Source organism: Nelumbo nucifera, chromosome 1 (genome assembly GCF_055504915.1).
Source record: "Nelumbo nucifera cultivar China Antique chromosome 1, China Antique-T2T, whole genome shotgun sequence".
NCBI lineage: Eukaryota > Viridiplantae > Streptophyta > Magnoliopsida > Proteales > Nelumbonaceae > Nelumbo > Nelumbo nucifera.
The window spans coordinates 41,309,351-41,453,529 of record NC_142649.1 but is presented as its reverse complement, the minus strand read 5'-3'; the positions used below and the strand labels follow the sequence as shown (position 1 = coordinate 41,453,529).

At 40.0% G+C, this 144,179-nt stretch overlaps 2 protein-coding genes across 2 annotated transcripts; one reads left to right on the top strand and one right to left on the bottom strand.

Moving 5' to 3' along the window:
* Positions 1–24,016: 24,016 nt before the first annotated feature.
* On the top strand, positions 24,017–51,964 carry LOC104588547 (KH domain-containing protein At5g56140). Its single transcript, XM_010246518.2, has 7 exons — positions 24,017–24,228; positions 25,466–25,551; positions 48,823–48,971; positions 49,915–50,034; positions 50,121–50,237; positions 51,031–51,174; positions 51,293–51,964. The coding sequence occupies exons 1-7, from the start codon at positions 24,122–24,124 to the stop codon at positions 51,440–51,442; spliced, it is 873 nt and encodes a 290-aa protein (XP_010244820.1). The 5' UTR covers positions 24,017–24,121; the 3' UTR covers positions 51,443–51,964.
* A 10,172-nt stretch (positions 51,965–62,136) lies between these two features.
* Positions 62,137–143,861, bottom strand: SRD2 (snRNA activating complex family protein). The gene is made up of 12 exons (XM_010246520.3): positions 143,511–143,861; positions 142,592–143,121; positions 142,332–142,390; positions 131,328–131,394; positions 131,192–131,247; positions 111,519–111,729; positions 104,362–104,450; positions 104,162–104,261; positions 76,665–76,760; positions 70,443–70,568; positions 70,089–70,349; positions 62,137–62,596 (listed from the first exon to the last, which is right to left on the bottom strand). The coding sequence occupies exons 2-12, from the start codon at positions 142,763–142,765 to the stop codon at positions 62,315–62,317; spliced, it is 1,521 nt and encodes a 506-aa protein (XP_010244822.1). The 5' UTR covers positions 142,766–143,121; positions 143,511–143,861; the 3' UTR covers positions 62,137–62,314.
* Between the last annotated feature and the right edge of the window lie 318 nt (positions 143,862–144,179).

Genomic DNA, 144,179 nt, shown 5'->3' with positions numbered 1-144,179 from the left:
ATGAGTTTTGGACCGGTAAGAAACCAAGTGTAAGACACTTGAAGATTTGGGATTGTCCAACACATTTTAAAAGAACAAGTCCTAACAAATTGGAATCCAAGACCAGTCGTTGCCTATTTGTAGGCTACCCCAAAGGCTCTGTAAGATATTTATTCTATGACCCAAAAGAGCAAAAAGTGTTTTGTAGCCGAAATGCCCATTTCTTGGAAGAATATTACATCTTAAACAATCATCATCAACAAGTTGTTCTTGATGAGGAGATCTCAGGGGTAGTGGGAGATGTCCCACAAGCTCCAGATAATAACCAACCTAGAAGTTCTACCCGGGTATCCAGACCTCCAGTTCGTTATGGCTATGGCCAAGAAAGTTACTTGGTAGAAGCCACGACCAGTGAGGAAGATCTCGTGACTTATATGGAAGCTATGTTAGACATAGATTCCTTGAAGTGGGTAGACACCATAAAAGCCAATATGGACTCGATGGAGATCAACAAAGTCTGGACTCTTGTAGACCTGCCCCTTGGGGTGAAAACAGTTGGTTGCAAGTGGATTTACAAGAGGAAGAAGGGCCCATATGGTAACGTTAAGACCTATAAAGCTCGTCTTGTGGCGAAACGGTACATTCAGAAAGAGGGAATCAACTATGAGGAAACATTTTCGCCAGTGGCCATGCTTAAGTCTATTAGGATCCGGCTAGCTGTAGCAACATACCATGTTTACGAGATTTGGCAAAAGGATGTAAAAACCACGTTCCTGAATGGAGATCTTACTAAAGATATCTATATGCAGCAATCGTAAGGTTTCATAGCTACAGGTTAGGAACACATGGTGTGTAAATTTAATCGATCCATATATGGACTTAAGCAAGCTTCTAGGAGCTGGAACATCCGGTTTGACTCTACTATCAAACAGTTTGACTTTGAACAGAATCCGGATGAGCCCTATGTTTACAGTAAGATAGTGGGAGATAAGGTTACATTCCTGGTTTTGTATGTAGATGACATCCTACTTATTGGGAATGATGTAGGGATGTTAACTACGGTGAAAGTGTGGCTTTCACAGCAATTCTCCATGAAAGATCTTGGAGAAGCCTCCTATATCTTGGGTCTTCGACTCTATAGAAATAGACCGAAGTGGATAATAGGATTATCCTAGTCTATTTACATTGACAAGATTGTCAAAAGATACAGTCTGGAGAACTCCCAAGAAAGGAAATGTTCCTCTCAAACACAGAGTCACTCTCTCCAAGGGTATGTCTCCCAAGACTCCCGAGGAGATTGAAGGCATGAGAGAGGTACCATACACCTCAGCCGTAGGGAGCATCATGTATGCCATGCTGTGCACTCAGCCTGACATTGCTCAGGCAGTAAGTGTGGTAAGTACATACCAATCTAACCCAGGACAGGAGCACTGGACAGCTGTTAAAAACATACTCAAATGCCTTCGAAAGACAAAAGAGTTTTGTCTATTATACAATGGTAGTTCACTACAGATACTAGGGTATACTGATGCCGATTTCTAGTCAGACCTAGACGATAGAAAATCTACATCTGGTCACATTTTCACGATGGGGTCTTGTGTAATAAGAAAAATTGTCCACAACCCAAGCCAAGCACATTGCCGTAAGTGATGTTGCCTAATGAATGAAATTGTTCATTCTGGAATTAGAAATTCAACATAGCACCCACTCCACTGTTGTGTGACAACACTGGATCTATGGGAGATTATTGTTAGAAGGTAGCATCAACGGAGAATATGGCAGACCCATTGACCAAGCCACTAACACATAAGTGTTTGAGAAACACGTAGACAGTTTGGGACTAAGGCTTGTACCCGATTGGACCTAAGTGCAAGTGAGAGTTGTTAGACAGCGTATGCCCTTAGCTCCAGACAAATTGATGTATTGGTGCATTTATTGTAAATGACTAGTAGTATATAATTGATTCGTGTTATCTATGGTATGTTTTTATGTAATACCCTTAAACTAGACACTTATGAGACTGATGTTAGTTTAGAATCTTCACAGCCGTTGGATAGACCTGTGGAGGTTTATCCTGCCAAGGCTAACACTAATATGCTGCCAAGAAGGTTAGGGTGAATTGTCTCAGCTACCAGGGTAAGACTTGAAGCACATGTAGTGTGGGTATGATTGAAACTATGAACCGGACCATTTTCCAGTTATACCCTGGACCTTGGAGATAGATGGGCAAAACTGGAAAGTTACACCTAGCCCCTATACTCGATTATGGTACTGCACTTGGTGTAGGATTGGGCTGTCTTTGATATGCTAATCAGTGAGATCCTTAGAGGGGATCAAACCTGGGTATGTTGGGGTAGTCTGAGAATTCACCTGAGTGGGTGATCATAGTGACATAATCAACCCCTTTGTCAGACCAAGTGAATGATCGGGGAATGCACTCTCTCTAAGAATTCCCAGTCTACTTACATTGACAAAAATGTCAAAAGATACAGTATGGAGAACTCCAAGAAAGGAAATGTTCCTTTCAGGCATGGAGTCACTCTCTCCAAGGGTATGTCTCCCAAGACTCCTGAGGAGACTGAGGGCATGAGAGAGGTTCCCTATGCCTCAATCATAGGGATCATCATGTATGACATGTTCTACACTCGGCCTGACATTGCTCAGGTAGTGAGTGTGGTAATTAGGTTTCAATCTAACCCAGGACAAGAGCACTGGACAACTATAAAAAACATACTGAAATACCTTTAAAGCACAAAAGAGTTTTGTTTGTTATTCGATAGTAGTTCACTATAAATTGTCGGGTATACTGATACCGATTTCCAGTCAGACCCAGATGATAGAATGTCTACACCTGGTTACATCTTCACAATGAGGTCCTATGTAGTAAGAATAACACAGCCCACAACCCAAGTTGAGCACATTGCCGTAAGTGAGGCTGCCTAATGGATGAAGGTGTTCATTCTGGAATTTGGAATTCAGTACATCACCCATTCCATTGTTGTGTGACAACTCTATAACTACGGGAAATTGATGTTAAAAGGTAGCATCAGTGGAGAATGTGGTAGACCCATTGACTAAGCCACTAACACAGAAAGTGTTTGAGAAACACGTAGAAAGTATGGGACTCCATCTTGTACCCGATTAGACCTAAGTGTAAGTGAGATTTATTGTAAATGTGACATTTACAATTTGATTCATGTTATCGTATGCCCTTAGCTTCAATCTGCTTGATGTACATTTGATTCATGTTATTGTAAATGTGACATTTACAGTGTATGCCCTTAGCTCCAATTAGCTTGATGTACATTGTGACATTTATTGTAAATGAATAAAGTACATATTTGATTCATGTTATAATAATGTGTTTCTGTGTAAAACCCTTAAACTAGACACTTATGAGACTCGTGTTAGTTTAGAATCTTCACAGTCATTGGATAGATCTCGGAAGATTTATCCTGCCAAGGCTGACACTGATGTGCCGCCAAGTGGGTTGGGGTGGCTTGTCTCAACTGCTAGGGTGAGAGGTATATAAAGTGTGGGTTTTCTTGAAACCCTAATTCGGACAAATTCCAGTTTTCTTGATTTCAAGCTCTTCACCACCATATCATCCATATAGGCTTTGACGTTCCTCCCCAGTTGGTTTTTAAACTCCTTGTTGACGAGGCATTGGTAGGTGGCCCTTGCATTATTGAGGTCAAAGGCATCACTTTATAACAATAAGTGCCATGCTTGGTGTTGAACGAGGTCTTCTCCTCATCCTCTAGGTGCATCTTTATCTGGTTGTATCCAGAGAAGGCATCCATGAACCTGAGTAGCTCGTATCCTGTAGTGGTGTCGACGAGGTGATCTATCATCGGCAAAAGAAAACTGTCCTCAGGGCAGGCTCAGTTAAGGTCAATGAAGTCAATACAGATCCGTCATTTCCCATTAGCTTTCTTTACCAAAACCATGTTTGACAACCAGTTAGGCTAGTATACCTCTTGGATGAAGCCGACGTCGAGTAGCTTACCAACTTCCTCTCCTATGGCCTTCCAACACTCCGATGCAAAGTTTCTCTTCTTTGCCGAACTGGCTAGAGCTCGGGTCCACGCTCAGCTTGTGAGTGATGACCGAGGGGTCAATTCCGGGCATGTCAGTGGCGGACCAAGCAAAGACCTCGGCATTAGTTTTGAGGAAACTTACAAGTTTGGATAGGCTCTCTGGGGGAAGGTTGGACCCGACGCGGACTATCTTCTCGGGCTCGGCCTCGTCTAGGGGGACCGAAAAACGAGGTCCTCCGTTGGTTGGCCTCAGCTTGCTGGTTACTCTCTGAGGTCGAAGCCCTCTAGTGGTAGTGCTTCCTTGTTCTTTCCCTTTAGAGTTTCCACATAGCACTGGCGAGCTTCTTGCTGGTCCCCACGAACAACTCCTATGCCATGCTCGGTAGTAAACTTGAGGGTGAGGTGATACAAGGATGTGACTGCCCTTAGCGCATGAAGGGTTGGTCTCCCCATGATTTCATTGAAGGGCGAGCCAATCGTTACAACCAGGAACTCGTTCATTCTCGTCACCTGCTGGGGCTCGGTCCCTACCGTGATAGGTAAGGTAATTTTTCCCTCCGGTTTGACCACATTACCAGAGAAGCCGACCAATGGGACGTCGGTTGGCTGGAGGCGCTCAGGCACGATCTTCATCTTCTGAAAGGCTTCGTAGAAGAGGGTGTCAATCTTCAACAATTTGAGGTGCCCACATTGGATGAGGGACTCTATCTCATTCTTCAACTCATAGCATTCCTCTGTGTCATGGCCAGTTCCATGGTGGTACTTGTAGTACTTCTTGGGATTTCCCCTTTCGGGGTTCCTCTTCATCTTCTCAGGCTACTTCATGAATTTCTCCTCTACGACCTGCATCAAGATCTGGGTCTTGGTATAGTTGAGTGGTGTGTATTGGTTGTAAGCCAGGGCCAAGGCTGGTGGCTTCTTGTCGTCCTTGCTATTTTTGTTGTTGTGGTAGCGGTTGTCTCCGCCCTTCCTCTTCTTCTTAGGGGGCCATTTTGGCGCTCGACCTCCCTTTCTTGGTGGTCCCCAGCCGAAGCCTCCTCGGCCACAATGTATTTTTAGGCCTTCTTGAGGAATTCTAGCTTCGTCTTCGGTGGGGTCTTGGCAACTGAGCACATCAGGGCCGAACCTTGGCAGAGGCCATTGATGGCAGCATGCATGGAGACCATGGGGTCGAGGTCACGGGCCTCGAGCTCTTCCTTCTTGAAGCGGTCGATGTAGGACCACAGACTCTCTCCCTACTTCTACTTGATAGACATTAGTGAGACTACGCTCTTCTGGCATCGTCAGCTGTTGATGAAGCGAGCCAGGAATAGGTTAGCAAATTGCTTCCACGAGCTGATTGACCAAGGTGGGAGGCTTGATAACAACGATGGGCAACTCCCTTGAAGGTGGCCTGGAAAGTTTGGCACGTTAAGGCATCAGAATACCCATAAAGTATCATGAGCACCCTGAAACTTTCCAGGTGGTCATCGGGATCTGAGGTCCCGTCGTACTTTACCAGTGTGGGGGCCTTGAAGTGCTGGGGGAGAGGCTCAGAGATGATGTCCAGGGTGAAAGCATCCATCCTCCCCGTCGGATTGCTCTGGTCGGCCAAGGCGACAACTCGGCTCTCTCAAACTTGGTAGAGCTCATCTTTGACGGCCTCGAGCTCAGCTCGTAGTTCCGCACTCCGAGGGTCGGCTGGGGCGTGCCACCCATCTTTGTCTTCACGGGCACAGTGAGGGTCGGCACGAACTCCAAAATGCTTCGAGGTAAGATTGTGCACCTCTCGTCTAGCGGGATGGTGGTTTAGGACGTCGTGGAGGTCTGAAACCGGCATGGGAGAGGCGCGGCGTCGGCCCTCGAGTGGGCGCTATGACGGCCAAGGTGTCCACTCTCGTCCCGGGGATTCTCCCTCCGACGGTGATGATGTTGCTTAAAAGGTTGGCAGTTGTCTCTGGACCACGCCGGTTCTTCCTCCCTTTGGCTGGGAGGTCCTTTGTTCCTTCGTGGTAGGTTGGCGGGTTGGCTGCTGCCCGACTCAGCGAACTCAGCCCGTAGGGGGTTGGCTAGACCAAGTGCTGGGGGCTCGACATGCTTGCATCGGCCCTGGTGATCTAACACCCCGGTGGAGCGGTCGTCTCGGGAGGGATCTCCTACCTGGGGATAGGCTTGTTCCACGCATTGCGTGAGGTATTCCAGGCGGTCGAGGACAGCCTGGAACTGTTCATTCGTAACTAGGTTCTAGGGGTTCCTAGCTCTTCGTACCATGGCGCTTGAAGCTTTAGGAGATCTTGAGTTTGTAGTGTTTTGGGGGGTTGTCTTAGCAACATTTCCCATAGATGGCGCCAATTGTTGATGCTTGGTTTGGCTGAGGGCAACAAAGTAATTTCACTCCCAAGCTTCGAGGGAAGGCTAAAGGCTTTGAGGGTCCTAGGGAAATGAGCCTAGGCCAAGGATTGGAGGCCGAGGTGTATCGTTCCTTCGGATACTGTAGAAGCCGAGGGCTAGTACCGAGGAGGGTATCCGCGGGAGGACGAGGTGTTGCTCCCACCATGATGAACCTACAAGGGGGAAGGTGTTAAAGGCCTCGGGTGGTTACCTGAGGCGATGACTTTGACAATCAAGTTATTACATGTACGAGGTAAGCGATGAGTCTGGAGCCGAGGGGTCCAAATGAGGTCTCAGAAAGTGCTAAGTCCTTAGTGGAGAGAGCACTAGAGATCATAGAGGTTTTCGAGTTAAATCCCTTACCTTGTGGGTGAAGGGATGAGAGATCCATCCTATGGACGCCCAAAGATTGCGGAATAAGGGGCGAATTTTAAAAATTTTTCTCTCCCTTCAACTGGGAATCGTATTCCCTATTTAGAAAATCGTATTTTCAAGGATCAATCTTGAACCATAAACTGAACCAGATCTGAACCAAAAGGAGTGGGAGAGGATTATACCTGATACGGAGAAATACTATCTCCCAATGGAGGTGTTCACGCCCAAGAAATGATCCAAAATCTGCTCCCACTGAAGATGGCGCAGTGAAGGATGGAGCAGAATCAACAATGTTCTTCAAAAGAACTTAACCCTTCGCAAGAATCAACTGGACGGCTTGTGAGTACAGCTCCAATCAATCTTTTCCCAAAAGGTTGAAATCAAGATCCAATCTTGATTGCTCCCAAGAACTGGAGATCGAACTGAAGGAATGGCAATGGCAGGAAGGTGGCGGCAGAAGAGAATTCGCAGTCTGCAGGAAATCTCTTAATCTCTCTTTCTTAAAGAGAAGAATGCTATTGATGTTATTGTGTTTTTTTTCAAGGCTGCCGCCCCCTTCCCCTTTTATAATCTTAAAGGGATCAGCTCCTAATCAGATTAGGAGTTGCTAATCCAAATCATATTTGGGTTAGAAGTCCCTTAGTGATAAGGGATAATCCTTATCTTATCTGCAGATCAGATCAGCTGTCTCCTAATCTAATTAGGAGGTTTCCAGATCTAAATCTTATTTAGATCTTGGATTCTCTGAGTGGATAGGGTCTAAGCCCAATCCTTTTAGCTGACCCACTTCAGAATTCACCCCCTTCAACAAGCATGGCTACAGGCTCATCCTTTCTAATCAGTTCTTCAGCTCTTTGCAACATATTGTTGAGCTCTTGCAAACTGACATTCAGCTTATTCATGTTATAGTTCATGATGAACGGATTAAAGGAAGGAGGCAAAGAGTTAAGGATAGCATCTATCTGGGTTGCAAGGTCCAGCCCGGATCCAAGAGCCTCCAGTTCGTTGATGTATCCCATCATCCGAAGACAATGGTCGTGAACTTGTTGACCCTTGGACATCTGTGTGGTCATGAACTGTTTCAAGACCTTTTGTCGAGTAGAACGATTCTGCTCTTCATACATTGTCCTGAGACTGTCCAATATGTCTTTGGCAAGTTCGATCTGATCGAACTGCCTCTGTATCGGATTGTCCAAAGAGGCAATGATGTAACACCGGGCAAGGGAGTTTTTCTCCTCCCATTCTTGATAGTCTCTCCTTCGGGCCTCAGAAGCCCTATCTCCCGGACGCTCCGGGGCAGGATTCTTTGCCACTTTGTCAAGTTTTTCAGAAGCAAGGACCAGCATAAGGTTCCTATACCAGTCAGCATAGTTTGGGCCCTTCAACTTGTTGTCATCAAGTAGCTTCGCAAATGATCCGTTTGCCATTTTCTGATAAAAAAGCAAACATCAGTCCACGACCTAATTTGATTCATGTTCATTTCATAGATATGGATTTTAATCTACGATCCATTTCCATTTATTCATCTCTGAGATTTCCCTCCTTTCTCAGTGACAGAGACTACGGGTTGTCTCTGGAAATGTGGGAAATCACATAGGGTGCATGAAGCCAACTGTTTCAGCTACATAACCCCACCACCTTTCTATGAAGGATCATATCCACTCATCATATGAGTTTTCCCTTTGGCCTCTGTCAGACAAGGTTCAGAGCCGTTTTCAGGTAAACCTTTCTGTCCAGTGAGTGCTTACCCATCATATTCGTGAACGCCAAGGTACCGTGAGAGAGTTCCCATTTTCTGGTGAAGCCCCTCCCACATCGGTCTATGACGCCCCTATCATCTTATGAAACACTTAGACAAGCCCAACAGCAAATGGATAGCCCATTTTCTGGTGCGTTTCCTCATTACTGAAGGACCCATCTTCGTGCTAATGATGGAAGGCCTTTAGAGAGTTCATCATATGAATCTCCCTATCACATGCACTCATATTATCGGGAGGGAACAGATAATTACGCCCTAGTTCTATCTTTAGGTCAAACCAAAGTGGCTCCCACTGACTTTCATAAAGCCAGATTTTGGTGGGCCTAAATCGGCTAGGGTTCCGCACGAGACCTCATGATGAGGTGTGGGGCCCACCACTGAGGGAGGTCATCCAATGACCAAAAGGGACACCATGGCAATGATGTGCATTCAGCCATGGTGTGCGAAAGAGCCACTGTCGATTGAGCATGGGCCAAGTACTTATGGCCCAGGTACGTAGCACATTACACATCCATACATTACATGCAGGGATAAATTGATCCAATCAATTAATTATCTGTAAAGCCCATTTGAAGCCCATTTTAAATCCATAATATTAACCATTAACATTATCTAGGTATATGGGCCGAACGGTTCAACCCATATAGCTTTAAGGGTTAAGTGGGCTTTTAGCAGTTTTAACTGTTTAAAACTGGGCCTTTACAGGTTGGGCCGAATTAACCATTCAATTAAATATCAATCCTTAGGCCCATTAGTGGGAAAATTAGGGCTGACTTTCAGCCTTAATTAAACCCTAGATTCGGTACAAACAGTTTGAACCAATCTTGGTTCGAATGGGTCTAGGGTTTGATGTTTAATTAAATCTTTAATTCAAGAAAATAATCTGAAATTAATTACTGATAAAAGATAAACAACAATCAGTAAATCAGGGCTGTTCGCACAATCTTTAATTCCAGTTTTGCCCATCAATCTCCAAGGTCCAGGGCAATACTGGAAATCTGGTCTAGTTCAAAGATTCATTTAGTCCTACACTATATGTGCCTAGGGTCTCACCCTGGCAGCTGAGACAGGCCACCCCAACCGACTTGGTGGCACCACAGTGTCAGCCTTGTCAGGATAGGTCTCCCCAGACCGATCCACTGGCTGTGAACATTCTAAACTAACACGAGTCTCATTAAGTGTCCAGTTTAAGGGTATTACACAGAAACACACCAAGGGAACATGAATCAAATATCTATCTTTATTCATTTACAATAAACTCATAAAGTACATCATTCTGATTGAAGCTAAGGGCATACAAAACTGTCTAACAGTGGGAGGTGCCTTGCATTTATAGTCGGAGCTACCAGGGGGTAGTTGATCTCAGATGGTCCAGATGCGAGCCGTACGAGGGCTTGGCAAGATGTTCTATCAGTGCCACGCGGCGCCCTACAACTGGGTTTGCCTGGTTCGTTTCAGGTAACCCTGAGCATCCTCATGGTAAGCCTATGCGGGCGTCCTCCATTCGACACATGTCAGCCTTGTACAGGCTAGCCAAATGCGCCTACACCAGATACGATTAAATATCATGAATACTGATTCGAATTCGAATCCAACTAGGATGCTGGATATCCGAGTTTGATCTGATCCAATTTCATTAAAAAATGAATTATTCAAAGGAAAAGAAAATATAACCATTTAAATAAAGAAAAACAAAAACTACAAGTATTTTTTAACTATTTTTGTCATATAGAAACATGTTTTTTTATAAAAAATAAATAATATAAAAATTTTACAAAAATGCAATATAAATAATATATTATATATATATATATACATATCGAATTGGATTGGGGGATTTGATCCCAAGATCCGAAATCTGAATCCTGACCAAATATGAGCAGATTTCAAATTTCGGGTTGGGTCATGGTCTGATCTATTTTCACCCTTAGGCCACAAGCTACAACTTTATTCCCCTACAACTACCTACACATGACACATCATAAGAACTGATAAATAAAAAGGGCAAAATTAAAAACTCAAAGTAATCAAAGCTAAAAGAACCAAGGTTTTTCAACTCACCATTGACTTAGATGGTCAAACCATTTGAATCGATACCTATTCAATTTTTCGGCTCCAATTCTAGCAAAACCTGACCTTCCACCAAAAACCGTTGACAGTCAACAAATTATCCACCTAGACGGTTGAACCATCAATCTGTTTGACCCAGTTAATGGGCGACAGTTTTAACTTTTTTACTTTGTCTAACTTTTCCCTTATTTTAGGTTTAAAATTTTTTAAAATTACCAGCATGTCCTAGATTTAGCTCGACCCCTTTTTCATTTTATCTCTTCAAATTTTCTTCTCTCTATTCTAGGGTTTATGAAAAGGAAGACCAGAGATCAGACCTGTGCTTAACGTTGGCTAGACGCATGAGGCCAATAAATTATTTGCGATTTCCATCTCCATTTGCCGGCAACGCCAGTGCTTAATGTCGGTGGTATTTTTTTTTTCATTTTTGGTCTCTGGGTTCTAAGAAGCTGGGTTTGAGCAAATCACTAGCAATACAAGTACTCAACATTCTTCTTGTTGGCTAGACGCAGAAGGCCATCAAGTTATTTAGGATTTTCCATCTCCATTCACTAGGGTGGCATTTTTTCATTTTTCATCCATGGGTTCTAAGAATCTAGGTCTGGGCGATTCACTGGCATCCTTCTTGATGAAGGGTGATTTGGCCCGATCTAGCGAAAAGGGGACACGTGGATGCGACCTGACTAAGGGAAGACAGCTCAGCCTGGCAAGCCTATTTCGCAAGGTTTGAGCTCGGGTACTCAACCACCTCGGCGTCGGGGCACCTCGGCCCAAAGCTCACCTCGGTGTTGGGGCACCTCGGCATTCAATCTAGTTCCGAACTAAAGAACCGAAGTATCAGTTCGGGGCTAACAACCCGAACTGCCACGTAACGACTCTAGAAGTTTCTCTAGTGGACCCCGAATCTCTCGAGATCAAGATGAGCTAACAGACTCCGAACCTCATGGGATCACACCACGTAACGGAAGACCATATCCTCTCCCCGCCCGAATCGGGCAGAAACGGTAGATTTCATTGACCGATATGTTACTCCCTGACTAAAGTGGAAACGGATCTCATCCACTCAGGCCAAAGATCCCGGAACCATTCCGCGAAACCCACGGTAGCTCAGCTATATAAGAGCAACAACCCCTCTAGGGCCCAGGTACGCGTGACCACTCTACTCTCTAGCTCTTTAGCTTTCTCAAATTCTCAAAGCATTCAGCTCGCAGATACTAACTTAAGCATCGGAGCGACCTCACCAGGTTAGCCACCCCGGGTTCTTCGATCCATCATCGTGCAGATTGATCCAGCTCGCTGCTCGATTGGAAGCCAGATCACCCTCCAGTTGGGAGTAGTCAAATCGCGTTACATCAATTTGCGCCGTCTGTGGGAATCGATCAAAAAGTCATCTCCATTTTTTACAGTTACCAACCCCATTTCTAAGACAATGGCATCTTCCAGTCACACCGGGAAAAGCAGCAAGATGAACATCTCCGGGGGACAACCCCAACTCCCCATGATGTGCATCGGCTAGTTCACCATCCCGCTTACTGCGTTTGGAATTCCAATGTTGACCGCGCCACCAAACACCACACAGGTGAACGCCCCACTTCCCCCGGTGGTAGGCACAACTTTTTCTGAGCCTTCTGTGGTTCCTCCTAGAGTCGGATAGTCCCAATTCAATGACCTGGTGCAGTGCGTCCGGGATATCCAAATCCAGATGCAGTAGGTTCAGCAATTTCAACAGTACCAGTAGTATTTCTTCTACCACCAGTACCAGCATCAGTTCCCTCCACTGCCGCAGAACTAGTAGTCGGTTCCACCTCGGCACCCAGGGACCTATCAGAGTCAGAACTGACCTCGGATCAACCAAAATATCAGCCAATCTCCCCACCGAGGCGAAGAGACCTCCCAAGTCTTGATTCCTCCCAGGAGTTAGGTCACACCCCGTGGGAGAAGAGACGGCCAGCTTACTCCACCTACCTCACAAGGGAACCTTGGAAATAGGTCCGGGGATACTCAGCCTTATAGGACCAATCTTCCTCGGCATTCGCAGCAGGAAAATGACGGTTTGCTAGTAGGTAACCATTTCGGGGTTCGAGGTGCAAACTCGAGATAGGGCCTCTCCGTCCGTGATAGACAACCCTAGAATCCCACAAGGAATCAGGAGTTACCTCGTGACAGAGCGGTACCGAAGCACACCGAAATCAGTAGCACCAATGCCGAGCCAGTAAAGAAGCAACTGCGGAAACGTCGTAAGGCACGCCGTACCTCAGCTCAGAATAGCCGGCTAGCAAGGCCGAACAAGCGAGAAGGGCAAGCCAAAGGTAAGGAAGAAGCGAGCTCGGTAGCTACAAAGGCCGCTCCTCCCCTACTTTCCAGGTCGTCTCCCTTGTCTCCCGAGCTCTTGGCGACCCCGATGCCTAAAGACTTCAAGATGCCTCCTTTAGACAAGTACGACGGGTCCTTCGATCCTAATGACCATGTGGACTCTTTCCAGTCCCAGATGCACTTAGCTGGGGCTGATGAGTCTTGCATGTGTGTGGCCTTCTCCACCACCTTCAAAGGAGTAGTTCGGACCTGGTATCAGAACCTCGCGCCAGGATTGCTATAGCTGTAGCTTGTCGAAAGTTACCTCGCACACCATCACCAGCAAGAATTGCCCGAGGTCACAGGAAAGCCTTCTCAACATAGTTCAGAGAGAAGGAGAGTCGATCAGAAGCTACATTAAGCGCTTCAACGACACCTGCCTACAGATTCCAAACCTAGACCCAATAGTAAGACTCGCGACAGCTAAGAAAGAAATAGCCCATAGGGAATTTAAATGGCATGTGGTGGCCAATAAACCAAAGGACATCACCGAATTCCTCAAGCTAGCCGATAAGTTCATCGGTACCGAAGAGGAAATCAACCAGAAGGCTGACAACCCAACAAAAAAAAGGAAAAGAGACAATGAAGATACAAGTAATGGCGGACAAAAAAGAAGAAAGAGCAAGTCCCCGAGCAGGGGAAGAAACAAATCTGGAAGTCGATCTCTCTCATGAACTTGCAAGTCAGGTCGGTGCTCCCAGACCCCACCTGTTGAAAGAACGAACTACACGCCATTAAACGCTAAGCAAGGAGAAATCCTAATGGCCATTAAGGACTCCTCCTTCGTCAAATGGCCTCCCAGGTTAAGGGGAGATCTTGCAACAAGGAACCGGAATGTCTACTGTCATTTCCATAGAGACCACGGGCACAGCATTGAAAATTTCCAGAACCTTCGTGACGAGATTGAGGTGCTCATCCCTCGCGGATACTTGAAAAATTTTATACAATGAGAAGAGAGAGACCAAGCAGACCGACAGGGGGACCAGAGAAGGAATGCCCCCGAGACCAACAGGCAGAATGAGCAGCCGCCACGATAGTTGCCCAAGGAAAGACCGATCGCGGGTCCATCATCGCGGGGTGTAAATCGGCAGCCGGACGGACCTCAGTCTGCGAACTAGAAAATGAAGAGGAAAACCTGCCAAAGCGACCTCGGCTTGAAGAACCAATATACTTCACAGAGGATGATGCACGCAAGATCCAGTATCCTTATGACGATGCTCTAGTGATAAAACTGAGGATCAATGCCTTCGAAGTCAAGCGCATCCTGGTGGACTCAGGTAGCTCAGCGGATATACTGTTCAAGGAAACTTTCGACAGGCTACAGCTATAGCAAAGCGATCTAAAGCCGGCAGACACTCCCCTGGTAGGCTTCAGCAGCGAGGAGGTCAAACCTCTCGGACGACACAGTACCCGTAGAGGCCAGTACGTGGCCTGAAAGAATGGTAGGATCCATCTAATGGACGCCACAAAGGTTGCGGAATGGGTGGGTGAATTTCAAAAATTTTCCTACCTTCTCCCAACTGGGAATCATATTCCCTAAATTTAGAATACAATATTCAAGGATCCTACTTGAACCATAATCAAACCAGATCTGTACCAAAAGACAAATGGGAGGAATATACCTGATCCGGAGAAGCAGTATCTTCCAAAGTTGGTGTTCACGCCCAAAGAATGCACCAAGAACCGTTCCTGCTGAAGATGACACAGCTGTGGATGGAACAGAACCAGCAGGGTGCGTTCTACACACTGGATCCTTCACAAGAATCCTCTGGAAACACTAAACACTGAATCTTTTAGTCTTTGTTGCAAGACTAATGTCAAGAACAGATTCTTGACTTTCTTTTTCTGCAAAGATCAAATCTTGGAAGGGTAGATGGCGGCGGCAGGAGGAGAACTCCAAGAGTGAAAAAGGGCTGAACTGCTTCTTCTTCCTTTTCTGGAGTACGAATGAGATCCTATCTCAAATCGTAGGAGATATCCTATATCTCTTCTACAGGTGGTTCGAAATCTGATGATTTCTCTCTCTTAGGGTTTATCCTCCTTTCTTCTTGATTAAGAAACCTCCTAATGAGGAGTTATCCCAATCCAAATCAGTATTTGGATAGGGGATTATCTTAATCCTATCTGCAGATAAAGTTAGCTTACTCCTGATCTTATCAGGAGGTTACCAGATTCAAATCTAATTTGAATTTGGTCTCCAAGAGTGGATAAGGCTAAAGGCCCAATCCTTTTACTAACATTAATCTCAGATTCGCCCCATGGATGGGTGATCATATCAGCCCACCTCGAAATGGGCTTTCGGCCCATTAAGTGTTCAGTGTCTAAATACTTTCCAATCTGCTGCCCAGTTGGGCTTCTTTGTATGGCGTGGAACCCAAGCATTGATCTACACACTAGCCACATGGGTTCGGCCCAGCCTTTAATACAAGGTCCAGCCGAATTCACTAAAAAACTCAATGAACCCCTTGGGTCCATCACATGGACCGATGGACCCTATGGGCCCAACACTTACATTAAGTGGTCCCTGGGCCAAGCCATCTTATAAAAACCTAGGGACTATGGGCAGGTGCAAGATTTGCCCATCAGGTATTATCCTAAATGGTCTTACACTTAACCTCTCAGCCCTTAATGACCAAGCACTGCCCGACAAGAGAGGACCTCTCCCTCGGCTGCAAGGAACAGTGCCGCACTCTCCTCTCATATGGATCCCGGGAATTAAAACCATTTGCAAACAATTTGAAACCGTATATATATATATAAATATATTAATTTTGCAAAACAAAATTCCAACGATTGAAATCAACTGCCGGCAGTTTGGTTTCCATCAGAGAGAGTGCATTCCCGATCATTACCCTTTGTCCGACAAAGTGGCTGATTCTGTCACTATGATCACCCACTCAGATGAATTCTCAAACTGCCCCAACATACCCAGGTTTTGATCCCCATCTAAGGATCTCACTGATTGGCATATCAAAGACAGCCTGATCCGGCACCTAGTGAAGTGTCATAATCGAGTTTAGGGGTCAGGTGTAACTTTCCAGTTTTGCCCATCTGTCTCCAAGGTCCAGGGCAACACTGGAAATCTGGTCCGGTTCAAGGATTCAAGTAATCCCATACTGCATGTGCCTCGGGTTTTACCTTGGTGGCTGAGATAGACCATCCCAACACTTGGTGGCACACCAGTATCAGCCTTGGCAGGATAAATCTCCCCAGACTTATCCAAGGGCTGTGAACATTTAAAACTAGCACGAATCTCTATAAAAGTCCAGTTTTAGGGTTTTGCACAGAATTAAACCAAACAACATGAATCAAACATGCACTTTATTTATTTCCACTAAATAACAAAAGTACATCAAATCGGATTGAAGCTAAGGGCATACAAAACTATCTAACATGGCCAAATATCGCGAGGTTTGAGCACACGTTTCTGGTGGTCGCGACTCCCTCTCCCTATAATGCCATAGTAGGTTGACCCATTACGCACGTCCTATGTGCAATAATATCCACCTACTACCTGGCGATGAAGTTTCCAACTGACTATGGAGTAGGAGTTATGCGAGGTGACCAGCTCAAATCTCGCAAGTGCTACGTAGCTGCTCTCAAGGGAAAAGCAAAGCTAGTGGTTGATGTCGAGCTCGAACGACCAGCGGAACATGCCGACAAGCGAGCTGCCCCAACAGAGGAGACAGTCCACATCCCGGTCTCAACCGATGACCCAACTAAGACTCTCTAGATCGGTGTTGCGATCAACAAGCCACTCTGCTTCCAACTAGTAAGCTTCTTACTCAAAAACTTAGATATTTTTGCTTGGTCCGCGGCAGAAATGCCTGGAATAGACTCCAAAATTTTAACTCATAAATTGAATACCGACCCCTTAGTCAGGCCAGTTAGATAGAAGAAGTGCAACCTCACCCCAGAATGCTGGAGGGTAGTCGATGAAGAGGTTGGGAAGCTCCTAGCGGAAAACTTCATCAGGGAACTCCATTACCCGAGCTAGGTAGCTAACCCAGTTCTGGTAAAAAAGGCCAACGACAAGTGGCGCATGTGCATCGATTACACCGACCTGAATAGAGCCTGCCCGAAAGACTGCTTCCCGCTGCCCAAGATCGACCGCCTAGTGGACGTGACCTCAGGGCATGAGTTGCAAAGCTTTCTGGAAGCCTACTCCGGTTACAACCAGATTAGGATGGACCCTGCCGATGAAGAAAACTCTGCCTTTATAACTGAGCTCGGGTTGTATTGCTACAAGGTCATGCCCTTTGGACTAAAAACTGCCAGGGCAACCTTTCAGCGCCTTGTAAATAAAATTTTTGAGCCGTTAATCGGCAATAAAATCGAATGTTATGTTGATGACATGGTTGTGAAGACCCAGTTTTCAAATTTTTTGTTGAATGATTTACAAAGTGTTTTTCAAATTTTGCAAAAATACAATATGAATCTAAATCCTAGCAAGTGTGTCTTCGGAGTCACCTCAGGTAAATTTCTAGGCTATATAGTCAACCGACGTGGCATCGAAGCCAACCTGGAAAACATAAAGGCCATCCTAGATATGAGACCACCCCGCAAAATAAAAGAGGTTCAGAGGCTGACTGGTCGAATAGCCGCCTTAAGCCGCTTTATGTCCAAATCGGTAGATCGCTGCCTACCCTTTTTTAAAGCCATAAAAAAGAGTAAGGACTTCGAATGGACTGCAGAATGTTAGCTCACCCAAGGAAGGGGATGTGTTAAAGTTGTACCTCTCCGCGAGTGACGAGGTGGTCAGCTCGGTACTAATCAAAGAAGTAGATCAGGTCTAATGACCCATCTACTATGTTAGTAAAGTTTTGCAGGACGCAGAAACCAGGTACCCGGAGATCGAGAAATTAGCGTACACACTAATCATAGCAACTCGCAAGCTTCGCCCATACTTCTAAGCCCACACTATCGTCGTCCTCACCAACAAGCCTCTAAGACAGATTCTGCTCAAACCCGAGGTATCTGGCAGACTGACGAAGTGGTCTATCGAATTAAGCGAGTACGATATCCGATATGAACCTCGGACGGCAATCAAAGCTCAAGCCTTGGCCGATTTTGTGGCGGAATGCACATTCAGTACCACAAATCCCGAGCTGTTTGAGCTCGAACACACGACAGAAGCTTCAACTAGTGCGGCTCTGGTCCCTGTCAGAGCAGATCCGACCTGGGATGAGGAGCCCTGAATTCTCCACGTTGACGGCTCGTCCAACCAGCAAGGAAGCGGTGCAGAACTGATTCTGTACGGACCAAGCGAGGTAAAGCTATAATACGCACTCCGATTCAGATTCGCGGCATCAAACAACAAAGCAGAGTACGAAGCATTGGTCGCCGGGTTAAACCTAGCAAGGGAAATGAAGGCAAAGCACCTCATTGTATGCAGCGACTCACAGCTCGTAGTCAACCAAGTCACCGGTGAATATGAAGCCCGCGACCCCACTATGGCTGCTTACTTGGCCAAAGTTAGAGAGATCCTGCGTGGCTTCGTATCCTCATTCATCAGACAGATTCTGAGGTCCGAGAACGCTGAGGCCGACGCCTTGTCCTGATTAGCCAGCACAAGCAGTAACACCATGCGGACTGTGTATATAGAGGACTTACCTCGGCCTAGCATTCTCGGGGGGGCAGTAGAGGTCACTCCCGTAGCATAAGCGGAACCGAGCTGGATCAACCCACTCGTAAGTTACTTGCTTCACAGGAAGCTACCTACAGAACGCAATGCGGCCCGAAGGGTAGAGCGCCAGTCAACTAAGTACATCCTTATAGATGGATAGTTGTACAGAAGGTCCTTTACGCTCCCCTACCGGCGCTGCTTGCGACCCTCAAAGGCTAAGTACGTACTCCACAACACCCATAAAGGCTTGTGCGACAAACACTTGGGGGGCAGGGCTCTTGCACAGAAGGCATTGCGAAAAGGCTATCACTGGCCCATGATGAAGGCGGATGCACTCGAGCTCGTCAAGAAGTGCGACAAGTGTTAGAGGCACGCCAAAATCCACCATCGACCTGTTGTCGATTTGAAATACCTCACTAGCCCATGGCCCTTCGTGCAGTGGGGAATCGACATCCTTGGCCCATTCCCGCCAGCGACAGGATAGAGGAGGTTTCTGGTCGTAGTAGTAGACTACTTTACGAAGTGGGTGGAAGCTGAACATTTGGCAACGATCATAGCCTGCAACATACAAAACTTCTTTTGGAAGAACATAGTATGTCGCTTCGGGCTACCTCGGGTACTCATCTCCGATAATGGAAAGCAGTTCGATGATATCAAGTTTCAAAATTGGTGTGCCAAAATGGGAATTCAACAAAATTTCACCTCGGTGGCACACCCCCAGGTGAACGGGCAAGCGGAAGTCACTAACAGAGCAATACTTCACGGACTAAAAGCTCGCTTAGCTCGAGCCAAGGGGTTGTGGGTAGACGAACTGCCCAGTGTCCTCTGGGCCTACCGAACTACTATTAAGATTGCCACAGGTGAGACTCCTTTCAACCTCACTTACGGTACAGAAGCGGTGATCCCAGTAGAAATCGATATGCCCACACTACGCTTGGAGGCCTATGATGAGGAGACGAATGATGACAAGCTCTGTACCAACCTAGACCTGGTAGAAGAGGTACGAGACCTGGCTTACCAACAGAGAGTAGCTCGGTACTATAATGCCTAGGTCAGAAAATGACACTTTCGCATTAGCAACCTAGTTCTTCAGAAGGTTAAGTACCTGAGCCCGGCGTTGGTAAGCTTGGACCGAATTGGGAAGGTCCGTACCGAGTAAGACGGGTGTTTGGGGAAGACACGTACGAGTTCGAGACTTTGGAAGGGAAGCAAGTACCTCGAGCGTAGAACATCGACAACCTAAGACGGTACTACTCGTTACCAGCGAACTGGTCAAGAAGAATCACCGAACTGGAGAGAGGACTGCAAGTCACCCCCGAAAACCCAAGGGCCATGATGTCGAGCTGACATAAGACCTCGGCACTATGGTAAGTCCTAGTCGCATCTTCGGCATAGGCAAATAAGCCTTAGTCGCCTCCTTGGCATAGGCAAATAAGTCCTAGTCGCCTCTTCGGCATAAGCAAACAAGTCCTAGTCGCCTCTTCGGCATAGGCAGACCAGTTCTTACACCTAAGGCATAGACAGTTCGGGTACAAACCCTACGATGTCTTGCCCACCTCGACATATAACAACAGGTTGGTCCCATTTGAAATCATGCCCGATGGCTCGACACTAAGGGATAACCAACACCTAAACGAGTAGCTCGTGTGTAGACAGGTCAGGTATATACCCTACAGTGTCCGCCCACCTCGGCGTACAATGATGCGAAGTTATCCCTACTCGGAGTCCAGCTTGTTAGCTCGACATTTCGGAGTAACCGACACTTAGGAAAAAATCTACTCCTATTCGATTTAGTTCACTGGTTCGGAAGTTGTCTACACTTAGAAGAAAAAAAGATTCTTGCACACAAAAAAAAATTATAATGCACCAAGCTCGGTGTATTATAGAAGGGGGTCCAAGAAAGGAGGCATTTAGTCACTTCGGGGCTTCTCACCCTTGTTGGAGGCTTCGACAGGAGGATCCATCTCCATGCGGCTCTCGCCAGCACTGGTCTCCTCATCTTCATCAAATAGGTCACCATCACTTTCTGCTTTGGAGTCCGGATCTTGGGCAACTTCAACGGCCATCTCCTTTGTGATCCTCGAAGTGGTTATGACACTGGGGTCGAGTTGGGGGAACTCGTGTCGAGTCAGCCACCTGCTAAGTTTAAAACCTTTGCGGTAGCTTGCCGTCCCCACCTCGACCATCTCTTTCCGGTACTCCACCGAAGACTTGTACTCCTCGACGGCCTTAACCTTGGCCTCCTCCATTGCCTGAAGAAGTATCTCAATTCGCTCCTTCACGTGAGCCTCGAGGTTCTCCACCTCCCTCTTCAGTGCCGCCTCTCGCTCCTCGAGCTCCCTCTTCAAGGCCGCCTCATGCTCCTCGAGCTCCTTCTTCTCCGCCATCAGCAATGTGAGCAGCTCCTTCTTAGCCTGTACGTCCTTCTTCAACTAGTTATTTTCATTGCGGGCTAAGTTCAACTCGGCGTGGGCTTTGTAGGAAGACTCCTTGGCTGCGAGGGCCCACTTCAAGTTCACCTCGGACTGATAAGCCAAGGCGTGGATGGTTTAATTCACCTATCAAGAGAAGAAAACAAGTGTCAGCATGTAAAAAGCCAAGTACAAGACTGATTGAAGAAGACAAGTCCAAAAACTTACCACCATGCACTGTGTAGCCACTCGGGCTCCGAGCTGAGCAATCGGCAGTTCAGCCCAGCTAGCAACTTCCTCAACAAATACTGCGCCCTTGCTCTTGAGGAGGCTGCATTTCGGAGTCAAAATGCTCCGAGCTGTGTCGTCACTGCTTGAAGAAGCAGCAACTGCCGAGGCGGGCTCCGAAGATGTAGCCTCCTCGGGCACGCGGGGTGGGGAGAGCTTGCCCGAGTCCTCCTCAACCAGGTCTATTACTGGAGGTTGATCGGCAGTTGATGGCTGCTCGAGCTTTGGAACGGTGGCTGGTGGGGACTCAACTCGAGCGGCTGGTGGGGACTCAATGCGAGCCCTTTTTTAGGCTCTCTTTTTTTTCCCCTTCTTCATACTCCTAAAGAGTTCGTTGGCAGGGATGTCCATGATAGCTGCAACAAAAAACGAGTTGTCAAATACCATACCGAAGTAAAGTAGAGAGAAAATACAACAAACAACGACCTACCAGGACTTAGACCGGCATGCACGATCTTCTTCTCGGTCACAAAGTCTTCGAACTTCAAGCCGAGCTCCGCCCAAGATCGGAGTGCCTCTCTTGTCTTCAAGTCCATCCTAACACTGGGGTCCTGGATGGCTGCCCTCCAATGAGTCGGGAAAGGCCACCCCTCAGTGTTGTGGACCACGAAATAGTGCCTCTTCCGGGCCGGGACCTTGTTCGGGAGCTCGAGCAAGAGTTTGAAGCCAGGACGAGGTGACAGTTAATAAGTTCGCCTGTGCTTAGGCAGAACACAAGACGAGTTCTTCTTGATGGAAAGAATAGAAGAAAAAATGTCGCGGTCAAGAGGAAGAATGTAGTCGTGGAAAAGAGAAATGGTCCCTACGACGTTGTGGATGGAGTTCGGGTGCAACTGGTCTATGGTGATGTTGAACAACTTTATGATTTCGACTATGAGAGGGTGAGGTGGAAGACGAAGACCAACCACGAGCTGTTCCTAGAAGATTACGATCTCGTCGTGACCGTGTTCCCAAGGGAAGTTACCTAAAGGGATGCTGTAGATGAGGTCGTTAGGAAGTCTATACTGGGCTACTAGGGCTAGGAGTCTGTCTGCCGTCATTGTCGACAGGTCAAAGTTACCTGGCAGCCGACCTCGATGTGAGGTGGAAGCCAAGTTACCAGAGGCCTCTCGCTCCTCCCAAGGTGAGTCTTAACCTGAAGTAACCTCCTTGGTAGGACGAGGATCTACGGCTTGAGCCGAGGTACTCGGCTCCAACGGATTCACCGCTTCCGTCTAAAAGGCTATCAAAACTAAAGCTAGACATGATGGAAAGACACGGAATCGAAAAAGAGAGAGCTAAGGAAGACTCACCAAAGGAAAGACTAAAGAAAGGAAGGCGACATCGGAAAGACACCGAATTGAAGGACTCGAGCACGACCTCAGATTGCAGATTAGCGGACTTGTGGCGAAGAAAATGAGCCCCTTGCTCCTATTTATAGCCAGTGTGTCCGGGAATCAACGGTTGAGATCGCCATGATCCAACGACTCCTAGGAAAACCGGTTGCACGACTCCCGGGGTTGAAATCGATTTAGCGCATGTTTTGACGTCTGCAGAGTTTATAAACGGTGTGACGTTTGCACGTAAATTAGACGCGACTTGGGTTATTCTTGATTGAGTCGGGTGGCTGAACAGGTCCGACCAATGATTCGCCCGTCAAGCCGCCTAGACCTTGTGCCAAATCCACTTGGACTCGTCGTGAACTCCCCGCACCGGGTTGAGACCCCTGGCTCGGGGAGTGGGGGGCAATTGATGAAGGGTGATTTGGCTCGACCTCTCGAGATCACGATGAGCTAACACTCCTAACCTCACGGGATCACACCACGTAACAACATACCATATCCTCTCCCCGCCCAGATCAGGCGGAAATGATAGATTTCATTGACTGATACGTTACTCCCTAGCTAAAGCAGAAACAGATCTCATCCACTCAGGCCAAAGATCCCGGAACCGTTCCGTGAAACCCACGGCAGCTCAGCTATATAAGAGCAACAACCGCTCTAGGGCCCAGGTACGCATGATCACTCTACTCTCTAGCTCTTTAGCTCTCTCAAATTCTCAAAGCATTCAGCTCACAGATACTAACTTAAGCATCAGAGCAACCTCGCTAGGTTAGCCACCCCGGGTTCTCCGATCCATCGTCTTGCAGATTGATCCAGGTTGCTGCTCGATTGGAAGCCAGATCACCCTCCAGCTGGGAGTTAGATCATGCTACATCACTTCTCGTTGGTCGTCAGTGACTGTATTGGGTGATTCACACCAGTGCTCAATATCCTTCTCGCCATCCACTGACGAATGTTAAGATGGTATGCAATTTTTTTATTTTATTTTTTGCATTTTATGCATCTTTTTAGTTATTTTATATATTTTATGTAAATATTAGTCATTTTTTTAGAGATTTCAGACATTTTTTGGCTATTTATAATTTTATATCATTTTTGGATATTTATACAGGTTTTATTCACATATATATATATATTATATGTATATATAATACATTTTTTTCATATTTTTAATTATGATGTCACGGATTGAACCATTCGATCCGGATGGTCGAACCGGTAACCCGTGACCCGGAGGGAAAATGGGTCGACCTCCGGTTCGCTTTTTAAAACATTGAAAATAACTGAGTAGTCCGTAGTAAATAACAGAGTAAACTATACGTGTACGTACGTGTAATGGGAAAAATTTGTCGTTCAGACAGCAAGTAAAGCTAACTATTCTTTTCCACCCATCTCGTCTCCTCCTCTTATCAATCTCTCTACTCTATAAGTACCTCTCCTCCTGCCGACTCAACTAGAAGCATCTCCGCCGGATCCCTAGCCATTCCGCTGGAATCTGGCCGGGATCTAAGGTCTATCTCTCTGCAAACATGTCTTCCGGCAGATATATGGCTTACTCACCTTCTCCTTCTACCGCTCCTCACTCTCCTCACATCGGCATTCGTTCTGCAACAAACGCTCTGGTCGAACAAGAGAAGTAAGCTTCAAAGACTTTGCCTATTTCTGCAAATAAAGAGAAGCACTAAATCGAGAGGAGCGATTTTTTTTTTTTTTTTTATCTTTTTCGTTGTATCGTATTCGTTTAATTCGACTTATACATCATCGTCTTATTTCCTATTTTCCAGTTCCTATGGTATTTGATTCCATTAGAACTTGTTCTTTGATTTGTCTTATTACCATTCCATTTATCTGATTTTTTCCATACTTTTTGTCCTTTTATTTCCTTGATGTCACGAAAAATGTTGGAATTCAGATGATCCATTTTTATTTGAATGCAATATGATCTGATATGATGCGTAAGCGCTTCTAACTTTTGAGGATTTTCTATCTAATCACCATGATTTGGATGTTGCATGTGGAAAGTAAGGTTTTTGATTTATTCAATTCCTGCCTTTTCGAATATCATGGTTTTATACTCGTTTAGGCAGTGATTTTTTCCCCAAGGTTGAATATCCGGTTTGATCTCTGGAATGTTTCCGAATAAGTTTCCTTTAGTTTCGGCTTTTGTTTGCTTCAACCTGGTCAGTGTTTTGGATCCTTTTCTGCTGCTGGTTATGTTTTTAAGTAGTTATTTATTTATTGGTGGTGGTGAGGGGTGGGGGGGGGGGGGGGTAATAATGAGAACTAATTCTCTTGTTGGCTTGGCTGTCATTGACATTAGTGAGTTTGGATCTTCTCTGTTTTCAGTTTCTATCTAGTTGTCCCTGCTTTAGTTTCTGATGTTTTCCAAGTGAGTCATTCTTGTAACATGTTATTGGTATGGAAAAAAATAATGTAGATCATTACTTCCCGGACTTCATTTGTCTTTCGCAAATTTGTTCTTCAAATGGAAATTGTGAAAAGTTGAGGAAAAATAATTGTTCTTCATTCTCTTCATTTTTTTTTTCTTCCTTTATCATGCATTTACATTTTAATACTGTAAACTTATTCAAAGATTGTTCGTTTTTCATGTTTTTTTGGTCTACTATGTTTCTTCTTTTAGTGCTTGTAGGTGTTTCCAATCAATCACTAGTTAAATCAGCAGCAAATTATGTTTCTTCTTTTAGTTAAATCATTGTGATATTGCTTTACTTTGCATATTATAAAAGTTGTGTGGTAGCATATGGCTATACATACATACGCTCATATCTTGGGCATATTCACAAATTAAAAGGTAGTCATGTGCCTGTATATTTGCATGGTTAGTTCTTACAGATTCAACTATTTGTTGGCAGGTACCTCTCTGATCTATTGGCAGAGCGCCACAAGCTTAGTCCATTTATGCCTGTGCTGCCACACAGCTATCGGTTATTGAACCAGGGTGAGTTTCAAGATCACAATTTAGTTCCAAACATCCTGTGGTTGTGGAAGACTCCCTGCCCCAAAAGAGAAAAAAAAAGGAGGAAATAACACATGCTCAAAATATGGGTGATAATTTTATTTTATTTTATTTTTTGTTTGTGTTAAATGGGAGTCTCAGGGGAAATCTTTCTGCCTTCTCCCTTATTGTTTTCTGTTTGAGTTGGATATTTTACTTTGCATGGCTTTGAGCTGAAATGGAATTTCATTTTTAGGCTTACTTGAAGAAGATTGCTTAGATAATTGTGGTTGTTGTTCTTGCTGCTTATAATTAAAACATTTACGATGTATGTAAATCAGATATCGGACAATATCTTACTTAATCAAGGATAACCATTTTCAGCATCTCTTTATGATGAATTTGGAATTCCTGTGCATAGTATGGAATTGCGGATGGTGAACTTGTTATGATGATTGCTTCAAGGGTTCTGTTGCTCTCTCCTTTGGATAAATGAAATTGAAGAAGATTTACAACATGCTAATATTAGATATATTCTTTATTTTTCTTGATATCATTGAAGATTTAGATAGAACTGATAAGAAGTTACATGCAAAAGATTTATTAGCTTTAAAGTTTGTCAGTTATAATGGGTTGATGTGCTAGTGAAAAGTTAACTAACAAAAAAAGTGCTAATGAAAAATCTGGTCTCATTTGAATTTGCATATAGGAAATATATTTATATCACTTTGCTTTGCGTGCCAAAATAGTTCTGCCATTCTACCATGTTTGCTGTCTTGTATACTACCTGCCCAGAGGAACAGTTTTATATCCTCCATTCTCTCTCTCTCTCTCTCTCTCATGATTGTGCATGTCTACAAACAGACACATCGTGATGCATGATTGTGCACATTTTCTAATAGTGTTTCCTTGGCACATTATACATTCAGATGTCCACAACAAAAATCCATGTGACATGATGGTAAATAATATATAATTATGTAAATAATTTAAACATATAATAGAAATATGAATGTCAAAGTGTTGACTGATTGTATGTGTCCTCCTTTTTCTTGATCCTTGTTTAAAAATGCGAAGATTCAGGGTTATTCACTGACTTCAACTAGGAGCATTGTCAAGATGCTACAAGAAGTGCTGTGCGAAGTATTAGGTGTCAGCATGTCCAAGTGTTTGGCAACTAGATCCTTTAGTTTCAAGGGACAACACAGTGACTTTTCTGAACTAAATAGATATTTCTCATTCTTAGATTTGTAATGAAATGCACCTTCTAGGTGCATAAAGTGGAGATTAGTAGTTCAGTGTGTATTTAGGATGTGGTAAAGGTCAATGGAGTAAGTTATGAGATTTATCCAAAAAAAAATGAAGTTATAAGCAATTTGTTGTGGGCCAGGAGATCTGCAAATGGTTTGGCAGACACATTGGCCAAGCAAGGGGGTAACAGGGAACAATTGTTTTGGGTGGAATTGTAATAATAATTTTTCTTTTTGGGGTCTTCACCCCTATGTTTGGGATACTTGTTATATTGCAATGATCTGATTTTTATTTATTTAATATAAGCAACCGTTTCCAATAAAAAAGTTATGAGCTATATTACCCAGATATGCCAAAGGCACGGCTGGATAACGTGTTTGATGTGGAATTTACACAAAATTGAAGTATCTCATATCTGACATGAACTGAAACCCTTGAACAGGTATCTGGGTATCATAGATTACAAAAAGTGGTAAGGAATAGCAAGTCACCATCCATCCACACAATTTCTTAGGACAATTTTGAAATTCTAATTTGCCTATGATATTCAGCTTAACTGCCTCTGCAGTATAGTCTGTAAATCTATTGGTTGATGAACCACAGGCTTTATTGGCTAGGTTTTAAAATTATCTTACAGAGCATGAAAATGAGGATGTTATTCTTCTAATTGGGCAATTGAAGAATGTTAATCTCTAATGCATGCGAAGGGGCAATAGTGTGTGTGCTGTGAAGGCAATTGACACTCTTTTGTCCTTAAATTTCCCTAAAATGCTTGTTTCTGACATATTATGAAGGAGATGATCTCAAAAGAAACAGAAGTATCAATACAACGTGGGCTCATAGATCAGCTAGTAGGTTAGCAGATCATAAATGCTTTAGTAAAACAAGTGGTGAATAGAGAAGATTTATTTTGGAGAGTGGGGGGGGACCTTTGATGTATGCAGCTTCTATATTGGCCATCCCAATCTCTGAGATGTAGCCATTTGTATATTACTCTATGTTTTTATTTTAACAAAACCTTGTCGGTACTCATAAAAGTGCTTGTTTTCAACCCTTCTGTCCCTTGAGAATTCCTGTAAAAGCTGTTTGGTTGGGGCCCATTCCTCGAGAATTCCTAGCATCTAAGGCTCAAGGCAAGGCATGTGCTTGAACAAAGCAAGGCACAACTTTTGAAAAATTAAATGAAAATCAATACATAACATAATAATTTGCAGATCTGAATTTTGGAAGATAGACATGCCATTTAACATTAACAGGCCATTAACGCACATAGATACAGTAATAATCAGGAGCAGACACTTAAGAACCTGCAAAACTAGGGTACAACCGTACAAGAATGCTACTTAACTTGCATATACAGGATAAAAAGACAGCTAAATTTTGCTAGAAAATTGACCATAACCATACTTTATGGGTTTTTCTTTGGTCAAATCAGTTATTCTTTGACTTAACAAGTTTGGATCTGAAGGGAAACAGTGAAAGACTTGCAATATAGAATTACTTTTGGCTCGTTTTATATAGGAAGGACAGAAAAAGGGGGCTGCCAGATTACAGCCTACAACCAAAACATTAAGGAACTCTATCCTTGTTTGTGGTTGTTACTGCTTACAACCTACTCAGCTGCTCAGAAGAAGAAGCAAAAGGTGGCTGCGTACAGCCTACTCAGAGACCAGCTATAGATAGGGTAGCGTTGAGGGCACATCCTGACCTCAACGATGCCAGCTACAGTGGATGGACATTACTTGGTTGCTCCAATAAAAAGGAGGTCCTGATATCCCCACAGAATCCACCCTAGAAATGGGAGGAAAATAAGAAGGAAATAAAGAAAAGAGAATCAAATTAATAATTGGGACTTCTGTTGTGCTCTTTTTGGTTGCAGGTGGAATCCTCCACAGGATGTAGTGGGCCTTTACAGCCCAAGTGGTTTGAACTCCTTGGGAGGATCGTCAATGAGAAAAGTAGATCGAAGGAGGAAAATTTTGAGACTATAAAACTCAAAGTTGCACACAGGGTAAAGACACTTGATCTTTTCCAAGGCTTTTCCGTGAATGATATTTTAAGGGCATGGACTGAAGTGGCACTTTCTTCTAAAGAAAAGGAAAAGGTGTTTATGGAGTGGATACTCCCAGCAGTTAATAAAATTAAATTAAATTTTGATGGGAGCTCCATGGGAAGCTCGGGAGTGTCAGGTATTGGAGGAGTCTTTAGAGATGGTGCAGGCAAGGTTCAAAGTATTGGATGTTTGGCAACAAGAATAAACAGTGAATGATATTTTAAGGGCATGGGCACTTTCTTCTAAAGAAGGATAAGGTGGTTATGGAGTGGATACCCCCAGCAGTTAATAAAATAAAATAAAATTTTGATGGGAGCTCCATGGGAAACTCGGGAATGTCAGCTATTGGAGGAATCTTTAGAGATGGTGCAGGCAAGGTTCAAAGTATTGGATGTTTGGCAACAAGAATAAACAGCTCATTAACATGGATCCCAAGGACTGCATAACTTCCAAGCTAATAATTTTTCTGGAGGAGTTAGGAGAAACATCATCTATACTGGGAATATACTATTTGATGTGATATCTCACTACTCTATTTTCCTTTTCAAGCTTTTGAGGATTGGAGGAGGGGGATACTTCTTACTATTTAAGAGAAGAAAAACTTGTTGTATGCTTGAATACCAAACGTCCAATGGGTACTCTGGCAATAGATTCAATCATTAAATATTTTATGGAACTTTTATTTTATTATACTCAAAGTCTTAAATTAAAGGAACTGAAGACTGTTTTTTTATGATCATTCTATATCAATATTTTTTTTTGGTAAGTATACATAACAGTATAGGAATTGATTAACAGAATATTTGATCCTGTTTTGCTATTTTATTACATAAGAAAGACACAAGGTGTATCAATTAGAGCTCAGGTTAGCTGGGGTACTGATGAAGAAGAGCTTGGAAATTGTGATTAAATACTTGGTTAATGCAATCAGATTTCTTGTTAATAAGCTTTTATTGGATTAGAAAACAGGATATCTGGTGATTGCATAACATTTTTACGAATTGAAGCACAAATAAATGGTGTACTATCATCTTTTCCATTCTTTCTTATGGACAATGTTAATATTATTTTACATTGTTATGTTTGCCATCTAGGAGCTCTTTGAAGGAAAATGATGAAAGGTTGTAAGTTGTAATGTATGGTAGATAATAGTTTATATCAAGGAAATCAAAGAATAAGGAAATCAAGCTTTACTGAACCAGAATCCATGAAGTGTTGGAATGTGGCAAATGTTAAAAATAGATTCTCATTTGGAAGAGTTCCTGCAACATGGATCTGAAGAAAGTTGGGTTATGCAAAAAAAAAGTTGGTTATGCGAGGAGGGAATGCGAAATGGTAGATAGACTAAGAAAGTTGAGTTATGCAAAAAAAAGTTGGTTATGCGAGGAGGGAATGCGAAATGGTAGATAGACTAGTTTTGTAAAATTTTCCCTTGATGTTCTTATCATGTTTAATTTACAGAAAATATAAAGGGTCATTCTTTGACCATATAGGATTAATACGTTACACAACTTATTGAATATATTGAATCTGTAGCTTCAATACATTCAATAAGTGGTAGAAGGAAAAATTGGAGTTGATTTAGGTAGGAAGAGGGAACTACAAGTTCATAGCACTTTTTCGAAGAAGGTTCAACGGCTGCAAAGAAAAGTAATTGTTCATGCAAATTGCATCTTGTGCATGTGACGAAGGTCTTTTCATGCTTGAAAGCAGGGATTACTAGGGCTGGTCCTACCAGCAAGTATAAAAGAGTGTATGAGAGAAGAGGGGTGAATCTGAAAACCACAATTAAGAAGATCCAAGGGGGAGCTTGTTCTAAAAGCTTGAAGGAGATTGGGTCGCACTCGATCGAAGGGGTGGTGAAGTATGATTATTCAGGGGGATAAGGAGAGAAGGTGGATGACTATGATACCTCAGGTACAGGAGTCAAGCCAATTGTTATGGTGGGAGAGGTCTCTGGTGGAAAAACGGGTGTGAAGAGTCTTGCGGATAGATGTAGAGGTTGGTAAGGTATTCGGTTTATTTTTTTAGGTGGAAAAGCTTTTTCTAGAAGAGCTATTGAAGATTTTAAAAGAAGGAAAAAGGAGGAAAATAAAAAAAAAACCTTTTGTGAAGGAGAGAGATGTAATCCACTTTCTTATTTAGAATTAGGTGGTGGTTGCTTTGTTTGAGAATGTAATCCACTCTTTCTTATTTAGAATTAGGTAAACCTCATGTATACAACCATAGAGAATGAAGCATGTCAAGCAAATTTAATCCATTTAAAAGATCTGTAAGTTGATTTCATTGGGACTACCTGGCAAGCTGGGAGTATTATTAGTCCTTTTGTGGATATGAATTCCCTTCATTGAGGTATTAAAAGGCTAAAGGTGGAGGCGAAGCAGTTGGTGCTAAAGAGGTGAGGCATAAGCCTCAAGGCAGTTTGAGGCTTCAAACTAAAAACTTAAAAATTATGGAAACATAAAAAGAAATAAATAATTGAAATTTTATATAGTTATTTGTGACTTATTTAGTGTATCAAAGGTCCAATAATTGCTGATTGTGTGTTTAAATCTTTTCAAGAATAATTTTATGGAGTCTAAGCAATGAAGAAATAATATTATAATCAAAATAACTAGTAACTAACTAACCACTAACTATTATTATAGAATTTGTTACTACAATACAATCTCTAAAGTCTAAACTATAGAAGAAAAGTTGAATAAAAAAGATGGGATCAAATGAATGTACCTTATCTACTTAGAGCACACATGTGATGCAATCCAATAATAAAACCACAAAATATGAATCCTTGAAGTCCAAAATTGCAAATTCCTATAAAAGGGAACAAATAAAGACTTAAAAGAGTGTTCTTTATTTCACAGTTCCTATTCACCTTAAAAGATGAACTAATAAGAACTTTCAATCATGCAAAAAGGAAAGAAACTAAGAAAACATATGTGACTCCATATTTAAAATTTGAGACAAAGAATCATTCTACATTCTACATTTTACACTTTAAGAGGTCATTCCAAAATCCAAATAACAAAACATAGTTCTAATAAAATTTCAAATTCAAATAACAAAACATAGTTCTAATAAAATTTCAAATCCAAATAACAAAATATAGTTCCAAAATCCAAATAACACACTTTAAGACAAATAACCATTTAAATGGAGGAAGTTCTTCTAGGGCTGGATCATACTAAGAAAACATATGTGACTCCATATTTAAAATTTGAGACAAAGAATCATTCTACATTCTACATTTTACACTTTAAGAGGTCATTCCAAAATCCAAATTACAAAACATAGTTCTAATAAAATTTCAAATTCAAATAACAAAACATAGTTCTAATAAAATTTCAAATCCAAATAACAAAATATAGTTCCAAAATCCAAATAACACACTTTAAGACAAATAACCATTTAAATGGAGGAAGTTCTTCTAGGGCTGGATCATTTGGACGTTCATCTGCAATCCATTCATCATCTGATCCTATATCATCAGGCTCTATACTAATTGGATCCTTTGCAGTTTTGTTCCTTGCTTGTTTCTACGACAACTTCAAATTATACATGACATACACCAATGAATTTAATCATTTTTGCGCTAAATGATTTCTCCTCTTAGTATGAATCTAAAAATTATCACAACTGTTCAAAGTTAGAAATCTATTATTATATTACATTTTAAAGTTTGAACATTAAATTATTTGAAGAATTTTACCTGATTGAATGAACTCCAATTTCGCTCACAAGAGAAGCATTACAAGTAAGACTTTATTCTTATTGCAAATTTCATCAAGCGTATAGGTGGAGTATCTTCACCATACACTAACCACCATTCAACTATTAAAAAGACCATATATAAAACAACATAATACAACTTAATATAAGAAATCATATAACCTTGAATAATATTAAAATTATAAAATTTAAAATTTAACTTACTGGGGCTCATTTTAAATATTGTAGATTGTATCTATGTTACTTCTTCCCAAATATCCCTTTTTTAATCGAAAATCATTAAGTTGCATCTCTATCCTCTCTTGTTCTTGCCTATCTGGAAACATCCCATCTAGGGCGTTATGGTAACCTCTTTTTATTTTGGGTGTTTGGAGAAACTTGATCCATACCATATTTGTGGGTTTAAATAATAAGCACATGAATGTAAGTCTTGTTGAAGCTGAAATTCCCACCTCCTATCTATAACATCCCAAATCGGTTTGTAGTTTGCCTCATTCCAATTCATATCTTTTTTGCAATTTCATTCTTACCTTTATCCATTGCATCATATAAGAACTCCATTGCTCTCTCTTTATCAGAATCCGCCTTTTTTAACACAATGACCAATGGTTTAGTGGTTTTAATAGCATAAGTTATAGATACCCAAAAACGTTTATCTATCAAAATAATTGCCTTAATTGCTTTTCCTCCAGGATTTTTTGCATAAAAACTTTGTGCCCACTTATTTGATGTAAACATACTTTGTAAAGTTCACATTGAACCCATCAAACTCTTTAGATAACTTCTCATCAATGCCAACACCCATCCATGATTGTTTACAAAAAATTCAGTACTCTTTTTGAATTTTTGAAGGCAGACTCATGAACTGGAAGTTTAAAAATATCCTCCAATATTAAGTCTATACAATGGACAACACATGGAGTCCAATACAACTTCGTCCTTTCTTTCATCAACATCTTACTAGCTTTTACATAATTAGATGCATCATTTATTATCACTCGCACAACATTCTTCTCACCAATTTCCTCTACAACTTCATGCAAAAGCTTAAACAACAATTTACCATCCTTTACAATATCCGATGCATCTATAGACTTCAGGAACCATGTACCCTTAGGACAATTAACCAAAACGTTTATTAAATTTTGTCTTGATGCATCTTTCCACCCATCAGACAATATGTAACGTCTATGTTCTTCCCATGACTTCTTAAAATCAGCCATCTTCTTTGTTTCCTTTTACAACATCTGGTTGTATTGTTTTTTCTAATTCTAATGAAATTAATTTATTGAGTTATTGATAAAAAAATCAGCCATCTTTTCATTTATTGTTTGGACTTCTTCATTTGAGATCTAAGTGCCTACTTCGTGCATAGTAGGAAGCTTTAATCCTCTTCCATATGCACATGCAGCTTCAAATGCACTCTTGAATGAAGGGGAATTAGACAGATTAAATGGCAAACCATTTTCACATATCATTCTCCCAATTTCTCGACAAACTCTATTTCTTTCTTCCTTTTTCTAATGTGCATTCAATGTGGTTTGTTTCTCAAATTGTTTGCTTGCATTTTGATTGGAAACGACAAATTCGTCCATAGGTCCCCATACTCTTCTTGATATAACACCACAATTAGATGTATTTCTTGATTCCCTTGCACTATTAAATTTTATAACTATCTCACCAATAGATCTATGGAAATATCGTATTCAACGAACCTCTTCCATTTCCTCAGTAGTTTTTTTTTTTTTTTTTTTTTCTTGATGCTCTTTGAATTTCTTAAAAAATTCTTCAATTTCTTCAACTTCTTCGGGAGGAGCTCTTTTGCATAGGGCTACATTTTCATGAGTTCCTACAAGATGTGCTTCCATCCTTTTTACACCCCCTGAAACTTGCTTTTCACAAAAATTACACTTTAAATATACATTTCACTTTCCATTTTGTTTCAGTTCTTTCATTTATGTTCCATACTTCCATTTATGATATTTTCTATTTCCTTCTCCTCCTTGTCTACTTCTTTTTGACATTTTTTTGGTTAAATTTAAAATATATATATAAACCTACAACAAAGAAAAATTAAGTGATTAACAAATATAACGAGAGGATTTTATGTCAAAATTTAGAAACTAATACTAATTAAATTAAGTTATAACTTATAACCAAAAAAAGAATTAAGAAATTTATCAAAAGAAAAAAGAATCAAGACAAGTCAATTATACAACATGTAAATGCCTCCAAGACAAAGACAAAGCATATAACATCTCATCAACTGGCAAGTAATGAATTAAAAGAAATCTGATTTGGACATGTTAACTATTAATAGTATTAAATTAATAAAAATTGTAACAACTAGACATTAACCCAATGGTCCATCATACTTCTGAGGTTCTGTGCTACACTGCTACAAGGACCATTGTGCTTTCTTGCTTATCTGGAAATGGTAAATTTCTTCTGCTGGACAGGAGAAGGAGATTACATTTGGTAAGATTTAAGATATAAGAAACACAGATTATGGGGCCACAAGTTGTTAAACTATACATAGCAAAGAAAAGGAAGATTATATAAGGAAAAAGCCAAAAAGGAAAGCAATTAGAAAAGGTAGAGAGGTAAGAAAAGTGGTAGCTTGTAATTGGGACAGACATTGGTATGAACCATGCAAAATGTATGGTCACTGTTGGTAATTCTTTTATCATGTCAAATGCTTTAATTTCAGACACCGAAGGAACCTTTACATGATATTAATGCTACACCTGCAACAAGAATATGTATGGTGAATATAGCCCACTTTGCAGCATAAGACTTGCAACTATTGATGCCAAAAAGGGATAGACTTCATGATTTTGTTTGCTGAGAAGTTCCTGCAACTTCATTGTACTGTGCACATAAATATGGGCAATTGGGTTCTGGTGCTTTAACCATCTTTGGGTTGACTGCAAAAGATACCCCACCATCTATCTAAAATCAATCGCACTCATTCCATCTCCCAACTATGAAGTCAGTGTCTCTCATTAATCATTCCCAATCCCTTTGTCTTTTGAGTTAAATTAAATTATTTTTGTGCACAAAGTTGAAGTTCCTGCAACTTCATTGTACTGTGCGCATAAATCTGGGCAATCGGGATGTGGTGCTTTAACCATCTTTGGGTTTACTGCAAGTGAAGGAAGATACCCCACCATCTATCTAAAATCTAATCGTGTTCATTCCATCTCCCAACTACGAAGTAAATATCTCTCATTAGTCATTCCCAATCCCTTTTTCTTTTGAGTTAAATTAAATTATTTTTGTGCACAAAATTGAAGTGGTAGTTGCTGATCATCTAGTTTTTTCTCATAATTGGTAGTAAATTAGTAATAAAATATTAATTAAACGTCTCAGTTCATCTACGAAGCTTTCCGATCCATCAAGTGTTTGAATTCCATTGATGTTATAATTTTCAGATGTAATGTTATTTCCTTTTTTCTTCCATGGAGCAATTACTTGGTAGTTGGTGTTATGATAAAAGCTTGGGCCGACAAGCCTGGTAACATAGATTTGAGTCCGAGTGGTCACTTTTGTGCAAGGTTAGCTCTGTATCTCCCCCTACCCACCCTCCTAGGACCTAGGATAGTCAGTGTCAACTGCCAACAAATTGGAGATCAGATAATGGCCATAATTTTTGAACCACAAATTGAAATCCTTTTCCTTGGTTGAGGTCAGGGCACTGAGTATATTATGCATCAGAAATTGGCATAGTTCTTGTGTTGTTCCTTTAATTAGCATAAGATATTGTAAGCTAAAGTACAAATAAAGAAAGGGTGGATTCTTTTTTAATACACTACTTGTGATGATTGTTATTAATGAGTTGAAGGCTTGAAGCTCATAAAGTAGTTCCGTTTATGTCCATTTTGTAGGGTAGTTACTACTTACTAGTGGAGATGAATTGGGAAAAGATGGGCCATTTATGTATAGAGAGCCTTTAACTTTAATCATTGAAATCTTCGACATGAATACCACACCACACAGCCCCAAACCCACTAAAATATTTCTATGTTCTGAGTACAAAAAGACAGAGAAGGGATATATACATAAATAATAACAGAATATGGAGCAATTAAGTTAGAGATGGTTCCTTATTGAACTTGTATTCAGGCATCATTGATATTGGATGCAAGCAAGATCATTGTCGAGTATATATGATCAGAGTATTGGCATGTGCTTTAGCTAAAGAAGAAGATTCTTCTTCTTGAATCGTTGAATGTGATTTTTCTGGTTTTACCGTTTTATAGACACATAGGGAAATGTGTCAGTAGAAGAAGGGGGAAGGAGGAGGATTGACATGTACGTAATTTGATTTCGCTCTCTCCTTAATCAATTTATTCATTTCTTTCTCTTGAATCTTCAATATTTTGATCGAAGAAGCCACCACTAGGGGTGCTCATGATTCGGTTACCGAACCATGGACCTTTTTTCCAAACCAAACTGGTAGTACCAATTTTTTGGGAAACTGGTAATTGAAATCGAACCGAAGCCGATCGGTTAACCGGTTGATCGGTTCGTAATTGGTTTTTTGGTTTTTTGATTTTTATAATATACATTATATATAAATATATATATATATATATATTATATTATTATTTATTTATAATATAATGTTATATATATATTTATGATTTTTTTATTATATATTTATATATAATAAATGTATATTTATATATAATGCATATATATTCATTTATGATATATAAATAATATAAAATATATATAATATACATAAATATATGGATAATATATATTCAACTTGGGGCCCTTAGCTCATATAAAATGAGGAGAAAGGCTAGAGGTGTACGCTTCAAATTGAGGCTTACACCCTCTATCTTGCAACTAAGGCTACTGAGGCCTGGTGGAATCTAGTTGCCTCACCTCAACCACCTTTTAAAACCATGGTTTATGTTACATTTCCTTGGCATAGTATTTAGTATCACTTGAAGTAAGATGGTGAAAATTTCATACTATATTTTCTAAAATAAGTTGCACTTACAAGAATTTCATACTACCTTCTAGATAAGCTTCCAAGACATCAGAGCCATCATGTTAGTAGTAGCAGTAGTGGGTCAGAGTCAGCGACTCAGATTATGCTCTGGCATTATCGTTTAGGTCATCTTTTTTTTAAGTTCTTTGAAATGGGAAGCATATTTGTTACTATGGATGCTACATTTTTTTGAGTCTACATTCTTTTTCTATGGTAGTCCTCCTCAGGGGAGTGTTTTCTTTTTTTTTTTTTTGGGGGGGGGGGGAGCTTACAGTCTGTTCTTCTTGTTCCTCCATCTAGTCCATCTGTTTCTTCATCATTAGCTCCATCATCAGTTCCATCTGTTGCTCCACCACCAGCTTCGGTATCACTAATTGATCCACTATGGCTTGCCTTATAGTTCTTTCAGCGCCAATGCAAGAGGGTTGACTCCACACATGCTCCAATAGAAGAACTTGCACCACTCTCCTTCAGTCCATTCGAGATTCTAGGTTCGGTTGATAAAATTCCAAGTATTTCCCTTGAGCTTGTCATTGCCTCTGATCTTATTGATGATGTTCTTGCACCTAACACTGATGATGTTATAGTTGATCTTGATCTTCCCATTACACTCCGCAAGGGAAAGAGGAAGTGTACAACCTATTGCATTTGACACCATCTTTCCTATAGTGCCCTTTCACCCTCCTATTGTGCCTTTCTTCACTATATTCCGTGTCTATACCTAGGAATGTTAGTGAGGCTCTCTCCACACTTGAGTGGAGAACAACTATGATAGAAGAGATGGAAACTTTGCTTAAGAATCAAACATGGGAGATAGTTGATCTTCCTACGGAAAAGGAGGCAATTGGTTGTAGATGGGTGTTCACTGTGAGTACAAAGCCAATGGCAGCATTGAGAGGTACACAACAAGGTTGGTTGCAAAAGGGTAATACTCAAACCTATGGTTTAGATTATTTAGAGACCTTTGCACTAGTGGCTAAGATGAGCTCAGTTTGGATTCTCTTGTTTTTAGTAGCTACTTACTTATGGCTACTCTTCTAGTTTGATGTTAAAAATGCTTTTTCCTTAATGGCGATTTGCAGGAGGTATATATGGATATTCCAACCGACTTCAATGAGAATGGTGGTGAGGGAAAAGCCTGTAGGTTGAAAAAATCATTATATGGTTTAAAACAGTCACCTAGAGCGTGGTTCGACAGGTTTAGGGGAGCATTGATCCACCTTGGATACATATATACTCAATAAGATCATACTTTCTTTGTGAAGAGGAGAGAATCACTGGCGTCAATACTGATTGTATATGTGGATGATATAGTTGTTATAGGAAATAATCAGAGGGAGATTGATGCAATGAAGAAGTCATTGCAACAAGAATTTGAGGTTAATAATATAGGAGAACTGAAGTATTTTCTAGTGATTGAGGTTGCAAGATCCAAGCATGGGATATTCATCTCTCAGAGGAAGTATGTATTGGATCTATTGCAAGAAATTGAGAAGTTAGGTGTTAAATCAGCTGATACTCTTATTGATCCAAACCATAGGATTAATGCTTTGGATGGTGAGTTGGTTAAGGATGTGGGGAGATATCAGAGGATGGTAGGTTGACTACTATACCTATGCATGACACATCTAGACATTTCCTATGCTGTGGGTGTTGTGAGTCAATATATGCATGCTCCTCGGGTTCAACACTGGGAAGCCATTGATAGGATACTTGCATACCTGAAGAAACATCCAAGTAGAGGTATTTTTTTTCTCAGATCATGGGAATTTGAAGCTGGAATCCTATTCAAATGCAAATTGGGTAGGATGTCTAGATGACAGGAGATTTACATCAGGGGTATGCACCTTTGTAGGAGGAAATCTAGTCTCATGGAAAAGCTAAAAACAGTTAGTGGTTGTACGGTCAAGTGTAGAAGTTGAATATAGATCTATGGCCCGTGGTGTCTTAGAATTACTTTGGGTTAGATCCTTGTTGAGTGAGATTGGGATAGATGCAAAGGAGCCCATGATGTATTGTGATAATCAAGCTGCAATCAATATTGCCCACAATCCAGTTCAATATGACAAGACAAAGCACATTGAAGTTGACAGACACTTCATAAGAGAATGGGTAACAGCAAGTCTACCTACCATATATCTCCTCTGAGTTACAGTTGGTCGATGTCTTCACCAAAGGGGTTGCAAAGAACAAGCTTGAACATGACCTGCGCAAGTTGGAAATGTGTGACATTTACTCCTAACTTGAGGGGGAGTGTTGAGGATATTGTGTAGATTTATGAGTTAATTTTATTGATTATTTGTTTAGATAGGTAGTGGGGACCACAACACACTTGTTGGGACCCTTTGGAGTCTTTTAGAGTGCCTTTTTTAAGTTCTTTACTGAGTTTTTGTGTTCAGCCGCGCTATAATGGCATACTTGTTATTGTACCTATTTTTACCTTAAGTATAAATAATAATGAGAGGGGGTGGCCAGGATAGATTGCTCATTCTTTTCTTTCTTCTTCTTCTTCTTCTCTTAAGAACATTTCCTTTCTTCATCTTTTCTGCAGGTTTTTTATTTCTGCAGATTTCTACTAAACCTACTACAAAACCCCCCCGAAGTGGCCCTTTTCATCAATCTACTAAGAGCTTCAGATACACAAATAAACCCCTAGAGCTCCAGAAACGACCGCAAGACACTCCATTTACCAAGATTGAAAAGGAAGGAGTATTCATACAAACTTTCATCCAATTTTGCCATTTGGAGCCAAAATTCATTCTTCTTAAGATGCATTTTAAAAATCTCTAGTTGGCATGATCATAGGCCTTCTCAAAATCAACTTTACAATGTAACCCAGCCTTCCCACTTCTCAATCTGGTATTTATCATCTCATTAGCTACCAGCACCCCATCTATCATAAGCCTATCCTCCACAAAAGCACCTTGAGTTTCTGCGATTATGTTCCCCAACACTTGTTTGAGCCTCTTGGAGAGCACCTTGGCTATTATTTTGTAGATACTACTAATCAAGCTAATTGGCCTAAAGTCTCTCAGCTCCTCTGCACCTTTTTTCTTTGGAACTAGAGTTATAAAGATGGAATTTAAGCTCCTTCCAGGGTTGTAGAATCATGAAATTCCCTCATCACCCTCAGAACATCACTCTTTAGGAATCCCCAGCAGTGTTTGAAGAATGCCATGGTGAAACCATTTGGACCTGGGGTTTTGTCCCCTTCCATCTCCTTTACAGCCTCCCAAACTTCTCCTTCCTCAAACTCCCTCTCCAAATTTGCAGCTTGCTCCTCTGTTAGACCATCAAACTCAAGGCCATCAATCTTTGGTCTGTCCACCCTTTTTTTTTTTGATAATTGAAATAATTTTATTAATCACCAATAGACAATAGTACAAAGTCCCCAAGGAAAGGCACGAGTTGCAACCTCTCCGGGCTAGTTAAGTACAAATTTCCAAATTAATAACAACTTACAAAGAAGCACAAAAAAGATCTTCCCTAGAAACCCCCTGTTTGGCTAAAGCATCAGCCAAAGAATTAGCAAACCTACTAACCCATTTTACCTCAACTCTCATATTGTTGGTTAACCACTTTACTTTTTTGATGAGATCATTGTAGCCCCAAATGGTGGTATCCAAGTTTAGGAGTCACCTTGTTACCACCTGAGAGTCCTCTTCAACTAGGAGATGCTCCACCCCAAGCTGGTTGGCGATCTGAATTCCTTGTACTGCAGCAAGGATTTCTGCCCTTGGGGAATCCCCCACTCCCACTAGTCTTGAGAATAGGGATATTATGTTGCTGTCCTTATTTTTCAGGATACCCCCTATACCTGAAGGCCCGGGGTTGCCTTGGTTGCTTCCATCAAAGTTTAGCTTGATGACACCTTCCAAAGGCGGAACCCATTTTGACAGAATTCTATCATTCTTTGTTGAAGTGTTAGCTATTACTAGCCAATTCCTCCACAAGTCATCAAAGATATCCACAGTTTTTAGCCAATGGATTGCTCTTGTTAGGATACAATCCTTCATTTCATCTAACCCTCTTTCCTTCTCTAAGAAAATTCTTGCATTCCTTTCCTCCCAAAGAGTCCACAGAGTGGCTGCCCTGACACATTCCACATGACCTTACCTCTTCTAGTGTGCCAAACAAAGACAGATGGGTTGAATAACAAGCTAAAATCAGAAGGCATAGACCACCTACCTCCAAATAAACAAAGGCTCCACCTCCATATAGCTGTAGCAAAGGAACAGGAAATCAACAAATGGAAACAGTCCTCATTCTCGGCCTTACACAAGGAACACCAATTTGGGGGAAGACAAAGCGAGGGTCTCTTTTTCTGTAAGTTTTCCAAAGTATTGATTTTCCCATAGAAGACTTCCCAGCAGAATACAACAATTTTTGGGGGAATAGGTCGCACCCAGACTTCTTTGACAGAGAATCCTTGGGAAATGGGGTTAGAACTTAGGGATTTTAGAAAAGAAGAGCAAGTAAAAGTACCTTTTGGAAGAGGAGTCCAAAGCCTTTGATTAGAAGAAGTGGGGTCCAAGCAAACGGATTCTAGTAAATGAATTAGCTCAATAACACAACTCGACTCACCATCCCTTAACCCTCTACGAAACCCAAAGTCTCAGTTTAAAGATAAGGGGTTTAACGGGATCGGGAGAAAAGTTGCAATTGGCTCATGTTTGTGAAGGGAAAGGGAATAGAGCGAGGGGAAACACTCTTTGAGGGGTTGAGTACCCACCCAAATATCCTCCCAGAACAGAATAGCTTACCAGAACAAGCATCACACTTGATGAATCTGAGGAAGCGAGGGAGAATACCATGTATAGCCTTCCAAGGTGTAGTAAGGGTAGATTGGCAAGATATCCCGGAACCCCAACCATTTCCTACACAACCATGAATGCTTGCCACCACCTCATGCCATAATCTCTCTCTCTCTCGGGGCCATCTCCATAGCCACTTCCCTAGAAGGGCTACATTCTTCAGCACTATGTTCCCTATCCCTAAACCCCCTTCTTCCTTTGGTTTGTTAACTATCTCCCATCTGATCAAGTGATCCTTTTAAACCTCTCCTGGTTCCCATAGAAAGTCCCTCATTCTCTTCTCCAGTTTCTTAGCCTCCCTTGGAGGAATCCTGAACATTGAAAGGAAGTAGGTTGGAAGGTTGGCAAGTGTAGCCTTAATTAAAGTTAACCTACCCCCTATTGAAATGTAATTCTTTTTCCTATTGGCTCATAAGGGTAGCCCAGAAACTACTTTCTTTAGGGTTGGCTCCTAAGGGTAGCCCTAAGTATGTCAAAGGCCAAGAAGAAATATTGCAACCTAAGCATTCTGCAATGGATTCAATCTCTCTATTCTCTAAGTTTACTCCAGCCACACAACTTTTATCAAAATTTACCTTCAAGTTGGAGACCCTCTCAAAAGTACTTATTAAAATCTTAAGGTTCTCCACTTTGCTCAACTCATTCTCTTCAAAGAAAATAACAATATCATCAGCAAACTGAAGGTGAGTTACTAGAATGCCTTTGCTCCCTATTCTTCATCCCTTTATTTGGCCCTCCTCATCTGCTTTGGAGATCATCCTACTAAAGACATCAGCAACAAGTGTAAAGAGGAAAGGGGAGAGTGGATCCCCTTGTCTTAAGCCTCTATTGGCTGGAAAAAAGTCCTTAACCACCCCATTCACCAACACTGAATAACGACAAGAGTTTAAGCATCCTCTTATCCAATTACACCATTTATCCCCAAATCCACGTCTTCTTGACATCTCCAGCAGGAAATTCCATCCACTATGTCATAGGCTTTCTCCAAGTCCAGTTTGCAAACAAATCCTTTCCTGCCCGATCTCCTTATCTCTTCCACACTCTCGTTTGCAATAAGGATCTGATCTGTAATTTGTCTATCCTGTATAAAGGCTCCTTGTGCTTGGCTAACGAGAGAGGGGAGAATTGCTTTGATCCTCCTAGAGAGCACTTTTGCCAGAATCTTATAGATGCTTGTCACCAGGCTAATTGGCCGAAAATCTTTGGGGTGTCTGGCATCATTCTTTTTGGGAATTAAGGCTATAAAGGTGGCATTGATTCTAGGACTCACAAAATGTTTATCCTCAAATTCTCTAAATACTCCAATTAAGTCTTCTTTGACTATGTCCCAACAGTCCTGATAAAATGCCATTGTAAATTCGTCAGGACCCGGTGCCTTAGCCCTATCCATAGAAAAAACAGCTTGTTTAATTTCCTCTTCCTCAATCATTCTTTCCAGCCATCCCTTATCTGTTTGGTTCAAAGTTGGCCAATTCTCCTCCCCTACTATTAACCGATTCTCTAAGGGTCTTTGAAAGATGGATTTGAAGTGATCCACAATCCTACTAGCAATCTCCTCTTGAGAGGTTATCTCCACACCATCAACCTCAAGCTTTAGTATCAAAATTTTCCTCCTTCTCCCATTAGCCAAAGCATGAAAGAATTTGGTATTCCTATCCCCTTCCTTGATCCACTTATGTCTGGATTTTTGTCTCCAAGAGATCTCCTCCCTCAACAAAGTCTCCTCTAACTCCTTTTTCAGTTTCCTCCTCATTTCTCTGTCTTGCTCATCCATCATCCCTTGGGATTCTTTTGCATCTAACTCCTCAATCTGAACCAATAATCTAGCTTTTACCTCCTCCACTCTTCCAAATTGATCCTTATTCCATTCTTTTATTTTGCCTCTCAACCTTTTTAATTTTTTGTGGAATCTAACCCCATCCCATTTCACTTCTCTCATCTCTTCACTCCACCATTCCTTAACCTTAGGCAAGAAGTTCGGGTGTGTCAGCCACATATTTTCAAACCTGAATGGTCTAGGTCCATTACCAAGAGGTTCTTGTCCTACTTCTATAGGGTAGTGATCAGAGCTTATCCTAGGTAGGGCCTTAGCCACCAAACCTCTCCAGTGGCTCTCCCAACTCTCATTAAATAGGAATCTATCAAGCTTTGAGCAGGTTGGGTTTTCTTGGAAGTTGGACCAAGTGTAGGAGCCTGTAGTAAAAGGAAGCTCCCGTAACTCACAGGATTTTATGAAGTCATTGAACTTCCTCATACTAGTTGTAATGGCCTACCTAGGATTATTTGACTCATTTGTGAATCTTATTGCATTAAAATCCCCCCCCCCACCCACCCAAACACCAAGGACTTTCCCACAAGCCTTGAATTCCATGAAGCTCTTCCCATAACTCATTCCTCTCTCTGTGATTATTTGGACCATACACATTTGTTAGCACCCAAATAAATCCATCTTCCACCATTCTGAATTTTAGGGATACAATGAAGTTTCCTATTAGCTCCTCTACTGGTTCTACGAAGTCCTCCCTCCACAAAGTTACTATTCCCCCCAAGCCTCCCCATGATGGAGCTGAAGACCATCTTACCCCTCTTATTTTCCAGATCTCCCTGACCCACCTTCTATCCAGTTCAGCTAATTTTGTCTCCTAAGTAGCTCCTTAATCGATCTCCTTTTTCTGGCACTACCCAAACCCCTTATATTCCAGCTTATTATTTTCATTACCTTTCAAGAATTTAGCCCTCCAATATAGTGTTTCTTCATTTAGAACCCTTCTTTCTTTCCCCTCTGCCACTGAACTCGATATCCCCTTCAATGTTCATTATTAGTCTCTCTACTTCAGACTTTTTCTTCTTTTTCCTACCCTTATTTCCCACTGACTTTCTATTCTACCCTTTATTTCCTAATTCCTGCCCCAATCTATTAGTTCTTGCCTCTGATTCAGGGTTTTTTGGAGCCACCTCTATCATTTCCTCCTGTTTATATTCCTTCAGCAGGGCACAAATCTGCTCCCAAATCCATTCTAACTCCTCTTGTTTCCTTTCTAACAACCCAACTCCCTTCTCTGATCGGACTCCATCATTATCAATCGCCACTTCCCTGCTACTAGTTGGTTGGTCTGGTTGGGATTCCAGGACATCTGTTACAGGCAGAGAACCCAAGTTAGTATCTAAAACCAAATGGACAGGCTTACCTGGAATTAGCATAGATGGTTGCATGTGGACCGGCTGCTAGGTATCAATTCTTAGAGTCAGGACTAGGCCCTTCCCCTTTTCCAGACTCAGCCGTGGAAGCGGACTAGGTACAACCAATACTTCCTCACCCTCTACAGTCATAGAAACTTCACTTCTCTTTCCCTCTGCATGAATCCTTAGGTAAGGCTCCAAGTCTGATTCCTGTCTCTCTGGCCTGATGTCCTGACTAGGCTACACATATGGAATGGACTCGTTTATTGGCCGGGATGCACTCTGCCTTACCTCTTTAAGTGTTCCCAACTCCACCTGTCTTTTGCATAGCATACCCAGTTTGGGAAAGATCTGTTCTCCGCTGCTAAGGCTCACTCTTCTTTGCGTTTTGATATTACCAGAATCTTGCGAATCTGTCTCCTCTTCTAGGAATAACAGTTCAGTGTTTAGGCTACCCTCTTCCAGTATATCTCTTGGTTTTTGGAGGTCGATACTTCCCAAGATAATGGTTTCTTCCAAATCTGAATTGGAATCAGAAAGTTCATCGTCTGTCAATCTTTCCAAATCAGAGTCAAAAACCTCACTGCTCTTCACACTCCTGGGGTTATGGCGTTCCTGTTCCTTATGCGGCATCTTCTTCGATGGTCTCCACTGTAACGAGCTGGAGACCTTTGAGGGTCTCCGCTGTTCCTTATGCGGCATCTTGGCCTGTCCACCCATTCTTCCTTGTAAAGTTTCTTTTACAATGTGACTTTTAATTTTGTCCTCTACCAATTCACCATTCACTACCAGTTTTTTCAACAAATTTTCCCTGCTAGCAGTAGCTGTTTTGTGAAAGAACTCCATATTATTGTCACCATGTTTTAGCCAAAAACATTTAGACCACTGCCTCCATTTTATCTCCTCTTGAAAGTTTGTTTTGTCAAATTCCAGTTTGGCCCCTTGTCTCTGCCTTTTTTCTTCCTGTCCATCAGATAGAGTCCATAGGATTTACCACATCTTCAATCCCATTGTTCATATCAGCCATATATCCCACCTTGTCATGATTTTTCTTAGTTGATAATGGTCATCCACGATTTTTAACGTAAAGGCTAACCACAGAAGATGGTTCTTGAACATGTGGAAAGGTATTTTGGGATAATTTTTAAGGTGGGGAAAGTATTATGGAGATTTTTTTAAGCTCCAAATTAGTTTATCAGTAAAATATTCCTTGGTAGTTTAGAGAAGCTTGCTAATGACCGGATTAGTAAACCATTCCCTATGTGAAAACTGCAAAGAAGTAAGATAAATTAGTTGCATTCAGCTCAACCAGTATAGCATTTAATGGGGGAGGTCTGTTGAATCTCATTTTGCTTACCCCCCCACCCCACCCCACAATTAGATGAGGCAGACATGCTATGCCTAGGTGGATATTTCTCATCACATATCACTGAGTTGGTTGGCATGCATGATATTTATGTGCCAGATTCTATTCAAAATTGGAGAAGTCTCATTTTGGTTTGCCAGCATTTTGAGTTTGATGCAAGAATGTTTAATTTTCCAGCCATATATATATATATATATGTGAGAATAGGTAAAAGCATCATTTCTTTAATTCAAAATAATAAAAACCTTTGTACAACCAAAGGCTGTACATCGGGAGAGTACAAACAGAATTAGACCACAATCCTATTTGAGTTTTTCAACCTCAAAAAGAGAACTAAGGTTTGCTCTATCTATAAAGAACTGGGCTGATGACCAGGATAACAGCTTCCTCACTATTTTCTGCTACACTTCTTCTGCGGTACAGACAACCTTTGCTTTTGGAATAGCCTTTGCTTCCTCGCTATTTTCACAAAAGCTTCTGCTGAAACCGGACAGCAGCTCTTGATAGCAAAGATCCTGAACACTTTCTTTTTAGTAATCAATAACTGTAAACTTTCATTAAGATTAGGAAAATGGAATTGTACAAATAGTAAATATACATATAAAGACATTGAGAGATAAAAGGGCTTCACTCTCCCCTAGACAGCATCCCTTTCTTACAATTGTGCCCAGAACAGATCTTGACATCCCAACCCTTGTTTGGCTAAAGTATCTGCGATGGAATTAGATTTACACTTGCACCAACTGATGGAAATTTCCATGTCTCTTGTTAGCCACCTGAATTTTTTTCTTCTCATTATTATAGATCCACATTTTCATTTCCTCACTTCGGAGCTAGTTAACCACCAATTGTGTCCCCTTCCACTATTAATTTCCTCACATTCAAGATTTTGAACACTTTCACCCATATGTCATAGGTGAAACTGCAATGCAATAACAAGTGATCAACTGATTCTTCTGCCTGTTACATAAAACATAACACACGTTCTGGTGAATCAATCACCATTCCTCTCCTTGTAAGGTTGTTGTAAGAATCTTGTTCAGGTAGGCAGACCATACAAAAAAAGCCATGTAATGCATATTTGTGTGAGACATAATCCTGATTTCTGCCAATATCTTTGGAACTGGAATGTAAATTATATGCTGAACATGGAGAGGATATATAATGGCTAACTGGTTTTCACTAAATGATACTTCAACGTTTTTAGTGACTTGAGGGATTTTATGCCTGAGGCATGGTTTCTCTTGTACTCTTGTTTATTTCAATGTCTCCATGCATGACATGGTTTGGAGCAGTATGGATGTCTATGATTAGGCCTATGCTTGCCTATATAAAATTTTCTGTTTCATTTGGCCATTGTGTCAAAGATAGTAGAGAAAAGTTTTCATTGGCTTCTGTTGACTTGTAATTCTAGTAAATACCCTTGTTCCTGCATCAGTTGAATGCATGTATTTATGTATGTATGAACTGCTAATTTTGTAAATTTCCCCTCGCTCTTTCTGTTCATGCTTACTTTTTGGATGTTGTGTTTTACAATTCTATTGTTTTGGGTACCAACTTAGTGTAGTTTGAATTACATACCCAATTCTGTGCACATAAGCTGTATCATATAAGCTAAGCTTTAGAAATCTATGCATCTCTTTTTGGCATAGGTCCAATTCTTCTAGGTAACTATCCAATGAAAATTCACAGACATAAGCTACATCTTTTTTAATGTTTCAGGTTATGATTTAAAAAAAAATTAACATCATTCCATTAGGAGAGTTCTAATCTTAACCCATTTAATTGACCAATTTATGTGTCCATTTTCTGGTGACTGCTGACTAACAAATGCTAACCGGTACATCTTATTCTTGAAATTTACATTTTGGAGCAGAAATATTGCGTGTAACCACACTGTTGGGGAATGCATCACTTTTAGATCAAAGTGGGCTTGAACATGCTAGCCCCCTGACATCTGGAGGATTATTTTCAAATGGAGGAGGAGCTGATATGAATGGATGGGCATCAGCATTTCAATCAGAAGTACGGATACTAACCATTAACATAACTTCTTTTTCCATCTAATTTTACTACTCATTAGAAGCATTCCTGACAATTTTCTTACATCTACTACTAACCTTTTACGTTATATGAATGATGTAGATTGAATTTCCATTTTTGCTATGACAGGAAGACTGAGACTAACAATCATCAAGAACTAACAAATAGCTTAGCTTATGTGGTCTGGTTCCATTTACAATCCACTTCCCTTCCGTTTTGCAGACAAAATAGTTAACCTCTTAGATCTTCAAAATTTTTCTCCTTTAAAACCCCCAGTACTTTTTTTTTTATCAATAACACCAGCTTCATTAATTGAAACCTCCCATGAAATCAAACAAGGATTAGTCCAATATTCAGTAGTCTACTTCATATATGGACATGGCTGCATCGTTTCTGATTTCTGGATATTGCAGTGAGCCATAGCCACATTATTCATTCTGCTCTTCTTGGGTCTTACTTGTCCTAACAAGTTTTTGGGTGACCTTTTTTTTCTGTGGTATTGGCTTGATTGTTTTGAGGTTCTAATTTAGTTACGTTCATATGTTATTTTCTTTTGTATCCAGTTTGCACGTAAGCCCACACCATTTGATTGATAAGTTAAGGTAGTATAATCGCATCACAAAATGCGGTTCGTCACGTGGAGCTACATTTCTTTAGAGGATATAGAGTTCTAAATTTTCTGTGGTTATGCAAAAATGTTAGCATGATTTCTGGCTTTATACTTCTGTTGTTTGAATGTGTGCTTATTTGACTGTTAAGGGATATTTTAGAATTCATACATCATTTTTTCTCTTGCTGAATCTAATATTTGAAATTGCAGTAGTTTGTCTAAATGGAATGTTGTGGTAACATGCTTTTTCAAGTAGTTTTGCAGCTCTTACTGCTTAGTTCTGCTTAACATCATATGGGGTCTTTATATGCACAGAGGTTGGGACTATTACAGCCCTCACCAACACCAAGCTGGCTTGGATCACAGGGTAGCTCGTCTGGTCTCATTGTAAAGAAAACAATCCTGGTGGATGTTCCTGTGGACAAGTATCCCAATGTAAGTTAAAAAGGAAAACACTTTTCCATTTGATGCATTCTTATTTTGCAAGATTTGACAGACTTTTCCTTTATTAAACTTTTCAGTACAACTTTGTTGGCCGTCTTCTTGGTCCTAGAGGGAACTCTCTTAAGCGAGTTGAAGCAAGTACTGAATGCCGTGTCCTTATCAGAGGACGTGGGAGCATCAAAGATCCAACTCGGGTAATGATAGTATTTCTTTTCTGTGGTTTCTAATAACATGCATCTGGAGACACATCCGTTTTATTATCCATTCATGCGTATAGGACTCTAAAGAGAAGACGATACATGTTTTCCTACTGGCCTTTTTTTCTAATTCAAGACATGCAAGCTAAATTTAGATCTGTTTCCTTGACTTCCTATACCAGGCCCAGCAGAATTCTTACTAGCACACTACCAGACTCATGCACCAACATTACTCTGCCATCTCTGTTATGTTGATTAATGTCTGATTTTGCTCTAAATCCCAATATTTGGAGGAGAAGCCATTTTTTAATGGTTTTTAATTATGTACTCTGGACTCTGGTAGCATGTATGTATGGATGGATGGGGATATCACCTTTTTTTAGGATGACACAATATTGTCATGGCCTTGAGTTTCAAAGGAAAAAAGAGGTCCCATTCCGAGGTTAAAATAGCATAAAGCCATTTTTTCGTAATTTTAAACATGAAAATGTTGGAAAACTGCATGGTAACCTTTCATCAATTATCAATATTCTAGTAGTACAATACTTTTTGCTTTGGGTTGTTCCATTGCAACTTTAATCATGAAAATATCGGAAAAAAAATATTTCTTTCTAATTTTAATTATTGGAAGAGTAGTCATTAGAACACATCTATTTTTTTATAGTGGTGCCTTGACTGCCTTCTGTCTTTTCACAAGGGATGTGCTCCTTTTTTTATTAAAATTGGGATTTACAGTCCTCAACAAATATCATCATTGATTCTTAAAGTTTGTTGCTACTTTCTTTGATAGGAAGAAATGATGAGAGGAAAACCAGGATATGAGCATTTAAATGAACCTCTCCACATACTCGTGGAGGCAGAATTGCCAGTCGAAATAGTTGATGCCCGTTTAATGCAAGCACGTGAGATCCTTGAAGATTTACTCAAACCTGTGGTAAATTTGCTGCCTCCATTCTGCTAACTCCGAATTTGTATCTCTTGAAATGGCTTAATTTATAGTTTCTATTGCATTATTCTCTTTACTTGCCTAATAGAAATTCCCTCTTTTCCAGGATGAATGTCAGGATTTCTTTAAGAAGCAACAGCTTAGAGAGCTAGCAATGCTCAATGGTACACTCCGTGAGGAAGGCTCGCATTTGTCTGGTTCTGTGTCCCCCTTCAATAACAGTCTAGGCATGAAGAGGGCGAAGACAAGGGGGTAAAACCGTAAAAGTACATCCTTCTTAAGTGGGCCTGTTGGAGCTTGTGTCTTGTTTATCTCCTATGCCAGCCGAATCCCATGTGGTGGGTGTCAGTCTGGCTTATGCCCTCGAGGCACTGGGAATGATGCATATGTTTGATTCCAACTCTTTCCATTTCAAGTGTGTTAAATCTGCCATATGGGGTGGGGGGAGATTGATGATAGTACCAGTAGTGGAGGGCCATTTTGGGTTCTGTGAGGTCTCTCTTTCTCTCTCTCTCTCTCTCTCTGTTTGGTTGGACAGGATCTCAATCTGCGTCTTGTATTGTTGGTATTTATGGTATGCTTGCCTTGATATTTCTAGTATACGTTGGTGGGGGATGGGAGTTTATTGTAAAGAAGGATCAAGATTTGGTTTGTGCACAAGGGTGAGATTACAATAGTACATCCCCTAACGCAGCTAGTGGACTTTGTATTGTTACGCACTGACTTTAGTTTGTATTAAGTTTCTGAGATGTCATTCATTCGCTTTTATTTCCACTCATTCTCAATTTATCATTATTCTACTTTCCCTGCATTTACTTTCTGGATGGTGCACACTGTTCAGATGTCCCTGGGTTTCAAATGCACCTGCATCGTATGTTTTCTTTTTAGGCTGCATTTGGAAACGATGCAAATGGAGTGTAAATCCCGGTTTAGGGTAAATTTACACTTTGGTTTACTTTTGCCTGTGTTTGACAACATTACATTTATGTATTGACTAATGAAAAAATCCATTTTTCAATGTATATTTATATTGATAATAAGATGAAAAAGTACATCAATAAAAAAAAGTAAATTTGTATTCAAGTGGGGTTTTGATAAAAAGGGTATATGTGTTATTGGAATTCGTGTTTGCATCCATTATAGTTAAAAGTCTGTTTGGTAATATGGTAAATTTGTTATTGCAAAACTAACCCAATTTTGCAATTTATATGAACTGTTTTTCACTCTACATATTTGCATCATTTCCAAACAATCTTAATGATTTTGATCATTTGTTAATACCTAGAAATTGATGCATATATTGCATCTTAAAATCCTTCCCATTGTTGTTACCCAAAAAAAAATCCTTCTCATTGCATAAACTCTTGCATGGGCAGAGCTGAATATGTAGATATTATTACAAATTACTACAAAGTACAAACCCTATTCCACCCTAAAACAAAAGAAAAATATACAACTTGCAGCTTTTACACCATTGAAATCTAGAAAACACTGATAAAAAAATTGTTTAATTTATCTAGAAAACACCATTGATAAAATAAAAACAAATGAAACCTAAAAACTAAAAATTAGAGATTCATGTCGGTTTTGAAACAACCAATGAGAGATTCTCCTTTACCCATAAACGTCTACTTGAACTCTCTCTCTCTCTCTCACACACACACACACGTGTTCGAATTAAGCTACCTAAACTACTTCCACCATTTAGGACTTCATCCTAAAACATCTGATCTACCTCACAATAAATCATCTAATTCTAACACCTCTTTCTCACCCCCTATCTTTTTCTTTATTTATTCTTATCTCTATCTCTCTTTATCTTCTAAATACATATATTTAATTCTTCATTAATGTATTGGAATATTAATGTTTAAGTTAAAACTAAAAAAAAAAAAACAGAACTTAAACATTGAAATAAGATGTGTAAAAATATCTAAAATACTAATAAGAGAAAAAATAAATAATACAATAAAACAAATAAAAAAACTAAAGTAATAAAATTAATAATTAACTATAACAATTTTATAACTACAAAGTAATAAAACTTAATTTCAATTTAAAAATTATTAACATAACAGAAATTCAAAACAAATTATTATTTTTTAATTTTAACAATAATAATTGTTAAAATTAATTACAACAATATTATACTTTATTATATAATAAAAGGTTCTAACTTTATTATAAGTTTTAAGCAATAATAAACTTAGCATAAAATCATAACTTAAAATTACACATCAATAACAATTTACTAAAAAATTAAAATTTAATAAGAGAAAAAATATTAATTTAAATTGAAATTCAAGTTTAAAATAATAAAAAATAAACATAACAAATTTGGCTTAGTATAGGTATGCCTTCACTCTACCCAGACCCCTCATTTTGCCACATCATTAGACTCTAAGCTTCTTGCCACATCACCCTACCTTCTATTTCATTGCCATAACAAAAGCAAAACCTTTCTAAACATTAAGCGTATAAGATAATTGAGATATCAATTTATTTTGATATTTTTAGTAATTAATACACATTTTTTTTTAAATTATTTATTCAAATAAATTTGTTTATTTACTAGTGGGACCCATGCGATGCACGAAATTTGTTAAGCGAAAACAAAATAATAGAAAAATAAAATAATTAATTTCAGCTAGGGTTGTTCATCAAACTGATGAAAACCGACCAACCTGACCAACTCGACCCGAGTTGGTTGGTTTTCTAGTATTTTCGATCGGCTTTGGTTCAACAATTTTCCACCCTGACCAAGTTGGAACTTTGGCCATTTGTAAATTGACCAAAATCGAATGACCCGACCATAGATATATATTAATATTTTATATTTTTAGTATAGCTTTTTTAATATGGGAAATGGGAAAATTCTCATATTTGTTAGTTTAAAATAGTTTATATCATAAATTTAATTTTTTAAGTTTAATCTTTTAAACCGATCAACCAAACCGATGCAAATCGACACAACTCGAGTTGGCCGATTTTCACTAATGGTCAATCGGTTTTAGGTGGCCAACTCCCCAACCTGACCAGGTCAATTTAGTTGTCCAAGCAACTTACAATCAAATTGAACCAACCCGCGAACACTCATAATTTCGACTAAGTTTATACTCTAATCTCTAATAAATAATAATAGTTTAATCTCCAATAGTCATTCTTCCCGAGTCAGGTAGCCACAAGATGCACTTGATGTAGATTTTTCATTATTGGATTTTGCTATCTCTATTGATGAGAATATGATTCTTACTGCTGTACCAGATGATTTGGAAATTAAGCAGACTCTTTTCAGTATAGCTCCTCTTAAGGGTCCTGGGCCCGATGGGCTGCATGCATTATTTTTTCAAAATGGATGGTCAATAATTGGTGAAGACTTGCCGGTTCATCAAAAGTTTATTTTTGCAACCTTCTCTCGTTGTCACTATCAATGAATCTCACATTGTTTTGCTTCCAAAAAAAGGATACAATGGAGACTGCTGGTGATTTCCATCCAATAGGTTTGGGAAATGTTTCTTAGTTGTTGCTAAGATTCTTGCTTGTAGATTGAAAGGTTTTTTAAAATGATTTTTTTCTCCATTCCAAAATGCTTTTAGTGGTGCCACTGGTTTTTTTTTTTTTTTGGCTCAAAATTGCTCTCTCTAAATAATATGATAAGGTCGAATGGGATTTTCTACTGCATAGTTTATTTGCTCAGGTTTTTCTTTGGCCTTTTGTGATTTGACCAAGCAATACTTTATCGGTCAGATCCATGAAAATCCTACTAAATGGAAACTCGGGGTCTCTGTCAAGTTGTTCATTGTCTCTATATTTGTTATCTCTGTCAAGGTTGTTCATTGTCTCTGTCAAGGTTGTCAAGGTTGTTTATCTATTATCTCGGATGCTAACAAAATCATTGTAGAGTGGAGACCTAAAGGCTTCAAATTTGGGCACTCCCATGTTCACCAAAATCATCTATTGTTTGCGCTAGTGGGGGAGGCCACAATTGCTGAGGTAAATACCATCAAAGCTATTTTAACTCAGTTTCTGTAGTTGGTCGGGTCAGGTGGTGAAATATGAGAAATCATCCATCCGTTTTTGTAGAAATACCCCTTAAAATGTGAAGAATTTTATTATGAATTTGTTGGGTGTTGTGGAGATGATTAATGTAGATTTTTATTTGGGTGGATACTTCTGAATGCCTCAAGTCACTCATCATCTTGGCAATTTTTAATTGATAAAGCTCGGTTGAAACTCGAAGGGTGGAAGTCTAATGTCCTCTCGCATGCAAGTAGGAGTGTAGGACAACTCTTATAAAGTCTACACCATGGTTTTTAAAACCGACTGGTGATTGAACCAATCAGGGTCCGCTTACTAGGTCGAACGGTCTGACTGTTACCAAACACTTGGACCGTTTTAATAAAAAAAAATAAAAAATAGTCAAAACTGTGCGAACGATTAATTGCCTGGTTCAGTGGTTCATTGACCAAAATCAACGGTTTTGGGGGGAAATCCGGTTTTTTGAGAAAATGGAACTGGTCACCGGTTTTTCCGGTCCAGTTTTGAAAACCATGGTCTACACTTTTTGCATTGCCTCTTTTTTAAATGTCAATATGTTCTCTTCCTGTCTCTATCGGTAAAGCACTAAATGCCATATGTCGTGACTTTTGGTAGGTTACTATGATTGACAACCGATATATTTAAGGTGGAACTAAGATTTCTATGAATTACTATGGTTAGCATGATTCATGGTCAGAATTCATTCCATCTGTACAGTGGAGCTAAGATTTCTAGGGGTAGACTGAACAATAAAAACACTTATATTTAAAAGCATGGAATTCTTTTTTACGGCCTATGGACAGAGAAGAATTGGGTTTTCGGGACCCACATTTGATGAATAAGTCTCTCATCAATAAAATTTCTTGGGGTTTCATGTGTGAATAAGTCTCTCATCACCTCCTTCATTTGTAAGGTTGAAACGCCCTGCCATTTTGAGAAATAATCTTGTTGTAAGTTGAATGAATGTGTTTTTTAGGCTTAAAAAAATGGCGGGCCTATTTGCGTCAAATAAAAAACCATAAAGCTCTTTTTAGAAATAGTACAAATGAAAATATGTACCGTGCAAATACATACAAAATAATAAAAAATAAAAGATTTTTCACTCTACATATTTGCATTTGCACTCCTTCCAAACTGAACTTAAAGTATATGTAAATAATTTAACCCTTCAAAATGGATAATTATTCTCTAGGAAGTTAACAAATTGCAGTCCCCAAACTCTATTGAAAAAGCAAGTTACCCAACAAAAATGCAGCCCCACTAGGATGTTCATTTTCAACTTGGCTCCACCTGCCCATAATAATAACATATATATTTTTTATTGTATAAATAAAAGTTATACATATATTATGCAAAATATAATATAACATGTTATATAATTAATCTATTCTATATATATAAAGCGATTAAGTTCACGTGTCAATGTGTCATTCTACTCTCTTTTAAAACTTCCTCCAAAATTCCCATTCTAATTTTCTGGATTTTTTTGAATATTCATAATTTTTAAAGCCACCTAATTGGGGAATCCAATCAATGGCAACCGTGTTCCAATATTTGAGAAAGTTTAAAACCACTTTGCTCCTAAAATTTCCTCGTCTATCTTCTCTCTCTCAAATTAATTAGAAAACTATATCCCACATTTTTCTCCTAAAATCCCATACCCCTTCTACTCTCTTTTCAATAAACCTTCTCCATCATGTCCCTTAAATAATTAGATTACACTTCTCAACTACCCCACACGATACTAGCTTGATAACAAAAAATAAATTTTGGTAATTTTGGTAAATTATTCTGTTAGATTTCACAATTAATTTTGACAACTTAGGTAATCTATTTTGGTAAATGAATTTATGTAGTTTTGGTGAATTAATAATTTACTAAAAAATATTAATAATTTTTCATAATTATCAAACAATAATTTTATTAATTTAATAACTTTGGTAAATTCATTTAGAGATAATTAATTATATACAACATAGGAAATTTGTTAATCTCATTACAACTTATTTTTTATTCAATCAGCTACACAAAATCATGGTTCTCATTAGGGCGTAGCCAGGAATTTTTTATGAAGAGAGCCAAAACTTATGAATAAGCCATAGGGGGGGTCAACCATTGAGTGAAAAGTGAGGGAGAGAACAAACTTACAACTGCAAAATTTGGGTATGGAGAGTTTCATTTGATTAAAACTTATTTTCTTTGAAAATTTGATAAGAGATATACCACATCATCCATTTTCATCTAAATACATTAAAATTATTAAATTATTCATATAAAATATATCAATGAACTAAAGATATGATATGATATGCTCATTTAGAATGTCATATGATTCTTTTTACTTCAATTTTTCTTGACAATGCCTGTGCATCGTAGGGCTGCAAATGAGTTGGATGATCCGTTAACGGACGGGTTTGGATACCCTCCTGATCCTAACAAATTGGATCGCATAGGAAAAGCTGATCCATTTATTTAACAGATCAAATTCGAATATCGACCGATCCAAATCTGTCGTGATCCAATTCGATCCACTAATATAAATATCCTTTAGTTTATTTTTTAATTAGGTTTATGTATTTGGAAATTTATAATTTTATTATGTACATAATTGTAATTTGACTTACAAGTAATAAAGCCCTAAATCTCTAACCTAAATACGATCTAACAGGATTGAATCTCTTCAGATTTCGGTCTTCCTCTTCCTCTTGGGTTGTTCGACGCCAACAGCCTTTGCCAGTTCCTCTTTGGTGCTGGTGCGACAGTGCCTTTAGTCTTCGCCTCTCCGACTTTCTGGCTGCTGGCTTGTTGGCGTTGCCGCTGTTCTACATTTTCGAGCCGAGCGGTTGAAACTGTCTTCTCATCCTTTGCGGGCCTGCGGCTGAGCGGTTGCTGGTTCTGCTATTCCATCACTGGCGGCATCACCCTCTTTTGTTGTCACCACCGGCAGCTGAACGGTTGCTGTTTATTCCATCTTTCTTGTGATGATTTTTTTAAATAGTTTTTAGGATTTCTTGTTCACATGTATACCTGTATCATTTGAGAAAATTTCATAGGTAATGGCAGGTTTTATCCTAAAATAGGGCTGGGCCATTGGTGAAAAAAGTGTTTTTTTTTTTTTCATTTTTATGTAAATAAAATCGGATTTGAATCAATATCCGTTAAGATTAACGGACCAAATTCGAATCAGGTTTTATTAAATCCGCCGAATTATTAACGGATTCGATTCAGTAAAAACTATTATCGAATCGAATCGGATCTCTTACCGGATTCGATTCGATCCGGTTGCAGCCTTGGTGCATCGCACAGGGCCCAACTAGTTCATAAATAAAAGTCATAGGCCTAAAATCCGATCCTGGCCATGATCACCCACTCCCACCGCTTCGCTCAATTGGATCATTACAGTTAAGAAAATGAAGTTTCTGAATGTTGGATAATCAATGAATTATGACTTGAAACCTGTGTGTGGGGTAGTCAGGCCTAGGCCTGTTGCATGTGTAGTAAGGATGAGAAAAAAAGAAAAAGCAACCCAATGCCTTTGGCTAAATCGGGGGCTCATTTTTGAATATTTCAGTTCATTAGCTCATGCTCGGGGGCAAAATCGGGGGCTCCTTCTGGTTGCTCTTAAAAAAAAAAAAAGGATGACAAAGCTGAGTTCGGATGGGCTCCCCCCGCAGCCCAATTTAGAGAGGGGGTATTGGGGAGCATCTCATGTGCTTGTCATGAATAGATATTCCCAATTCAGGGAGGGGATGGGTTGTGGGGCACACTCTCTTGGGACCCAACCTGTTTCGACAAAACTACAACAACCAGTGCCTGAAAGTTGTTGTGTCAGTCCATAATGGCAACTTCCTTAGTTCCATGAAGTCCCAACTAAACGCACAAATCAAATTTGGACGGCCTAAAGGAGCGACCGTGCTGTATGCTAATTTAGGGCTGGCAATTTTGATCCAAGCCAATTTGATCCATCCAATCCATCCATACCCAACTATTTGAATAGTGGGTCAAGTAACCCATTTGGGTCAGAGAAAAAGGGTAAGAATGGGTTGGGTGAAAGGTACACAGTGGGTCAGTCAGGTTAGGGCTGCAAATAAATCAGATCAGATCCGATCCGAATTCGATACTGATCCATTAAGAGGCAGATTCGGATCTCTCTCCTGATCTTAATAAATTAGATGGGGAAAGCTAATCTATTAATATAACGGATCGAATTCGGATATTGGCTGATCCAATCTACTGTGACCCAATCCGATCTGTTAATTATAAAATATTATATATTTTAACATTATTATATTATATAAATAATATAATATAATATAAATATAATTATAATCGAATTGGATACCCGATAATACATTCAAATTCGAATTCAAATCACGCTTTTGAAAATCCAATGGATCTTTATTGGATTCGGACCAGTCAGGTTTTCTTAACGGATCAAATCAAATATGCCCTTACCTTACCGAATCGGATTCGATCCGATCCGTTTGTAGCCCTAAGTGAGGTGGGATTCAAAGGTTTCATTCTCTGGCTTACCGCAACTTTTTACCTCGTCTTCACCAAAGAAACATTACAAAATTGAAGCCTCAATCTTCCTCAGGCACTGCGACTCTAATCTTCTTCAGACGCAGACGCCACTCTGTTCAATCATCTTCTCTCCAAAGAGCTGCTCTGATCTTACATTTAACCATATTGAACCGGCATCAATAGAAGATCGAAGAACGGGTCTGCTTTCCTCCTCTCCAGACATCTATTTGTTGAATCGTTGGGGGATGGTTTTCACGCAAAAGAATACCACTTCAGATGGTCAATACTGAATTCATGGTGGAGAAAAGGTAGTGTTGATACTGCTCTACAGTCAATTGCCCAATTTTGGTTTGCCATTGTATCTTATAATTAATATGGCGGGAAAAAAATTGATATTAAACAATACATTAATTAAGGGTATAAGACACAAAACATATGAATCTATTATATTTATCTTAATTATTATATCAATTATTTTTTATTTTTGAATATTTTTGAATATTTTGTAAACAATTTTTTTATTTTTTGTGTAAATAAAAATATAATGTTATTTAATATAAATTAAAATATTAACTAATAATTATAAAAATTGTAAGATATAATATCATGCACAAATTTATAAATTTTAATTACTAAGATAAATATTCTATTATTAATAATTTATTTGTATAAATTTTTTGGGATTAAAATTATCTTTTGATGCAGATTTGGATTTGATAAATTATTTATTCCATTTATTTATAAAATTCTAATTTTAAACATTATTTCTTTTAATTTTTAGTTGGAAATGTTAATCATAAATACATATTGTTTGTTTGCATGAATACAAGTTAATAAAACTTATTTTATTAAGTTTCAACATTGTCATTAACTTATCTGGGTTCAAGTTACACTTTAACCCTTATTAAACCTTTTTTAGTAGAAAACGTTAATTAACTTTCAGATTGAAACGGGTTAGGACAAGTTTAAGAATGGGTAACGCAATTTGCATAGGTTGAAAATGACCCTTTTTACCCAAAACAACACAACACTCTAGTGTATAACCAAGAAATTTCAGATTTCATAATATTAATCAAGACCAAAAACATCATTGACACGATTTGCGTAGGAAAATAAAATTCTCAAAATTCTACCCCTATCAGATACATATAATGGCCCTAGCAATAACAACGAAGACTATGATGGAAACGCAATGGTATCGATCTCTAGGTGATTTTTTTTTTTGTTTTTATGCATTTCTTATTTTTTAGTCGAAATATACAAGATTCTATGCTTTTATGCATTTGGAATTTGAAATAGAGAAAAAAAAGGAAGTAAAAAGAAGCCCATTTTCAGTTAGTGGATCATATGGATAAAGATCAGGGCAGGTTGTGAACCACTATCATAAAATAAACGAATCAAGGTTCAAAGTATCGATACGTATCGGTATTGTTTTGGGACCCCTCTGATACGCCCCTACAGTGGGTGTATCGGGGGTCTAACTGGTTCAGAGTGTGGAAGAGGCCTAAACCGGCTCCCCTGAACCAATTGCGAAAAAAAAAACACTAAAAAACTGTATCGATTTGCCCGATATGCCCATACCGGCGTATTGGTATTTTGAACCTTGAAATGAATATGAGTGGCAAATGGGTGAATTGGTCCCAACCCACCCATTGGCCACACCTATATCATAGACCATAAGAGAAAGGGTACAAATTAAAAAATGAAAGCCATCATTACCACTTCTACTTGCAACATCGTATGTTAGTCAATACAAATTTTAGGAGAATATATATATATATATATATATATATATATATATATATATATATTTTTTTTTTTTTTTTTCTACCACAAAAGGCTTGAGTAATCAATACAACATTTGTTACCATTGTTTTCTCTGGGGAAAAACCCAATTGTGTTTCTACTATAAATGACAATACCCAATTCAATGCCTATATTTTTTTTTAGTGGAAATAGTTATCTGCAAGGTTCAAAATATCGATTCGCCCGCAATCAATACAGCTTTTTAGTGTTTTTTTTTTTTTTCACAACTGGTTTAGGGGAGCCGGTTTAGGCCTCCTCCACACCCTGAATTGGTCAGACCCCCGATACACCCACTGTAGGGGCGTATTAGAGGGGTCCCGGAATGATATGTATCGGCCGATACGGGCCGATACGTGTCAATACTTTGAACCTTGGTTATCTGATGTGATGTGGCAAGACTATTTTCTCAAAAATTTGTATTGATCAACCTAAAACATTGCAAATAAAGTGGCAATGGTACCAAACACAACCCTAGTCATTCCATTACACCCATGCATTTCCCCCGATGACCCAGTAGCTGAGATCAACCCCTAACTGCAAGCGCTCTGTGGAGGTAGGTGAACTTCATGTGCACAACTCTAATGTCTCAACCCCATAACCTCCTGTTATGTGTAATGCCCAAAAAAAATCCTTGCATTTCCTAATAGTTTATCGTATCCTGATAGAAATCTTAAAATTGCTTCTCTTATACTAGTTGCAATACCGATATTTTGAACCTTAGGTTGTAATCACTTACTTTTAATGTTACCATAACCATGAACTATTCATGGTGGTAATCATACACCGTGAACTCATACAACAATGATCCATCCTCAGCATAATGAAGTAGATAATAGCAGCTATCACAAAAATAGCATGGATTCTCTGGAGCCCACTTATCATCGACAGTAACCTTTGTAGCTCGATAGATCTTGCATACTGAGCATTTCCGAGGACGGGTTTTTAATTGAAATATTAGTACTGGGTAAACTAATTGGTTCTGCACATCCTCTGGGTGAATCAATCTCATGTCTCTAATCACCATGACATGCTTGCAGTCTCCCTGTGCCAACCATATTGTTAAATCGTATTAAGTTAATGAACCAGCAATGTAATTACTATATTACTACTTCAGTGATGATTTTGTGAGGCATAACAATTGACCAATAAAAAGGTTTTTATGGAAAATCAAGAAAGAGGTGAGCTACACAATGGGCAAAGAAAATACCCTTACCATGGTTTAATAAAAAAGTACTTGTGAACATGGTCTAATAAAAAAGTACTTGGAAATGTGCAAGACTCTTGAGTCATCTAAATCTTTTAAATAAGTAGTTGATAGGCCCACAACCCTTAGCAGGCCCACATCAGCATCCTAGCCCAGGCAGCTACTAGACTAATCGTTCAGAGCTATGGAAGGAAGCCACGTCATAGAGACAGTTAGAAGGAGAATAAAATGCATGAGTCGCATGTAACAGAATCACATCTGAGACTGATGATATTATAAATAGAAAGCCAGAAAGGAAGGAGGCAGAAGTGATTAAACCCAAACTATCCTCTCTTAGTAACCTAACAATGAGTTAACCTAACAAAATTGGTACCATAGCTCAAGGATAGCAATGGCTACCATTATACCTTCAATGGTGGATGAATGGATAGATCAGATTGAGACCAGTCTTCATAAGGTGTTGGGAGATGTCTGGGACATCTAGGAATCACCGGTGGTTATCATGACACACTACAAGAAACTTAATCCAGTGGCTGTGAGAATGAATCAGAGGAGTCCAGTCAGGGAAGTGGCTGGACAATCAGATCTACACAAAAGAAACATGCCAAGATAGACTTTCCTTCTCAGGTGAGGATCCGATTCCCTAGATATACAAGGCAAAAGGTACTTCAAGGCCGTCAAAGAGTGGCCATTGCCTCAATCCACTTAGAGGAGAAGCCTTGTGGTACCTTTGGTATCGGAGATCCCACCCACAGGTGACTTGGAATGATTTCATAGGGGCATTGTGCATTAGATTTGGACCAACAGCTTATGAGGATTTCAATGAGGCTCTCTCAAAACTTAAACAAACCAGATTTGTGCACGAGTATCAAATTGAATTCAAGAGAATAGCCGAATGAGTTCATAGATGATCAAAAGGAGCCTTGGTGGGGTGTTTTATTGGTGAACTCAAGGAAGAAAAATTGTATTGAAGTGAAAGCCCTCAAGCCGGAAACAGTACTAGCAGCAGTGGGGCTAGCCAGACTGCAAGAAGAGAAACTGAGTTGACTCAGATAAGCCAACCAACTGGACAATTAAATGACCCCTTATAACCAGATCTGAAAAGGGCTCAGTTTGGTCCACTAATTCTGCTCCAATACTTAGAATCCCTTATAAGAAGCCATAGTTTTCAAGGCGCCAAGTCGAGGCTAGGCGACAGGGAGGTGCCTTGTCACCTAGTTGCCTAGGTGGGCACCTAGGCAATGCCTTGGCGATGGATTTTTTTTTTTTAACTAAAAATCATATATTCTAAGGTAGTTCCGAGGTTCTATAACCATATTTCCTTGATAAATATCCATAATTTTCATAAGTATAAATTTCATGTTAAAGTATAGAAAATCAACATATTTATGAGAAGAAAAAGAAGAAAGAAAAGAAAATTCAAAAAATATAGGGGCTGAACCCCTATTTTTCTTATAGGAAAAGAAGAAAAGAAGAAAAGAAGAAAAGAAAAGGTGCGGAAGAAGAAAATGTATTGATTAGACAAAATTTTTAGTTTATTCATATTTATTGGTTCAGGTTTTGAAGTCTTTGAGGGTTCAATTCATCAATTAGCAATGTCAGTGTTGATTAAATCCTAACAAATAAGAAATAATAAAAAAATAAATTAATATATAACACACAAAATGAATATTTTAGTTTAATAATGTCTATTTCATAATTATAATCTCAAAAAATTAATATAAAAAGTATTCTATAACACAATATACAAAACTGCTTGGCGATTAGGTGAGGCGAGCCTCCAAGGGCACCTTGTCGCCTAGGCATCGCCTTAACAACTATGTAAGGAACTATCCTGGGATGAAATGCGAACCCGTAGAGGAAAAGGGCTATGCTACAATTGCAATGAGAAATTTGGCCAAAGAACATAAATGTAAAACCCAACAGGTGTTTATCTTGCAAACTGATGGGCCTAAAGGCATTGATAACCTGAATGCTGCTCTACAAGGTGCAAACTCAGAATGAATAGGTCTATGAGGCTAAGACTTCTTAGATATCATTACAAACATTGAATTGTCTGACTTACCCTCAGATCATGAGAGTTGAAGGCCAGGTAGCAGGCCAACGGGTGTCTATCCTTACTGATAGTGGGAGCAACCTCAATTTTGTAACCCACATACTTTGCTCACCAATTGGGGCCATAGTTGTCAAGGCATCACCTAGGTGACTAGGCGCCTCGCCCAAACACCTTTTAGCAACTAGGCACACTTCTAGGTGACTAGGCGCCCACCTAGGCGATTAAGTGCCTGCCTTGGAAACAAAAATGACAAGGCGGGCACCTTTTATAATATCATTTATATTGTTTTATCACATTAATGTATGTGTTAATATATTTCATTATATATATATATATATCAATTATACTTTGTTTTAATGTTTTACTATTGAAATTTAAAAGATCAAAAGGGTTTTGAGGAGAGAAAATGAAAGAAAGAAAGAAAGAGGAAAGAAAGAACAGAATTATAAAGAGGTTCTTTTTCTTTTTCTATTCCCTCTCTCTAATTAAATAAAATAGAAACTCCATCCTTGTTTTTTCTATTTTACTTTCCATCTTGAATATTTATCATATAAAGTCAATAACTTTTTCAACTGCTAATTGATATGAAATATTAAATACTTATTATAGTAGTATTATTTTTGAAAATAATGATATTAATATATGTAAAAGATTTTTATCTTTTAGACGTGATGATTCACCACATTTTTAGAGGAAATTTAATATTCTTAATAAAGAGAATTGCTATTTTTTCACATAATATACTGGCCGACTAGGCGCCCCAGTGTCGCCCGGAACCGCCTAGACGCCTTGAAAACTATGATTGGGGCTGACTGTTTGGCACACCACCCCATCTATGGTACATGTGGCCAATAGCAACCATTTGAATTGCAAGGACCTCCATCCACTCGAATTCATTGGAGCTTGATATAGTACATTTCATATCTGTTGGGATGAGGGGTCTTGGGGGTGAAGCCTTGGCCAACACATCCTTTCCCTTCCCTTCCCTTTCCATCCTTTTTCTTCCCTTTCTTTTTCCTTTCCCTTTCCCTTTCCCTTTCCCTTTTCCTTAGTTTTCTTTTATTTTTTTTTCTTTGTATGGGGTAGTGCATGAGGCAAAACATTCAAGGTGGATGAGCCTACCCCCCTGCATGTTGCCACAACCATAGAATTCCTATTACCCCCAGTGCTGCCCCGACCAATGTCAGGCCCTATATAAAAATAGGAGATTGAGTGGATGGTGCAGGAGCTCTTAGATAAAATGATGATCCAACTCAACAACAGTCCTTGCTCCTTTTCAGTCTTATTGGTCAGAAAAAAGGATGAATCTTGGAGGTTTGTGTAGACTATAGAGCCCTTAACCACATCATGGTCAAAGACCGCTTCTCAATACTGCTGATAGATTAACTATTGGATGAATTGTGAGACACTAGGGTATCATCAGATCTGGGTTCACACGGAGAACATGCACAAGACTGGTTTTAGAACTCATGATGGCACTATGAGTCTTTGGTCATGCCATTTGGACTGACCAATGCACTGTCCACATTCCAATCTTTTACGAATGAAACCTTTAGGCCCAATCTGTGAAATACATCCGGTTTTTTTATGTACTTGTCAATAGTAGGGACTGGGAACAAAATTCTTATACACTTCATGGATAGCTTGAAAAGGCTCTGTGACATTATTTATTTGCCAAAGAGAACAAATACACTTTGTCAGGCCCGCGTCCACTACTTGAGCCACACTGTGGAAGTGGGTTAGGTTTTGGCTGATCCAGAAAATAAAAAGGTCTGTATGATTAACTGGGCTCAACCCACTAATGTCAAACACTTGAGAGGCTACACTGTGAAAGTGGGTTAGGTTTTGGCTGATTGTGAAAAAAAAAAACTGTATGATTAACTGGGCTCCGCCCACTAATGTGAAACATTTGAGAGGGTTCTTGGGCCTCACAAACTACTACTGTAGATTTATCAAGGGTTATGGACAGCTTGCAGCTCCTATCATCCAATTGCTCAAAAATGAATCTTTTGTCTGGACGGATCAGGCCCAACAAGCCTTTGAAATCCTGAAGGCCGCAGTGACCATTCCACCCACCCTCATCTTACTGGATTTCTTGAAGACATTTGTTGTTGAGTGTGATCTGGTAATGGATTGGGTGTGGTGCTTATGCAAGAAAATAGGCCTATAGCGTATTTCAGCAAGGCACTGTTATCTCAAGCTCAAGCCAAGTCAACCTATGAGAAAGAGCTCATGGTCGTAGCCCTACTAGTCCAAAAGTGGTGATATATGTAATGGGTCGTCGATTCATCATAGCACCAAACAAAAGAGACTTATGCATCTCTTGGATGAGATAATCCTAACAAAAGATCAGCAGAAGTGGGCGACCAAGCTTCTCAGCTACGATTATGTGATTGAATACAAACCTGGCCCATCCAATTTGGTAGCTGATGAGCTCTCTAGATGGGGTAGAGCTATCACAACTCGATAAGCCCAAGCCCATATTTCCCCTATTACAGGAGCTGTGAACTGAGGCCCAGAATGACCTGAAACCTTGCAAGATACAAGAGCAACTGGACTTTGATCCCTTCATGGCCCCAGGTTACAAGGTAGTGGACTCTAATCTTTATCAGTTTATCATAATGTAGACTCGTAATATTGGCCCAGTCGGCCCATACACCTGAGCCGTAAAGGTAGTTTCATGACTCAATAATAGGTAGGTATTCTAGAGTTTTGAGGACCTATTGAAGACTTGCTCCGTTTCCTAGAGCATAAGTATTCCACCCAAACCCCCACTAGCTTACTACAACCTCTATAGATTCCCGAAAGGGCTTGGGAAGGTGTCTCTCTGGACTTTATACCGTCCAACACACAACTCTTGTGCAGCTTCAAAGCGTTCTCTTCCTCTTCTTTGCCCAAGAAGCAGATGTAGAAGGTGAACTCTCCCACCAAGTGTACAAAACCTATTCACGAAATTGTTTCACAAGTTTCAGTACCTTCAGCACGAGACCCATCAATGAGCAAAATAAAGTATTTATATCCACCCATGCAAGGTAAATGACATGCCCCCCCCGCCACACACACATCAAAGTGAACAATATGAGAAGGAACAATAGATCTTTTATTACCTGTAGATCTTTTCTACAATGCTTTGAAAACTTACAGGACTCACAATGTAATCGTAAACTGGAAAAATTTATCTTTAAATAAAGCTAGAAACAAAAGACTCGATGAAGAAAAGGAAAGATGACCTACACGATAGTGACATAACATAACACGATTAACTGACTCTAACACATTTGACCCAAAAGATGCTCTCTGAGGTGGTACTTGGATTTTTTTAGGCATGTCCAACAAGTATACCCCATTCATGGTCACTCCCAACCACCTTTTGAGATCTCGTGTCCTAAAAAACGTAGTAAGAAAGAAAGAAGGTTACACTGCAATTCAAGAAGTTTTCCACAATAGCTCCTACAGATTTCTTATCACCAGTATTATTGTTCTTGAATCTTGGAGGCAAGTGCTCTGGATGTAGCTTCCAACAGTTGTACTCTGTGTGCTTTGGCTTTTTACAGTATTCACACACAACATCCTTCTTATCAGTGGTAACCCTAGGATTCATCTCGGCATTAGCAAAGTGATTGATTGGGGAATGGGGATTCCACAATTTGGGCTTGTCTCTTACTCTGCTCACTACTAACCATAGCATAAGCTTGAGATAGGGTCACCTCATCCTCTGCTAGAATATTCCATCTAACAATATCATATTCAAGGTTGAAATCCAATAAGGAACTCAAAGACCTGGTTTCTCTCCAGTAATTTCGTACGAGTCTCAGCATCTTTCATGCATCCCCACACAATATTCTCCATTAGGTCAATCTCTTGCCAAAGAGATTTCAGCATTGAGAAATAAATAGCTACGGGTTTCTCCCCCTATCTTAGACTATTCACATTATTCTTTACTTTTTAGGCCCTAGTAACATTCAACTTTTGGGAATAGTTCTCTGAGCACTGTCCCACACCTTTGCAATATACATCTATAGGTAGTATTGGCTGATAAGAGGTTGCATGGAATTTACTAACCAATCTACAACTGTATAGTTTTCCTGCACCTCTCCTAGGTAGGGCCATCTTCCTTGGGTTTCTTACTCCCAGTGATGTACCCTCATTTCCCTCTATTGTAGACATGGATCTTTATTGATAGAGACACTGCCAAATAATTGGTTCCATTTAACTACATTGTGGTTATTGCTCCTAATAGAGTCTCCACAGACCCTCCCTAGCCAAACCCAAAGTTTCTAGCTTGTTTTGTCTCACCTCTAGTTTGCTTCATTGGCTAAATGGAAACAAACAAAAATAAAAACGGGGTTTCACAGAACCACTGACCTGAAGCCAAAACTACTCCTCAATCACCCTAAACTAGGGTTTCATAGAACTTGGGAACCTAGGAGAAAGAAAGTGTAGTCGCTCCTACCAGGGACTCCAGAACCCTTTCCAACCTAAATCAATCTCAATGTAGGTCCAAAAATTCCCTTCAAGCCCCAAGCACCAGCTTCAAATTGTCTCTAGAGCCCTTAATTCAATTTCTCCAAGCACCAACTAGGGTTTTCAGGAAAATCTCTAAGAAACTATCTTGAGCCTCAAACTAAGTTTGTCTTCTTCAAAAACCTATGGGCTGTATAAGCTATCAATCAATCAGCTGATCAATTCTCCAACACACTGTGTATGGCCTAAAAGAAGAAATTGAAGGTGGGAACTTGCTCTGATACCAAGTTGTAAATCACACTTGCAATAAATCAAAAAATAAACCAAAAGAAAAGAAAAGAAAAGAAAGGAGGAAGAAGAGAATAGAAGAAAGAAGAGAGTCGATCATTCCTCTCTTTAGTCCCATAAAACACTTTTATTAGATACAATTACAGGGATGCCCCTAGTAGGGCGCCTAGCTCAATAAAGACAATAACAATTCAAAACAAGGCCCATAATTATGGCCCACTAATAAAACATAAACACCACTAGAATAAAAGAATTAAGGTCCATTCGGCCCAACATCTCTACAACTGAGGAATGCTGAACAATCTAAAAATGTGGAGATCAATTCCTCTTATTCCCAATAATTAATATTTCTCCTTAGCTTAGGGGACCAAACAAGATGACCTCCAACCAAGTCATAATAGTCCTTGATGGTTGCCTCCATAGGTCCCCTAACTCTACCTCATAGTGATATCATATTCTTATATAGAAAGCTACATGCAATGCATGAAAAAAGAAAAAAAAGAAAAGAAAAGAGAAGACTACCTGGTGACAATAGAGATATCCAGCACCAAGACGAAACTTCAAGTCACAAAAGCGAGTCTTATGCATGTCAACAGCTTTGAAATGAGGCAAGTGTGATATTGTCACATCCCCTAAGACTGCTTTTTTCTTTTGTTGCAACTCGCCAGATACAATGCATTCCCATTTCTCAAGAACCTCTTCCTTAGAGTTTCTAAGCCAATCAAATACGGGTTCACTATAATTTATAGCAGATGGGTCTCTCAAATCATTGCAAAATATATCCTACAGAAAGGACAAAAGATAACATTCAATAGGATCATAATAGATTATTTTCAGTAGCAAATCAATCTAATGAGCAGGTTAAGCCTTTTTTACTTCTATAAGAAAATATCCAGAAGAATCATGCTGTCCTGTTTTCTGCATCCACTGGTCAGTCAAGCAATAAATATTATCCCTTAGTTCTGTCAGGGTTTGCCTTCCAAGGACCAAGAACTCTTGGGTCTGAAAATTAATAGAAACATCAATTTTGAAGTAGAAAAATATATAGCATTAATAAATGAGAGGCTAAAGGAAACATAATGCTTGAAAAAAATAGTAGTTTACAGGAAATTTTCCCAATTTTCATATAAAGGTGGATGTAGTGTTATGAAAGTGTCAACTGGTCAATTTAGTGCCATGACTGTGTTAGAGTTAGCCGAATAACGGTAGATTAGTCAACTCACCTTGGTTAAGTTATGAGCTTATGTGACAGTCTTATTAGAGGTTCTCTGTCCCATACTTAAGTAGGGGCAGTTTAGTCCTTGTACATTTAATTAGAGCCTAATCACTATTAAGAGGTCGACTGATAGGGTTTAGCTATCAGGTTCGACAGTTCTTTCATCTTCTTCTTCTTCTCCTCTTCTTCTTCTTCTCCTTCTCTTTCTTCTTCTCCTTACTGGTTCGGACTACTGTAGCAACAGTAGAAACATGGTATCAGAGCAAGGTTCATGACCTGTTTCAGTTCGTGACAACTTCAGTTTGTGCTTCAGTTCTCTCCTTTTCTTCTCTGGGCTGTCAATGGAGAAAAGTGGTTCGTCCCAGGCCTGAAACATCTCAGCTCTTCTTTTTTTATTTTTTTTTCTGGTGCGCAGAACCTCCTTTCCTAAGAAAACAACTTCAGCAGTGAATGGTTGGCTGAAGCTCTCAAATGAAGGTTGGTTATCTCTTCTCTTTGTGCTGTTGGTATTTCTGGGTTGAAAATCTTCAAGAACTTAAGAGGACTGATCAGAACCTAGAGAACTAGGTTGGTTGTTGCCCTGGTTCTTGGAAAAATTCCAAGAACAGGCTGTGTTTACAGTGACCAAATGGTGTAAGGGCTGCTGCTGGTGGCCGAATGGTGTAGGGGCTACTGTAGGTGGCCGAATGGTGCAAGGTGTAATGCAATGGTACTAGTTGAGTTCTTGTTGGTCTTGTGGTGCCCTCTTAAAAGCGTTAAAGCAGGTCTGTATTGTGTGTGACAGCTATGGCTGTGTGGTGGTGCTTGTGATGCACAAACTCTGTTGAGTAGTTGTAAGAGAACTTGCATGTGGTTAGTAAGTGCTGAATTAATGTCGGTGTAGTCTGTGTTTTTTTGTGAAATCAGTAGTGGTGTGGATAAGAACAAAGGCGTGTTTATCTATCATTGTGTTTAGGGACTACTGTAGGTTCTGGAACATCAAACTCTTGACAGCAACACTTAGTTAGTGATTGGGAAGTCAGATTACAGGCAGCATTGAAAGAGTATCATGGCAGCAATGGGAGATGGCTGTAGTGATCAGAAACCTAGTGTGGTGGTTTCCTCTGACTATCTAGGTGTATAGATGACCTCAATTAAACTGAATGGTGAGAACTATGTTCCATGGGCCAAGTCGGTGGAAGTTTTTCTCAAGGCAAAGAGAAAAGTGAAGCATGTGAAAGAAGATAAACCACCGGCTGACTCTCTAGGGTTTGATGATTGGGAACAGGAGGATGCTCAAATCATGACATGGCTATGGAACAGTATGGAACCCAAAATAAGTGCCAACTTCATGTTCTTAGATACAGCTAAGGACATATGGGAACATGCCAAGAAGCTGTATTCTGGGCAAGATAATACTACAAGGATATATCAACTCTATCAGGAGTACTTTGGTCTGCAACAAGGAAATAAAACCCTAGAAGAGTACTATGCCAGTATGAAGAACCTCAAAAATGAACTCAATGTCTATCATCCTCTCACTCCAGATGTTAAGGTTCAACAACAACAGAGGGAACAACTAGATGTCACAAGGTTCTTAGTGGGGTTGAAATCAGAGTATGAACCAGTTAGGGCCCAAATATTGGGGGGCTCTACCCTTCCTACACTTGAGGAAGTGTTTGCTCGGCTTCGCAGGATTTCTTTGGGATAGACAGAGAATCCCACACAGTCTAATAGATCAGCTTTTGTGACAGCCAGAGGAGGTGGACGTGGTACGAAAGGGGGAGGACATGCCTCCCGAGGAGGTTGTGGTGGTTCCATATTTGGCTGTGGTGGTGGTCGTGACTCAGGGGGAGGCCGTGGCAAAGAAAAAGGCAGCTCTACAAGGAAGTGTATCCACTGTGGCAGGGAAGGACATTTGGTAAATTTCTGTTATGATCTCCATGGCCGCCCTCCCTCTAAATGGGCCAATCATGTTGTTGCTAGTGGGGTTGATGCCAATGATAATCAATAGGCAGACCTAACTCCTTCCACATCTACATCTGTTTCCGGAAGGGAGATGGTGAGTGTACCGCGTGATGAGTATGAGCGGTTCCTTTAGTCCACTTCACAGCACACTACTGCTACTCTTGCCCACTCAGGTATAGCTTACCTGTCATCTAAAACCTCTCCTTGGATTATTGACTTTGGAGCCTCTGATCACATGACTGGGACTCCAGGTGTGTTCTCTTCTCTCTCTGAAACTTCCACATCTCAAACTGTTACCCTTGCCAATGGTTCCTCCTCTCCCATCTGTGGTGTTGGCAATGTTGACATGGCTTCTCTTTCTTTATCATCTGTTCTATATGTCCCTAAGTTTTCATTCAATCTTATGTCTGTTAGTAAATTAACCAAGACTCTTAACTGTTCTGTTACTTTTTTCCCTTCCTCTTGTGTTTTTCAGGATCTCAGGATGGGGAAGAAGATTGGTGGGGGGCATGAAGCTAGTGGATTGTATTATCTTGACGGTGGTGGATCGTCAGTTGCACTTCAGACTTTACTCACTCCCCTACAGTGGCATTGTCGACTGGGACATCCTTCTCTCAAGGCACTCAAGATACTAGTTCCGTCTTTGAGTCATTTGTCAGTGTTACAGTGTGAGTCGTGTCAGTTTGGGAAACATCGTCGTATTTCCTTCAGTCCTAGAGTTGAAGTCGTATGTTGAGTCCTTTTGCTTTGGTTCATTCAGATGTTTGGGGCCCGATCAAGATAGTCTTATAATGGTTACAAGTATTTTGTCACTTTTATTGATGATTGTTCAAGAATGACATGAGTTTATTTAATGAAAGAACGGAGTGAATTATTTTCCATTTTTCAAAAATTCCATGCTGAAATACGTACACAATTTGGTGTTCCAATCAAAGTTCTTCGTTCAGATAATGGTCGTGAATATTTTCTTACTTCCTTTCAACAGTATTTAGAACAGCATGGCATCAATCATCAAACTTCATGTGCATCCACTCCTCAACAAAATGGGGTGGCTGAACAGAAGAACCGTCATCTCCTTGAAACGTCTCGGTCTATTCTTCATCATATGAGTGTTCCTAAACGGTTTTGGAGTGATGCTGTACTTACTGCGTGTTTCCTCATTAATCGGATGCCCTCCTTTATTCTTCATGGTCGGTCTCCCTTCTCTATCTTGTTCCCCACCTTGTCTCCCTTTCCATTAACACCTCGTATCTTTGGCTGTGTGTGCTTTGTTCACAATCTGAGTCCTAGAATAGACAAGTTGGATGCACGCTCCATTAAGTGTGTCTTTCTTGGCTACTCTCAGACTCAAAAAGGGTACAAGTGTTACAATCCCATTACTCGGAAGTGCTATGTCTGTCCTGATGTCACTTTTTTTGAGTTTGTTCCCTTCTTCTCAGGAACTAAAGCATCTTCGTCTCCACCTTTACTTCCTCTTCCTCTTCCGATCAGTGATCCCGTTCCGAGTGTTCCTGTTGGAGTTGACTCGTCACCTCATCCAGTGCAGATCCCTACTGAACGACCACCAATACGACAAGTGTATACACGTCGAACGACATCGGCCCCTCCTCCAGCTTCTACCTTGTCCACGGATCCGGTCGTTGCTCCTGTTGCTGAACCCTCAGGACTTGATCTACCCATTGCCTTACGGAAAGGTAAACGTAGTTCTACTCTCCATCCCATTTCCAATTTTGTTTCAGTATCTCGCCTTTCCGCCTCACATCGCCAGTTTGTTTCACTATTGTCATCTATTTCCATACCTAACAATGTCCAAGAGGCTCTTAGTTCACCTGGGTGGAGGCAGGCAATGGAGGAGGAACTCTCTGCTCTTCAGGATACTCACACGTGGGAGCTCACTACTCTTCCTCCTGGTAAGCATGTTGTGGGTTGTAAATGGGTGTATACTGTTAAATACTTGCCAGATGGTAGTGGAGCATCTGAAAGCCAGACTTGTTGCTAAAGGTTATTCACAGTTGTATGGAGTGGACTATATGGAGACCTTCTCTCCAGTGGCTAAGATTAGCTCTGTCCGTGTGTTAATTTCCCTGGCAGTTATGTATGATTGGCCCCTATTTCAACTTGACATAAAAAATGCCTCCCTTCATGGTGACCTTATAGAGGAGGTATATATGGAGCAACCACCTGGGTTTGTTGCTCAGGGGGAGGCTAGTAAGGTGTGCAGACTGAAAAAGGCAAGTTATGGGTTAAAACAATCGCCTCGTGCTTGGTTCGGGAAGTTTAGTGAAGTGGTGAAGAATTTTGGAATGAAACAATGCCAGGTTGATCACTCAGTGTTCAGCTATGACTCAGAAGCTGGAAAGATTTTATTAGTGGTCTATGTGGATGATATTGTCATAACTGGCAGTGACAAATTGGGGATCGACAAACTAAAGGTCTTTCTGCAAAATCATTTTCAAACAAAAGACCTTGGGACATTGAAGTATTTCTTGGGAATAGAAGTTGCTAGATCAAGACAAGGCGTAAACCTGTATCAAAGAAAATATGTTCTCGATCTATTGGACGAAACAGGATTGTTAGGTGCAAAACCGGCTGAGACTCCTATGGAACCAAATGTTAAATTGAGCAGTGATACAGGGGAAATATTTGATGATCCTGGAAGGTATAGACGACTAGTGGGGAAGCTAAACTATTTGACTATCACGAGACCAGACATCTCCTTTGCAATCAGTGTGGTGAGCCAATTTATGCAGAACTCTCGTATATCTCACTGGGATGCAGTTCTTAGAATTGTAAGATATCTGAAGGGAGCTCCGGGCCGTGGGCTATTGTATAAACCAGGAGGAAAACTTGAAGTAGTTGGGTACACGGATGCAGATTGGGCGGGCTCTGTGTCTGATAGAAGATCTACTACAGGTTACTGCACATTTCTTGGAGGAAATCTTGTGACGTGGAAGAGTAAAAAGCAGATGGTTGTGGCTAGAAGCAGTGCTGAAGCCGAGTACAGAGCCATGGCACACACTACATGTGAATTAGTGTGGTTGAGGAATCTCCTACAAGAAATCGGGTTCCACATGGATAAACCTATGAAGTTGTACTGTGACAATCAAGTTGCGCTCCATATCTCATCCAACCCTGTTTTTCATGAGAAAACAAAGCACATAGAGATTGATTGCCACTTTGTGAGGGAGAAGGTTCTTACTGGAGAGATAAGCACAGAACATGTAGGCTCAGGTGATCAGTGGGCAGATTTGTTTACAAAAGCCTTAAGCTCAGGGAGAGTGAACTATATATGTAACAAGCTGGGATTATATGACATATATTCTCCAGCTTGAGGGGGAGTGTTAGAGTTAGCCGAATAAGGGTAGATTAGTCAACTCACCTTGGTTAAGTTATGAGCTTATGTGGCAGTCTTATTAGAGGTTCTCTGTCCCATACTTAAGTAGGGGCAGTTTAGTCCTTGTACATTTAATTAGAACCTAATCACTATTAAGAGGACTGATAGGGTTTAGCTATCAGGTTCGACAGTTCTTTCATCTTCTTCTTCTTCTCCTCTTCTTCTTCTTCTTCTCCTTACTGGTTCGGACTACTGTAGCAATAGTAGAAACAGACTGCATCTCCAAAAGGTATGCCAATACTCACTGCTGTCACCTAGGAAAACTAAGCATTGACTACAAAGTTGTTCTAAAGCTTTATTTGTTAGTGATTACATCTACATATACAAGACAATGCCAACTTCAAGAAGAAAAAGTTAATAGTGGAATCCTATAATTGCTCAAATCAAAATTATCCATTTTTCACCAACTAACTCAGTTATTAAAGTCCAAGACACACATAAACAAAATGGGGGCTCTAACAAGAACAAAGTTAATCAGTAGACAAAAATCAATAAAAACTATTATGGCTTTCAAGAGGCAATAGCAAAGCAGCGAGATTACCTTCACCCACGTTCTTATGTTATGATAAATCTCAACACAGAGAACAACTTCTAGATGGGATACCACCATATGTTCATGTATTTTAGATGATTTTACCTGCAATGCATAAAACAAGAAAAGCAGAAAACGATAATCACAATATAGGGTTTCAACTAGTTGAGGCACCACAATGCACAATATTTATAAGTGATGACAAGTGTATAGCATTTCCATGTAATGGCCTAAAATAGTAACTGTCTTTGAGCATAAGCTTATGATCACAAAGATCATGGCAGGATACAAAAAGCCCCATAATAAAATAAACATGGGCCTAGTCTATGCACCTATCTGGGCAGTAGACTCAACTAGGCTAGCCCAGCCAGTTAACATCCAAAGATAGTTGTTGCTCATCACAATGTGTTTTCTAGGTTTCTCTCATGTTGGTCTATCAGTCTGCAAATGCTACATTTCATTCCCAATTTTTTGTTACTAATCACCCCTTTAAATATTAAGTTATCCCCAACTACCTACCATTGATTTCAAGCTTACTTGTTACTGTTTTCTAAGAAGAAGAAGAAAGAAGAGAAGAAAACATGTGAAAGAGGCAAAAAAGTAATGCTGGTGGCGCCAGCCATTCTATTATATACTAGGGTGATCAAACACAAAATAAAAAATTACAACAAAGTCCTAGTAGTCGACTATTAGGAAATCTCTTCATCAAGTAGTCAACTACTAGGAACAATATGCTGATAGTAGTTGTCTACTAAGAACAGTATGTTGATAGTAGTCAACTACTAAGGACAGGACTACAATCTAGGTCTCACAACACTCCTCAAGCTGAGCATAGATATCTTTCATGCCCAGCTTGCATAACAGTTTTGGGCATGACAGTTCCATAAATCTTGTCTTGGTGAGCCCCTTGGTAAGAACATCAACAAGTTGTTTGTAGACGGAATATAAGGGATGCAGAGATCCCCAAAAATAATTCTTTCTCGCACAAAGTTTCTATCAATCTCAATGTGCTTTGTTCTATCATGCTGGATTGGGTTGTTAGCAATGTCGATTGCAACCTGATTATCATAATACAGCTTTAGAGGTCCAGTTACTTCTACCCCCAACTCCTTTAGAAGAATCTGAAACCAAAGCAGTTCAGCAACATCATGGGCCATAAACCCTATATTCAGCCTTGACGCTTGATCTTGCAACAACAATTTGTTTCTTGCTCCTCCAAGTGACTAGATTGCCACCTATGAAGGTATAATATCTAGATGTAGACCTTCTATCTCCACGAGAACCTGCCCAATCGGCACCAATGTAGGCTTCCACCTCTATTTTGTCACATTTCTTAAATAGTAATCCCTTCCCAGGACATGTCTTCAAGTATCTCAAGATCCTTTCTACTGCCCTCATATGTGTAACTCGTGGAGCATGCATAAATTGTCTGACCACATGAACTGCATATGCAATATCAGGTCTTGTGAGGGATAAGTAAATCAATTTTCCAACTAATCTCTGATATCTCTCTTTGTCTAGACACAATTCTCCATCAACTTCTTGTAACCCATGATTTTGCTCTATAGGAGTATCTGTTGGTTTGGCTCCTAGCTTCCCTATCTCTTTTAGAAGGTCCAATGCATACTTCCTTTGGCAGATTTATATTCCCTCTCTATATCTAGCCACCTCTATTCCCAAGAAATGTTTCAGAGGTCCCAGATCTTTGATTTCAAACTTCGAGGCTAAGAAGTCTTTCAACTTTCGAATCTCATTCGAATCATCTCCCATAACAACCATATCATCAACATAAACAATCAATGCTATTAGTTTTCCTTCATTTCTTTTATAGAACGTGATGAGCACTGCTCTACTTGTACCCAACAACCTTCATTGCCTTGCATAATCTTTCAAACCAAACCCTTGGAAATTGTTTGAGGCCATATAAGGTCCTCCTTAGCTTGCATACCTTTCCTCTCATGGCATACCCTGGAGAAGGGTCCATGTAAACTTCTTGTAGACCTCCATTTAAGAAAGCATTCTTAACATCTAACTGGTGTAGTTCCCAAGAAAAAATTTGATGCCAGAGAGAGTAACACCCGCATAGTATTCAATTTAGCAACTGGAGCAAAGGTCTCCTTATAGTCAATCCCTTCCTTTTGGGTGAATCCTTTTGCAACTAATTTGGATTTATACCTCTTGATAGAACCATCAGCCTTGTGTTTGACTGTATGTACCCACTCGCACCCTGTTGGAATAATGTTAAAATAACTTAGTTGCAAATGCTAGGGCCTGTTTGGCTAATTAAAGTGTTTTTTATTTCGTTTTTTTATTTCTGTTATGTCTGTTATTGTACTCAGGGGCACAAGGGTCTTTTACCTTGTTATTTATGTCGCCCTATATATAGTAAAATAAACACTGGCGCCGCTAGTACTGTTACAATGCAAACCTTCTCTCTTCTCTCCTCTCTTCTCTTATCTTCTTCTTCTCTTCTCTTCTCTCCTCTCTTCTCTTATCTTCTTCTTCTCTTCTCTTCTCTCCTCTTCCACTTATCTCTGGCCGGCTACACTGTCAAGATGGTATCAGAGTGGGATTGCTGATTAAAAGAGAGCAGATCGATCAACCCTACTGTCAAGAGAAGTTGATCAACCCAAAGAACAGATCGAACAGACTAGCAGAAAAGAAATCTGATTCTGGACTACAGAATAGCTACGACTGGTACAGTTCTCCCTATTTTTTCTCTTCTTTACTCTCCTTGGTCATGTGCCGAGTGAAAACCCTATGAATCTGGGGCGACTGAATGCTGTCGAACCTGTGTAACCCTAGTTTTCTTGGATCGTGTGATCCTGTTCATGTGTTAAGACAATTGTAGGTCAATGCTGACCTGTCTTCTCAATGGTTTGAGTTGACTATAAGTAAGAAGGATCTCTCCTGCTGATTAGTGGCTGTTAGACATTCTGGAATTCTGGTAGGTGGGGACTGATAAAACTATACAGGTCTGAAATCTGCCGAATATTACCTCAGTTTTTGTCCGGAATTTGGTACTGTTTGTGCTCAATCTGGCTGGTAAACCCGAGTGTGTGGGTGTGAACTGAGTGGAGCATTGTTTTGTGGAGTAAGGAGGGGTCCTAAGTCCGGTGTGTGGGACTGATTAACTGCTTGACCATGTCGACTGAGAATTCTGCTACTTCAGAGATCTCAGGGAGCCACAATGGAGTGAGTGGGGGAATGGATATGAGCTTTCCCATGGCTGTCATTCCCTTTGATGGTCTGAATTACCTTGAGTGGTCTAGGGGGATAAAACTCTACATCACTGCTAGGGGGCGAATAGGATACATCAATGGGAGAGTAAAGGAACCAAAGTATGGAAGTGCTGAGCATGATAGGTGGAACCAAGAGAACAGTATGGTGATGTCTTGGCTCTTGGTTTCAATGCTGCCACAAGTAAGGAAGACTTTTATGTGGGCTGAAACTGCTTGTGAGATATGGGAACAAGCGAAGTCCACTTATTCAGAACAGAGACACTATGCCAAGATATATCAACTACAAGCTGAATCTTCTACTTGCAAGCAGGGGGAGAGGAGTCTCTCGATGTATTATTCTGATTTGACATCAATATGGAAAGAACTTGATCACTATCAGAATGTGAATTGGAAGTGTGATGAAGATGCAAAGGCCTATAAGTCACTTGTATCACAGCAACGCATGTTTGCCTTCCTCCTAGGGCTGAATTCGTCATATGAGTCCATCAGGGTACAGATCTTGGGTAGTAAAGACTTGCCATCAGTCTAGGAGGTGTATGCCTTGGTGCAATCAGAAGAAGTGTGATGAATGGTGTAGAAGGGGAGTCAGTTGCCCTAGCGGTCCGGGGAAATTCAGATACAAATGTCGGAAGTGGCTTTAAAAGGGGTGACACTCAGAAAAAATCAGAAGATAAAACCAAGCTTTGGTGCACTCACTGCCAGAAGACACGACACACTAAAGATACATGCTGGGATCTCCATGGAAAACCTAAATGGGCACAGGATTTGGGTAAGTCTCTGGGAGAGATAAGGTAAGATTGGTTGATGGTTCTTTTTCTACCATAACTGGCCGAGGCACCATATCTCTCCCACTTGGCCTTACTCTTCCTAATGTCCTGCATGTTCTGAAATTACTTATTAATTTGCTGTCCATTAGTAGTATTACTCAATCTTTGAATTGCTCAGTCACCTTTTTTCCGTCTTCATGTGTGTTTCAGGATTTGACCTCGGGGAAGACGATTGGTAGAGGAAGCATGGTGGATGGTCTCTACGTGTTGGAGAATAATGCTGGACTAGTGGCGACTGAGTCCACAAGTTCATCGAGTGAGAGTCAAGCCTATTTATGGCATAGTCGTTTAGGTCATCTTTCTTTTGAGTCGTTAAAAGTTATGTTCCCAAAGTTGTTTGAGTCCTTGTCAATGAGTCAGTTACAGTGTCAAACTTGTCAGTTGAGTAAGCATTGTAGAAGTTCTTTACCTTTAAGAAATAAAAGATCTGAATTTCCATTTCATATTGTTTATTCTGATGTTTGGGGCCCTGTTACTCTACCTACTGCGGCTGGCTATAAGTATTTTGTTACTTTGATTGATGATTATTCTCGATACACTTGGGTTTACCCTATGCGATCTCGAGATGAAGTGCCACAAATTGTGAAAGATTTTCAACGCATGGTGTTCACTCAGTTTCAAACGGAAATTCATATTTTCCAGTCGGACAATGCAAAGGAATATTTCCATAGTGATCTCACGAAGTTCTTTGCTTCGAGTGGGTCACTTCAGCGAAGCTCTTGTGCCAAGACACCCCAACAAAATGGTGTGGCTGAACGAAAAAACCGTCACCTTCTCGAAGTTGCTCGTGGCTTGCTGATTCATATGAATGTGCCAAAACAGTTCTGGATGGATGCAGTATTGTGTGCGACATATATCATCAATCGCATGCCCTCTCGACTACTAGAGTATAAGGCCCCATATCAGCTCTTGTTCCCTACAGCCCCGCTGTCCACCATTCCGATGCGTGTTTTTGGGTGTCGTTTTGTCCACAACCTGTCACCTACTCGTGGTAAACTTGACCCTCGGGTTATTCCTTGTGTTTTTCTTGGTTACCCTTCATCTCAAAAGGGGTATCGTTGCTATGATCCCATTGCCTGCAAATACTATGTTTCCATTGATGTCTCATTCTTTAAGAGTCAACCGTTCTTCTCGGTTTCTCCTCAGGGGGACAGTAGGGTTGAGGAGAAACAGGCGACGACTCAGATTCAACTACCTCCTTTACCTGATCCTCCTCCGTTTCAGGTTTTTCATCGTCGCCATAAGAGCCAGCAGAGTTCAAGAGCCATGGAGCCGGACACTATGCAACCAACATCATCGGATTCACCCGAGGCAGATCCGTCTCATCAGCTAGGTACACTTGCTCCCATTGCTCCTTTAAATGTTGATTCACCTGTCCCCAATGATCTTAATATTCCTATTGCTAAGAGAAAGGGTGTTAGATCTTGTACCACTAATCATCCTATCTCTAACTTTGTGTCCTATGAGCATGTTTCACCTTCATACCGTGCCTTTCTCTCTTCTGTGGATAGTGTCCCCATCCCTAAGACCGTGGCAGAAGCTTTGTCAAAACCTGAATGGACAGATGCAATGCAGGAAGAAATTGATGCCTTACACAAAAATGGTACGTGGGAGTTGGTAGATCTTCCTGAGGGGAAGGAACCAGTGGGGTGCAAGTGGGTGTTCACAGTGAAACACAAAGCTGATGGAACTGTTGAAAGGTACAAGGCTAGACTGGTAGCAAGAGGCTTCACACAGGTATATGGAGTGGACTATGCAGAGACTTTTGCTCCAGTAGCGAAGATGAACTCCATCCAGATTCTCCTTTCCTTGGCAGCAAATCTTGACTGGGATCTTCACCAATTGGACATCAAGAATGCCTTCTTGAATGGTGACTTGGAAGAGGAGGTGTACATGACCCAACCCCCAGGGTTCTGTGCCAAAGGCAGTGAACAAAAGGTGTGCAGGTTAAAAAAGTCCCTATATGGTTGAAACAATCACCTCGGGCTTGGTTTAGTAAGTTCCATTTAGTAGTCCAACAGATGGGATTCAAACAATGCCAATCAGATCATACCTTGTTTGTAAAAAGAGGTCAAGGTAAAATTGCAACTCTTATTGTGTATGTGGATGACATAGTGATCACAAGAGATTGGGAGGCTGAAATCCAGAGACTAAAAAAATTCTTAGCCACTAAATTTGAGGTGAAGGATCTAGGCCCCTTACGATGCTTTCTTGGAATTGAAGTTGCCCGCTCTCACAAGGGCATCTTTATTTCCCAACGGAAGTATGTACTAGATCTACTACAAGATACAAGCAAGTTGGGGGTAAAACCATCTGATTCACCTATTGAACCTAATCACCATCTGGGAGACAGTCAGGGAGAGTTTTTGAAAGATGTAAAGATGTTCCAGAGACTCGTGGGGAGACTTCTGTATTTGTCTATGACCAGGCCTGATATTGCCTATGCAGTGGGGGTCCTTAGTCAATTCATGCACAGCCCGAGGACAACTCACTTTGAGGCTGCAGAGAGGATCTTGAGATATCTCAAGAAGTTTCTTGGAGCTGGTTTGTTGTTCCAGAAACACAGTCACTTAAAAGTGGAAGTATATACTGATGCAGATTGGGCAGGAGCAGTCAATGACCGAAAGTCTACCAATGGTTATTGTGCCTTTGTAGGAGGAAACCTTGTCGCATGGAGAAGCAAAAAACAAAGTGTGGTGGCTAGATCCAGTGCTGAAGCAGAGTATAGAGCGATGGCTCATGGGGTTGCGGAAATCATGTGGATAAGAAATCTGTTAGGTGAACTGGGTTTCGCAGTAAGCAATCCTACGTCACTCTACTGTGACAATAAAGCTGCCATCAATATTGCTGCTAATCCAGTTCTGCATGATAGGACGAAACACATTGAAGTGGACAAGCATTTTATCAGAGAGAAACTTCAAAGTGGAGAAGTGTGCACACCATATGTCAGCTCGGAAGAGCAACTTGCAGATATCTTCACCAAAGGTCTTCATCATGTGCGGCACAAAGATTTGTGTGACAAGTTGGGCATGATTGACATCTATGCTCCAACTTGAGGGGGAGTGTTGGAATAATGTTAAAATAACTTAGTTGCAGATGTTAGGGCCTGTTTGGCTAATTAAAGTGTTTTTTTATTTCTGTTATGTCTGTTATTGTACTCAGGGGCACAAGGGTCTTTTCCCTTGTTATTTCTGTCGCCCTATATATAGTAAAATAAACACTGGCGCCGCCAGTACCGTTACATTGCAAACCTTCTCTCTTCTCTCCTCTCTTCTCTTCTCTTCTTCTTCTCTTCTCTTCTCTCCTCTTCCACTTATCTCTGGCCGGCTACACTGTCAAGACACCCTACAATGCTTTTCTCGGCCAAAAGATCCACAAGCTCCCAAGTGTTAGCTTTCAACAAGGCTTTCATTTCCTCATCCATAGCTTCCCTCCATTTGGGATCAACAATAGCCTCTAAGTACCTAGAAGGAGTAGAGGCAGAGGACAAGACAAACACAAAAGAGTAATACGTAGGAGACAAGTGAGAATATGAAACAAATCTATTAATAGGATGAAGAGTGCATAAATGAACTGGTTTCCACAAGGCAATAGGAAGATCTGAATCAAGATTAGAGGAAGTAATGGGATGAGCAATGCCTTGGCCGGAATTTGAAGTTCCCAATTGGTCATAGTCATTCACTAGTAGGTCTCAGAAGAAAACAGTACTTTGAAACTAACGGACTAATTAAAATCAATATGAAAGATGATAGTGAACAGTAGAAGAAAGAAGCAAGAAGAGAGAATAAGAAAAAGGTGGCAGAAAATAGGGTTCAGAGGAAGATTTCGAATGTAATCCTCTCTTACACCCTAATTCCTTTTCATTAAACTTTGTTTACAATTATTACAGAGAGGCCCTTAACTGGGTGAATAATCTTAAGTAAACACAACATAAGTAAGGCCCATTTTGAGGCCCATTAACAGCAAAGAACATAAACAAAAAGACAAGTAAACAGTCTATGGGCCATTCGGCCCATTCTCTCTACACTCCCCCTCAAGCTGAGCATAGATGCCAATCATGACAAGCTTGCCAGTATCATGATGAAGTTTGGCCTTGGGGATTCCCTTGATAAGGATGTCAGCTAACTATTCTTCAGAAGAAATAAATGGTAGACAAACTTCACCAGAAGCTACTCTTTCTCGGATAAAATGTTTGTCAACTTCAATATGTTTAGTCCTATCATGTTGCACCGGATTGTGAGCAATGTTGATAGCAGCCTGATTATCACAATATAACATTAATGGCTTATCATATTCAACACCCAGTTCCTCTATCAAGGATCGAAGCCAAAGTAACTTAGAAACCCCATGAGCCATGGCTCTATACTCGACCTCAGCTGAAGATTTGACAACAACTGAAACAATGTTACCTGCCACCATGCTACAGTACCCAGAAGTTGATCTTCTATCATCAATGTTTCCAGCCTAATCAACATTTGTGTAAGCCTCCAGTTTCATATGACCATGCTTAGCAAATAGAATTCCCTTTCCAGGAGAACCTTTTAAATAACACAATTCGTTCTACTGCTGCCATATGAGTAGACCTGTTCATGGGCCGGGTGGCCCGATGGGCCGGCCCAGCCCCCGGATGGGCTTCAACAAAAGTTTGAGCCCGCGGGCTTGACCTCGGGCCAAAAAGCCCGGCCCACAATAAATTCGAGTTGGGCTCAAGATTTGCCAAAATAGCCCCGCCCGAGCCGGTCTCGGCCCAACCTATAGGTTAAACCCAAAAAACCCTAACCCTAAATATCCTAACCCCTCTCTTCTCACTCATCTCTTTCTCTTAGTCTTAGCCAAACCCCAGTTCTCTCTTCTCTTGGTCTCTCAAATTTCTTTCTCCCTCAGCCAAACAATATCACAATTGGTAGAGAAGGCTGATGGAATACCAAGCTTCATCTACTCCTCCCTCACTATGTCGAACGAGATCATTGTCGCAAGATCGCCGCTGGTAGAAAATAGTGATGCATAGCAAGGTTCGTCCGCTCTTCCCTCACTCTGTCAAACAAGATGCTGCTGCCAAGATCGTTGTCGGTGGAGAACCCTGATGGGATAGCAAGCTTCATCCAATCCAGTTAAATAGAAGTTCTCTCTCTCTCTCTCTCTCTCTTTCTCTCTCTCTTCCCCCCTATAGTCGCTCGTTCAATTTTCTTTTCTTCTTTGGGTTTCTCAAAAAACAGGGGTTCCTCCTCCCTATGCTTTATCAACGTGAACTTAGCACCGATGAACACAGTCACGCGAACTCAGCACCGGCGACCATCTTTTTCTTAGGTCGGCAACAAGTCGGGCTTCGGGCTTGGGCCCGGGCTCGGGCCCAAGTTGTAGGCCTTTTGGTCGGGCCGATCTCGGGCTCGGGCCTAAGAAAATCCTGTTTATGAAGAGTAAAAGCGCCCTGGCCCATGAACAGGTCTACATATGAGTGTCCCTGAGAGCATGCATGAACTGACTAATGCAGCTGACAGCATATGCAATATCTGGCCGAATCATGCAAAGATAGAGCAGTTTCCCAAGTAACCTCTAGAAGACTCCCTTATCCTTCAACAGTTCTCCATCTGAGGTAGAAAGTTTGTGACTCATATCAATAGGAGTAGCCACTAGTCTTGCACCCATCTTGTCTGTTTCAGTGAGCAAGTCAAGCACATACTTTCGTTGAGAGATAAAGATCCCATCCTTAGAACGAGCTAATTCTATGCCAAGGAAGTACCTCAATTCCCCCAGATCTTTGATCTTAAACTCTGTATGAAGAAAAGATTTAAGATCATTAATCCCTGCTACATCAGTACTAGTCACAACTATATCATCAACATAGACAATAAGATATACCACCAAAATGCCTCTCCTCTTCATAAAGAGGGTATGATCAGACTGAGTCTATATATAGCCAAAGTTAACAAGAGCTGCCCTAAACCTTTCAAACCATGCTCTAGGTGATTGTTTAAGTCCATAAAGAGACTTCTTCAACTTGCACACCTTTCCCTCCATATTTGTGTCATACATCCCCAGTGGAAGTGACATATAGACCTCCTCATGTAATTCTCCATTCAGGAATGCATTTTTCACATCCAGCTGATAAAGTGGTCAGTCTGAATGTGCAACCAAACATAGCAGAACCCTCACAGAAGTCATCTTTGCAATAGGAGTGAAGGTCTCCAGATAGTCAATATCATATGTCTGTGTATAACCTTTTGCAACCAGCCTTGGTTTGTACCTTTCAATGGTGCCATCAGCATGGTATTTGATAGTGAAAACCCACTTACAGCCTAATGGTTCCTTCCCTTCAGGCAAATCAACCACTTCTCATGTGCCATTCTTATGCAGGGCATCAATTTCAGTTCTCATAGCATCCCTCCATTCTGGAACAGTAAGAGCTTCTAACACAGACCTGGGTATTGGGTTAGAAGCAACAGAAGAAAGATAGGCAAAATATGAAGGAGAAAGCAAACTATAAGAAAGGTGTTTGGAAATGCAATGTGCAGTACACTTCCTTTTACCTTTCCTGATAATTGGGACATCAAGATGGAAGGGGGGCTCCAAAGGGACTGTATCAGTACCTGTTGTCTCTACTGTAATTGAAAGTGTAGGAGGCTCATGTGATGTAGAGGAAACAATCTGCCCACTTCTAGTTCTCTGCTGTTGGTACAACCTGGGATTAAAGAGAGGACGAGGAGGTAACGGAGGAGGAATAGGAATATTGGAAGGAGCATGAGATGGCCGTTCCTCCCTTGACTCATTGGAAATAAGAGGCTCAAAAGAAGACTCAACTGGGACAGGAAGGGGGAGAGCAAACAACTGTGACAAATTCTCCCCCTTTGAACAATGCTTCTCTAGGGAAGGATCATATAAAGGAGGACTCATCAAAAGTGACATCCATTGAGACATACTGAGTTCCAGACTTTGGATCGGAATGGCAATAACCCTTCTATGTGGAGGCATAACCAAGGAATATGCACTTGTGGGCCTTTGGTTCAAATTTATGTCTCTGGATACTTGGAATGTGTACATAACAAGTACAGCCAAAGACAAAGTGGAATAGGAAAAAGGTCCTTACCCGAATGAAGGAGACTAAGAGGAGACTTAAAAGTCAACACTCTGGATGGCATACGGTTAATTAGGTAAGTTGCAATGAGAACAACATCCCCCCAAAATCTTGTAGGAACATGCGAGACAAACAGGATACTCCTTGCAACTTCAACAAATCAGTGAGATAACAAGTTAGGTTCTTCTCAAAGTATTCTTTTGCATTGTCGGATCTGAAAATTTTGATTCTAGTATCAAATTGGGTAAGAACAAATTCATGGAACTGCCTCACAAGTCAGGGAACTTCATCACAAGATTTCATAAAAAATAGCCAAGTATATCTTGAAAAATCATCAATGAACAAGATAAAATATTTATAACCACCCATAGAGGGTAAGTGGTATGGCCCCCACACATCAGAGTGCACATATTGGAATGGAGAAGATGATCTTTTATTACTCAAAGGGTAACTGCTTCTACAATGTTTTGACAACTCACAAGACTCACAATGAAGACTAAACAAATTAATTCCCTTAAATAGTTCTGGGAATAAATGACTCAATGCAGAAAAAGAAAGATTACCCAAACGAAAATGACATAACATGACACAACTGACAAACTCTGAAGATATAGATCCAAAAGCAGCTTTCCCAAGTTGTCATTGGCTCTGTCTAGGAGCATCCAACAGATATATCCCATTCGCCTCATGGCCACTCCCAATCACTTTCTAAGACTCCAGATCCTGAAAAACATAGTAGGAAGGAAAAATGGTTACACTGCAGTTCAAGGACTTAGTTAGGCTACTAACAGATAACAAATTTGTATTTAGCTTAGGCACATGAAGAGCAGAAGGAAGTAAAAGAGAGTTTGTAGCCTTGATGGTTCCCTTGCCAGAGATAGGAGCAAGAGAGCCATCAGCTAGGGTGATCTTATCACGGCCAGGAGGCAAATCATAAGAAATAAACAAGGTGGAAAGGTTGGTTATATGATCAGAAGCACCAGAATCAATAATCCAAGGGATCCTACGATTACTTGAGATGGTTGCATGATTGGTAGTAGCCCGTATACCTGAATGAGCAAATGCAGAAGAAGTTGAGTTTCCCGGAGGGTTGGAAGAAGAGGCTGCACTCTCTAGGTGACTAATCATCCTTCTATACTTCTCATATTCTGCCTTTATAACTGCTAACTGTTCACTAGCAGCCCGCTCATCGGTTAAGCATTTGTCATTATGTAGACCAGTAGCAATGTTGGCACTTCCTATCCTCACATTATTAGTCTTCTTTTGGAAACGAGGAGGGAGAAGCTCTAGATGTAGTTACCAACACTTGTCTTTTGTATGTTTTGGTTTCTTACAGTACTCATAGATAACTTCCTTCTTTCCTACACCACCTGAACTTCCTGTAGTTCCCTTCAGTTTCAGCCCCATGTTAGCAAAATGGTCATTTAGACCAGCCCCTTGAACCTGGACTAGCCTCTTGCTTTCTTCACTACTCACCAAGGCATAGGCACGAGACAATGAAACACTATCCTTAGCTAAGATATTCTGTTTTGTGATATCAAACTCAGCATTCAACCCTACCAAGAATTCAAAAGCCCTGCTTCTCTCAACTAATTTTCTATAGGTTTCAGCATCATTAGCACTTTCCCACACAACAGCTACCATCAAGACAATTTCTTGCCAAAGGGAATTCAGCATTGTGAAGTAAACGGCTAAAGGTCTCTCCCCTTGCCTTAAATTATTCACATCACTCAGCTAATATGCCAACACATTCAGTTTCTGAGAATAAGTTTCAGCAACACTGTCCCATATTTCCTTTGCAGAATTCATCCATAAATAGTGTTGACTGATTTGAGGTTGCATTGAATTTACTAACATCCAATTACAGTATAATTTTCTTGCATCCATTTTTCATAAGATGGATCATCTTCTGGAGAAGCTTTCTTGCTCCCGGAGATACATCCCCACTTGCCTTTGCTACAGACATGAATTTTTACTAATTGTGGCCATGCCAGATAGTTTGTTCCATCTAGCTTGATTGTGGTCACAGCCAGTAGAGAGTCAACAGGAGCCCCCGGAACCTGTCTGGATTCGGCAACATGCTTGTGTTCAACTCCCAATGTATCCATCTTCTTAAAAACACTCCAAAATAACTTCTAACAACTTCAATTAACAATTAAGGAAGACAGGAAAAATAGATGCTGAGAACCAACCTCTATGCAGTCGTACCTGTTAACTGCGTCACACCCAGAACCCGGGAGAAACAGAAAAAACCCAGCCGCTCCTTGTAGACTTTACAAAACAACAAGATGCTTGAATCAATCTTCAAGATGAAGAACAAGAAGCCTTTTAATCAGTGAGCGCCAAGGTCAAACTCCTTGTGGGGCCCGCAAGTAGAATTCTCCAGTTAATTAGAGTTTTGGGCAAAACACCAGAGACTTTCAAAATGATGACAAAGACAACTTTCTTCTCTCCAAAAATTCACTAACAACTGGGCTGAAGAAAAATTTTCAACTACTCATTCGATTCAGTTCTCCATACACACTGTGTATGGGAAGAAAAAGAAGAAAAAAAGGGAAAAGGAGAGTCTGCTCTGATACCAAGAAGAAAAACAGTCCTCTGAAACTAACAAACTAATTAAAATCAGTGTGAAAGATGATAGTGAACAGCAGAAGAAAGAAGCAAGAAGAGAGAATAAGAAGAAGGTGGCGGCAAATAGGGTTCAGAAGAAGATTTCGAATGTAATCCTCTCTTACACCCTAATTCCTTTTCATTAAACATAGTTTACAGTAATTACAGAGAGGCCCTTAACTGGGCGAATAATCTTAAGTAAACATAACATAAGGCCCATTTTGAGGCCCATTAACAACAAAGAACATAAACAAAAAGATAAGTAAACAGTCTATGGGCCATTTGGCCCATTCTCCCTACACTCCCCCTCAAGCTGAGCATAGATGTCTATCTACAGTCTCTCTTTCTCTCCCTACGATAAACACTTTAGCTGCCTTTCATCATCAAGGTCATCATTATGGTCAGGACTAGTTGCCTCAAAACAAGGAATAATACCACGAGGGTTTTCACCACTTGCAGTCTCCATTGGACAAGAGGAAGAAGGTTCAACATGAGGAGGGTCTGAGGAGGTAGGAGAGGTAGGAGTTGAGACAAAAGGGTTAGCCTCAAAGAAGTATTGTGACTCACAAAAGGTGACACCCTCAGTGATGAACTTCCTTCTGGTAACTGGATCAAAACATTTATATCCTTTTTGTGTAGGAGAATAACCCAAGAACACCCCAGAGATTGCCTTTGGATCCAACTTTGTCTGTTTAGGATCATTAACATGAGTAAAACATACACAACCAAAAAACCTTAGGAGGCAAAGAGAACACAACTTGCTCTGGACACAGGACAAATCCCCAAAACCTTAGATGGCATTCGGTTGATGAGATAAGGAGCTACTAGAACAGTATAAGACCAAAACTTCTTTGGGACCTTGCTTTGAATCATTAGAAAATGAGTTGTCTAAAGTAAATATCTATTCTTCCTTTCCACAACTCCATTTTGTTGTGGTGTGTAAGTACATGATGACTGATGTAAGGTCCCTTCATCTCCAAAGAACACATTTAGAGAACTCTTGAAATATTCAACTACATTAATGGGTGAGGGACCCCAAACATCAGAATGAATTAAATCAAAAGGAGCATTAACTTTGTTATTGGAACTTGGATAATTTGTTCTATAATGTTTAGACATTTGGCGCACATCACAAAAAAGGCTTTCAAAGGACACCTTCTCATACAACTTTTGAAACAAGACTCTCAACAATGAAAAAGACAAGTGACCTTGGCATGCCAAAGATAAAACAAAGTACTAGAAACCTTGCATTCATTGATATTAGTAGACACTGCCTTAATAGTCGAACCAATGTCTTCATTGAGATAGTAGAAACCTCCAGACTCACGACCACTCCCAATTGTTTGCTTCGCCAACCGGTCTTGGAAAAAATAATGGGTGGTAAAGAATGTTACAACACAATCCAAAGTTTTTGTTATTCTAGAAACCAAGGTTTAAAATGTCAATATCGGTGGAAATGTTAGTCATCTTAATATAATAAACATATCAGAAATGTCAGAAATATCGTATGAAAATATTGTAAAAATTATAGACATGGTGGAAACATTGTACAATATAAAAAATATAGAACGGTATTTTATGAAATGATAAAAGAAGCATAGGCACACCTTTTTAAATTATTATCTTGTTCCAAATCATTAAACAAAGCTAAGAAACTAAGGTTATAGACAAAAGAATACATTTTGAAGTTGCCCTGTAAACCTTAAGTTTCAAAGCTTCATGATAGAATGAGTTAAATCCGAATTTTAACTCATAGAAAATGTAAGTGGTTGTAATAGGTCAACCTAATAATCTACTAAAACAAAAAACTAATATTTATCTTTATGTTTGAAATGAATACTGAGCTAGCTCCAAGTGGTATTTATGATCCAATGAGTTAGGCGGACAATAACATTGTTACTTCACATATATACAATATTGTCACCAACTTATGTCATAATACTATCACTTGGACTCCACATAGTACTGGTAGTGTTCACTAGGGAATATGTCAATTCTACTAAAATTTCATGTTGCTATCCATGGAAATGGAAATTGAAACATGTCTTGTACTCCACATAGTGTTGGTAGTATTCATTGGGGAAATGTCGATTCCAATAAAATTTTGTGTCGCTACCCATGGAAATGGAAATATGTCGTGGAAATATTAGGGAAATTAGAGACATTTTAAAGTTTAAACCATGCTAGAAACCGAAAGGTAGACTTAAGAGAAAGAGTTTTCCCAAGTTGGATATCCCCTTTCCCATGAATAAAAGATAAAGAGTCATCAATCACCCTTACTTTATCTTGTCCAAAAACCATATGATAAGATGAGAATAAGGAAGAATTGTTGGTCATGTGTTCAGAAGCTCCTGAATCAATAATGTAGAAATAGCGAAATCTAACCGTAGGGCTATTTTTGTACTTTTACTTTTCTTTTTTGTACATAATTATCTGTATTATATCTCTATTATACATAAAGGGCAGATCTGTCCTTTTACAACTTAATATAAATATTTCTTTTAAGGTGTTGACTGACACAAGTTGTCACACCCACCATTCGGCTGTATTGTCTCTCTCTCTTTCTCTTTCTCAACTTTTCGATTTGACTCTGACATGGTATCAGAGCAGGTCACGATCTGATCTGCAAGTGACTACTTCCTCACCCCTTTCTTATCTGTTATTTAGAGTTCTCCCTAACAGTATTTGGGAGACTCTTGAGTGTTCTTGAACCCTATTTCTGAAGCTCATTCAATCAGAACTCGACAGACTCTTTTCATGGGCTGTTGCGCCACCAAATTTCTATTTTGGATTGGATCTCCCTCTAGAAGCATCGGATCATGCTGAAACTTTAGATCTAGTGTCGCCCATGGCAGATCTACTGTTTCCAATTGGTTTGGTTTGGATCGGATTTGATTTGGAAGGGTTTTGATCCACTTCAGAGTTCAGCAGACCCTTACTGTTTCCTTTTCTAGACATTAACTGAAAGGTACTCCTTTATTCTACTGTTTTGAACACTTTTCTCTGTGGTTTTTCTTGCTCTTGTGATTCAATGGCATCAGAAAGAATGGAAATTCTCCCCATCAAATTTAATGGTACGAACTATCCACTTTGGAAATTCAATTTCCAATTTCATGTGGAGGTGAAAGGTCTCTAGGATATTTGGATGGATCAGTAGTTAAACCAGATCATTCGGACATCAAGGGTCTTAATCAGTAGAGAATTGATAAAGCAAAAATTGCATCATGGATCTTAGGATCTGTTGAAACTGACATTGCAATTCCTATGAGAGGATACAGGACTGCCTTTGAGATGTATGAGTATCTCGAAAAAGTATATCAGTCGTCAAACACCTCAAGACAGTACCAGATAGAGGTTGACATCTTCTCCTATTATCAAGGAGAAAGAAAGGTCCAAGAGTACTATGCTGGGTTTATTAACCTTTGGACCGAATATGAGTTTATTCACATGGGGAATGATCCTTCAGACTGTTGTGTGAAGTATATGAAGGAACATTTTGATAGAAGAAAGATTATGCACTTCCTAATGCATCTCAGACCTGAATTCGAAGTTGTTAGATCTAATATCCTGAGTCGAGGAACACTTCTTGACTTAGATACTATTCTTGGGGAAATTCTGAGGGCTGAAACCAGATTTGCCACACAGACTACCCTAGATGGAAGAAAGGAGTCTAACATTGATATTGTCTTTCTAGCAACAAAACCGAAAGGGAAGGACTTCTCTAAAATACAGTGTTATGAATGTAAGGAGTCCGGGCATGTTGCTTCTCACTGCAAGAAAAATAATACATGCACCTACTGTAAGCAGGTTGGCCATATTATCATTGAATGCCCTACTTGGCCTCAGAAAAGCAGTGGACCAAATCAGAAGAAAGGAAGTCACAAGGCTTGTCAGACGGGTGGGTGTAGATGGATCAAATGCAGCATCCTCCATTACTTCTGTGATTGGGAAAAATGATACCTCAGGTAGCATGTCTGAAGAACGAATTCGACAGCTCATGTCCTCTGTTATCTCTTCAACCTTCTCTGCTATGGGCCTGTCTGGTAAGTCTCCTACCTATTGTCCCTCACTGAACCATCTATGGTACATTGACTCAAGAGCCTCTAACCATATGACAGGGGCCACTCTTGGTCAGTGTCCTAAACCCCATCTCCCCAATAAACACATTGTTACTGCTAATGGTGAGAAATTAGATATACTTGGATGTGATGATTTATATTTATCTACTTCCAATACATCTCCATTTCATTTGTCTAAAACCCTATTTGTACCTAAGCTTACCACCAATTTAATTTTTGTTGGCCAACTTGTAGAGGAAGGTAACAATGTCTCATTTACTTCTGATGGTTGTTTGATACAGGACCAGCAAACTGGGGAGGTGAAGGGGAAGGGGCGTAGACTGGGAATACTCTTTGCTCTAGAATTTGAGAAGAATAAAACTGTGTCTGCTTCTACTTCATGTTTGATTTCTACTACTTCAAGTTTTGAATCTATTAATTGTAATAAAGATTGGCAGTTGTGGCATAAACGACTAGGCCGTCCTTTTTTTTAGAAACTTGATCAGTTATTTTCCTCTGGTAGTTTAACTGTTTCTAATGTTTCTCTTAAAAATGTGAATAAAGACTGCATTACTTGTGGCTAATGTAAGAGTCATATTTTGCCTTTTCCTTCTCATTCTGAACATGCAACAGTCCCTTTTTATTTAATACATAGTGATGTTTGGTCATCTCCAGTTGTCTCACGGATGGGTTTTAAATATTTTGTAACCTTTATTGATGACTACACTCGTTTCACTTGGGCTTACTTTCTTCGAAAGAAATCTGAAGTGTACTCCGTATTTCAACACTTTCACACCTATGTTACCACTCAATTCGATGCCCGAATTTGTGTGCTACGATCAGATTCAGGGAGAGAGTATATTGATGGGGATTTTCAAAACTACTTAAAACAACATGAAATTCAAGTTGTTGATCCGGTCACTCCAGCTACCTCAGTAAGTGCGCAAGACCTTCCCTTTGAACCTATTGCTCCTACTTTGCACCGTTCCTCTAGAATTTCTCGTCCACCTAACCATTATGGTTATTCACCAGACCGTAGCTCCTTTTTTGCCATTTTATCTACCATAGACATTTCCAGATCTTATCAACAGGCTGTAGTAGAACCACACTGGAAAGATGCAATGGATTCTGAGATTCGAGCTCTTCTGGAGAATGACACCTGGGACCTAGTCAAAGCTCCACCCGAGACATCTCTCATAGGAAGTCGATGGGTCTATTCTGTGAAATTAAAATTTGATTGAAGCCTAAACAGATACAAAGCTAGGCTTGTTGCATAGGGCTACAAACAGGAATATGGGATAGACTTTGAAGAGACTTTTGCTCCTGTAGCTAAGATGACCACTGTACGACTTCTAATGGCTATATCTGCAGTCAAACAATGGACAATTCATTAGATGGATGTCAAGAATGCTTTTCTCCATGGGGAATTGAAAGAGACAGTTTACATGAAGCCTCCTCTGGGATATTGTAAAGATCCGCAACTTGTTTGTCGTCTGAAGAAGTCACTTTATGGCTTGAAGCAAGCACCTAGGGCCTGGTTTGAGAAGTTCAAATCTGTCATCACTGATGCTGGCTTTATTGAGAGTTCTTCTGATTACTCCTTGTTCACCCTAAGGCGGAAGCAAGGAGTAACGATATTACTCCTTTATGTTGATGACATACTCATTACAAGGGATGACATAGAAGGAATTTCCAGGCTACAATAGTTACTCAGTGAATCCTTCAAGATGAAGGACTTAGGGCCATTGAAGTGAGCAGAAATTTTCGAGGCTACTTTGTTAATCAACAAAAATATGCAGCTGATCTGGTTAAACTGGCAAATCTTAGTGATTCTAAGATTGTGGACACTCCACTAGAACTGAACCTGAAACTCAGCAAAGATGATGGGTCTCCCCTTGAAGATCCTACCCTTTATCGTCATCTAGTGGGCAGTTTAATCTATCTCACCATGACTCAGCCAGACATATCTTATGCAGTTCAATTAGTAAGTCAGTTTGTGTCTTCTCCGAGACAACCACATTTATCTACAATTCATCGGATTATAAGATATATACGAGGCACACTATCACATGGGATATTCTTCTCCTCATCATCTCCCATTCATCTTATGGCCTATGTGGATGCTGATTGGGCTGGTTGCCCTGACACCCAACGGTCCACTACTGGCTGGTATGTCTTCCTAGGCAACTCCCTTATCTCATGGAAGTGCAAGAAACAAGTTACTGTGTCCAAATCTTCTACTGAAGTTGAACACAGGGCTATGTCTTCCGTGTGTAGTGAGATCATATGGCTTTGGGCTCTTCTATTTGAAATACTAAATGAGCCACCATTGTCTGCTCCTCTTTATGCAGACAATATCAGTGCAATAAAATTGCATCCAACCCCGTCTTCCATGAGCGCACCAAACACATAGAAGTTGATTGCCACTTCATTCGCAATCTCCTTCTTGAGGGTACCATATCTCTTCCTCATGTTTCTTCCAGGCTCCAACTAACAGACTTGTTAACTAAAGCAAGACACAGGCTCAGCATCTATTTCTCATGGACAAACTGATGCTCATTCCTAGGCATCAGTTTGAGGGGGAGTGTAGAGACAGTGAAATCTAGCCATAGGGCTATTTTTGTACTTTTACTTTTCTTTTCTGTACATAATTCTTTGTATTATCTCTCTACTGTATATTAAGGGCAGATCTGTCCTTTTACAACTTAATATAAATATTTCTTTTAGGGTGTCAACTGACACAAGTTGTCACACCCACCATTCGGCTGGGTTGTCTCTCTCTCTTTCTCTTTCTCAACTTTTCGATCTAACTCTAACAAATAACCCAAGTGTTTGGGAAACAAGACTGTATAGCACTAAGTGTAGAAGTAATACCTATCTTCACAAAAGAGGAAGCAATAAAGGATTGTATAAGTCGAGCCATAGCCCGATTGAGAATGTCTACCTCTTCAGTCGTGAACTCAGGAAAGCTATTTGAAGGAGTAGTGGTCTGTCCCGTACTAGAAGAAACTCTAGTAGTTCTAGCTTTATGCATTCCATCCACCATATTTGAGCTTGCTACACGTCCGTGGGCTCCTAGACCTTTACTTGACTTCTTATCCTTCCTTAAAGCTACTGGTTTTAGATGGGGGTATAGAATCCAGCATGTATCTTTATTGTGTGGAAGCCTCAACATTCATCTCTTTCCTTCTAATTTCCTCATTTCTGATTGGGTAGAGAGCATGTTGTAAGCTAGGGAGTTCATCTCTCCCCAAAATCTGAGATTGAATGCCATCATATGAAGAGTCTAATCCAGCAAGAAATTTAAACGTCCTCATCTCTTCAATTTGTTTCTCATGCATTTCCTTACCTTTAGAATTTTTCAAATCAAGGATGAGATGGTGATCAAGTTCTTCCCAAAGTCCTTCAAGGGTAGCAAAATAAGTAGCAAATGACAAGTTTTCTTGATTCAAAACTGCAATATCTTGTCTGAGACTAAAGATTCTTGCAATATTCTTTCATTGTCCATAAGTTAGTAAGCTTCTCCCAAATTTTATGAGTTGTAGGATAGTGTTGAACTGTCCTAGAAATCTTTGGAGTCATGGAAGACAGCAGCCATGTCATAACAAGGGCATTTTCTCAGTGCAACTCCCATAGATAGGGTTTTCCATCTTTGGCTCCTTGACCACTCCATTGACGTATCCCAACAAACCTCTACTTGTAATATGAAGTTCTATAGACATAGACCACCCTTTAAAGTTATACTCATCCAGTTTCACATTAGTAATCTGTAGACTGGGGAAACTAGGGTTTTCCATGTTCAAAAACCCTCACTTGGTCTCATAGTTGTCAAGCGCCTAGGCGATTATTAGAGGTCGCCTCGCCCAATGCCAAGGTTTTTTTGTATTAGACGCTCACCCATATATATTATATTATTTTTTTGAATGTGGATATGTATTATATCATTTTATTGGTTTGTTTCATTATACATCCTGTTGTATGTTACCATTTTTTTATTAAAATAATTCAAGTTTATATTAAAACTACGAAAGTTTCTTTGGGTTTGAGAGTTTGAGTTTTGAACCGAGAGCTGAGAAGAGAAACCAGGTATGTTTATTCTTAGTCCAAGTCATCGAAGACCGCCAGGTACTTTTGGGATGAAATAGGGGCTTCGCCTCCTTCTTCCCAAAATCACACTAGTACTCCTTTATTTTACCTTGGTACTTCAAAAAAAAACACTTTTGGGAACGAAACAGGAGCTCAGCCCCCTTCTTCTTAAACAGGGGTTGTGCCCCAACTTTCTAAATCTTTCCTTTTTTGTTGCATTCTCCATTTTTTTAGCCTGAAATAGGGTCTCCACCCCCCCTTAAACACAGTCCAAGTCGTCCTTTTGGACAACTTATTTTGGGAACAAAACAGGGGCTCCGCCCCCTTATTTTTCTCTCCTCTTAGCTGCACTCCCCCATTTTTGTTGGCCTGTATGCTAACTATAGCATTTTATGTTTTATTCGAATGATTTTATTGCTAATAGCTAGCATACAGGTATGTTGGTTAGTATAAAAAACCAATAAAGTAGCTTAAGAAGGGTAGGGATATTTATTTTATACTTTTAAACTCCATCACCTAGGCGACTGAGCGCCCTGTGGTCGTGTAGGCTCGCCTAGGCGCCTTGAGTTTGAGGATGACATTTGACCTTCCAAAACTCAGCTGTTATAACTTTGGTTCTGCTTCTTGCAGTCCAAAAGCTTGACCTGTCTTTTACAGGTCACTCTAGTAGTCCGCAAACTACTCCAGCTGTCTTTCCTCTAGTAGAGCATATCCAAACCCGTTCTGGGTCTTCTCCAAAGGTAAAAAAAAATGAACTCAGAGAGAGCTCAAAAAACCACCACCAGTACTAGGGTTTTTAAACAACCAAGAAAGAAAAAAAAATGAGGAATAAAAAAAGGAGAACGGTTGTTTTAAGTTCGAACCAGGAGGAAAAGGTATCAAAGCTCCGATACCATGTTTTCTAAGAAGAAATAGAAGAAAGAAGAGAAGAAGAAAAGATGTGAGAGAGGCAAAACATAATGCGGGCAGTGGCAACCATTCTATTATATACTAGGGCGATCAAATACAAAAGAAAAAATTACAACAGTGTCCTAGTAATCGACTACTAGAAATCTATTTGATAAGTAGTCGGCCACTAGGAACAGTATGCTGATAGTAGTTGACTACTAAGAACAATATGCTGATAGTAGTCAACTACTAAGGACAGGACTACAATCTAGGTCTCACAACAATTACATTTAACATCCCTGGGAGATAACCTCCCAATAGAAATTGGCTTCTGTTCAGCCCCTAGCCATTGAATGAGCTAAAATATTGACTAATCTCTGAAGCCATAAAAATGTTTTCCTAAATTCCTTGGCCAATTGTTTTATTTCACAGATAACATGTCTGCATTTTCAAGAACCAATATTGTTGTTTTTAAGCCAAACCACAACTATACAAGATTAGCGTTGCATGGACTCTCCTAAATGGCTGAAGTGTCTGTGCTGGACAACATCTTCATGGATTCTTAAGGGACACTTCTACATAACACTTTCATTTTTCTCATTGTGTATTTCACATGAGTGAAGAGCTAACATACATGTTGTATGTTATTCTTCCTATATAGTGTTACTTAAGTAACAGGAAGCTTTCAAACCCTATGAAGTTAGTATTAAAATAGATAGACTATTTCATATGTATTTGTAGACATGCCTGTAAATGCACTCATAATTGAACAATGGATATGGCACTGAACAGAACAGAATGGCAAAACAGGATTCATGCAGCTGACCCCATATAGTTGGGACAAGGCTAAGATGATGATGCCTGCAAAATACAAGTTTTTTGACTTTCCAAATCAGATTCCTAGGCACACCTCAGACTGCAAATCCTATATATGTGTCTGCAAGCCTTAAAGAGGCTGGCCTGTAGCCACCTCATCCATATCCATTTTATATACACTTCCCCAAAATAATTTCTGTCTATCCACCCTGTATTTGGCCATTGAGTCTGCCAGCTCATTTGCTAATCTATGGATCTATATATCTTGCAAGTACATAAATTTCTTTGTTGATGTTCCTCTAGTTTGATATTCCTAACTTGCTGTCTAACCAATTTTGAGTCACCTTTTTTTTTTGATAAATGATAGAAACTTTATTAAAACAGAAAGGTAGCGTCACATTTGATTACAATATACACCCAACAGAGGCGCAAGATGCATCCCCATCCAGAAACAAAATTACAACTGAGCCCAGAATAATTCAGATTTATGCACCCCCCCCCCACCCCCAGTTTTGCAAAGAAGTCAGCCATCCCATTGGCTGAATGCCTTTCTCATTACAGTTTCAGGTTCCTTCAGCCACCCTATTATCAATTTAGCCACATTCAATTAACAGCTCTCATAATTCAATTCTCTAGCAATCTGTTTTCCTTGTAAAACAGCTTGGAACTCCGCAAAAACCGAGTCCCCTACTCCAACTGGACCTGAAAATACAGCAACAACATGACCTTCAGAAATTCTAAACACTCCCCCTATACCAGCTGGGCCTGGGTTCCCTAGACTGCTACCATCAAAATTCAGTTTGATGAAACCTTCTTCCGGGGGTTTCCAAGCCACAATTGGTATGTTCCTTACAGTAGACCTTCTAGCTACAGCTTCGAAATTTCTCCACATATCATCAAAAGAGAAGTCAGAAAAAATATTTAAGGACTTGGCCCACATTATAGCTCTATATAAAATGCATTCCAGCATTGCTTCCTGACTTCTTTCTTTATCATTGAACACTCTACCATTCCTTTCCTCCCCCACCATCCAAATCAATACAGCCATGACACACCTCCACAAAATTTTACCTCTTCTCTTTGGCCAACCGAAGGTCGTTGAATCAAATAGACTTCCAATCTGCATAGGTAAATTCCACCTGTGACCAAAATGTTCAAAAATCTTTTCCCAAAGAGTAACAACCAAAGGACAGGATATCAGGAGATGGTAGTGGCTTTCTCCACTTGCTTTACACAGGGTACACTAGTCACCAGTTAGGGGGAAAGGCATAGAAAAGGTCTTCTTTTTTGAAAGACATCCATGTGTTTATTTTTCCATGAAAAACTTCCCAGCACAAAGCCCCAACCTTGTTTAGACCAAATTTCCTTAACAGGGCAATGAGAAGAGATTGGGTCTAAACACAAAAAGGAAAGGAAAGAGGCACAAGAAAGGAGACCTTTGGGATGTGGAAGCCAAATCCAACCATCAGACTTAAAATAATCCAACACAAAATCAAGAACTTGTAACAGTGAGGTTGCCCTTTTAGATTCATGGTCCCTTAAGTTACTTCTTAGACCCAAATTCCAGCTTAAACCGGTTGACAAGGAGAGGGAAACAAAATGAGAAACAGGTTCTTTTTTGAACAAAGAGAGGGAATAGAACAAGGGGAAAAGATCTTTAAGGGATGAATTACCAAGCCAAAGGTCCTCTCAACGAAGAACTTTATCTCCAGAGAAAACACCATACCTGATTTGGCTTAGGAACTGAGGGAGCACTCCACATGGATTTCCAAGGAGAAGCCAAAGTAGCCCTCGAAGTTACTCCAACATCCCAACCATTGCCTGTAAAACCATGGATGTTACCAATCACCTCTTGTCACAATCTCCCCCTCTCTAGAGGTCACCTCCAAAGCCAATTACCTAGTAAAGACAAATTCTTTTTTCTTAAATTTCCTATACCTAGTCCCCCCCTGATCTTTACTTTTGCACACTAAATCCCAACTGATCAAGTGATCCTTCCTACCTTCCCCCAGCTCCCATAAGAAATCTCTCATCAATTTTTCTAGTTTCATAACTTCCCTTCGTGTCATCCTAATAACCTATAGGTAATAGGCTGGCGAATTAATGTGGATTTTATCAGTGTAATTCTACCTCCTAGAGAGATATAATATCTTTTAGGTTGCCAATCTCTTAGTACAACTCTCTACAACTGGGTTCCAAAACCTACTTTCGATTTGTCTCCTAGCATCATCCCAAGGCATTTCAAAGCCCAACAAACAATAGGGAAACCTAAAGACTCCACTACTCCATCTAGCTCCTCCTGCTCCAAATTTATTCCCACCACACAACTCTTCTCAAAATTAATCTTCAACTTAGAGATATATTCAAACAACCTAATCACCTCCTTCAACTACCTTGACTTCCTTAGATCCCCACCTTCATAGAAAAAAATTGTATCATCTACAAATTGTAAATGTATTACCATTGTAATATTCCTACCTACTCTCCAGCCTTTAAAGAGATCTATCATATCTGCTCTTAGAAGAAATATTCTAAACGCATCCGCTATTAGGGTAAAAAGGAAGGGAGAAGGAGGTCCCCTTGTCCTAATCCCCTAGTAGCTGGAAAAAGGTCCCTTACCACACCATTCACCAAGACCGAGTAATGACAGGTTTACAAGAACCCTTTGATCCATCTACACCATCTTTCCCCTAAATCATAACATTTCAATACTTCTAATGGAAATATCAAATCCACCATGTCATAGGCCTTCTCCAAGTCTAATTTACACACAAAACTTTTCCTCTTCCTCTCCACACATTCATTAGCTATCAGCATTTGATCAATAATTTTTCTACCTTGAATATAATACCCTTCAGATTGTGTAATCAAACTTGGGAGGACCTCTCTTAATCTGAGCGACAATACCTTCCACCAAACTGTTTTTGAGGTTCAGACTCCCCAATCCATAGTTCTTGTAGTACTGCCATCACCTCAGCCCTTTTAGAATTATCCACTCCTATAGGACCCAAGTGTATTGCCAATATTAATTCCAGGCAAATCTCTAATGACTCATATGCCCGATCTTCCTGGATTTCCAAGGCTGCACCCATCAAAGTTGCGATTCACTTGATTACTAAGTGGTTCCAATGTCAAAGCGGTCTAGATCTGTGGGGAGAAAAAAAGCCATCGAGTACCACCCTCTCAAGATATCATCTATTGAGAATTGACCAAACCCCTTCCCCCACTCTGTAATTTAGAGGTTTAGTCGGTCTCAGCCCATGGGCCCAGAAAAAAATAGTAAAGATAGTTTCATGAAAAGCTCTACCTAAGCCTGAAATTCTTGAGTTGCCTAAGCTGCATCCATCAGAACTTAATCAGGATAAGGACAGGAGGGGCCCAGATTGAACATGTGATGGTCCTAGCTTATGTAGAGCAAGCAACAATCTTCCATCCCATAATAAGATCATCAGTATAAAAGGGGAGAAAGACATTCGTACACACCCAATGTGCCACTTTCACAGATGTTTTCAATAATAGCATTTTTAGTTTAGGTCTTGTCTCTAGAAATTCTTTCCCTTCTATTTTTTTATTACTATTTCTTTCCCTACTGTTTTCTAATCAAGGAAAAAAAAACAACATTCGAACCACTCATTTGTTGAATAGTCCATAAAAATAAAAGAGTTACAAAACATATTTAAGTTTTCTTGCTTTTATCATTCAACCAGTTGCAAACAAGTAAACCAAGTACAGAATAAATAGTCGAGTAAAATATGCCTACACTATACAGCTTATCATATAACATGCAAGAATAAGCTTCAAAGCTCATAAGAAACAAATATTAAAAATTTAAATAACATTTGCACATACATAAAAGAATTTTTTTAAACAATCGCATTATTGAGAAACAAGTATAAACAATGAATACCTTTGATGCAGAAGTCATGGACCTCAAAGATGTCATTCTTTCACCTTTTTCTGACAATGAACCTGTTCCTTCATCACTCTTGCAACTCTTACAGCTACCGCTGCAATAAAATTGTAAACACCAAATCCACAATAGTAGGATGTAAGTCCTGGGTTATTTGCACCAACATATCAAAGACAAACTTCAAGCCAAATATGTACTTGAATGCATGTAGCCTTGTTGATGCTTTGTCTTCCTCCTGCTTTTGCTTGATTTTTGCAAGTTGCTCTACTTTTGCAACATAGTTATTCTGGTCCATGGGATATAGGTAATTATGAAGTTAAAAGAACATAGAATGGGTAAATACAAAATTGAATGGAAACTATGCAGAATGGTTACATTTAGGTTACTCTAGAGCTTACCACCATCATATAAGCACATACAACTAAAGTCTATTCCTTCAACACAATAAAGTACACAAGTAACACCTACTCTTTTTTCTTGGATAGGTAGTAATGCATACTCTTATTGTTAAACTTTGCCTTTTTTTAACTCTTTGTTTTCAATACAATTAACTTCTTAGAGCATGAAAAGGTTTCACCTTACAAAAGAAAACAGAAAAAAAAAATCAAAAAAGAAAAACAAGAAAAACCAAGACCAATAGCTAACATCATCTGCAATGATACAAAGCAGACCAAAAACCAGAACCAGAAGTTCTATTGATATCTTCAAACTACAGTTACACTAATAACCATTCCAAAAGTGATGGATAAATGCCAGACATAATTCTATTCGATTGCTGCTTGCTTTCAAAGATATCTTTGTTCCTTGCCTTCCAAATACCACAACAAACCATAAAGGGAATGATGTTCCATGTGGGGATATATGTAAACTGGAGGTGGACATTTTGGTGCCTGGAAGAGAGCTGAACTTTGGATGGAAAGATAAGGCCAACCCTGCACATTATTGGAGCACCTTGGTTGCTAATAAGAATGCTGAGTTGCAACGCCTTACTGAGTTGCAACGCCTTTCAAATAGAAAATAACCCCCAAAACTGAGTTGCTTTTAAAGGAAACCGTAGAAACAATCTTGGAGAAATATGAAAGAAAGAGCAGCTGCACCTCACAGAGATTTCAATAGCCCTACCTCCTATTACAAAACTTCAGGAGAGCTGAAAAAAAAAAACTACCCAGAAACTTTTGGGCGACACTTTCAATCTGAGATTTAAACTCTAAATCTCACCTCAAATTAAGTTTTCTCTAACTCTTCTTGACTGCTGGGCAATCTCCAAGAACAAAAGTGTCTCGGGCAAGCTTCGAACTCCACCAATCTCCAAGAATCAGGCCACGAAGAGAACTAAATCTCCAGCCCTATTAAAATCTCATGTAGCCGGCTGGGAAGAGCTCACATGAGATTCACGAGCAGAACTAAAACTGCTCTAATACCAACTTGAGGTTACTGCTGTTAGCAGAACTTTTAGGTTGAAAAATAACCCAGAAATTGAAAGAGAAGAAGAGAGAAGAAGAGAGAAGAAAATAGAAGAAAAATAGGAGAGGAATGGGGTAGAATGTTCTATTACTGCCGCCCTATGTAGTATTATCTATATGTGTTTAACATAGCATTAGGTAAAAGGACAAAAATGCCCTGCTACTTATAACAGTACAAGAAAGCAAGCATAAAGCAAAAATAAGCAACAAAAAACTGAACTTATGGGACCACAAGTAAATATATCAGCTCTGGTCCACTATCACTACAATGTCTAGATGCACATTGCATATGCATGGTGAAGGAAGGGAAAATCCATCATATGGATGGATGAACCATGCTAGATGGTTGGGAGAAATTTCAAAAATTTCTTTTACCCTTCCGGGAATCGTATTCACAGTTTTACAAAAACTGCATTTTTCAAGGACCGTTCTTGCACCGAAACCGGACCAGATTTGAAACCAAAAGAAAGGGAGAATAATACCTGATACGGAATCCACACGTATAGTTCCCAAATTGGTAGTTCATGCCCAAAGAGGGTACCAAAACCAGCTTCCACTGAAGATGGCGCAGCTTGATTTGAAGTCGGTTTAGCAAGGCAATCCTTCAGCAAGAACTGCAATCCAACAGTTTGGATCGAGCAAGGGATGTGAGCACGAATTGAATCTGATATTTTCTTGCAAAAATCAGATATCAAAACTGATCTCTATCATTCCAAGACCTGGAGGTCGAACTAGGGTTTGGGCGGCAAGAGCAGAAGGAGAGAACTGAGAGCAGAAGTGTGTCTGGAGCAGTTCGCCTCCTCCTCCTTTTATAAGCCTTAAAGATCAGCACTCCTAATCCAATTAGGAGGAGCCTTTAATCCAAATCTTTATTTGGATCTGGACTCTTTAAGTGGATAAGAGTTATCCTCTCATCTTAATTGTTGATCCAAACCCAAATCCATACCCATATTCACCCAAGTCACATGATTGCTTAACCTGTCATTTGACATCCTGATTAATCCAATTAATCATGGGCTTTAGGCCCATTAAGCAAGTGGCTCACGTCCCCAATTAGTTGCTGGCCAATTTGGCTCTCTTTGTATGGTGTGGGACCCCAACAATGACCTCACATAAGCCCATATGGGTTCGGCCCAACTTCTTTGAAAGAGCTTGGCCGAATTCACTGATAAGCACAGTGAACCCCTGAGTCCATCAGTATGGGCTCTTAATGGGCCCAACATTTACATTAAATGGTCCTTGAGTCCAGTCATCCTATGAAGGCCCAAGGACAATGGACTTAAGTGAGATATAACCCATCAGGTAAAACAGCCTTAAATGGTCTCTTACACTTCACCTCTCAGCCCTTAATGATCAACCACTGCCCGAAAGGGAAGGACCTCTCCCTTGGCTACAAGGTACAGTGTTGCACTCTTTGTTCGGATGGATCCCATGAATTAAAACATTATGTGAAACTTTTTTGTAAAACATAATATATATATATATATATATATATATATAATTTTATAATATAAATATATTTTATAAAAACAAATCTCAAACAAGTTTGAAATCGATTGCTAGCAGTTTTGGTTTCCATCAGAGAGTGCAGTCCCGATCATTCACTTTGTCCGACAAAGGTGTTGATCCTGTCACTATGATCACCCACTCAAGTGAATTCAAAGACTGCCCCAGCATACCCAGGTTTTGACCCCCAAAGGATCTCACTGATTGGCATATCAAAGACAGCCCAATCCGACACCTAGTGCAGTACCATAATCGAGTCTAGGGGTTAGGTGTAACTTTACAGTTTTGCCCACCAGTCTCCAAGGTCCAGGGCATAATTGAAAAATGGTCCGGGTTCAGTGTTTCAAACAAACACACACTACATGTATTTCGGGCCTGACCCTAGCAGCTAAGACAAACTACCCCAACATACTTGGCAACACATTAGTGTCAGCCTTGGTAGGATAAACTTCCCCAAGTCTATCCAACAGCTGAGAACATTCTAAACTAACACGAGTCTCATAAGTGTCCAGTTTAAGGGTAATTAGATAGAAATATACCAAATATAACATAAATCAATTATGTACTTTATTCATTTAAAATAAATGTATATGTACATCAATCTGATTGGAGCTAAGGGCACACATTGTCTAACACATGGATACAATGGAAAAAATATGATATGCATGGATACACCATATCGAAGACAATGGGGAGAAGCTCGTCAGTTCCAGCAATTATTGTCTTAATGCTAAGGCTGGTTTCTCTTCAGGGACACGTGATCAGGATGATGCTACTTGGCCATCTCAAGATTCTAGGCTTTACTTAGTGGAATCGTGTACAATAGTTTCAAAAAAAATGCAAAAGGGGTGGAGTTGCAGGTGGGGGGAAGACTAGGGGATAGTGAGAAACATCTAAACGATTTTATGGAGAAAAAGGTTTTTGTTGCTGTTGAAGGAGGTGGCCCCATTGGAGATGCACCTAACAGGTCTACCTATGAAGACGAGTTTTCAGCTAACATTCCAACTTATTTTGGGGAGGCTGTATGGTAAGTTGGGCGTCAATCTAGGTCAAAGGAGGAAGAATGAAGAAAGATGTGAAGCTAATGAGGTTGGAATAGTTCCTAATAAGTCTCAGGCTTCTAGCAAGATGCATATTGTCCATGTAACTAAAGTATTATCTAGGCTGAAGCTCAGATTGGTTGGAGTGGTCCCACAAAAAATTTCAAGGTCTTGAAGAGAAAGGGTGAGAAGATGAAGTTGTTAGAGTTCACTGATCCTGGTGGGGGAGAACAAATTTGCTTTTTGAATTCAGAATCACAGCTAGTTAACACTCAACATGAAATCAACAATTTTGGGGAAGGGAAAGAAGCTGATTTGAGGACAGCTGGTTTGGAGAAGGAAGGTGGTTTATATATTGAGAAAGTTGGTGAAAAGAATGTTGGAATTGGAAAAAAAAATGTTTTTTTCTTTTTGGGAGGTGAGGCTTTTGGTAGGAGAGCCTTTCAAGATTTCAAGAGGGAGGAGAGTTTGAAGAATGTCATCCTGGGGGAAAGAGGAGAGGCTTGGAATGAAGCAGATGATGGAAGGGTTGATGTGCACAAGGAGGAGGATTAGTGGAGGCTAGCACTTATCTTTTCTCTCATTTTTTATTTTGTCTTTTGCTATGGGGTTAGGGTTGAAGGGGGTTTGGTTGTTTGGTTTTGAGGGAAGTCGTTTTTAGGTTGTTCTGTTTTGAGTTTCGTGTAGGGTGGTCACCTCATTTATTGTTGGTGACTGCTTGTCACCTCTCTCTTGTATGCCTTTTACTTTTTTAATAAATTTTCTTTTATTATCAAAAAATATATAATTATATTTAATCTATAACTCTAACAACTTTAAATAAGGTATATACATAAGAAAAATGTATTTTAATGGTTTATGACTTTATGTGAAGTGTAATTTCGCCATTAAAATGTGAAGTGTAAATCTCTGGTATATCCCAAGGAAGTGTTGGCAAATGGTACAATAATTAAAATTCTACCTGCAACCAAACAAATAGAGAAGCCAAACCCAAATAATTGAAACAAAAGGATAGGAGATTAATAAGTGATAACAAATATCACCATTAGCCTTACAAAGGATACACCATATAGGGGATAAGCACCAATTAAGTCATTTTCTTTAAAGCAAATCACAAGTGTTGCACTTTTCCAGGAAAGCTTCCCAACAAAAAGCTCTTATCCTAGGAGGTACCAATTTACCCCAAACTTCCATGAGTAGAAAGGTTTGCCCAATACTATCAGAGGATTGCACTAGAGCTTTAAAAAAAGAGGCACAAGAAAAAACATCAAAGGAAGTCATGTTTCAAATCCGGCTATCCCTCCTCAAAGAATCCAATACCACCCCTCCCAATATCTAAATTAAAACTGAGACATTATTAACATAAGAGTCCCTAAGAGACCTTCCAAAAAAACCCATATACCACTCATACCCATGACTTTCATCGAAAGGAAACAAAAAAGGTAGACATTGCCTCATTTTTAAACAAAGAAAGAGAATACAAAGAAGGAAATTGTTCCCTCAGAGACACATCCCCAACCCAAATATGTGCACAAAATTTCACATGATTTCCAGAACATGGATCATACCTGATAAAAAGGTAGGAAGGAAGGAAGAATGGCATGAATGGATATCCATGGAGAAGCTTGTGTAGCCCTAGCCAAGACTCTCGCATCCCATCCTTCAATCGTTTGCCCATGAATACTTAAAATCACCTAGGCCCACAACATATACATGTCCATTGTTAATCTCCATAACCATTTCCCCAATAATGCCTCAATTCTCTTTTGAACATTTCTTATGCCTAATCCACCATCAATCTTGCTTCTAGTTACCACCTCTCAATTGACTCTATGATCTCTTTTCTCTTCCCTTGGTTCCCATAAGAAATCTCTCATCAACTTATCCAAAATTCTGCTTACCCCTTCTAGGGTCTTAAAAGCAAATAAGAATTACACAAGCAAATTGGTCAATGTAGACTTTATCAACGTGATCCTACTTCCCAACAACAAGTAATTTTTCTTCCATGATCTTGGCGAATCTATCAACCACTAGGTTGCAAAAATCATTATTTCTCAGATTATCCCTTAAAGGTAGTCCCAAATAATTCAAAGGCCATTTACAGACCACATATCCCAAAGTGTTAGCCTGTCTGCCACCTCCATCTCATCCATATTAACCCCCACAATGCAACTTTTATCAAAGTTAATTTTAAGACTTGACATTTTCTCAAATAGTTGAACCACCGACTTCAAGTTCCTGACCCACCTAACATCATCAACCTCACAGAACAGGATAGTACCATTTCCCCTATCTCTACCAACCCTCTATCCCCTCACCAAGTTTTTAGAATCCACCCTAGCTATTTGCCTACCCAAAACTTCAGCAATAAAGTGAATAGGAATGGAGAAAGGGGGTCTGCTTGCATAATCCCTCTAACTGCAAGAAAATGATCTACCACTGCTCCACCAAAATAAAGTAATGACAACTTACTCCATCTCCCCAAAACCAAAATTCTCCATCACTTGCATTGAAAACGACCAATCAAGCTTGCCACCATAGATTTCATTATCCTTCCAACCACTATTACTTGTTATTTTAAAGCTAATGTTTATGCTAGACAAGTCAAAGGGCTTATGATCCATTATCATTTTTCCCTTAAATTCCACTAGAAACCATTGCACCTAATTCTAAAAGCAGTTTCTTACTACCTTACTAACTACATCATCAAAATCTTCCTTATCTGAAGTTGGGTTGAGCAGTAAAAGAAAAATGATTGACACAAAAACAATGAGTGACTTGGTGCAAGCTGAAGACTGTAGAGGAACAAAGGGATGATCAAAAAGGAGATAGGCCAAAGTGGCAAGAAGGACCTTAGCCGTTATGATACTATAGAGGATATTTTTTTGTTAAGTGGTTTTATAGAGGGTATAGACCACGAGGAACTAGGGCTTTTTGTAGCTGATGAAAATAGTTAGGATAGATCAACTTAAACCAACTAATTTTGTCTTATGCCAAATCAAACACCAGTAATGCATTTAGATATTTTAAACAGGAAAAATTTCCTGATCATGTAACCATTCTAGAGCTCTCACTAATATTAGAAAATCCTAATTATTTGCCTCATGAACAATCCCTAGTCCCTAAACTTGCTGTCCAGCCTTCAGATATGAAATAACACACGTCAATGTGTCATCTAAAAATGTCATGTAATAATTAGATATCCAACTCTGCAGCTCATTCCTCTTTTTAGCCCCTGTGCAACTATCAGCAGCTATGAAAATGTATCAATATCAACTAATCGAGATAATTTAACAGCATAGAAAAATGGTATAAGATGAGCAAAAGAAAAGTGCGTATACATACTTCCAACTCCGCAGCATGAGCATTTCTGTCAAAGGACCTCCCCCTTTTTCCCCTCTTTTTTCCATTGCTCTTACCTAATCTCCCAGTGTCACCTGTTTCAACAAGAGAATCATTCAAGGACTCACATGAAGCGGAAGTTTCCCTCCCTCCATTCCTTGATCTTTCTAAATAAGCAATTTCATTGCTAGAGATTCTATTATCATGCACCCTCCTGCAAAATATCAGATAGAAGATTTATAAAACAAATTTATTTCCAAACTAATTTATCAAAAGTTCATAGCATATTTAATTTATAGGAACATGAAGCAAGTATTTTTGTTTGATTCACGTTGTAATACTGAATATGGAAACTAAACAATAGAGAAGCTGCATGTGCATATTTCTGGCCAGGAGTAAGGAATGGACTTCAGATCTCCTGCCCTATGGTTGCATTTTGACATATGGAAGTTGAAATAGTTTTATCTCTGGGGATTGACTACATATAATAAAATATATTGTTATTTGATTACAAGTGAGGAAGATTACAAGAAATCCTTTCTAATAGTAAATAAAATTCAGTAAAAGAAGAAAAGACAAGGGAAATATAGAAAACATATATGGGTTTTGCAGCAGAAGCGCGGTTAAAAAATGTCCACATCTCACCAAAAGTTTTAATCTCATAGTCATAGAAAAGACTTCATCACCATAACCACATTCATCCATCTCCCCCCCCCCCCCCCCCCCCCCCCGCCGCAACACTAGTAAACGAAACAACAGAGCTTGACAATATTTTTTAATTTTAGTTACAATACACCCTTCTAGACAAAATAACCTGCATTCACATCTCTATCCTCACCCCAAATGAACATATCTAGAATAACAGACCTGCATCTCTCAAATATCACTTTTTTGGGGGCCACCAATTGAGTCATCACAAGTATTAAGAGAATACTTTTTTTTTCTCCTTTCCATGTCAACCAACTCAACTTTCTCAATATCTTCTAGATTGTCAAAAAAGGCCAAGTCAACTATAGGATTGAAAACATCTTACCATTAACACCAACATAAAGCATCAATTGGTGTTGAATTGAAAACACCAACTAAAAACATCAGTTGGCATTCGATTGAAACCAGCCATCAAGATCTAAGAAAACTTTAATTATCAGACCAATTCTTAAAATTTTCAAAGGCATGTCAGTCAGGTCTAAAAGTTTAGTTTTAATAGAGTGTTATATTGGAGCTAGTGATGTCAATGATGGTTTTCTAGAAATATGTGCAGGACATTAGGTTGTCAAGTGGACAACTTCCCTTTGACCTATTTGGGTATTGCAATTGGAGCAAAGGCATCAGTTATGTCTACATGGCAGTGGTGCTGGATAAAGTCAAAAAGAGATTAGAACCTTTGAAGTAGATGTAAATCAGTCCTCAAATATTAGGTGTAAATTTGAAGATTAGAAGAAAAAAAATGAAGAAGAGAAGTTAGAGCAGCAGCACAAGAGAAGATGGCGAAAAGAGAAGGAAGAAGAAGAAGATTCGAATTATCTTCCCTTTCTCCTCTAATCCTTTTTTTATTAAGCATTAATGTTGGAGTAATGACAAGTATGCCCTTAAGTGGGCGGCCAGCTAGGCAGTAACATAAAGAGATTAAACAAAAAGAAATAGCAGGCCCATTAGCCAACAAGAAAAGAAATAGCAGGCCCATTAGCCAGCTAGGCAGTAACATAGATGTCAATCATGCCCAGCTTGCTTATATAGTGTCATTTTCCCTCTTGAACTGCCTTGGTCAAGATATCAACCAATTGTTCGTCTGATGTGATGAATGACAAACAAACTTCTCCTGAGGAAACTCTTTCCCTTATAAAATGTCTATCAACCTCAATGTGCTTAGTTCTGTCATATTGAACAGGATTATGTGCAATGTTGATAGCTGCTTGGTTGTCACAGTAGAGCATCATTGGCTTCTCGTAGTCAACCCCCAATTCTTCTAAAAGGGATCGTAGCCACAGTAATTCTGACACACCATGTGCCATTGCCCTGTATTCTGCTTTAGCTGAAGATCTAGCAACTACAAACTGTTTCTTACTCCTCCATGACCCAATGTTCCCAGCGACCAGAGCACAATAACCTGAGGTGGATCTCCTATCATCAATACATCCTGCCCAATCAGCATCAGTGAAAGCTTCCAGCTTCATGTGTCCATGTTTGGCAAATAGAATACCTTTCCCTGGAGTACCTTTCAAGTAACACAGAACCCTTTCTGTAGTAGCTAAATGAGTATCTCTGGGAGAATGCATAAATTGACTAATAACACTTATTGCATAGGAAATATATGGCCGAGTCATGCAAAGATATAACAACTTCCCAAGCAGTCTCTGAAACACCCCCCTATCAGATAAAAGCTCACCATCTGTAGCAGAAAGCTTATGATTAGGATCAATAGAAGTGGAGATTGGTTTAGCTCCAAGTTTACCAGTCTCAGCAAGGAGGTCAAGGACATATTTATGTTGAGAAATGAAGATACCATCCTTAGATCTAGCAACTTCAATACCCAAAAAATACTGAAGATCTCCCAAATCCTTGATCTCAAATTCAGAGTTGAAAAATCTTTTTAGTTTACTGACCTCTTGAGTGTCATTACCCGTGACCACAATATCATCAACATAAACTATCAAGAAAGTCACCAAAGAGCCATTTCTCTTCAAGAACAGAGTATGATCAGATTGAGTTTGTGTGTAGCCAAAGGAGACAAGAGCAGCCTAAACCTCTCAAACCAAGCCCGAGGAGACTGTTTGAGACCATAAATAGATTTCTGCAGTTTACACACATTGCCTTGCATTTCCTTCCCATACACCCCTGGAGGCAAAGACATATAGACCTCTTCATGTAGGTCTCCATTCAAGAAGGCATTTTTAACATCAAATTGGTGTAAGGGCCAGTCAAAAGTAGCGGCTAGAGATAACAAAACCCTGACTGGGATCATCTTACGAACCTAGGTATCACATGGGAAGAAACAGAAGCAAGAAAAGAGTAGTAGGAAGGAGAGAGAAGGTTGTAAGACAGTTGTTTGGAGATACAATGGGTTGTACACTTCCACTTGCCCTTGCGGAGAGCAATAGGAAGATCAAGGTCTGGGAAAGCTGTAGATGGGTCAGAAGAAGGCTGACCTGTTACCTCAGTAATGATGGGAGGAGCAAGAGGCTCTTCTGTAGGAGTGGAAACAACCTGCCCATGTCTGAATCTCTGCCTTTGGTACCACCTTTGGAGAACAGGAGGAGGAGGAATTATAGGAGAATGAGGTGGAGGAGGAGGAGGAATAGGAATATCAGAGGTAGGTCCAGTGGGAGAAGTAGACACCTCATGACAGGACTCAAGAGGAATGGGAAGAGGAACAGTTGGAGACATAGCAAAGGGCTCTTCAGATTTCTCCCCCTCAGGAGAAATGCTAAAGAAAGGAGTCAACTCAACAAAGGTGACATCCCGAGATACAAAGCGGGTGCCACTAACTGGATCAAAACAGCAATATCCCTTCTGTGTGGAAGCATATCCCAGAAAAGCACATTTACGAGCCTTAGGTTCAAACTTGTGCCTTTGATGACTGTGAATATGCACATAGCAAGTGCACCCAAAAACACGGAGAGGAAGAGAAAAAATATCCTCATCCGGGAAGAGAAGGCTAAAGGGGGTTTTGAAGTTAAGGACCTGGGAGGGCATACGGTTGATCAAAAAAGTAGCAGTAAGAACAGCATCTCCCCAAAATTTTATAGGAACATGGGATGCAAACAAGAGGGATCTAGCAACTTCAACACATGTCTGTTCTTCCTTTCCGCCACCCCGTTTTGTTGTGGAGTGTAGGAACAAGAACTTTGATGAATAACCCCAAAAGTTTCAAGATAGGCGGAGAGAGTTCTCTCAAAATACTCCTTAGCATTATCAGAACGGAATATTTTGATACGAGTGTTAAACTGGATGAGGATGAGTTCATAAAATTTTTGCACAATAGCTGGTACTTCATCCCTAGCTTTCATGAGATAAATCCAAGTGTAACGAGAGTAGTCATCAATAAAAAGGATAAAGTACCTGTAACCCCCCATAGTTGGCAAATGATATGGTCCCCACACATCAGAGTGAACAATATGAAAAGGAGAAAGGGATCTTTTATTGCTTACTGAATAAGAATGTCTACAATGCTTTGCCAGTTCACACGACTCACAATGAAGACTCGATAAAGACACTCCCTTAAACATATCTGGAAACAAATGACTCAAAGCAGAAAATGACAAATGACTAAACCGAAAGTGACATAACAAGACTTTGTTAACAAACTCTGACAAAACTGACTCTAAGGAAAATCCATGAGGTGGTCCCAAAGCTCGATCCGGTGTGTCCAGCAAGTATATTCCGTTCGCCTCATGGCCACTCCCAATCATCCTCTGAGATTGCAGGTCCTGAAAAACACAATGAGTGGGAAAAAAGGTTATGCTATTCATGGATTTAGTTAACCTGCTAACAGATAAAAGGTTTGTGTTAAGTTTAGGGACATGAAGGACAGAGGATAAATAAAGGGTGTCAGAGGTCTTTATATCTCCTTTACCAGAGATGGGAGCAAGAGATCCATCAGCAAGGGATATTTTCTCTTTGCCAGAGAGAAGGTGGTATGAGCAGAAGAGATTAGACAGGCTGGTCATATAGTCTGATGCACCGGAATCAATAATCCAAGGGATTTTATGATTACCTGAAACTGAAGCATGATTTGCAGAAGCACGAATACCTGAGTGAGCAAATGCAGATGAAGATGATGTGTTGTTGTTGGAAGAGTGAGATGAAGAAACAGTAGCTTCCAAGTGATTTAGTAGCCTCCCATACTTTTCAAAATCCGCCTTCATTGCTCCCAACTGCTCAATGGTTGATTTTTCTTCACTCTCCTTATTTCCTCCTTCAGGTACTGTAGCAACATTAGTTGTCTTAGGCTTTCCTACCTGACTACCCTTATTAGAGTTGTTGTTATTCTTAAACCTATCATGAAGAAGCTCAGGATGAAGCTTCCAGCAAGTGTCCTTTGTATGCCTCGGTTTCTTGCAATATTCACATATCTGCGCCTTTTTCTCAGTAGGACCCTTTGGCTTTATTCCAGCACGTTCATAGTGTTCTATAGGTGGACCCTACAACTGAACCTGCCGCCTACTCTCCTCACTGCTTATCATAGCATATGCCTAGGAAAGAGTAACCTCATCTCTGGCCAGGATATTTTGCCTAATGATGTCAAACTCAGGGTTGAGTCCAGTGAGAAATTCAAGCACCCTATTTCTCTCCACCAACTTCCTATACATTTCAGCATCATTCTTACTCTCCCATACAACTGTCTCCATAACATCAATTTCTTGCCATAGGGATTTTAGTATAGAGTAGTAGATTGCTACACTCTTCTCCCCCTGTCTTAGGTTCTTCACATCACTTTTCAACTTATAGACTCTGGCTACATTCAACTTCTGTGAATAGGTCTCAGTAACACTGTCCCATATCTCCTTAGCCGAAGACATCCAGAGATAATGCTGACTTATATGAGGTTACATAGAATTGACCAACCATCCTATGACAATATAGTTCTCTTGCATCCATTTCTCAAATTCAGGGTTTGTCTCTTCGGGTTTCACTTTACTACCTGTGAGATACCCGAGTTTTCCTCTACTACAGACATAAATTCTTATAGACTATGCCCAAGCAAGATAATTTGTCCCATCTAGCTTGATTGTGGTCACACCAGTCAAAACGGAATCTACCGAGCCAAGGCCGGAAACCGGCACTTGCTTGAACTCACTTCCGTTTGGCTCCATCAATCAAACGAAAATCAAAGAACCAGAAATTTTGTCTATATAAACTTACTTGAAGTCAAACCAGAACCCAGATGCTTGAAAACTAGGGTTTTACTCCGTCCAGTTGTTGGGGAGGAAGAAAAAAGATGTAGCCGCTCCTACCAGAACTTCCCAATCTCTTCCAATCCTGAACCGCCCTCCTTTAGGAGTCACAAGACACCTCCCAAGCACAAAGCGTCACACCCAAAGCTTCACCTTTACCTGTACCTTCGAAAATCTCTAATCGGCTAGGGTTTTGGGAAGCAACAGAACAGCACCGCTTCTTGGCAATATCCAGCCAGATTTAAACTCTCCAAACCCTCTACCAACTAGGCCAGAGATCCTCTGAACTATAGAGAATCTATCTCTCCATACACTCTCTTAATCTAAGGGTGTATGGGAAAAGAGGAAGAAGAAAAGAGGAAGAAATAGACCTGCTCTGATACCAAGATGTAAATCAGTCATCAAATATTAGGTGTAAATTTGAAGATTAGAAGAAAAAAAAGGAAGAAGAGAAGTTAGAGCAGCAGCACAAGAGAAGAAGATGGAGAAAAGAGAAGGAAGAAGAAGAAGATTCGAATTATCTTCTCTTTCTCCTCTAATCCTTTTTTTATTAAGAATTAATGTTGGAGTAATGACAAGTATGCCCTTAAGTGGGCAGCCAGCTAGGCAGTAACATAAAGAGATTAAACAAAAAGAAATAACAGGCCCATTAAGAGAGGCCCATTAGCCAACAAGAAAAGAAAAGATATTACAAGAGGAGATACTAGAACCCATTCGGCCCAGTCTCTTTACAGAAGTGTAGATATCTGTTGACAGGTCACACATACTCTTATTTTTGGGCATGTTTTTTGTCTTATATTAAACAACATAAAATAACTTTAATACAAGAGGAGAGGAAACACCAACGTTTAACGTGGTTCGGCATGGTAGCCTACATCAACAAGAGGAGAGGAAACATATCCACTATGAGAACAAGAGATACAATTCTCTCTCTCTCTCTCTCTCTCTCTAATCTCACACAACCACTTGCTTAAATAAGCAAAAGACCAAAATACATCAGAATTACAGAGAAGAAAAGAGGAGAAAAATTGAAGAGAATGGGAGAAGCCGAAATTAGGTCTGCCCGACCCTTTCATTAGCTTAACTCACAAATAAAAACTGGATACAAAGACAAGTATGCCCTTAATAAATCGGCTACTTGTAAAATCTAAATAAACACTCTTAACTTAAACATAAATTAATGGGCCTTGGGCCCAATACCTCCCTAACTGTGTGCTATGTAAATAAAAACAAGTGATATCAACCCAAAACAGAACACTCCCCCTCAAGTTGGGAATAGAAGTCACACACTCCCAACTTACGTAAATCATGCTCCAGCTTGTTTCTTGCAACACCTTTTGTAAGAACATCAGCAAACTGCAAGTCAGATGTAACATATAGTAAGCACATTTCTTCGGATGTCACGCTTTCCACTATAAAAGTGTCTATCCACTTCTGTATTCTTTATCCTATCATGTTGAACCAGGTTGTGGGCAATATTAATCGCTGCTTGATTGTCACAATATAGCATCCAAGGTTCTTCGGCCTCAACTCCAATCTCCCTTAACAAGGAACAGACCCCGAGGAGCTCTGTAACACCAAGTGCCATGGCTCTATATTCAGCTTCTGCACTTGACCTTGCCACAACTGTTTGTTTCTTACTCTTCCATGAAACTAGATTACCTCCAACAAGAGTGCAAACTCCTGATGTAGATCTCTTGTCATCTAAGCACCCTATCCAATCAGCATTTGTGTATGCCTCTACCAAAGTGTCCCTTCAAATAGGAAAGTATCTTGTCAATGGCCTCCCAATGATGAACTTGTGGGGCATGCATGTATTGACTCACCACATTCACTGCATAAGAGATGTCTAGTTGTGTCATACACAAGTATAGCAATCGGCCCACTAATCTCTGATACCTTCCAACATCATTCACTAGCTCACCTTCTAAAGCATTTATCCTAAGGTTCTAATCAATTGGTGTATTAGCTACCCTTGCCCCAAGCTTTCCTGTATCCTGTAGTAAATCCAAAACATACTTCCTCTGTGAGATGAAAATCCCATGCTTGGACCTTGCCACCTCAATGCCCAAAAAGGACTTTAGCTCCCCAAGATCCTTAATCTCAAACTCTTTATGCAGGTTCTTCTTCAAGGTATCAATCTCACTCAAATCATTTCTTGTGACTACAATGTCATCCACATACACTATCAAAACTGACACCAGTGACCCCCTCGTTTTCACAAAAAGAGTATGATTAGATTGAGTTTGAGTATAGCCAAATACAGCCAATGCACTTCTAAACCTGTCAAACCAAGCTTTGGGCGATTGCTTCAAACCATATAGAGACTTCTTCAATCTACATACCTTTTTCTTTATTGACATCATTGTAAAAACCAACTGGAATATCCATGTACACCTCCTCTTGCAAGTCCCCCTTTAAGAAAAGCATTCTTCACATCAAGTTGGAAGAGTGGCCAAGAGTATGTAGCTGCTAGTGATAGAACAATCCGGACTGAGCTCATCTTTGCCACTGGTGCAAAAGTCTCCAAGTAATCTATGCAATAAGTCTGAGTGTACCATTTTGCAACCAGCCTCGCCTTGTACCTTTCTATAGTTCCATCGGCCTTGTACTTCACTGTATAAACCCATCTACATCCAACAGTCTCCTTGCCATCAGGTAAATCCACAATCTCCCATGTCTGATTTTTAATCAATGCTTCCATTTCTTCCTACATAGTTGTCTCCCACTTAGGTTTGGGGAGAGCCCCACTAACATTCATGGGTATAGACAGAAAGTTGAGGGAGGAAAGGAAGGCCTAGTAGGAAGGAGATAATCCATTGTAGGAAAGATAGTGTGAGATGCAATGAGCAGTATACTTCCTCTTCCCTTTTCGAAATGCAATACGGAGATCTCGATCATTTGTGATGGTGTTAGGAGCAGGGGTAGTAGTATCAATAGGAACTAAACTATCAGAGGAAACAAGAGGCATACCTGGGTCTATGTCAGTAGAATATGGAATCTCCGATGAGCCGATAGGGAGTGACGTGGGTTCGTCTATTGTGGAATCAACCTCCTTGTGTTGTCGTAGGCGTTGTCGTGCAAAACACTGAGAGGCAGAACGCAATGGAGGTGGAAAAGTGGGTGGAGTAGGTGGGTCAGACACTGGAGTGGACAAAGGAGCTGGAACAGGAAGTGCTATAGATTAGTCACTTCCTTCCCCAAAACACTCCCCCTGAGAAGAACTCCCCGAGAAAAAAGGTGTGGACTCAAAAAAAGTGGCATTCGTGGTAACATACCAACTCCTAGAGACTGGATCATAACAAAAATACTCCTTCTAATTTCCTACACACCCAAGAAAAACAAACTTCTTCGCCTTAGGGTCCAGTTTTAAGTGGTGAGGACCAAGAACATGGACAAAGTATAAACATCCAAAAGCCCTTAGATGAATATGGAACATCTCCCCCTCAGGAAAAATAAGGTTGAATGAAGTGTTATATCCAAGAACATGAGAAGGCACCGGATTAATAAAAAAAAAACTGTCGTAAGAATAGCATCACCCCAAAAACGAACTGAAACTATAGAGTTCAATCAATGTTCCACTTCTTTTGAACTTTGATTTGTGAAGGCATAAGACATTTCTCTTCTAAGCTCTATCCATCCTTCTCTAGTTTTTCTTTCTTCCCTTAACCAAATCAGCATTGCGAGCTTCAGCTTCATCTAAAACTCCACTTGGACAAGATGCGAACTTCGTGCAGGTGCCTAGATGGAGGAGGGTGGTGATAGATGAGGCAAATCATCTCCTGTCGAGGTGTTTAAAGGCCTTTCCACTCAAGTTATGTGATTATTAAAATAATCACCTAACCTGCTTTTACTAACCCAACCAGGACCAACAACCGGTCCTGACCCTTGAACTCAAACCGGTTCGAACCACCTCACTCTAGACTTTAAGTTGAGTGGTCCCAAAGCTTTAGATGACGTGGCTCCACCACTTGTAAGAAGTAGAACTGTTACTATGTGATCAGAGAAGTAATACAGGTTCGAAGAGAAGGAGAGAGAGAGAGAAGAAGAAGAGTGAAGAGTGAAGAGAGGAGGAGAAGAAAGAAGGGGTTCGGTGAAAGATAATTTGCCACCCCATACACTTATTTATTTATAGCTTTAGGTTCCTTACAAGAATAGGAAATAAACATAAAGTCTTAGTCCTACTAAAACAAAAATTAAAAACAATAAGGCCAGCCGGCCCAACTTAAAAGAAATTAGAAACAATAAAAGAAATTAGAAACAACTAGGTGTGGGTATGGAACCACACACACTAGAGCATGAGTGTGGGCATGGAACCCCACACTCGTGGCTAACCAACTATTTCTTCACTCCCCCTCAAGTTGGGAATAGATATTTGTCATGCCCAACTTGTGTAGATTTGTCTCCAACTTGATTTTTGTGGTTGCTTTGGTGAAGAGATCAACTAACTGCATGTCTAAGGCAATGTAAGGAAGGTATACTTCCTGAGATGTGACACGCTCTCGGATAAAATGTCTGTCAACCTCGATATGCTTAGTCCTTTCATGCTGTATTGGGTTGTGGGCAATATTATTTGCAGCTTGATTATCAAAATACAACATCAGAGGCTTCTCATAACCAACCTCCAACTCATTAAGCAAGGATCTCAACCAAAACACTTCTGCAACACCATTGGCCATGGATCTGCATTCTGCTTCTGCACTGGAGCGAGCAACAACATTTTGTTTCTTGCTTCTCCAGGAAACAAGATTTCCCCCCACAAATGCACAATATCCAAAGGTGGACCTCCTACCATCAACACATCCAGCCCAATCCGCATCTGTATACACTTCTATTTTCATATGACCATTATTCTTGAAGAGTATACCTCTCCCTGGACATCTCTTTAAGTAGGCAAGAATCCTTTCTACTGCAAGGAGGTGGGTGGTCCTAGGAGAATGCATGTATTGACTGACAAACTAACAACACTAACGGCATAAGAAATACCTGGTCGGGTTAGATAGAGATAAAGAAGTTTCTCAACCAGCCTTTGGTGCATAGCCCTGTCCTCAAGGAGTTCTCCACTTTCTGCACTTATCTTATGGTTAGGCTCAATGAGAGTATCAGCAGGTTTCACTCCTAACTTGCCAGTTTCTTCCAATAAGTCCAGAACATGCCTCCTTTGGGAGATGAAAATGCCATGCTTAGATCAAGCTACCTCAATTCCTAGGAAATAGTGTAACTTTCCTAGGTCTTTCACTTCAAATTACTTGTGAAGGTGTTGTTTAAGGGTTTCAATTTCACTAGTGTCATTTCCTGTTATCACAATGTCATCTACATAGACTGCAAGTAGAGTCAGGGAATGACCTGTCTTCTTAAAGAAGAGAGTGTGATCTGACTGAGCCTGTATGTAGCCGAATTTGTCCAATGCCAGTCTAAACCTATTAAACCAAGCTCCCGGGGATTGTTTCAGCCTAGACAAGGCCTTCTTCAAAAGGCAAACTTTCTTTCCTGCTTCTGTACTATAAAATCCAGGGGGTAACTCCATGTTTACTTCCTCTTGCAAGTCTCCATTGAGGAAGGCATTCATAACATCCAACTAAAATAGTGGCCATGAGAAATTTGCAGCAATGGATAGAAGAACTCTGATAGTGTTCATTTTTGCAACAGGTGCAAAGGTTTCTGTATAGTCCATGCCATAAGTTTGTGTGAATCCCTTTGCAACCAATCTGGCCTTATACCTCTCTATAATACCATCAGCATTATATTTCATAGTAAACACCCATTTGCATCCAACAGGTTTCTTCCCTTTAGGCTGGTTAACTAGTTCCCATGTGTTGTTCTTAACAAGAGCATCCATTTCTACTTGCATTGCTTCCTTCCATTCAGGTATCAAAAGAGCTTCTTGCACTTTTCTGGGTATAGGAATAGCAGAAATAGATGCCAAGTAGGATCTGTAGGATTCTGAGAGACAATTATAGGAAAGGAACTTGGAAATGCAATGGGCAGTGGATGAGGTGCAACGGCGCCTCCCTTTAGGAATAGCAATTGGAAGATCAAGGTCACCTGTCGGTGAAGGCTGAGCATTTGTAACAGTGGGATCAACAATGGGAGCAGTAGTAGTGTCTAGATCTGGAGCTATAGAAGATGTTGGAACCGGCCTAGATTGTTGTTGAGTATGAGAATCAACCTGCCTCCACCACTTTCTGTGATACACTCTCAACTCCTTGCATTTTTTACAACCTTCTTCGCAACTCACCCCCTCAGTAACTGGGACAGGTAAAGGAGTTCTTGGGGCTGAAACTGAAATCCCTTCCTCACTATTCACCCCCCGAGGAGAAGCCTTATGATAGTAGGACATATCCTCAAAGAAGGTGGCATTCGTGGACACAAAGCGCTTCCCTAAAACTGGCTCATAACAGCAATATCCCTTTTGATTTTGTGCATACCCAAGGAAAATACACTTAGTGGCTTTGGGATCAAACTTGGAGCGATGAGGTCCAAGGATTTGAACAAAACAAGTACACCCAAAAGTTTTGAGGGGAATAGTGAATAGGTCCTTATCTGGATATAGAAGACTGAACGGGGTTTGCATGTTTAGGACCCGTGAAGGAACCCTGTTAATGAGGTATATGGTTGTACGGATTGCATCTCCCCAGAAGCGTATGGGAACATTGGAGTTGAGCATGATGCTTCCAACTACCTCTAAAATATGTTTGCTTTCTCTCAGCAACCCCGTTTTGCTGAGGTGTGTGAGGACAAGTGCTCTGATGAATGATCCCATGATCAAGGAGATAGGATGCCAAGGGTTTTGCAAAGTATTCCTTGGCATTATCAAATCTAAGAATCTCGATCTTAGTTTCAAATTGGGTTAGGATCATCTGATGGAAAGCTTAAGTCAAAGAGGGGACCTCGTTTCGAGAGTGCATAAGGTAGACCCATGAAAAACGGGTATAGTCATCAACAAATAATAAGAAATATCTATACCCCCCCCCCCCCAAACATCGGTATGCACAAGCTCAAAAGGAAGGTTGGTTCTTTTATTACTTAAAGGATAAGATGGTCTACTGTGTTTTGCAAGTTCACAACTTTCACATTTTAACCCAAACACTTATACTAACTCAAACAAGTTTGGAAAAAGACTCTTTAAAGACCCAAAAATATAAATGACCTAAGCGGTCGTGCCAAAGCATAATCTTACTACAAAACTGAGAAACAAACAATTTCCCTGCTTCACTCTGCTCCCCCTATGAATGTTCAAGCAGGTAGACTCCATTCATCTCACGGCCAATCCCAATCACCTTCGTTTCCAGATACTGAAAAATACACCGATCAAGGAAAAAATTTACTGAACAGTTTTGATTTTTAGTAATACTACTAACTGAAAGTAAATTAGCACTAAGCTTGGGAACATGCAAAACTGAGGATAGGGTGATGGTATCTGATAATCTGATGTCTCCCTTGCCAGAAATTGGTACAAGAGAGCCATCGGCAATAGAAATTTTGTCTCTCCCAGAGGATAAACAATAGGAGTTAAATAGAGTAGATATGCTGGTCATATGATCTGAAGCACCTGAATCTATTACCCAGCAAGGTCTAATATTACCTAGGATAGAAGCATGGCAAGCAATAACTCTTGTACCTGTATGATCAAGGCTGAAGTAGGCTGTTGCACTGATGTAGGCTGAGCTGAATTACTAAATTCATTTTCTAGCTGAGTCAGAGCAGCTCGGATTGTAGCTAGGGTATCTAGAGGAGTGTCTCTTGTGCCTGATGAAGTTGTACTATAAGTGTTGACTGCCATATTAGCATTCCCTTTCTTATTTCTGAGCTTTGCTGGAACTAGATGAGGGTGCAGCTTCCAACAGGTGCCCTTAGTATGTTTAGGTTTCTTGCAGTGTTCACTTACCAAGTCCTTCTTAGCTTCCTTCTTCTCCTTATCCCCCCTAGATTTAGGTCTAACTGCTGCCAAGGCTGATTCGTACAGCTGTTGTTGCAACATAACCTTTCTCCTAGTCTCTTCACTATGTGCTAGGAAATAGGCTTGTGATAAAGTCACACTATCTCTTCTCAACAACTGTTGTCTCACAATGTCATATTCAGAATTCAGACCAGCTAGGAACTCAAAAACTCTGTTAGTTTCAACCTACTTTCTATATGTTTGTGCATCTTTCTAACTCTCCCACTCAATTGTTTCAAGATGGTCAATTTCATGCCACAGGATTTTAAGGTTGAAAAGTAAACGGAGACCTGCTTCTCTCCTTGCCTCACATTTTTAACCTCACATTTCAGCTCATAAGCCCTAGCAACATTAAGGGACTGAGAATATATTTCCTCCATAACATCCCATATTTCCTTAGCTGTTTTGGCCCACAAGTAGTTTCGGCTGATGCGTGGCTGCATAGAGTTGCACAGCCATGTCATCGCCAAAAAATTCTCAACCCACTTAGCATAAGTAGGGTCATCCTTGGTTGGTTCCTTCACATCCCCTAAAAAGAAGTTCAGTTTTCCTCTACCCCGAATAGCCATCATGGCTGATTGGGCCCACTCTAAGTAGTTTGATCCATCAAATTTAACAGTTGTAATCTGAAAGGTGTTCTCAGTCATGTTACCTGAACCACCAGTCCCAAAAACACCTTCCCCTTGGTTCTTGTTTCTTGAACTCCATTCTAAGTTAGGAAACCTACTATAATCAGAAAAACTATACCCCAAGGCTGATAACAGCCGACCTAGGACAAGGATTTTGCAGTTACCCAAAACCAGATAACAGTCAACTATTGTCCTGGAATTAATCAGTCCTGGACTTCAGGTTTTTTTCCTCCTATAAATAGGTTAAAAAAAAAGAGATTTTCTAGCCGCACTTCTCTGAATGAACAACAAGGACTTTTTGAATATCAATCTCAAAGAAAAAGAACTTACTTTCTGAAGAAAAGTAGCCAATTTATCTCTAACTGCTGCCGGCCTCAAGAAAAGAAGGAACTTGCCCAGAAAAAACTGATTGCTTTTACTATTGTCAGCCTCAAGAAAAGGAGAAGCTTGCCCATAAAACTGATTGCTACCTTCAGTCTTCAAACTTGATCGACCAACTACTGTCAGCACCTTGGATCTTGGTCAAAGAATCAAGAAAAAAACTGATCGGCACCTCCAGTCTTGATCAAGAATCAATCTTGATCACTCAATTCCTGCCTGACTCTTCCTGATTACAAGAAGCACTCTCCAATCTTAGGACAGCTGCTAAAAAACTTCTTGTAACCTTCAAGAATCAGCCAAAGTAAGGATCTTTCTGAACTTCCAGCCCTAAATAATTCTCATGTGGTCGGCTGAATTAAATCCACATGAGAAAACCCTAGATCGAATGCTCTGATACCAGCTTGTAAGAAGTAGAACTGTTACTATGTGATCAGAGAAGTAATACAGGTTCGAAGAGAAGGAGAGAGAGAGAGAGAGAGAGAGAGAGAGAGAGAGAGAGAGAGAGAGAGAAGAAGAAGAAGAGTGAAGAGAGGAGGAGAAGAAAGAAGGGGTTCGGTGATTGATAATCTGCCGCCCCATACACTTCTTTATTTATAGCTTTAGATTCCTTATAAGAATAGGAAATAAACATAAAGTCCTAGTCCTACTAAAACAAAAATTAGAAACAATAAGACCAGCCAGCCCAACTTAAAAGAAATTAGAAACTAGGTGTGGGTATGGAACCCCACACTCATGGCTAACCAACTATTTCTTCACCGCCCATGATAGTCTCTGCATAAGTTTTTGCACCTGATTCAATTAAATTTGAGTTGCAAATTTTATTAGGCATTTCCTTCTTGTCAAACCTGCGTGCAGTTTTCCATGATAGCCTCTTCTCAGTTTGATCAACTGCCAACTGTTCATCTTCCTGAAGCGTCCCCTCTTAACACCTTTCCTCTCTCCTTCGCCCATGTAGGTAAACACCCATCACACCTCTCTTTCCAAAGTTCACATTTTGTCGCTAACCATACCTTACTCCAAAGCCCTCCATGGAGAATTTCAATCAAGCGAGGAACAGCTTCGGTTTCATTCCGACCACCGCCGCTCGGAGGTTTGTTGTATCAGTCGCCAATAGAACTCCTCCCACAACTTTAACAATTTTGTTCAAAGTTTCCACCTGCCACAGGTTAAACAAGAGACCAAGGAGTTTGATTTTAAATGCTCCATCTTCTAGCTCCCTACTATTACATGACAAAAACCAACTATCGATCAAAACAAACCCGAAATTAGTGTTAAGCAATGCGAAGTTCACCACTTTCTCGCCAACATCAAGAATGGCCCTCATTTTATCAAAAGGAAAAATGTGCACATCTCGTGATGTGAAGAAACTCCCTGATGTACCATTTTATTGTAGTCCTTATTGTATTGTTTTCTTATTTATTATTATTTTCACTTCAGCCCTGCAAGGGCCTCCTTGTAAATTCTCTAAATTGTGTTGCCCTAGAAAGGTCTCTTTGTAATTTCTGTAACTTTCACTTTCTATATAAAGGACCCTTGGGGTAGGGTCGAAGCATCCATTCTTCATCCCAGAATTTTGTATTCTGCTCTGGGTCAGTTGACATGGTATCAGAGCAGGCTGCTCTGTAATCAGCTTTTGCTTTAGGCTCTCTCTTTGATATCTCAAAGGCTACTGGCTTCTGGGTTCTTTGTCTGAAGATAGGGCTGTTCTGATCAACCCTAATCCTTGCTCTCTATTCTGAGATTTCTGTAAGAGAGGTCTTCCTGGAACTCTCTTGGAACGCCTCTGTTTGCAAAGAAACCTGATTGATTGTGTCGCCCTGGTCTGTTCTTCTAACTCAGAAGCTTTCTTCGAGATTGGTCAAGCTTTGGAGGAGTTCTGATCTTCTCTCTAAGGCGGCAGCAGTTTTCTTCTTCTTCTGGTCTTCTCTCAAGGGCAGCAGCAGTTTTCCCTTGGACTTCTGTATTCTCAGGCCTTCTCCAAACTTCGAACATTTTGTTCTTGACTACTGGTGCTTCAGATTGAAGGGTTTCAACAGACCTCTTCATTCCCTTTCAAGCTGCTTATCTGAATCCTATTGGTGGATGATTTGAACTGCACACGTCAGGTTGGTGAATCTCTCTTGCAACCCTAGTTTTCTTTATGCTGTCCTAGGGTTACTTGGTAGGGGCTGTGTTCAGTACTGAGGGCATTCAGTCCTCTCCTTTGTTCAACAGTCCTGGAACCATCAGGTTGGACTGTCAACACAACTGGTTGAAGTTGTTCTAGATAAATTTCTTGGAGGATTTTGATTCCTCTACAAGGTGGCAAATCTGTATTGAAGATATTTGACTATATTTCTCTTCCGGACCAGATTTATTGTTGTTTGTCTGAACTGCTTGCTGCAACCTTGATTGAACTATTGACTTAAACTGCTATTGACTTAAGTGAAGTGGTTAACAGCCCTGAACTTTGAATTTCAGTGCTGCTACTTTTCTTCTTGGGTTGCCTTTATTTATTCTTGACGGCTGACAAAGTAGATTTTCTCCCTGCAAAATTTGATGGAACTAACTACAATATGTGGAAGTTCTATATTGATTTCTATGTTGAGGGAAAGGGACTTGAAGGTTACTTGAATGGGACTGTTAGTAAACCTAATGAGGATGAGGCTGATAGTAAAGCCTATACACAATGGAAGCTTGACAATGGACAGTTAGTCTCATGGAATTTGAGCTCCATTGCGCCTCACATTAGTGTTCCTATGAGAAGATTAAGGACTGCCTATGAGATGTATGCCTACTTGAAAAAGGTGTATCATCAGTCCAATAAAGTACTCCGAAAAAGCAATAAAGCATCCTTTGGCATTCTTCCAGCATTCAACCACATATCTTCTCCCTGATTCCACCAGTTTCTCCTCCAAGTAAGTTTGCTTGCCTTTGGAAGCAGCTTCAGACACGAACAAAGTGAGCCATTCTACCATCTCCATACCTTCTACCATGACTGTTGCCTTCTTAGGTTCCCTTATCTTCAAGCTGAGAGAACCTTTGATCCTTATTTCTTCAAACAGAAAGTCTTTCGCCTCTATCTTCAAGATTTTCTTCCATCTCTTGGTCTCCAAAAAACCTTCCTCCATAACTTTCTTGCTTAAGAAGCACATGCTTCAACTCATGTAGCATTCACCTCACAAGATTTTCGGTGCACTAGATTCTTCTGGTGGAAGATCAACTGCAGTTGAGCGAAAAGCTCCCCTTCCATTTAGTTTCTTATAAGCAAGCAATATTAACCCTTCTCTTCATGCTGTCTACCAATGCCATAGTCGTTCTTACCAGTGTTCCTACATTCCAAGTGAATAAATGAAGTTGTGTCTCTTGGACTAACTTCTTTACCTGCCCCTGTTTAGAAGGGTGCAGGCTTGCCTATTTAGCACCACTACTGGCCATTGTTGTGGGGGACCATCCTAGTAGGTCCTTGCCCATTTGACACTACACTCAGGTTAGGGTGCAGCACATTGTTTTTAGACACCCTAACATGAGCACAAAAAGACAAACCAAGATCCATGTTCATGAGTATGGCAAAGTTTTAGTACCAGCTACCAACCTAACACAACCCTCCTTTATTTGGGCTTGGGACTGTCACTATAAGACAAGTTCACACTGGCAGAGATTTATTTCTGACCCTATCCTTTCTCGTTTTTCCACTCATCCATCTCAGCATACACATTTAAGCCACACTCATTTTTTGGACATGTTCCTTGATTGCCTAACATTCTATTCCATCCAATATTGCTAGTCTTACTATTGTTTTATAGAATTTTCATTTATTTCATATGGGATTTCTTCTTTGAAATATTTAAGATGCAGAATCACTATCCTTTAAACACAATGTTGAGCCTTTAGGGATGGCCAAGGATTTGCAGGAGTGGGAAGGATAAAATTCTCTGGAGTACGGTGCCTTTGAAATTACAAAAAAAAAAAAAAATAGGCATATCATCGAAGGCAAAGCAAATACAAGGAGGAAATTGATAGCACATACTTGTTTTGTGGTTGCAGAGTGGTCACTTGCACATCATGAAATGAAGGACATATAAACTTTAAAGAAAAGATTTTGAGTGTAGGCTGTTGCTTTCTCTAGGTCTAGATTAATGGCTTGGAATTCTTGTTTTTTCCTGTTATTATCTTTCAGATTGTAATTGATTCAAATTTATTCCTTCCTAATGACTGTTATGAAAATTCTTCATATTTGTATTAGCTTGTTTTTTAATGAAAATTTAGTCTTATTATCAAAAAAAAGACCCCAACAGAAATTGGTCTGGAGTAGGTTGCATGTGTTTACACATATGAGGTAGGTATACAAGTGTTTATGCATATGAGGTAGGTATGCAAGTACGCATGTACTCATTACATCTTGAGAAGCCTTTCACCAAAGTTGTCTCACTCCACATAGAACTGGGTAGGTCCTAAGGTTAACTGAGGGATTTAGAACTGACAATTTTCTCTTGCTTCCAGAATTAATTGGAGGCAGATTCGCATATCAAAGATATCTATCTAACTTTATCAATAATAACATTCATCAAAAAAAAAAGTTACCAATAATGATCTTTGTTTTTTTTTCTTTTACAATCTTAGATGAATCCTTACTGATCTTGTTACTAATTAAAAAACTATACATCAACAATCTGACATCATCATATCCCAACTCCTTCTACCACTTGTGACAATGACATGAATGGAAAGAAACATGAGTATCATGAAATAAAACGAAATGAAACTTGATAGAAGCATCCTAATGAAAAATGAAAATGGGATCTAAACCTAAGAATCTCAAAGACAACGTCAAGAGAAAAGGTTAATACTTACACTCCATTTGACTGCTCTTCTGATAGTTGTGAAAATTTGTCAGTGTCCACATCATCCTATAACCAAATTATAAAAACCTTTATGAACAAGCTGTGCTTCTGATTGAGATTATTAAAACAGAAGTTAAGCGGCAAACCTTGAATGCTTCTTTTAAAGCTTTATTTACAAGCTCCTCCTCGGTATAAACTTTGAGCTCATCAACCCTATTGGAAACATGAATATCATATAGGATAATTATTAAAAGAAGAAAGCAGGAAAAAGGAAAGATTGAATACACTTTGAACACATCAACACCATGTTCTACCATATATGATATTGATAAACAATATTAAAACAATGGAAATGAAAAAATGAAAATAATGTCAAATACATTTGCATACAAACATGCAAACAATGGAACACAAACTTTTTTTTCTGTTTGACTAATGATGAGAAGGATTTTATTAATATTTAATAAAAATCATTACTCCACCCAAAGAAATTGACAAAAAACTATATATATTATCTTTTTGTTTATCAGAAATAGATAATAGATTATATTAATATGGTAGGTTTAAAAGAAGAATCTCTTTCAATCAAGGACAATGGAAAGGGGGCAACTTTTATTACCTCTTGAAAAAGACTTTCCCTACAAACTCCTCCTGCAAGGTTATCTGCTAGACCATTGGCAGATCTATATGAATAATTTTCTATTAGTAACCAAAACTTTATTGATTAATATGAAAGAATGGGTGAATGGGTTACAAATTTACAATGTTCATAATATGTGCCAAGCACCCTTTTTTTGATGGTAAAATGAAATTTCATTAAAAGAAGAAAAAATTACAGGCTCGAAGGTGATAAGGCATCACCCGCATACAAACACCAATATAGAACTGCTAGGGAACATTACTAAAAAACCATCCAAGTTACAGAGTTGAAGCCCCAAGATATCTCCTAATTTGTCACCCAGATCTTCTCTAGAAACTAGTTTAAATTCTGGAGAGACCAGAACCCAGTCTGAACTGAGTTGCTAACAGCTGCCACGATCATGCCCTGATTCCAACATTTGTCTTCAAAAACTCTTCTATTTCTTTCCTTCCATATATTCCAGCAAATTGCAAACGGGATGCAGCTCCAGAGCATCCTTGCTTTCTTACGTCCTCTTATCTTTGGACAGGAAGAAAAATTCTTGCAGTAGATACTGGCTGAAAATTTGGAAACCCAAACAAACTAGTGAAGATCTTCCACAGAAACCCAGCAACCTTGCACGAGAGGAATAGATGTACAACAGTTTCCTCTTGTTCTTTGCATAGAAAGCACATGTTAACCATGCTAAAACCCCTGGATTTCAGATGATCCACAGTCAATGTAGTGTCCATGGCCACAAGCCAACCAAATGCTCCAACCCTTGGAGGGATTGGATTTCCCCAAACACCATCTATCTGAATTGGACCTGAATCATCCTTGATAATAGCCATGTAGTATGATTTAACAGAGAACATCCCATTTGAGCATTCTTTCCACCAGAGTTCATCCCTTGTCTGAGTTGATATCTGCACTTCTAATTTTTCCAATAAATATATGCATTCCTCCACCTCTCTATCTAGCAGAGGCCTTCTAAACTTTGGACACCATATCAGCTGATCTCCCCTCCTCTCATAACATTCCTTTATAGAAACTTCAGTCCCAGAGAGCTTATACAGCCTTGGACATGGATCACACAATTTGCCTACCCCACACCAATCATCTTCCCAGAACTTTTTTTTTTTTTGATAATTGAAATGATTTTATAAATCAGCAATAAAATAGTACAAAGTCCTCATGAAAAGGTACGAGTTGCAACCTCTCCAGGCTAGTTAAGTACAAATTTCCGAATTAATAATAACTTACATAGAAGCACAAAAAAGATCTTCCCTATATACCCCCTGTTTGGCTAGAGCATCAGCCAAAGAATTAGCAGACCTACTAGCCCATTTTACCTCCACTCTCATATTGCTGGTTAACCACTTTACTTTTTTGATGAGATCTTTGTAGCCCCAAATGGTGGTATCCAAGTTTAGGAGCCACCTGGTTACCATCTGAGAGTCCCCTTCAACTAGGAGATGCTCCACCCCAAGCTGGTTGGCGATCTGAATTCCTTGTACTGCAGCAAGTATTTCTGCCCTTGTGGAATCCCCCACTTCCACCGGTCCTGAGAATAGGGAAACTATGTTGTTGTCCTTATTTCTCAGGATACCCCCTATACCTGAAGGCCCGGGATTGCCTTGGCTGCTTCCATCAAAGTTCAGCTTAATGAAACTTTCCAAAGGCAAAACCCATTCTGACAGAATTCTATCCTTCTTTGTTGAAGTGTTGGTTATTACTAGCCAATTTCTCCACAAATCATCAAAGGAGAAGTCATCAAAGATATCCACCGTTTTCAGCCAATGGATTGCTCTTGTTAGGATACAATCCTTCATTTCATCTAACCCTCTTTCCTTCTCTAAAAAAATTCTTGCATTCCTTTCCTCCCAAAGAGTCCACAGAGTGGCTGCCCTGACACAACTCCACATGACCTTACCTCTTCTAGTGTGCCAAACAAAGACAGATGGGTTGATAACAAGCTTAAATCAGAAGGCAGAGACCACCTACCTCCAAATAGACAAAGGCTCCACCTCCATATAGCTGTAGCAAAGGAACAGGAGATCAGCAAATGGACACAGTCCTCATTCTCGGCCTTACACAAGGACCACCAATTTGGGGAAAGACAAAGCGAGGGTCTCTTTTTCTGTAAGTTTTCCAAAGTATTGATCTTCCCATAGAAGACTTCCCAGTAGAATACAGCAATTTTTGGGGGAATAGGTCGCGCCCAGACTTCTTTGACAGGGAATCCTTGGGAAGAGGGGTTAGAACTGAGGGATTTTAGAAAGGAAGAGCAAGTAAAAGTACCTTTTGGAAGAGCAGTCTAAATCCGTTTATCAGAAGAAGTGGGGTCCAAGCAAACGGATTCTAGTAAATGAATTAGCTCAATAACACAATTCGACTCACCATCCCTTAACCCTCTTCGAAATCCAAAGTCCCAATTTAAAGATAAGGGGTTTAACGGGCTCGGGAGAAAAGTTGCAATTGGCTCATGTTTGTAAAGGGAAATGGAATAGAGCGAAGGGAAACAATCTTTGAGGGGTTGAGCACCCACCCAAATATCCTCCCAGAAAAGAATAGCATTACCAGAACAAGCATCAAACCTGATGAATCTGAGGAAGCGAGGGAGAATCCCATGTATAGCCTTCCAAGGTGTAGTAAGGGTAGCTCGACGAGATATCCCGGAATCCCAACCATTTCCTACACAACCATGAATGCTTGCCACCACCTCATGCCATAATCTCTCTCTCTCTCGGGGCCATCTCCATAGCCACTTCCCTAGAAGGGCTACATTCTTCAACACTATCTTCCCAGAACCTTATTCTTGTACCATCTCCGACTGACAAACTAGTTAAGCATCTGAACTCCGGATTGAATTTCATAATTCCCTTCCAAACACTCATCGCATATGAAGATCTCACCTCCATGGATTCCCACCCAAATCTCACCATCCCATACTTACCCACCACCACTCTTCTCCATAATGAGTTTTCCTCCTTCTCCATAACCACTTCCCTACCAAGGCCATATTGAAGATCGTCACTCTCCTAAATCCCAACCCACCATTTTCTTTTGGTTTACAAACTCTCCCCCAATTTACCAAATGAAACTTCTTCATCCTGCCTTCCCCACATACCCCTTCCCATAGAAGTCCCTCTGGACTTTTTCAATTCTTTCAGCCACTTGAGATGGAATCTGTTGAGAATGTAAGGGCATTTTTGTCCTTTTATGTTTTTTGTATTAGGGTGCCTATTCAAGGGCATCGTTGTAATTTTGCTCAATATGTTAAATGGAAGTTTTCCAGGTGTGAACAGTAAAACACTAGCATTCTCAACAAAACCTCCATCTCTAAACCTTCTAACTTGGTATCAGAGCATCATACAATCAAGGAAACTATCTACTACTAGTCGTGACTCACAGATAGACCTATTGGCATCAGCACAACGTCGGTTGATGTCAACAGTCCGTAAAGTCGATGGCATCCGTATGTGTTTCTGATACACGATGATGGGCCTCATTTTTAGAGGAATTTTGGTATATATTTCATGGTAGTTTGAAGCAGTTTTATATTTTTCTTGGATTTTTCGAATGAAAATTAGCGAAAAATCCATATCTGAAGTTTAGGGCTTTCATGCTCGTATGGTGGGTTGGTTGTTGTTGAAACCACTTGTGTTTGAGTGGTAAATCCCTAAGACTACAAGAAGTAGTCCTAGATTTTTTGGAACCCTAAAACATTTTTGGGGAATTTTCTTCCCCTGTTTTGCTGCTAGCACCTCTTTTTCCTGGTTTTATTGTTGTAGATCGTGTTTAACCTTGTGGGAAAGGTATTTCGGAGTTTAGTTGGTGTTGGGATACAATGGTGATCGTGAGAAAGGTGTTTTAGAGGGCTTGTGATCGATGGACTCACACAAAGATGTTCGCATACCTATCTATGTCCTCCTGAGAAGTAATGACAATGTCGGAGGGCAGATTACTACTGTAAAACTTGATGGAACAAATTTTCTCTCAATCAGCTAAGCTTACAATCGGTGGAAGAGGTAAGCTTGGATTTATTAACAGTAAGGAAGCAAATCATTCCAAATGGAAGCAGGATAATCTATTGGTTATGTCATGACTTGTATGCTCTATGCAATCACACATCACCCACAACTATATGTTCCTTCTAACAGCCAAGGATATTTGGGACAGACTAACTACAACTTATTCTCAATCGAAAAACACTGCTAGAATCTATTAGTTGCAAAGAGAAGCATGCAATATGCAACAAGGGGAGAAATCAGTGGCCATGTATTTCTCCTCCTTACAATCAATTTGGCAAGAAATTGATCACTTAGAGGCTTTGGAGTGGAAGGATCCTGTTGATATTGAACAGTATAGGAAGTACATTGAGAAAAACCAAGCTTTTTATTTTCTTGCTAGATTGAATGTTGATTATGACTTCACCAAGCAATACATCCTTTGTGTTGATATTTTGTCACTCCCCATAGCATATTCTCTTTTAAAGAATGAAGAGAGTAGGAGGAATGCTATGATGCAAGTGTCTGTAGGTGAGCACACTACTCTTGTGTCCACGAAGCCCAAACAAAGTTTTAGTAAACCTGAAAAGGTATTTTGTGAGTATTGCAAGAAGCCAAAGCACACCAAGGATAGGTGATGGAAATTAAATCCCCACCTAAATCCTAAGAGGTTTAAAACTGGAAAGAAGGTAAATTCTCATGTTGCTACAACTAGTCATGATTCTCAGACTCACATGCTTGAGAGAAATCCTCCGGCTCCGACATCTGCTCGTGACACCTTTCATGTGATGCAAAATTTGAGAGGCATCTTACTCCATCTTGAAAAGAGTGGATTGCCTACATCTACTAGTTCACATACTTCTTCTAGTACCTTTGAAAAATCAGGTACTACACTTGCGTGTCATGCCTCACCCTCATTGACACAAGAACCAGTGATCATATGACTGGCATGCCTTCCTGGTTTACCACTTACAAACTATTTTTGGGTGAAGTTAAACTTACCAACAACTTTTCTCTGAACTTTGTACTCCATGTTCCACAATTGCATAGAAATCTCTTATCTATTATCTCTCTTACAAAGCCTCATAATTGCTCCGTAACCTTCTGTCCATCTCATTGTGTCTTTCAAGATCTGAGTACGGGGAAGACGATTAGCAATGGACATGAAGCCAATGGAGTTTATCTTCTTGATCAGTCTCCAAAGTTAGAGTTAATGTGTAAGTCCGAGTCCTGTCATGATGAGAAACTAAGTCAATTGAAATTGTGGCATCATCGTCTTGGGCATGTGTCTTTTGGTTCTTTGAAGTTTTTGTTTCCTAGTCTATTTGAGTCCTTATCTAGTTCTAGTTTACAGTGTGAAGTTTGTCAACTATCAAAGCAAGGTAGAACCACATATTTTGCAAGTAACAAAAGAAGTAATGTTGCTTTTCATTTAATATATACTGATGTTTGGTGACCTTATTCTATTCCATGTATGGGTGGCTATAAATATTTCATTCTCTTTGTTGATGACTACTGGCAATATACTTGGTTGTATTTGATGAAGAGCCAAGATGAGTTTCCTTTAATTGTAAAAGGTTTCTTCAGTATGGTGGAGACACAATTTAAGAAGTATATTAAGATTACCAAATCTGACAATGCCAATGAATACTTTGAAAAGCACTTACAAACTTTCCTTGAAGAGAAAGGAGTAATTCATCAAAGCTCCTGTCCTCATACTCCCCAACAAAATGGGGTATTAGAAAGAAAAAACAGGCATGTGGTTGAAGTTGCCAGAGGATTGTTATTCCATATGCATGTCCCAACTTGGTTTGGGGGGGGATGCTATCGAAACAGTTGTATATCTTATTAACAGACTACCCTCCTTCATCTCTAGTCTCCTCATCAGGTTCTTTTTCCTGATGAAGATGCCTTCCATCTTCCTCTTAAAGCTTTTGGGTGTGTTTACTTTGTCCATGACATGAGTCCTTCCATGTTGAAATTTGATCCAAAGTCTATCAAGTGTATCTTCTTGGCATATTCTTAGTCCAAAAGGGGTACCATTGTTATGACCCTTGTTCTAGAAAAAGATAAGTGTCCAAAGATGTCACATTCTTTAAGTCTACTCCCTTCTTCTCCTCCTCTTGTCCTTCTCTTCAGGGGGAGAATGTCAATGAAGATCGGACTCCTTTTTGTATGCCAATTCCTGTTCCAGCTACAACAAATATTGTCAATCCTTCATCTTCTTCTCCTCCTCCCTATGGTGGTAGTAATTTTCCTCCTGTGACTCCTCCTATTCCTTAGTATTAGCACCAGTGATTCGTCAGATGGAAAAAGAGGATGACTCCAGAGGTTGAATGTCTATCACAATCTGACTTCCCGAACTCAGGTAATTTGGATTCTAAACCTCTTGTTTCTAATCGTTGTGTTGAATCTATTACTGAGCTTCCTAGTGTGGGTTCTGACCTTGACCTCCCTATTGCAGTTTGTAAAGCAAAAAGGGTATGTGCTAAATATCATATCTCAAATTATGCCTCTTATGAAACCATATCACCCTCTTATTGTGCCTATATCTCTTCTATTGCTTTTGATTTATCCCTTGCAGTTACTGAGACAATGCAATTCCCTCATTGGAAGGTTGCTATGAAGTAGGAAATGGAGGCACTTAAAACCAAACATGGGAAAGTGTTTCTATCCCAGAAGGCAAAGTTCTTGTTGGATGTAAGTGGGTTTACACAGTGAAGAATAAAGTTGAAGGCTCAATTGAAAGGTATAAATCTCAACTTATGGCAAAAGGGTACACTTAGTCTTATGGCATTGATTACCAAGAAACCTTTGCCCCAGTAGCCAAGATGAACTCAATCCGAGTTATCATGTCCCTCTCTGTCCACTGTTCTTGGCCCTTGTATCAAGTGGATGTTAAGAATGCCTTTTCTCAAAGGAAACCTCTAGGAAGAAGTTTACATGGAACTTCCTCTAGGAGTGAACATCCCTGGGAGTGAAGGAAAGATTTGCCACTTGAAGAAAACCCTTTATGGCCTTAAACAAGCCCCTAGAGCTTGGCTTAACAGATTCAGAAAAATTGTCTTGAAAATTGGCTTCTCATAATCTCAAGCTGACCATACCTTGTTTATTAGGAGAGTAAATGGAAAAGTGACTATGTTGATAGTATATGTCGATGATATTGTTATCACAAGGGGATGTCTGGTAGGGATGGCAATTTCCCCATTTCCTCGATCCCCGTGGGGATCTACCCCGAATGGGTAGGGATGGGGATGATATTCCCCCCCGCAGGGACGGGGATGGGGAAATTTTCATCCCCGTTGGAGGAGATGGGGCAAGGACGGGGAGAGCACTCCCCAATCCCCACTCCGTGGGATCCCCGCTAATATATGTATATATGTATGCATACATTTATATATGTATATATATACATGCATCCATATATTAATGTTTTTAAAAATATGGTTGAATATGTTTGAATCTTTTCTAATATGATTGTAATTTTTAATTATTTTATTTTTATTTTGTAAATAAAATATAAAACAAAAACAAAATGGTTGACATTATAAAAAATCACGGGGAGTGGGGATCCCCGTGGGGATGGGGATGGGGATAAGATTGTCCCCGTTAGCGAGGATGGGGACGGGGATGCAGATTTTCGCGGGGACAGGGATGGGGAAAGGCTCCCCGTCCCCACCCCACCCTGTTGCCATTCCTAATGTCTGGAATTGTTGAACCGAAGTCTTTTCTTGCTAATGAATTTGAATTAAGCACCTTGCAAATCTCCAAATTCCAGTATTTCCTAGGGATTGGGATCGCAAGGTCAAAGAGGGGCATTCATATTTCTCAAAGGAAATATGTCCTTGATCTGCTTCAGAAGGTAGGAAAATTGGATTGTAAACCAATTGAAACTCCGATTGATCCCAATCATACAGTTGTGAGTTGATGATGGAAATGTCCTTCCTAACAAAGGTGTCTATCAAAGACTTGTCGATCGCCTTCTCTACTTGTGTCTGACTAGGTCTGATATATCATATGTTGTGAGTGTGGTCAGCCAATATATGCATAAGCATAGATCATCTCATATGCAAGTAGTGAATAGAATACTTGCCTATTTGAAGGGGTGTCCAGGAAAAGGAATATTGTATTTTGATCATGGGCATTTGAAGGTAGAGGCCTATTCTGATGGTGACTGGGCACGTTCCATTGATGATAGGTGGCCTACTTCTAGCTATTGTACCTTGGTGGGTGGTAATGTTGTATATTGGAGAATAAAAAATCAGTCATGGCTTCATCTAGTGCAAAGGGAGAGTACAGAGCTATGGCTTATGGGATTTCCAAATTGTTGTGCTTGAAGAACTTGTTGACAGAAATGGGAGTAAAGATTGATACACCAATGATATTATAGTGTGACAACCAAGCTACCATAAACATAGCCCACAATCCTGTTCAACATGATCGTACAAAGCATATAGAGGTTGACCAACGCTTCATTAGAGAAAGAGTTGCCAATGGAAAGATTTGTTTACCTTTTGTGAGGTCTAAAGATTAGTTGGTTGATTGTCTTACTAAAGGTGTTCCCAAATCAAAACTTGACAAAAATTTGAACAAGCTAGGCATGACAAATATCTATGCTCAGCTTAAGGGGAGTGTTAAGAGTATAAGGGCATTTTTGTCCTTTTATGTTTTTTGTATTAGGGCGCCTATTCAAGGGCCTCTTTGTAATTATTCTCAATATGTTACATCTTATTTGGACTGAATTTTCACACCAGACTGAATTCTAAATTCTTTCTTCTTCCAACACTCAGACCCTTAATCATTCCAAGTAAGCAGTAACATTTCCAGATTCAACCCGTAAACTTGAATAGACAATAGGGGATTCGACTTGCAAGGAGCCGAGCCTCTGAAATCTGGGGACATACCGCGTAGGAGACTCATGATCTGGATTCTGTAACAGTTCAATTGCATTCTTGCAAGGAGGATCAACTCTCAGTTTGGTTGGGTCAAACGGAATGCAAATGGGATGGCGGATACCCTAGCAAAACAAGGGGCAAATAGATCTTCATTGTACTGGGCAGAATTGTAGCTGATTGCAAGTGGTTGCAGATTAGATTAATGCTACTCTGCAACCTTTAACTATTGTAACTGATTTTCTCTGTTATTAATTAAAAAATTTCTTGCTGACCAAAAAAAAAATCTCCAGATTGGGAATCAGAGTAACAAGACACATTGCCATCAAGAAGGAACCTTGTGCCGATACAGCAACACAAGCTGAAGACCCACCATTACCCGTTATGGCTCCATCAAAGATAACCACACGTCCACATTCACTGAAATAGCCAAGGAAAAAGGAATGTATTCCTCATCCATGGCTCCTCTTACTCTCGGTGTACTTCATGCTCCTTGTCTATGATATATAAATGCCGTAATTCTAGGATTATATGACCCTTCACAACTACTTGTTGGGGATATGGATTCCAGCCATCAAAAATCACTTGGTTCCTAGCCATCCAAATACACCATAAGATTGTAGTAACACCAATAAAACTTTTCTGATCAGTGGCGTTATCCTTTCAGTAACTGAGGATTATTTTCCACAGACATGCACTTCCATCCCCTATATCCCATCAATCACCTGTCCAACCTCCTATAGATCCCAACCAGACAACCCGTGCAAATGGATGTTGCCAAAACAGGTGGGCCTCTGTTTCTGCATAATCACATCCAAAAGAGCACTTGGAAGACCCTCTGGACCACCATAAAGTATCTAACACTGGAAAACTTCCAGATGGTAATTTCCAAATGAATAACTAAATTCTTGGGCATGTATGATATTTCCAAATTTTCTTCCAATGCATGTCAGCTCCATATATTTTTCTCTGCTTCCCCAATAGCAGTTTGTAGGCACTTTTAACTGAGCATTTCCAACCAATCCGGTATCCAAAACCACTCATCTCTTCTATTGATCTCTAAGGAAACTAGGATTTTCCAAATCTCCAAGCACACCCTATCATCAAATAGAACTGATAATAATCTGTCATTCTATCCCCCATTCTGCAGAAGTAAGTCTTCAACAACAAATATATTCTCCAGCACTTCCGCATTCCCATTTGGAACTCTAAAGTAGATAGAGTGGGAACCTAGGGTGCATCCCCAAATTCTCACCAAACAGCCATCCCCAATCTGCCAACACATGCCTTCTTTAAGTAGTGATACCCCTTTATGAACACATTTCCAAATCCAAGAGGAATTCCTCTTATTTGGTCAGTCCCCCACCCTCCACTTCTTATTTTTGAGTTTTGACAATGAAAAAAAAAATCTCTTGTTTTTTGAATTAAATACAAAATTCACCCTTATTATCATCAAATCCTTGTCATTAATCAAAGAAACCAATTATTTTCTTTTGCTTTCATCCTTCATTCTAGAAATGCAATGCCATATAATAATTAAAAAAGGAGAGTAACATAATTAAAATGCCTTGATAACTCAAGCATGTTTGTGTGTGTGTGCGTCCAAAGGAATCTCCAGAATTTACTTACGAGAGATCATCCTCATCAAATGTTTGAGATGAATCAATAAACAACTCTGCCTCCAACATCTGCATCAACCAGTAGTAACGAGAAACACGTTTGAAAAACTGACAATTATAATTTGAAAAGCAGCAGTTGGAATATTTTGATATCGAGTGCTCGCCCATAAACACAATATGAGCATCTAAAATCTAAATGCACTTAATACAAAACGAAACCAAACAGAAAGACAAAAAAAAGGTGAGGTAAAGTATTGGTATGTAATTTACCCGTAGCTCTTCAATTATTGAGGCTTCAAATTCGGCAATTCTGGTGATAGGACTAACCAGATTAGGAACGTAGATGGGGCCACCACGAGGAATAGAATTGCAAACATCATCATCCCTCTGGGAGTGAGACTCAACAATCTCCATTCTAATTGAACTTTCACCGTTGCTCCTCATTTCTTCATTTCTTCTTTGGTGTTAGACTTGTTAATGAGTTGATTGAGCAAAACTGATATAGATGCGCGAGGTACGGAGGTAGACAAATTCCGAAACTTGTAACTTTTGAAACCCATTTCTCATCAAGCATTATAAAAAGGGGGGCAATAAGAATCTTCTTGGTTTTTCAGTTCATTCGAAAGGATTTTCTTTAAACACGTCACCTGATGCTGACTTGGAAGAAACTTGCAACCAGTTCAATAATAATCCTTTTAAAAACTTTTTTTGTTAAAAAACATAACAAAAATAAAAAGCATCGCAAAACTTCTCCCTCTACCAAAACCCTTCCACCTGCGCCCTCTTCCAAAACCTTCCACCTACACCGTCAACGACAGCAAACAATCAAGAGCCAAAGAACCAATGAATCCTCAAAGACACGAACCATTGAGGGGAAATGATAAGACACCTCAATTTTATTTGCAGAGAATCCTAAAAAATGATTTTTTTTTTTGCAGCAAGAATGAGAATAAATTTTAACCTGTTTGGTTAAAATTTTCATTCTCATTCATTTTTTTCATTAATCAAAAGAAATCGAGATGAACAGTTGTTACTGTAATAATGGTATCGAGACAGAAAATCGAACAAAAATTTCTCATTTATCTGATAGTTTACATGTATATATATATAGAGAGAGAGAGAGAGTGGTGATGAGTCACCGATTTTAACAAACAAATTGCCCACATGACCACAGTTGGTTATAACCGACCTTAGTATTCTAACACCGTAGGAGGTATGGAGAGATTGACTTGTACTTTAGTCTAAAGAATCCTCTTTAACCACACTAACTCAGAAGAAGTAATGGCCATTGCTCTATACTCTGCATACTCAGCTTCAGCAGAAGAGTGAGAGATAGTGTGTTGCATCTTGGATTTCCATGATAGAGGAGAATTTCCAAGTCAAATAGTCTGTGGTGGAGCAACAAGTCAGGGGGCAGTTGGCCCAGTCAAATCACAAAATCCATGGAGTTGGAGAGGACTGGAGGCTAAGAAGAAAATGTCATAGGTAACAGTGCCTTTGATGTAGCTTACCACTCACAAAGCTGCATCAAAATGTTCTTGTTTGGGGTCTTGCATGAATTGACTTAAATAGTTGACAGCAAAACAAATGTTCGGCCTTGTTGTTGTTAAGTAGATAAGTCGGCCTATCAAACGGTGATACTAGACTGGATCCGAGTATGTTGGACTAGAGGTGTCGATGAAATGTCTTTGGGGTTCCATGGGTGTAGAATATGACTTGCAATCCATCATACTTGTGTCTCGGACGATGTCAAGAGCATACTTTTGTTGAGTGAGAAAGATGCCAGCACTTGATCTAGATACCTCTAGTCCAAGAAAAAATTTAAGTGGGCCCAAATCTATGATCCCAAACAGACTAT

Bases quoted from the DNA above. Each gene is read 5' to 3' on its own strand.
- LOC104588547 (XM_010246518.2), top strand. From the start codon at position 24,122: ATGTCTTCCGGCAGATATATGGCTTACTCACCTTCTCCTTCTACCGCT. The intron at 48,972-49,914 runs GTACGGATACTA...TTATATGCACAG, and splicing joins CATCAGCATTTCAATCAGAA to AGGTTGGGACTATTACAGCC. The intron at 50,238-51,030 runs GTAATGATAGTA...TTTCTTTGATAG, and splicing joins GCATCAAAGATCCAACTCGG to GAAGAAATGATGAGAGGAAA.
- SRD2 (XM_010246520.3), bottom strand. From the start codon at position 142,765: ATGAGGAGCAACGGTGAAAGTTCAATTAGAATGGAGATTGTTGAGTCT. The intron at 131,395-142,331 runs GTAAGTAAATTC...TGTTTCCAATAG, and splicing joins TTTGATGAGGATGATCTCTC to GGTTGATGAGCTCAAAGTTT. The intron at 111,730-131,191 runs GTAAGTATTAAC...GATATTTTGCAG, and splicing joins GAAGAGCAGTCAAATGGAGT to GAGGGTGCATGATAATAGAA.